General features: G+C 46.2%; 3 protein-coding genes and 1 long non-coding RNA gene across 14 annotated transcripts; 2 read left to right on the top strand and 2 right to left on the bottom strand.

The window, feature by feature from the left end:
• Positions 1-21,800: 21,800 nt before the first annotated feature.
• On the bottom strand, positions 21,801-29,921 carry PROP1 (PROP paired-like homeobox 1). The gene is made up of 3 exons (XM_005558672.5): positions 29,496-29,921; positions 27,763-27,995; positions 21,801-26,660 (listed from the first exon to the last, which is right to left on the bottom strand). The coding sequence occupies exons 1-3, from the start codon at positions 29,602-29,604 to the stop codon at positions 26,322-26,324; spliced, it is 681 nt and encodes a 226-aa protein (XP_005558729.3). The 5' UTR covers positions 29,605-29,921; the 3' UTR covers positions 21,801-26,321.
• Positions 29,922-63,501: 33,580 nt separating this feature from the next.
• LOC141407109 (uncharacterized) lies at positions 63,502-65,867 on the top strand. Its single transcript, XR_012414453.1, has 2 exons — positions 63,502-63,629; positions 65,723-65,867. It is a non-coding gene; the product is annotated as an uncharacterized lncRNA (long non-coding RNA).
• Positions 65,868-80,086: 14,219 nt separating this feature from the next.
• On the top strand, positions 80,087-100,984 carry FAM153A (family with sequence similarity 153 member A). 11 transcript variants are annotated; one of them, XM_073994881.1, is made up of 11 exons: positions 82,924-83,150; positions 84,999-85,066; positions 85,538-85,562; positions 86,688-86,875; positions 90,604-90,741; positions 93,090-93,148; positions 93,820-94,115; positions 94,971-94,995; positions 99,494-99,531; positions 100,046-100,113; positions 100,202-100,984. In XM_073994881.1, exons 1-5 carry the CDS (start codon positions 83,120-83,122, stop codon positions 90,625-90,627), a joined length of 336 nt encoding a protein of 111 aa, XP_073850982.1. In that variant the 5' UTR covers positions 82,924-83,119; the 3' UTR covers positions 90,628-90,741; positions 93,090-93,148; positions 93,820-94,115; positions 94,971-94,995; positions 99,494-99,531; positions 100,046-100,113; positions 100,202-100,984. The 11 variants fall into 11 exon arrangements, 7 of the variants coding, with proteins under 7 accessions (XP_073850983.1, XP_065403183.1, XP_073850982.1 ...); XM_073994882.1 differs by lacking the exon at positions 82,924-83,150 and adding an exon at positions 80,087-80,230 and having other exon boundaries at positions 100,046-100,984; XM_073994880.1 differs by having other exon boundaries at positions 100,046-100,984.
• On the bottom strand, positions 99,617-140,064 carry LOC102139516 (uncharacterized). The gene is made up of 12 exons (XM_065547209.2): positions 139,860-140,064; positions 139,369-139,399; positions 128,223-128,290; positions 127,746-127,770; positions 125,844-125,941; positions 125,053-125,077; positions 123,113-123,180; positions 122,326-122,350; positions 119,094-119,165; positions 117,300-117,349; positions 111,035-111,190; positions 99,617-100,070 (listed from the first exon to the last, which is right to left on the bottom strand). The coding sequence occupies exons 1-12, from the start codon at positions 139,926-139,928 to the stop codon at positions 99,912-99,914; spliced, it is 846 nt and encodes a 281-aa protein (XP_065403281.2). The 5' UTR covers positions 139,929-140,064; the 3' UTR covers positions 99,617-99,911.
• Positions 140,065-143,529: the final 3,465 nt, after the last annotated feature.

Genomic DNA, 143,529 nt, shown 5'->3' with positions numbered 1-143,529 from the left:
ACAGGGAAGGTGAGTGTTCCTTGCTGGCTTTCATGTGGGGAGCCACCCTGATTCCAGTTTTCTGGTTGGAATGAGGATTGGTGGCAATGAAGGAACATTATTTTCCAGGTAAAGCACTGTGACCGTGTTTCCGCAAGCAACTGCGTTTCCTTTAGATAGTATGGGTTTGTGCGTATGGGTGGTGGGGTGTGTCTGTATGTGAATTTGTGTGGGGTGGCTGTGTGCATGCGCCCATGTCTGTTTCCCCTGGTGTTATACTCTGCTTAGACAGCAGAATTGCAGGTGTAAGCTTTCTCAACAAAGAATCCCGTCCCCACTATTCCACAGGATATATGTGGATCCAAACTGGGTGGACTGCATACAGTTCCAACCCTCACCACTCAGGGTTAGCACCAGATCCCACAACTCCAGAGCTAAGTCCCACAAAACTGCCCTTACTTCAGACACCAGCTGAACTTTGGAAGTCCCCAAGCCACCTGCACTTCCGACAAACTGGCTATAAATTCAAGGATTACCATGACTTCCTCAGGTTCAAAACTTCACTAGAAATGACTCAGAGAACTCAGAAAAGTGCTATATTTACAATTTGATTAGAAATGATCCACACAGAGCAAGGTGTATGGGTCTGGGGGATCCTGGATGCGTAGCTTCCATGCCTTCTGTTTGGGGAATCGTGGGGTGGGGTGCTGGGGGTGGGTTCCAGGTCACAGATGGATTCAAAGGTTTCTTGATTGGCAGTTGGTTGAAAGGGTTAAGCTCTGTCTTAAGAGTTGAAATCAGCTTCAATTAGGTAACACGGTGCGGTGGGGGGTGGGAGTTTGGGGAGTTGTGGGAGCCAAGGTTCTTGTCACGTAAATGACACTTCCAGGCAGAGGGCTTCAGAGAGGATAGACGCAAACGTCTCTCAGTGGACTTAAATGGTGACAGACTTTCTGGAAAGACCTAGTAAGGGAGCCATATGCTCTACAGATTGCAAATTTCCCACAAAGAGACAGCTGTGTTGGGCCATTCCAAAAAATGTCAAAGAAATACATTTCGGGGTAAAATGCTTGGATTTCCTTCAGGACCTGCTTTCAGGGGATGCTATAATAGAGTGCGTTTGAAGTTTGGTATCTTACTGCTACAAAGCGTTTATTCCGTCAGTCATAGGATCTCTATTTTCATGTCACTGCTGTTTGGTTGGGTCTGAACCACAAAGTGAGGAGGGTATACTGAGGCGTGCACAACCCCTCTTCTCCCCCATGGCCTGAATGAATTTTTCAGGTTTATTTGGATCCCCTTGGCTGAGAGGAGGGTCCATTCAGTCCGTTGAGGGGCTTAGAAATTTAATTTTAATTTACATTGTAAAGTGTAAACATATACAATGTTGATCAATTGTACCTTAATAAAGCTGAGGGAAAAGAGAATAAAAGGAATCATGACTAACAACAATGAAAAGAAATGGAAGCTGAGAAACATTTACAATATTTATTAATCTGTTTAAAAATAACAGAAACAAGACCATTACATAGCAACATAAATAGCATATTTTTGTGAAAAATATTTTCGAAAGCAAAAGTAATTTGTGGGAAAAGTGGCATTGCCTTCCCGTCCTCTGAGAGTCTGTCACATCTGACAACAGGAGCTGGGTCCCTGTGCCTGCCTCAACTGGGGCACCGCACTCCCCACAGCACATAGCTTCTGGGCACTTGGCCAGGCAAGGCAAGGTAGCTCACACCTGTAAACCCAATTTTCTCTCTCTTTCTTTCTTTTCTTTTCTTTCTTTCTCTCTCTTTCTTTCTTTCTTTCTTTCTTTCTTTCTTTCTTTCTTTCTTTCTTTCTTTCTTTCTTTCTTTCTTTCCTTCTTTCCTTCCTTCCTTCCTTGCTTTCTCTTTCTCTCTCCTTCCTTCCTTCCTTCCTTCCTTCCTTCCTTCCTTCCTTCCTTCCTTCCTTCCTCCATCCCTCCCTCCCTCCCTCCCTCCCTCCCTCCCTTCCTTTCTCTCTTTCTTTCTCTCTCTCTCTCTCTTTCTTTCTTCCCTTCTTCTGAGATGGAGTATGTCTCTGTCACTCAGGCTATAGTGTAATCTCGGTTCACTGCAAACTTTGCCTCCCGGATTCAAGCGATTCTCCTGCCTCAACCTCCCAAGTAGCTGGGATTACAGGCATGCGCCATGATGCCCAGATAATTTTTGTATTTTTAGTAGAGATGGGGTTTCACCATGTTGGCCAGGCGGGTCTCCAACTCCAGATCTCAGGTGATCTGCCTGCCTCGGCTTCCTGAAGTGCTGGGATTACAGGCGTGGGCCACTGTGCCTGGCCCCAGTTTTCAATCATAAGGTACTATTCCCAAAGTATCAAATGCTAAATGGCTCATAATATAACACCTGTGGCACTCAAATGCCCAACATCTCAGCATCTTGTCTTATTAGTTTAAAGACTGCAAAAATGTACAAGACTTTAAAACTATGAAATAAGCTAAGTAAAACTAGGGTGACCCAAATAAAATTTAATGTACTTAAGGTTCAGTGCAGCTATAATAGAATACCTAAGACTGGGTAATTTATTTTTAAAATTATTTTTTTATTATTATTATTATTTATTTTATTTTATTTTTTTGAGACAGAGTCTCGCTCTGTCGCCCAGGCTGGAGTGCAGTGGCGTGATCTCAGCTCGCTGCAAGCTCCAACTCCCGGGTTCATGCCATTCTCCTGCCTCAGCCTCCCGAGTAGCTGGGACTACAGGCGCCTGTCACCACTCCCAGCTAATTGTTTTTGTATTTTTAGTAGAGACGGGGTTTCACTGTGTTGGATGGTCTCAATCTCCTGACCTCGTGATCCACCCACCTTGGCCTCCCAAAGTTGTGGGACTACAGGCGTGAGCCACCACACCCAGCCAAGACTGGGTAATTTATTTAAACAAAAAAAGAGAGGTTTATTTGGCTGAATATCCTGGTGGCTGGAAAGTCTGAGATTGGGCAGCGCACATGGTGAGGGGCTTATGCTGCTCCAACTCCTGGCAGAATGTGGAAGGGGAAACCAGCACAGGCAAAGAGAGCACACGGCAAGAGAGGAAGCAAGAGGGTCCAGGAAGCTGAACTCACTTCTGTAACACCCCACGCCTGGTAACTAATCCAGTTCCACGAGACAGCATTAATCTATTCATGAAGGATCTGCCCCATCACCCAAATACCTCCCACTAGCCCCCACCTCCCACCACCACCACACTGGGAATTAAATTTCAATGTGTGTTTTCGTGGGTACAAACCACATCTACACCGTAGCATACAACCCACCCCATGGGGCCATGCTGTTGTGTCCTCCCCTCCCAGTTGCTGTGGCACCCTACCCCTTGGGGCCTGAGCTGATTTGTGCCCTGCTTTCTAGAGAATCAATGCCTTGGCCAGCCAGAGAAATCACAGTCCCTAATGCAAGAGCTGAAGAAGTGCCCCACTTGAAGGGACGTCCCCTGGCTGAGCTGAGACGGATGGAAAAGAAAAGCTCGTCTACATAATAAAGGCCATCTCTAAAAAACCCACAGCTCACATCATAATCAATGGGGAACAATTGAAAGCCTTTCCACTAAGATTGAGTTCAAGACAGGGATGCCTAGCCTTGTCACTTTTATTCAACATAGTACTGGAAGTACTAGCAAGAAAAATTAGACAAAAAAAAAAAGGCAACTAAAAACAGAAATAAATTATTTCTATTTGCAGATGACATGATCCATATAAAAAAACCCCAGATTTTCCATAAGGAAAATGTTAAAACTAATAAATGAATTCAGTAAAGTTGCAGGATATAAACTCAAGATACAAAAATCAGGAGCATTTCCCTACACAAATAATAATCTAGCTGAAAAACAAATCAAGAAAACAATCCCATTTACAGTAGCACCAATCAAAATAAAATACTTTAGGAATAAATTTAGACAAGAATGTGAAAGACTAGTACACTGAAAACTATGACACACCAATGAGAGAAATTTAAGAATACACAATAAATGGAAAAACATCCCACATTTCTGTTGAGAACAAGCCCCCCAAAATCTGGCCATAAACTGGCCCCGAAACTGGCCATAAACAAAATCTCTGCAGCACTGTAACATGTTCATGATGGCCATAATGCCCACACTGGAAGGCTGTGGGTTTACAGGAATGAGGGCAAGGAATGCCTGGCCCATCCAGGGCGGAAAACCGCTTAAAGGCGTTCTTAAGCCACAAACAATAGCATGAGCGATCTGTGCCTAAAGGACATGCTCCTGCTGCAGTTAACTAGCCCAACCTATTCCTTTAATTCGGCCCATCCCTTCGTTTCCCATAAGGGATACTTTTAGTTAATTTAGTATCTATAGAAACAATGCTAATGACTGGTTTGCTGTCAATAAATATGTGGGTAAATCTCTGTTGGGGCTCTCAGCTCTGAAGGCTGCGAGACCCCTGATTTCCCACTTCACACCTCTGTATTTCTGTGTGTGTGTCTTTAATTCCTCTAATGCTTCTGGGTTAGGGTCTCCCCGACCCAGCTGGTCTCAGCACATTTCTGAATTCGAAAAATTAAAATTGTTAAAATGGCATACTATCTAAAGCAAATATACAGTTTTACTATCAAAATTTGAATAGCATTTTTCACAGAAATAGAAAAATACAATCCTACAATTCACATGGAACCACAAAAAACCCCAAGCTAACACAATACAGAGGAAAAAAATTAATATTGGAGGCATAACACTACCTGATTTAAAATTACATACAAAGCTATAGTAATCAAAACAGTATATGGTATTGGCATCAAAACAAAAACATAGACCAATGCAACAGAATAAGAAGCCTAGAAATAAATCAAAACATATACTGTCGACTAATTTTCAACAAGAGCAACCAAGAGGAGATTGGAAAAAAGATAGTTTCTTCAATAAATGAGGCTGTGAAACTGGATTTTCACATGCAAAATAATGAATTTGGGGCCTTATCTTACACCCTATAGAAAATCAACTCAAACTAGATAAAAGACATAAATAAGATATGAAACTATAAAACTCCTAGAAGAGAATGCAGGGGACAGGCCCCTTGATGTTGGCCTTAGCAATGATTTTTCAGATAACCCACCAAAAGCCAGGCTACATGCAAAAGTCAACAAGGAGGACTACATCAAACTAAAACACTTCTGCACAGCAAAGGAAACAATCAAAAAAAAAAAAAAAAAAAAAAAAAAGCAACCTACAAACTGGGAAAAATATTTGCAAGTCACTAGCTGATCAAGTGCTAATATCCAAAATCCGTGAAGAACCCTTACAACTGAAGCAGACAAATAACCTGTTAAAAAAGCTAACAAGGGACCTGAACAGGCATTTCTCTAAAGACAACAAAAACGATCAGCAGGAAATGGGTAGATGAAGGTCAAAACATGCAAAGTAGCAGACATGGGATGAACAAGGCCGGAGACCTAATGTATAACATGAAGACACTGTCTTTGGGATTTTTGTTGAATAAGTAGATTTTCACTGCCCCATCACACAAAAAAGTACCTATGTGAGATGGTAGATATGTGAACTTGCTGACTATAGTAACTATTTTACTATTGACGTGTACCTTTAACATCATGCAGTCAACCTCAAATATACACGGTAACATTTAGTTTTAAAACAGAGAAGTTTGACCAGGAGTGGTAGCTCACGCCTGTAATCCCAACATGTTGGGAGGCTGAGGTGGGTGAATCACCTGAGGTCAGGAGTTCGAGACCAGCCTGGGCAAGAAACCCCATCTCTACTGAAAATACAAAAGTTAGCCAGGTGTGGTGGCAGATGCCTGTAATCACAGTTATTCAGGAGGCTGAGGCAGGAGAATTGCTTGACCCCTGGAGGCAGAGGTTGCAGTGAGCTGAGATTGCACCACTGCACTCCAGCCTAGGCAACAGGAGCAAAACTCCATCTTGAAAAAAAAGAAAGTTTATCTCCAATCGGGAGAAAACCACTATTACCATGTTTTGTGTTCCTTTCCAAAATATTTTATGAATAAACAATTGTTCAATCAAATTTAATGTGAGATCTTATACCTGAGAATTCGAAGCACGTAACACATTACCTATAAAAGTGTCTGATCTCCTCTTTTCCTATTTGAATGCCCTTCATTTATTTCTCTTTTCTGGCTGCTGTGGCCAGGATTTCTAATATTATGTTGAAAAGGAGTGGTGAGAAAGGTGATCCTTATCTTGTGCTGGTCTTCAAGGGGAATGCTTCCACCTTTTGCCCATTCAGTATGATGTTGGCTGTGGGTTTGTGACAGATGGCTCTTGTTATTTATTTTATTTATTTATTTAATTATTGAGATGAAGTTTCGCTCTTCTTGCCCAAGCTGGAGTGCAATGGCACAAGCTCAGCTCACTGCAACCTCCGCCTCCTGGGTGCAAGTGATTCTCCTGCCTCAGCCTACCAAGTAGCTGTGATTACAGGCGTGCGCCACCACTCCTGGCTAATTTTTTTTTTTGTACTTTTAGTAGAAATGGGGTTTCACCATGTTCACCAGGCTGGTCTTGAACTCCTGACCTCAGGTGATCTGTCTGCTTCAGCCTCACAAAGTGCTGGGATTCTAGGCATGAGCCACCATGCCCAGCCCATGGCTCTTGTTATTTTGAGGGATGTTCCTGCAATACCTAGTTTACTGAGTTTTTAACATGAAGGGATGTTGAATTTTATTGAAAGCTTTTTCTGCATCTATTGATATGATCATGTGGTTTTTGTCTTTAGTTCTGTTTATGTGATGAATCACATTTATTGATTTGCATATGTTGAACCAACCTTGCATCCTGAGGATGAAGCCTACTTGATCGTGGTGGATAAGCTTTTTGATATGCTGCTGGATTTGGTGCGCTAGTATTTTGTTGAGGATTTTTGCATCAATGTTAATTAAGGATTTTGGCCTGAAGTTTTCTTTTTTGTTGTGTCTCTGTGAGGTTTTGGTATTAGGATGCAGACAACACGATTCTATGTCTGGAAAACCCCATATTCTCGGCCCCAAAGCTCCTTAAGCTGATAAACAACTTCAGCAAAGTTTCAGGATACAAAATCAACATACAAAAAAAAAAATCACTAGCATTCTTATACACCAGCAACAGCCAAACCAGGAACCAAATCAAAACTCAATTCCATTCACAATCACCACACACACACACACACACACACACACACACACACACAAGAAATACAGCTCTAGTATTACAAATACACACTAGAAATACCCTCCCTAGAAATACAGCTAACCAGGAAGGTGAAAGATCTCTACAAGAATTATATAACACTGCTCAGAGAAATTAGAGATGATACAAACAAATGGGAAAACATTTCATGCTCATAGATAGAAAAATTGCCCAAAGCAATTTATGGATTCAATGCTATTCCTATCAAACCACTAATGATATTCTTCACAGAAATATAAAAACTATTTCAAAGTTTATATAGAACCAAAAAAGAATCCCAAATGGCCAAGACAATTCTAAGCAAAAAGAACAAAGTTGGAAACATCACACTACCCAACTTCAAACTACACTACAGGACTATAGTAACCAAAACAGCATGGTACTGGTATAAAAAAAAAAAAGACACATAGGCCAATGAAACGGAATAGAGAATCTAGAAATAAGGCCACATACCTATGATCATCTGATCTTCAACAAAGCTGACAAAAACAAGCAATGGAGAAAGGACTTCCTATTCAATAAATGGTGCTGGGATAACTGGCTAGCCATATGCAGAAGATTGAAACTGGATCTCTTCCTTACACTATATACAAAATCAACTCAGGATGAATTAAAGACTTAAATGAAAACCCAAAACTATAAAAACCCTGGAAGACAACCTAGGTAATACCATTTTGAACGTAAGAACTGGCAAAGATATTATGACAAAGACGCCAAAAACAATTGCAACAAAAGCAAAAATTGACAAATGGGATCTAATTAAACCAAAAAGCTTCTGCATGGCAAAAGAAACTATCAACAAGAGTAAACAGCCTACAGAATAGGAGAAAATATTTGCAAACTATACACGTGACAAAGGTCTACTATCCCGCATCTATAAGAAACTTAAGGCCGGGTGTGGTGGCAGGCGCTTGTAGTCCCAGCTACTTGGGAGGCTGAGGCAGGAGAATGGCGTGAACCCGGAAGGCAAAGCTTGTAGTGAGCCAAGATTGTGCAACTGCACTCCAGCCTGAGAGACCGAGCGAGACTCCATCTAAAAAGTAAATAAATAAATAAATAAATAAAATAAAGAAACTTAAGCAAATTTCCAAGAAAAAAACCAAGCAATTTTATTTTGTTTTGTTTGATTTTGTTTTTTGAGATGGAGTCTCGCTCTGTTGCCCAGGCTGGAGTGCTATGGCACACAATCTCGGCTCACTGCAACCTCTGCCTCCTGGGGTCAAGCAATTCTCCTGTCTCAGCCTCCTGAGTAGCTGGGATTACAGGCAGCCACCTGTAATGCACCACCAAGCCAGGCCATTATTTTTTTTTGTATTTTTTTTAGTAGAAACGGGGTTTTGCCATGTTGGCCAGGCTGGTCTTGAACTTCTGACCTCAGGTGATCTGCTGGCCTCGGCCTCCCAAAGTGCTGGGATTACAGGCCTGAGCCACCACACCCGGCCATAAAACAACAATATTCCAAAGTGAGCAAAGGGCGTGAACAAACACTTTTCAAATGAAGACAAACATGAGGCCAACCAGCATATGAAAAAAAGCTTGGACAGGTGCGGTGGCTCACGCCTGTAATCCCAGCACTTTGGGAGGCCGAGGCGGGTGGATCACCTGAGGTTGGTAGTTCAGGACCAGCCTGGCTAGCATGGTGAAACATCCCCATCTCTACTAAAAATACAAAAATTAGCTGAGTGTGGTGATGCATGTCTGTGATCCCAGCTACTCGGAAGGGTGAGGCAGGAGAATTGCTTGAACCCAGGAGGCAGAGGTTGCAGTGAGCCAAGATCGCACCACTGCGCTTCAGCCTGAGTGAGACAGAGCGAGACTCTGTCTCAAAAAAAAAAAAAAAAAAAAAGAAAAGAAAAGGAAAAAGAAAAGAAAAGCTCAATATTACTGATCATTAAAGAAATGCAAATCAAAACCATGATGAGATACCATATCACATCAGTCAGAATGGCTATTGTTAAAAAATAAAAGAATAACAGATGGTGGCGAGGTTATGGAGAAAAAGGAATGCTTATGCACCCTTGGCAGGAGTGTAAATTAGTTCAACCATTGTGGGAGACAGTGTGGTGATTTCTCAAAGATATCAATACAGAAATACCATTCCACCCAGCAGTCCCATTACTGGGTATATACCCAAAGGAATATAAATTGTTCTGTTATAAAGACACAGGCAAATATATGCTTATTGCAGCACTATTCACAATAACAAATAATAATAATAATAATAATAATAATAAAGACTCCAGGAGGCGTCCCTGGGAGCCTTTCTCCAGCCTCATAGCCCACCTTGCATCCAAGTGACAGTATGTAGCTTTCCTTTTGTGAGGGGAGCCCGTGGGATTCACTCCCTTTTCCTATTTCCTCTGGGGTGAAGCCTCATGTGTTGGGACAATGTGGGGTCAGGGACTATCTGGGTGACCCTGGCGAGCCTCTCCCCATGGAGTTCTAGGGGCCATCAAGGCAAGGGGAGTACGCCCAGGGCAGCCGTCCCCAGGGGTGTTTGGATACAGGCCAGGAGCAGGCTGCTTTGTGATGGTTGGGGGAGGTAATGAGACTCCCCCGCCAAGGCTCCCTTGGGCACTGGGAAGATGGGACATCTGGAACCGCCTCCTGCCTGGACCAGTTGATGCCCAGAGCCACTCCCTTGGGTCCTCACCCCTCCTTCCAGGCAGTGGGGACGTGGGTTTCCAGGGGAATCCAGGCCTTTAGGGAGAGTGGGAATCTGACTTTGATCTTACAGCTCCGCATTTTTCCTGCACATTTGCTGATTAGTTTATGCCTGTCAGGGGCCTCAGGGCCAGTGCTAAGTCCCAGGGTCTTAGGGTAGGAAAGATGATTCCTCAGATTTCCTGCAGGCATTCGAGCATGGTGGAAGGATCAGTGGAGCCTCCGGTGAAACTTGGCAGATTGAGCACTTCATTTATTTTCACTCTCACAGGATCCTTCCAAAAGATTATCATAAATAAATAGAGAATTCTGAAACCTACAAAGAAAAATACAGCAAAAGAGCAATGAATCAGTTTCAAAGGCTAGGCGGAGAGGCTGTAGGATGACTGACGGCAACCCCCTGTGGTACTGGAGAGCAGACGGTTTGGTGGAAACAGCGCCCAGTCCCACAGAGGGAACTTGAGGAGAAGCAAAGGGACTGAGCCAGCAGAGCCGGCCCCAGACCCCCGCCCCAGCCTGGGGGAGCTGCAGGTGTGTTCTGGGAGCACACTGTTCTGTCCCTTCTATTTTTCTCATCATATACACTCTGGTTCTAGAAACAACTGACCTGCAGCCAGCTGGCTGGAGCAGCATGTGGTAATGGGGCTGGGCCATTTACAGCCCATTGTGACTACTTACAGCCCTACTTACAGGCTGTACCGTGGCCACCTCCCACCACAGTGCTCAGCTGTGACGTCAAAATAAGGCAGAGCCGGCTGGATGAGGTGGGGCAGGGGGACGGGAGCTGTACACACGCGTGCTGGGGGCTCAGGGACTCAATACTGTCCGGGGCCGGGGCTGTAAACATGACTGGGGTGGCCCCTGTGCCATGGGGAGGAAGCCCACAGGGAAAATGTCATTCTCATCACATCACACCAAGGGTATCTGCTATTAACATGGCTCATCACTTTTTTAAAATTGTAAGATTCAGTGGGTACATGTGCAGGCTTGTTACGTGGATAAACTGTGTGGTGCTGAGGTTTGGGCTTCTAGTGAACCTGTCACTCAAATAGTGAACACAGTACCCAACAGGTGGTTTTCCAGCCCTTCCCCTGCTCCTGCTCTCCACACTTTTTGAGTCCCCAGTCACATTTTTTTTTTTTTTTTTGAGACGGAGTCTCTGTTGCCTAGGCTGGAGTGTAGTGGCATGATCTCAATGCCCTGCAACCTCCACTTCCCGGGTTCGAGTGATTCTCCTGCCTCAGCCTCCTGAGTAGCTAGGACTATAGGCACACGCCACCACACTCAGCTAATTTTTGTATTTTTATTTTATTTATTTATTTATTTATTTATTTATTTATTTATTTATTTATTTTTGAGACAGAGTCTCGCTCTGTCATCCAGGCAAGAGTACAGTGGTGCGATCTCGGCTCACTGCAAGCTCTGCCTCCAGGGTTCACACCATTCTCCTGCCTCAACCTCCCAAGTAACTGGGACTACAGGTGCCTGCCACTACACCTGGCTAATTTTTTGTATTTTTTAGTAGAGACGGGGTTTCACCATGTTAGCTAGGATGGTCTCAATCTCCTGACCTCGTGATCTGCCCGCCTTGGCCTCCCAAAGTGCTGGGACTACAGGCGTGAGCCATGGCGCCTGGCCCCATAATTTCTTTATCCAATCCACCCTTGATGGGCACCTGGGTTCATTCATGTCTTTGCTACTGGGGATAGTGCTGGGCTTACCACTGTGGATGCTGACCTTAACCACCTGGTGGGGCTGGAGCTCGTTAGGTGTCCCTGCTCTGCAGTGGCTCCTCCCCACTTCCACACTGCACTCTGAAAGGAAGCCATTGACCACAGCTCCCACTTCAGAAGTGGGCAGTTACACACTCTCTCTGTAAGAGTGGGGTAGGTACATAACTTCTTTGGAATTCTCCTGCACAGAATATTTGTCCTGCATTAATTTCTTTATTCAGTCATTTATTTATGTTCATATCAATATTGGCTCATGGATATTGATCGTATACTCTGGGTCATAATCCAATACTACTTGATGTATTGTGGTGCTCAGATTGTTCCAGTTTTGACTCTTTTAATTGACCCCCACATCTCTTTGACATAGCCCTATCACAGGGGGTTAGTTGGGTTGTTTGGTTTGTTGACTTGTTTTACCATTTTCTGACTTTCTGATGCTCCAGGTGCATCTCGAGTATTTTGTGGCCCAGCGCTAGAAGCAACCATTCTCCAAGGATCTCTGGTTCCTTTCCCTGGAGAATGGTATTAGAAACCAAGATCTAGGTGCTGGTGTGCTCATTGCTACTGGGGCATTGTTGCTTCTAGGCCTCCTCAGTGGACAGAGCACAAAAATCTATGTGTGGACGCTCATCCATGTGTATACACGTGAGGGTTAATTTTGTCATCTTGGCTAGGCTATGGTGCCAGGTTGTTCGGCCAAACATTACTCTAGCTGTTGCTGTGATCGTATTTTCTGTATGTGATTAACATTTTAATCAGGATACTTTAAGTAAGGAGATTACTCTTCATAACATGTGGGGGAGGGAGGGCCTCATGCAATCAAAGAGCAAAAATTGAAGTTTCCTGAAGAAGCAGCAGTTTGCCTCAAAACTGCATCATAGAAACCCTGATGGTTTCCAGCCTACAAACTTCAGACTCAAGACTACAACTTGGCAGGGTGCTGTGGTTTACGCTTGTAATTCCAGCACTTTGGGAGGCCAAGGCGAGTGGATTACAAGGTCAGGAGATGGAGACCATCCTGGCTAGCACAGTGAAACCCTGTCTCTACTAAAAATACAAAAAAATTAGCCGGGCGTGGTGGTGGGCGCCTGTAGTCCCAGCTACTAGGGAGGCTGAGGCAGGAGAATGGCGTGAACCTGGGAGACGGAGGTTGTAGTGAGCCGAGACTGCGCCACTGCACTCCAGCCTGGGCAACAGAATGACATTCTGTCTCAAAAAAAAAAAAAAAAAAAAAGACTACAACTCTCCTCTGAATTTCCAGCCTGCAGGCCTACTCTACGTAATTCAGGTTTGCCAGCCCCCACAATCACAAGATGTGATACACACACACACACACACACACAATCTATATTTATGTCTGTGTCCATCTCCAAAGAAGATATACACAGTAAGCACGCGAAAAGATGCTGAATATCATTAGTCATCACGGCATTGCAAATCCAGGTCATAAGGAGGTACCACTTCCCATTCACTAGGATGGCTGGAACCACACACTGGGGTAACAACAACGGGTCACAAGGATGTGGTGAAATCCAAGCCCTCTCGCTGCTGGTGGGAACGGACGTTGGTGCAGCTGCTTTGGAAAACAGCGTGGCAGTCCTTCCGACAGCCAGCAGGACTGCCACGCCGCCCAACAGTTCCACCTAAGAGAAGTGAAATGCTTTCACACAAAAGTTGGTACATGGTCGTTCATTAGCATCACCATTCAGTCTTCAAAAAGTGGAAAGTACCAAAATATCCATCAACTGAGGGTGTTTATTTGGGAGGTGTTTTCAGGAGGCAGGAGGTGAGAGAGGAGGCAAGGAAAGCACAGGGCCTGGGGAGCACTCAGCAGCAGCTGGTGAGCCTACCCCGCCCGGCACTCCACCCGGTGCTCCGCGCCGCCATCAGTGGAGTGCCCGTGGAGGCGTGAGATGAAACCTCGAGCAGCCGAGCACAGAGTCCGCACTCTGGAAAGGGCAGTCGCTGTGGTCATCGAGTGCCTGTGAGGATAGGACGTCTACAGAGCCCCCGGCCAGCTCTAAAGCATTCAGAGCACACAGGGAGCCTGGGGTGTCTTCCCTTCCACTTCCTCACTGCTCTAGCCTGCCCTGCCCTCCTGCCCACCTCGCCGGCAGCTGCACTGAGCCATTGTGAGTCTCATGGCAGGTCTTGGAACCGTGTGTGTGTGTGAGAGAGAGAGAGACAGAGATGGAGACACAGAGCATGTGGGAGCTCATTTCTCCCTGGCTCCAGATGGCGGACGAGGACAAGCAAGATCACACAGGATCCAGGTTCTTTGGCACAACTGAGCCCTACTGCCCATCGTCCCACCCTCAGCCTTGGCCTGTCCGCAGCTTACTGCTGCCCCAAACTCCAGGTTTCCAAGCACTTACTGGAACCATTTTTTCTCACATAGCCGTCCAACTCTTAGTCAGGCCTTAGCAAGGCTCTGTGCACCCCCAGCCAATCAGTCAGTTTCCCCAGCCAGCGGGGAGTCTCTGGTTTGCCAAGACTCAGAGGCTGGTGGAAGCCAGACTGGGGAGGGGGTGGCTCTCCTGGCTGAGGAGGGGAGAGAGATGGGGCAGGCTCTCTTAGAAGAGGAGGCCAGAGGCTCTGACGGGTAAGGGAGCCAGCCGTGCCAGGACTGGGCAGAGCGTGTTCATAGCACAGGCGGTTGCAAGCGCACAGCCCTGAGGGTGAAAGGCAGAGCTGCGGTGGGGCTTAGAGGAGAACAAAGGCTGGAGAGAAGTGGGGAAGGGTGGCCAGGGGCCCAGTCGGACCAGGCCTCATGGACTCTGGTGGCCACTTCAGATTCTATTTTGGCTGCAGGTTTTAATCCCAACAGCAGTGTGACCTGGTCGCACTTGAGAAACATGGGCAGCTGCCGTGACAAGTACAAGTTGAAGCGGATGGATGTTAGGGGGCTTTGCTGTGGCGGGAGTGGGCATGATGATGGCATGGGCTGGGCATGGTGGGAAGGCTAGAGAGAAGCGGGAAGACTGGGTGCGTGAAGTGACCTCACCTGCCCAGGACTCACTGAAGTCACAGTGGGTGCGGGAAGAGGAACGAAATCTAGGGACTCCCGGGTCTCTGGCCTGCGTCTCCCGGGTCTCCAGCAGGTAGCGGGGATGTCAGTGCCGGCATGGGGTCAGCATGGGGTTGGCCGCGGATAACGCGGGAGGGGCTTGGTGGACCCCTTGCTAGGTGGGGCCGGGGCTCTGGCCCTCTTGTGCGTCGCTTTTTGTACATCACGGTGTGGGCAGTGCTGTCCTGGGGCAATGTGGATCCGTTATTCATTACAGCACGGCACCATTGCTATTTTCTTGTTTATTTGCTTAGTTATTGTATATCCCCCAAATAGAATGAATGGCTTGCTGAAGTATCCCTTGTGCCTAGAACAACACTGGCACAGGGCAGCGGCTCGATAGATATTTTCTGAACGGATGGATAAAAGGATGGATGGTGGACAGGTGGATGGTGGATGGATGGCCGAATGGTGGATGGATGGATGGATGGATGGATGGATGGATGGATGGATGGATGGATGGACGGTGGATGGATGGACGGCTCTGACAGGGGAATAGGAAGTTTGACAAGTTGCTTCAGAGCCCAGAGAAGTTGGGGGGCAGCGGGGCCAGGAGCAGCAGCCCTGCCATCCTTCCCTCCCTGAACCACCTGATTCTCACAGCCCGTCCCAAATGGGTAAGGGGTTCAGGCATCCAGGGAGACGCACAGTCGCTGCCACACCAGGGCTCAACGGTCTAGTCTCCTGCCCAGCGTGTCGTTTCTCCTGCCTACACCACCACTCTCCCTCCCACCCCAGGGCACAGGGGCCTCCCCTGGGATCTGACCCCTCACCTCCGACATGGTCTCCAGAGGGCCGGAAGGAGTGCCTGGGACCTTTTGCACAGCCTCCAAGGAAGAAGCAGCCAGGAGGCACTATAGAACTGAGGTTTTGCAGAGGCAGGACAGCTGCCAGCACCCAGGGCCCTGCCCAAGGCGATGAGGAGCTGCTGCAGCCAAAAGGGTTCCCCTGTGGGTTCACTGCTGCTGCCCGCCACCCGGATCTGGGATGGCAAGACCGCTGGGGACACTTAGCTTAGCTGGGACAGTGTCTCAGGAAGCGGGAAACAGTTGGATCTGCAGAGTGGTGGCTGTGGAAAGTCAGCACACAAGGGAAGTCCCCTGCCCATCAGTGTTTCGCAGGAGGTCCTGTGTCCAGCCACGGCTTTCAGAACCAAGGGCTTCTGCAGGTGCCCCAGGCCAGGGCTGCTCTGACCCTCCCATTCCTTTCCCTCCAACCCCCTCCAATGTACAAAACGCGGCGCCTGCAGGTGTGCTCAGAAGAGGAACTCCGCAGAGTGGAGCCAAGTCTCTGACATGGGAGAGAGGGAGAGGATCCCCTCTAGATGCCTGGCCTGGGCTCGCATGATCCTGTCCTGGTATGTCCCCGTGTCCAGCAGGAACTTCTTGGGTCCAAGGCAAATCTCCAGCTTCTGGCTCCCTGCGTGGCACTAGGTAGGTGCCTGAAAAATATTTGCAAGATTCTGTAGAATCAGAATTCCCGTTGTGCTATCCGAGGAGTCCGACAGAAAAGCAGAAGAGGTTGTACCAGTGGAGGGAAGGTGGCCTTGGGGTCTGAACAGTTCAGTCACTGCTGCTCAGGTAGGTAGTTTCACCCGGGTCAGTTTTGTCTTCAGGAGAGGGGCGAGGTGACCTGACTTCCTCCACCAAGGGCGCCTATCCCTTCCCTGCACCTGGAGAGCTGATGTGCTCAGGAACTGGCTGTCACCACCCCACCCCCCCTTCACCTTGCCAGCACTTAGGCCTCAGGCCCTGGTTCTTGGGGTGTCTTGTGTCCTCCTTACCCTACGGCGACATGGGCCCATCACACTGAAGAAAATGTTGGATTCTCCCAGAGGTAACCTGTCTACTAGACAAAATACAGTGACTACCTATGTCCCATTCAGAGGAACAAAGACGCCAGGTCTCACGTGACTCAGGAGTCCTGCAACCAAATTTGATTGGTCCCTAAGCCCCAAAGCCTTCAACCATATAGCTTCCTAGCCATATACAGATACTGAAAACCTCCCCAAACACACAGTCATTCTCTCCCCAACCTCCCCGACACCCACACACCTCGGCAATGGCCACTCTGTGCAGCGGACCCCTACCCCTCCTCCACCTTGGGCTGCTTGTTGGGTGCCATGACAGCAGTAAGGCGCGCCCTGGGCATCCAGATGCTGGCTGTGAGGGGGTGAATTGAGGGGCAGGCTGGAGGGAGGGGTGATCTCGGTGAGGTGGGAACTTGGAAGACTTCCAGGCTAATTTTGCCCAAATTCAAAAGAGGAGTCTCAGAGAGCCTCTTGAGTTCAGCTGCTTCTTCCAGCTAATAAGCGAGGGTGTGGGTGCTCCAGTTTCGGGGGAGAGGTTCAGATAATTTCAATAAAACCTGGAAAAAGGAGCCATTGTAATGCTCACCCAGCACAGTCTCAGAGCAGGCAGAGCCCCTGCTGTGAGGCCAGCATTGGAGAGCCCTGGGCCTCCTGCAGTAGCGCCTCTCTGGGGAGCGGGGCAAGTAGTTCTGGGAGCAGGGTGGGTAGTTCTCAGGGTCCAGGGCATGTACCACCCCGAGCCGCAGCCCCTTCTCCCACTTCAAGCCCAGGGTCCCAGTGCTGGGATTCCCTGACCGAATGGCACCCATCCAGCTATTCCCGGAGTCCATCTTGCCCAGGGCAGGCCAAGCCTTGAGTCTCAGGGAGCCAAGTGGGGGTACCATTTGCGGAGGTGGGCGGTGTAGACCGCTCCAGGCCTTGCGAGTGGCGTCCCCCCTCGAGCTGGGAGAGCCCTCTCCTGGGGAGCCGAGCTGGGTAGAGACGCGGGACAGGCAGTGTGCCGGGCTTTTCACTTGTCCTCTGGCCGATCTTGGAGGCCAGGCGCCCGTTTCTGGAAGAAAAACCAAAGCTGGACTGGGAAGGACTCTTGTGGAGACCCGGACGTCAGGCGTGGCGCGCTGGGGAAGCAGCTCCCCGGGGACCCAGGAGGCGCCGGCCGGGTTGAGCCGGGCTGACCCCGACCCAAGAGAGCTCGTCTCACGACAAGCAGGTCCCTTTGCATCACGCGGGGCTGCCAGGCGCAGCTTTCACTGGGCCGACGGTGCGGAGATGGGCCAGAGTCCTGGGCTCATAAATGCCTGGAGCACACAGCAAGGCGCTGCCCTCGGCTCCGTGAAGGTGAGGGGGTAAAGCCGGCCCGGAGTCCCCTGGGGTGCAGGAGGGACCCCGCGGGTTGCAGCGGACCCTCGACGGAACGTTCCAGGCAGGCGAGATCTCGCACAGAATGTGCCCTTTTGAAGGCTCTGCTTTGTCCTTGTTAAACTTGCGTCTGACAACGCGACTGCCGCGGCTCCGGAGCAAGACTGGAGTTTCCGCTCGCAGGGGCGCGCCCAGGGACCGCGCCTCCCCGCCGGGTCTCAGCGCCCTGGCCCAGGGCTCGTCTTCAATGGTGAGGGGCGCCCAGGTCGCTGCATCCCCTGGAGCTGTGCGCCCGGCCAAGCCACCCGGAGCTCCCGCCCCGCACACCCACTCCAGCTCCGAGTCCTTCCTTTTCTAAACTCGAAGTTGGATGCTGCTGGGAAGGCCCCTTCCTGAAAGACCAGGGATTGTGATTTCCCAGCACAAAGTCGAATTCATGACTTCACCTTCAACCGGGCTGCATTCTCCCCTTGGCGAGAATGGGATGGAGCGAGGGTGGAGCTGCTGGAAGGACACTCGTGTTATTCTTTCAATCGCGAAGGGGCAACCACTTCTAACCCTCCGCCAGTTTTAAGCTTTAAGAGTCTCTCCTCGGCCGAACGCGGCGGCTCAAGCCTGTAATCCCAGCACTTTGGGAGGCCGAGGCGGGCGGATCACGAGGTCAGGAGATCGAGACCATCCTGGCTAATACGGTGAAACCCGGTTTCTACTGAAAATACAAAAAACTAGCCGGGCGCGGTGGCGGGCGCCTGTAGTCCCAGCTACTCGGGAGGCTGAGGCAGGAGAATGGCCTGAACCCGGGAGGCGGAGCTTGCAGTGTGTTGAGATCGCGCCACTGCACTCCAGCCTGGGCTACAGAGCGAGACTCCATCTCAAAAAAAAAAAAAAGACTAGCTCCTCTATCGAGAAGAGAAGACAGGGGAGTCCGTCGGGTGCGCACTCCCCTGTCGCCCAGGCTGAGTGGCTGGGGCGCCAGTCTGCAGTGCTGCGCCCCAAAGCCTCCAGCCTTTTCAGTCCAGGGTACTGCAGGCGCCCGAACTCCGGCGGGTGGGCGGCGAGAAGGGCTCTCTAGTGCGCGCCTCTCCGTTTCCTTAGCCCTCTCCCCTTCCCCGCAGGAGGCCGGAGGGTCGGGCTGCAGGAGAGGAGGTTGGCGAGGACTAGCGAATGTAGAATGGAAGGGCGCAGAGAACTTGAAACTTCCCGCCTTGTGCGCTTTCCAGGCCAGCTCAGGGGCCAGTGTGGGGAGGGCGAGGGAGACCCCAGGTCTGCGCCACCGCGGGCGTGAGCCTGAAAAGCTGCTGGGAGAACCCCCTCCAAAATAGAGTGCCCGGAAGAGATTGTAACACCTATGGAAATTTAATGAATTAATGAAGGGATCAATTTGATTCAGTGTGAGAATGTTAGTTTATTTAATAGCTGGTATAGTTGTCCATCTAGAAGAAACTCAGTCCTCTGGTTTTTGGTATACACAAAATTGGTTCTGGATTTATTATAGGTTTTTTGTTTTGCTTTGCTTTTGGTCAAATCGTTAAAGAAGTATTGGGGGCATTTTTCTAGGCTTTATTATTATTATTAATTATTATTATTAGGTGAGACAACATCCTATACTTTTTGGCAAGCTAATCAGGCAGTATCTCTTACCATTTTAAATGCACATAACCTTTAACACAGCAATCCTAACTTGGGACAGCTATCCCACAAAAATACAACCAACTGGGTAAGAGGAAACTGTAGGGGAAACTGTTTTGACAGAAACCGGCATTAAGGCCCTCCTTTCCAGTTTTGATTCTATGGAGTCACTGAGGCCTTCCTGGCCTTTGGGCTATTTTACAACATTGTAGCTGATTGCAATGCAAAAATAGCCCTGGCCGCTAGACATGTACATGAATTCTGTTCCGTGGAGCTCGAGTTGACTACCCTCTCCAACTGCCCAAGAGGCCAGTTTTGTGTCCATTCACACGTTCACTTTGCTATTCATCTATAAAAGTGTCTGTTCCTTGGATTGTCCTTGGTTTAAACATCTTCTTCACTGCCTCATTAATAATGAATTAAGATATTTATACACAATTATTTTGCATCTCTGAGTCATGATTTTACCTTAAAAAAATCCTTTAGCAATACAACTGCAGAGGCACAAAACAAAACACTAAACTCTGACTTGAATGGTAGAGGAATGGCTGAGAGGCCCATGAACTGCCAGTTCGCAATGAAAACAATAAAATCTATGATCCACTTGCAAGATGTCCATAGGTTGTTAGTTTTAAAAAGACGTTAACGGGTTAATATATATGGCAGGATCCCATTTTTAGTTTTGTTTTTAAAGATGGAGTCTGGCTCTGACGCCAGGCTGGAGTGCAGCCGCCAGATCTTGGCTCACTGCAACCTCCACCTCCTGGGTTCAAGCAATTCTGCCCCAGCCTCCCGAGTAGCTGCGACTACAGGTGTTTGCCACCACGCCCAGTATTTTTAGTAGAGACGGGCTTTCACCGTGTTGGCCAGGAGGGTCTCGATCTCCTGACCTCGTGATCTGCCTGCCTCAGTCTCCCAGAGTACTGGGATTACAGGTGTGAGCCACCCGTGCCTGGCAGGATCCCATCTTTAATTTTTAAAAGGAAAAAGCCATTAGCCTGGGCTAGTATAACAAACACAAAGCCACCTAGACAGCACTAAGTACCTCCGGGTTCAGCTCCTATGTTACACTGTGCTTTCTACTTCTAAAACGTGCTGTCATTTGTGTGCATGTCTTCCAAGTTTACTTACTATGTATGCATTGGTGGAGGCCAAAGGAATTCTATCTTGGATGAGAAGCTGGTCATTCTATTTTGGATGCTAAGCCACCAAGTGGACTTCTGATTAACCCCGTTCTGGGAATGTCTCCAAGATTGTTCCTTGTGTAAGAGTAGGTAAGCAGATACTCACTGTAAATCTGCACTTAGGACTAAGTCGTACCCATTCCCTCTGAAGCACGGGTGCCCCTCCCCTCTAGTATAGAATCCCTGGGTCTTGAGGGGTTAGACACCATCTTCTCTGGCCACAGCCCAGGACACGGATGTGGCTTCTGCTGTCAGGCCCTGTTCAATGTTTTTTGTTTTTGAGATGGAGTCTCGCTCTGTCACCCAGGCTGGAATGGACTGGTGCGATCTCAGCTCACTGCAACCTCTGCCTCCCAGATTCAAGCGATTCTCCTGGCTCAGCCTCCTGAGTAGCTGGGATTACAGGTGTGTGCCACCATGTCTGGCTAATTTTTGTATTTTTAGTAGAGACGGGGTTTCACCATGTTGGTCAGGCTGGTCTCAAACTCCTGACCTCGTGATCTGCCCACCTCAGCCTCCCAAAGTGCTGGGATAACAGGTGTGAGCCACAGTGCCTGGCCTCAATGTTTCTTTTTAAGAAACTGAATTGGTCAGCCTCTTTCTTTGGCCTCTTAGCTTCCTTGGACTTTGGAGTGGATTTGCACAGGCCTGCCCACTGCGAATCAGCGCTCTAACATATACCATGCAGAAGTAAACATATAATCATTTTTAAACTTTTACAAAATGTTTATTTTGCACATTTAAACACTTTATAAAAGGATATGATATATTGAAGTTGTTTTTTAAAGAAAAATTCTGGTCAGGCGCAGTGGCTCATGCCTGCAATTCCAGCACTTTGAGAGGCTGAGGTGGGTGGATCATTTGAGGTCAGGAGTTCGAGACTAACCTGGCCAACATGGTGAAACCCTGTCTCTACTAAAAAAAAAATAAAAATAAAAATAAAATACAAAAAGTAGCCAGGTTTGGTAGCATGCACCTGTAGTCCCAGCTGCTCTGGAGGCTGAGACAAGAGAATTGCTTGAACCTGGGAGGCGGAGGTTGCAGTGAGCCAAGATCTCACCACTGCACTCCAGGCTGGGAGACAGAGCAAGACTCGATCTCAAAAAAAAAAAAAAAAGATTTGTGTTTTTTTTAATTCCTGAAGGACATAAGAGAAGTCTGGAAGAAATGACAAGACACACCTTGTGTTTGGATAAGAAAATTAAACATTTTAAAGGTATCGATAATTCTTACATTTTCAATCATTAAAACACTGTGGTGCTGAACTAGAATAGAGAAACTGATGAAAAAGAATGAGGAGTCCACAGCTGTCCCATATATATATATATATATATATACACACACACACACATATATATATATAAATAAGAACTCAGTATATGAAAAATTATGATTTTACAAATCAGTAGGGTGAAGTTTGACTATTAAGTAAATGACATTGGAATAACTAATTAGCTGATTGAGGGAAACTGCAAGACTATTTTGCTGCACAGAGCAAAATAAATTTCAGGTGATTCAAGGCATAACATTTTGATCCAAATAATAAAGAAAACAGATCAAACCACTAAAACCAGATTTCTCACCTGGGGCTCTTCATCTGAACCACATAACACAGAAAATGAACTGAGTGACTGATTTCTAAAACATCTACCAGTTCTACAAAACTGGTGTCATTCTAGATGTTTAAGACAGAAGTTAATGCCTTACATACAACAGGTGTAGGAAATCAGTGTTAATTCTCTCAGGAAACTGTCACTGAGAAAGGCTAAAAGACAAATAACCACCTGTCAAAAATAGTTGCAACATGTGGCCCGGCGTGGTGGCTCATACCTGTAGCCCCAGCACTTTGGGAGGCCGAGGCCAGTGGATTGCTTGAGCTCACAAGTTCCAGAACAGCCTGGCCCACACAGTGAAACCTCCTAAAAATACAAAAATTAGTCGGGCATGGCAGTGTGCATCTGTAGCCCCAGCTACTTGGGAGACTGAGGCAGGAGAATCGCTTGAACCCGGGAGGCAGAGCTCGCAGTGAGCTGAGATGGTGCCACTGCACTCCAGCCTGGACGACAAAGCGAGACTATGTCTCAAAAAAAAAAAAAAAAAAGTTGCAACATGTATGAATAGGAATTCATATCCCTAATCCACAAAGCACTCAGACGCTAATAAAAGATGACTATATCAATATACAAATACACAACGCAGAGGCAATGCAGAAAAGAAAAATAGGCCAGGCGCGGTGGCTCATGCCTGTAATCCCAGCATTTTGGGAGGCCAAGATGGGCAGATCACAAGGTCAGGAGATCGAGACCATCCTGGCAAACACGGTGAAACCCCGTCTCTACTAAAAATACAAAAAATTAGCCGGGTGTGGTGGCGGGCGCCTGTAGTCCCAGCTACTCGGAAGGCTGAGGCAGGAGAATGGTGTGAACCTGGGAGGCGGAGCTTGCAGTAAGCCGAGATCGCACCACTGTACTCCAGCCTGGGCAACAGAGCGAGACTCCGTCTCAAAAAAAAGAAAAATGTAAATTGCCAATAAACATGAAACTGTTTTAACTCTCACTAGCAATTAATGAACATTTTAAAATAAGCAACTCTTAGAAGACATCACTCTCAGTTAACAAATTGTCAAAAATGGTACAGGTTAACAAGGAGGTACTGAAACCAATACCAGGTTCTTTTGCTGGAATTCAAATCAGTGTAATTTTTCTAGAAAGCAGTCTGGCCCAAGGACATAATTAGGTAGGAGTGCAAGTGTGTAATACAGGGGTTGTGACTCCAGACTTTTTAATAATATATATTAAAAGACTACACACGACTTGAGTATCCATCACTAAAGGCTTGTTTAAAGATTATTCTATGGGATGGGTGTGGTAGCTCATGCCTTTAATCCCATCACTTTGGAAGATCGAGGCAGATGGATCACCTGAGGTCAGGAGTTCGAGACCAGCCTGGCCAACGTGGTGAAACCCCAGCTCTCCTAAAAATACAAAAATTAGATGAGGCCGGGTGCAGTGGGTCACGCCTGTAATCCCAGCACTTTGGGAGGCCGAGGCAGGCGGATCACCTGAGGTCAGGAGTTCAAGACTGGCCTGATGAATATGGTGAAACCCCATCTCTACTGAAAATAGAAAAATTAGCAGGCCTTGGTGGTGGGTGCCTGTAGTCTCAGCTACTTGGGAGGCTGAGAGAGGAGAATCACTTTGAACCCTGGAGGTGGAGGTTGCTGTGAGCTGAGATCACACCAGCCTGGGTGACAGAGGGAGATTCCGTCTCAAAAAAAAAAAAAAAAAATTATGTGGGCATGGTGGTGCATGCCTATAATCTCCCAGGTACTCGGTTGGCTAAGGCAGGAGAATTGCTTGAACCTGGGAAGTGGAGGCTGCAATGAGCCGAGATCACACCATTGCGCTCCAGCCTGGGTGACAAGAGCAAGACTAAGTCTCAAGAAAAAAAAAAAAAATTCGGCCGGGCGCGGTGGTTCAAGCCTGTAATCCCAGCACTTTGGGAGGCCGAGATGGGCGGATCATGAGGTCAGGAGATCGAGACCATCCTGGCTAACCCGGTGAAACCCCGTCTCTACTAAAAATACAAGAAAATTAGCCGGGTGAGGTGGCGGGCGCCTGTAGTCCCAGCTACTTGGGAGGCTGAGGCAGGAGAATGGCGTGAAACCGGCGGGGCGGAGCTTGCAGTGAGCCAAGATCGCGCGCCACTGCACTCCAGCCTGGGGCACAACAAGACTCCGTCTCAAAAAAAAAAAAAAAAAAAATTCTTCTGTGAAGTGCTGTGAGCACAAGAATGCCAGCTGACAGCCGCCACTGCTGCCATCACCACCCACCTCTCTCCACAGGCTTCATTCTTCACTCCTTCCAGCTGCCTCCCCATCCCTTGTCCCCAACCTCTGCCCTGCTTCTGCAGAAGGTAACACTGCTGAAGGTTGGGGAGCAGGGCTGCAGGCACAGGGAAACTTCCTTCCCACTAAATGGGTAGCAAGGATGGGACAGGGAAGAGGAGTTGGAAGAGAGGAGAGGGATGAAAGAAGGAGGGGAAAAAAACCGAAGAATAAAAATCTTATCTAGAGGCACATGAAAAAATAAAAATTAAAAAAGAAAAATAGGCCTTGCATGGTGGCTCACACCTGAAATCCTAGCACTTTATGAGGCTGAGGCAGGTGGATCATTCGAGGTCAGGAGTTCGAGACCAGCCTAGACAACATGGTGAAACCCCATCTCTACTAAAAATACAAAAAATTAGCCAGGCGTGGTGGTACACCCTGTAATCCCAGCTACTCGGGAGGGTGAGGCAGGAGAATCATTTGAACACGGGAGGCAGAGGTTGCAGTGAGCTGAGATCATGCCATTGCATTCCAGCCTGGGCAACAAGAGCAAAACTCCATCTCAAAAAAAAAAAATTAAAAATTAAAAAAGTAGTCTTCTATGAACCTGCCAATAAGAGAGGTAAGTCTACATGTAAATCAGTGAATTATGAGTAAAATAAGTGCATAATAAGCAATATGATATAAAAATTGTACCATGAACTAGGCTCCATGCTGTTTCTTTTGAGAGGGTTCAGACCAAGGCATTTCCCAGACAAGGCAGGTCCCTTCCTGGGAATGGCCCCTTATCAGCCTCAGACGGTTTGGTGTTAGAAAAGTTTGCCCTAAATCAAATGGCTTCTTCTCCATCAGAAACCACATATGTTAAAATGTGCCGCTGATTTAAAAGTTAGTTGAAGGCAGATGTTGAAGACTTCTACAGGCAAAACTAATCAAATGTTATTTATGTATTTTTTATAAGACATTGGAGGGCATTCCTTGATGTTCAGATTTGCACAGGTTTGTTGGAAGTGGGATAGACTAGAGTTAAGGGAACCTATGCAGCCAGTAAGTCAGAAAATACGGGGTCAGAAAAAGCCAAGTCTCTGCTGGAATGGAAAGGAGAAGACACTCCCAAGAGATATTTCAGCCGGGCGCAGCAGCTCACGCCTGTAATCCCAGCACTTTGGGAGGCCGAGGCGGGCAGATCACGAGGTCAGGAGATCGAGACCATCCTGGCTAACAGTGAAACCCCATCTCTACTAAAAATACAAAACCAAAATTAGCTGGGCGTGGTGGTGGGCGCCTGTAGTCCCAGCTACTCAGGAGGCTGAGGCGGGAGAATGGTGTGAACCCAGGAGGTGGAGTTTGCAGTGAGCCAGAATCGCGCCACTGGACTCCAGCCTGGGTGACTCCGTTTCAAAAAAAAAAAAAAATCCTAGGACAGAATAAACAAAAGTGAGTGACTGATTGGGATGGCGGGGTGGGCAATGGGGAAGGGATATATAGGTAGACTCTAAATCAGAAGCCTTACTGAAATCAGCCAGAAAGAGCTGGGATCTTCTTCAACTGTGATCTCAGTTAATGAAGGCCCTCACGTCCGAGCCCTTCAATCATCTCCACTCACCAGCAACTGTCTCCATCAATATCACCCTTCAGCAGGCAGCTCCACGGGGGCCCCTTTGCCTGTCTCTTCCAGCAGCTCACCTCCCCAGATTTCCTCCACTCATCACCACAGTGAGAATTCACCATGATCTCCCACTTTTACATTTCCAATTGTTGAGCCGACCCTCACCATACTTCTGCTTCGCCCATAGAAGGAAAGGAAGCCACCCCAATTTCTTGTTTTGTCACGAGGGCCACAGGCTGGGGATCACCTTAGTGGTACTTGTTTCACCTCAGTTCCAGGACTTGGATGGCTCAAGGCTGAGGGGGAGCATGGGAGGGGGTGGGGGGCAGGGCAGATGGCCAGCAGGGGTTGGGTGCAAGGCAGGGTACCAGTCCTCAGACTGGTGTGGCAAAGCAAAGGCGCCTCCTGTGGAGGGCTGGGAGGGGAGGGCGTGGCTGTAGGGGTGAGGGAAGCAGGTCACTGGTGGCGGTGGTGGCGCGTAGGAGTAGGGGCAAGCAGGGGACTCTGGCAAGAAGCTGGAAAAGGCTGCAGGAGACAGATGGGCCAGGGGCTGAAGCAGTGAGCGCTCTTGCTTCCGTTGCTTAGCTCTGCGGTTCTGGAACCAGACCTGAGAAGGGGGAGCAAACACATCAGAGCCCACACCTGACATTGGTGCTGACACCCTACTCCAACGACAAGAGGTGCAGGGACAGGGAGCAGGCCTCTCCAGCATGGCCAGAGGAAGTAAAGCCCTTCCACAAGGTTGGCTGAGCCTGGTCTGCTGCCAAAGGAACCCACAGACTTATCCCCAACCTGCATCCACACGTGCTCTTTTCTACCACTCTGGGCGAATAAGAAATGTCAACTTCCAACAAGGAGATAAATATGGTGACAGTGACATTTCCCTTCCCCAGAGAATGGGAAATTTCCCCTACGGTTAAGTTTAACAATGAAGACTGTAGATAAATGTAATTGCTATAGACAAGCTGGAATTTAGGGTAGGGTTTATTAAAGCTAACCAACTCTGGGGTTAGGGTTGAAGGAGCGTCTGGCTCACTGAGTTTCAAGGCTATTAGTAGGGACAAGGTTCCGAATGTGTGTGAACAGTTAGGATTGAACTTCCGTTGGAATTGGCATCACTATATATATATATTTATATATTTTTATATATATATATATAAATATATATATATATTATTTTTTGAGACAGAGTTTCGCTCCTGTTGTTCGGCTGGAGTGAAATGGCACGATCTTGGCTCACTGCACCCTCTGCCTCCCTGGTTCAAGTGATTCTCCTGCCTCAGCCTCCCGAGTAGCTGGGATTAATGATAGCCATCTGCCACTATGCCCAGCTTATTTTTTGTATTTTTAGCAGAGATGGGGCTTCACCATGTTAACCAGGCTGGTCTTGAACCTTTGACCTCGTGTGATCCACCAACCTTGGCCTCCCAAAGTGCTGGGATTACAGACGTGAGCCATTGTGCCCAGTCAGAATTGGCATCACTATTAAAAATTGAGGGTAGGTGTTGAAATTCAAGTTAGATTAGCATATAGCTAGGGTTAAACTCAAGTGATATGATAGTCTCGATGCAGACGCTCTGATGCTGGTGGTCTGATGAGGCCTGTGTCTGGTGACTGTTTAGGTTAGGGTTACAATGCCTAACATTCTAGGATAGCACCAAAGAAACCTGCATTTCTTCCCTGAGAGAGGAGGGATCCTGGAGCATCACCTGGATTCGGGCCTCGCTGAGGCCGGTGTCCCGGGCAAGACTCTCCCGGGCCCAGATGTCGGGGTACTGGTTCCTCCCAAAGGCTGACTCCAGCTGTTCCAACTGCACTGGGCTGAAGGTGGTGCGATGGCGGCGCCGGGAGTGCGGGCGGCCCCTCTGTCCTCCTTGCGGGGAGAACCTTGGTCTCCCGACTCCTGCACCAGGGAGCCTCCTGCAGGGTGGAGCACTCGAGTCTGAGAAGGGAGAGAAGCGAGAGGTGGCTTCTGAGGAGGACGCTCCTCAGTGCTGGACCACATGTGCCTGTCCCCGGATTCCGCTCAGTGCTTCCTGTGCTGCTCCAATCTTTTTTCTTTCTTTCTTTCTTTCTTTTTTTGAGACAGAGTCTTGCTGTCTCCCAGACTGGAGTGCAGTGGTGTGATCACAGCTCACTGCAGCCTCGAACCCCTGGGCTCCAGTGATCCTACTGCCTTAGCCTCCTGAGTAGCTGGGACTACAGGTAGGCACCAACATACCCAGCCAATTAAAAAAAAAAATTAGAGATGGGGTCTTGCTATGTTGCCCAGGCTGGTCTCAAACTCCTGGCCTCAAGCAATCCTCCCATATCAGCCTCTCAAAGTGCTGGGATTACAGGACTGAGCCACTGGCCCCAGCCCTGCCCCACCAGGAATCTTTTAGCTGCCCATAGCCTGGTTCCTGCACCCTGCTCAGCCTCGGCCCTGGTTGCCTCTGAGTCTCTGACACCAGGCTGTGCTGTCTACGCAGGGCACACCCTCAGACTCATTCCTGGCCCTGGCACTCGTGCACTGTCTACCTGGCCACTCTACCGTCTGCCCGCTTCCTACTGCACCGCCAGACACACACCCCTCCATGGACATTCACCTCTCTGGACACACACAACCGCCTAGGGCTCACCCTGCAGGTCTGCTGTGTGCACCTGCACCCTAACCACCATCCCAGCTGTCTAGGGAAGACCCAGTGCTTGTCCCCTGCTGGCGAGGCTCAGGTTCAACCTGTGCCTTCTTCAAACTGCTGCCATCTCCTGCACCCCTCACCTGGGAAGATGAGCACCCCCCTCTTCCGCTCAGACACACCCTTCCCTACTTACTTTTCATCTTCTCCCTACCCCTGCCCTGGCCCAGCCACCAGCCTGCAGGAACTTGAGCTCGTGGGAAAGGCTTGCCTCTCCTCCCCACAGGCTCCCTAAGCCCCCACACTAATTAGTCTGAGAGCTGCTGGGGAGGAGAGAACAGGGAGGGAAACAGCACACCTGGAAGGCACCCACCAAGAAAAGATGTTTGGAGCTGAGGCACCGTCCCCATGGGGGCCCAAGGGTGTGGACCCTCCTAGAGCTCACTGTCCGCCATGGGGACACACACGGAGCCCGCTCTCCCACCCGGGACCCAAAGCCCTGGCCCCTCCACCTGCCTTCATCAGAGAAGGCAGTGCCTTGGGCTGACCAATGCTGAGGTCAGGAGTGAGGGGACAGAGGTAACTGTCTCACATCCCCACCGCGATGTGAGCTGTTCAGCCACCCCCGCCTGCCAAGGGCTCGGTTCCCCAGTCTGTAAAGCCGAGGGGTGCTCCAGTCCCTTACTTTCGAAGGTTCCCACAGTTTTAACATGCTGGGATTCTGTTTTTAGTTTCTCCTCCTAACCTTCTTCATGGAGCCTATACTTTCAGCCTCACACCCGCTACCTCCTCAGGGACCCACGCACACCGGGACAGTCACTCACCCACCATGGTGGTCAGGGTCCCAGCGGCCGGGTATCTCTCTGGCAAGAGGCTGCTGCCGACTCGTCCCTTCTTTGGCTTCTCGGCCTGGCGCCTCCTTTCTGCTTCCATGGCTCGCCACGGGGACCAAGTGTCCCTGAATCTCTGACTCAAGATTTCTCTGCTTCCGCAGCTCCTCTCCACACCTGTTCTCTCCCCTTCTCCCCCTGCGTGTGCCACCCTCTGGGTCTCTGTCTGAATGTGTGTAGGTGCAGGTAGCTATCTCTGACTTTTCACTGTCTTTACCTTTTTTCTAATTGTTTCCTAATTCCCCCTTCCTTGGCTTGAGTGTCATCTCATTCTCCTGTCTCGGCCTCACCTGTTGCTCTGTTTCTGACTCTACTTTTCTCTGCCTGGCCCTTCTCTCCACCGGGATGCCGCTCTCTTCTGTCAGCTGCCTACTTTCCCATTCCACTCCCCAGTCTTGGAGGAGTGACCTCCTCCTCGCCCCTGCGGGCCCCTCCAATCACCACACGGTCGCCAGAGCCCCCTTGCTCAGGGAGGATCACAAGCCGGATGAGGGAAGGTGTTCTGTCGGAGGGTCCAGGGACTGGGGCCAAGGGCTCGTATTCCCAGAGGACGGGATTCTTTTGTCCTATTAAATCCCCTCCTGGGAGCAGGCAGGGGGAGGAGGAGAAAATGCATTCCTCCTGAGACCCCCTCCTCACAACCCCACTGTGGGGAGAGGAACAAAGAGCTGGGGAAAGGGACCCAGGAGTGGAGCCTGCCTGGCATCTAAGCATGGGGGTGACACCCAAGGACCTGTTTCCGGGAAACTGAAAAAGAAGAAGTCACAAGTGCACGCCAGCCCCTCTCAGACACCCTGATAGTTCAGAATACACCAGCCAGTGCTCAGGCCAACCTGAACCCACTCCGGAGAATGGGCCTCCAGGACACCTTAGCTCTCAAGTACTGTCTGATTTCCTCCCTCAAACACCACCTCCTCATTCACCCGGAACCCTCAGGACACCATGACCTTCCGAGGTCACCCAGACCCTCCGAAAACGCTGACCTGAACATCTGCATTCCAGGTGCATCCTGACCCCCCATCCTGCCCCAGAAAGTGACTGAGATTCCCGTGGCATACTACATTCTGATTCTTCAAGGAAATCCTGACACCGGGAATCCCTGAACAGTCGGGACAGCCTGGTCCCACAGTAGTCTGTCCCTTGAGGTTACTTAGACCCAGGAAGTATATTCTGACATCCCTAGGACACCCTGACCGCTTAAGGATGATGCGACAGCCCAGTACCTTAGGATCCCCCGGGACACACTGACACCCAGAACACTTCACCTCTACTTCTCAGGACACATGGACCCCCCCCGGAACACACTGTACCCACAGGACAGTCTGATTCCCAAGGTCATGCCATCATACAGGTCCTTTAAAAACACCCTGATGATTCAAGACAGGAAATCATAATCCTTTAGGATTTCGATGCTTACGGTGGTGTCCATGGATCAACAGCAGCAGCAGCAACGGGAGCGTGCTGGAAATGCAGATCCCCGGGCCCCACCTCCGTCCTGCTGAGTCACAATCTCCCCTGTACCAAGATCTCCAGGAGAACCAAGTGCACGTGGGTCTTGAGTCAGCTGGGGCTGCCATGACGAAATAGCACAGACTGTGTGGCTTAAACCGTAGACTTTTGTTGCTCACAGTTCTGGAGGCTGGGAAGTCTAAGATCAAGGGGTCCGCCTATTCGGCTCCCCTGTGAGGGCTCTCTTCCTGGCTTGCAGAGGGCTGGCTGCCTTCTCACGGTGCCTTCATATGGTGGAGAAAGAACCAGCTCTGGTTTCTCTTCCTCTGCTTTTAAGGACACTAATCCCATCATGGGCCCTCACCCTCATGAGCTCATCTAAACCCAATCACCTCCACAAATCCCCACCTTCAAATACCATCACATCGGGTGTTAGGACTTCAACATAGAAATTTTGGAGGCACACAAAAGTTTAGTCCATAATGTTAAAGTTGAGCAACACTGCTCTTAATATTAATCCTTCTCCCCTGCGGCCTCCTGGAGCACCTGGACCCCACGGCAGTCCTAACCTAGCAAGACCCAGTGACGCGCAGTCAGCTCAGACTCACAGGAGAACACTGAATTCCAATGCACCCTGCTGCCGGGGGTGCCCATGCTGGTCCTGTCAGGCCCTTGAATCACAAGGGCACTGAGGATGCATTCACTCTCTAGGACACATAGACCCTCCGAGAGGCTCAGACCTCTGTACCTTATACTCAGCACGAGAGCTTGGGCTCACAATGACTCTGTGACCCTCTAAGACACCCAGACCACAGGGACATGGTGAGATTTGGGAAATTCTAACCTTTTAAGGAATTCCTCACCTTACAGAATCTAGACAGTCGAGGCATCTTGCCTTCCTGCCCATTCAGAGCCCCCAATTTGCTTGAATCTTGCAAAGGTGATGCTGACACTGAAAAACCATTCAACACGCCAACCCCAACCCAGGAAATACCCTGACCACACTAGCCTGATCCACGGGACATTTTGACGAAGTAAAGACATATCCTGGTCTCCCAAAGCACTCTGACCATCCAACATGCCTTTGACACATGGGATGTCTTAATGCCAAGGCTCTCCAACCTTCCAGTGTACTCCGGCTGTCTCAGCCCTAGACTTGTCAGTAGGCACCCTAGTCGCAGTCACTCTCCCCCTCTCCTAACACACAGACAGCCCAGCACAACTTCGACACATTAGGGCCCCCTGAATCCAAAAGGCGATTGTTCTAACCCTCGAGAGATTCTGTCCTCTCAAGGCAACTATTTCCTGCAAGACACTCTGTAGAATACATCCCCAGAACTGCCGGAACATCTTCACTTCTGCCATACTCTCACCCCTGCCTAGCACGTTCTGCTCATCCAGGACCCTCTAATTTCCTGAAAATGCTTTGATTGTACAAGAATACCTTGGTATTCTACTCCATGACAGGTCCATTCAAGTCTACCCAAACCTTCGAGGACCACCAGAGATCCAGAAAACCTTGATTTCCTGCATTCAAATACCAAAAGGATATGCTGACCTACCTGAAAACCTTCACAGCTCTGGACTCCCAGGACATCCAGGAGTCTCTGAATCACGGAGCCAGACCCACCTTCAAAACATCTTAACTCCATGCAAGCGGTGTGATCTTCCAGGACAGTCTGACCTCAAAGCTTGTGATGTTGCAAGGATACTTCAAGTGTTCTGACATGATGAAAATTCCTGTAGGCCCAGAACAGCTGCCTCCCCTGACGCCCTCTCTCTCCAATACCCCTGCCTTCCCAAGATGTTCTAAGTCTCCCAGACTCTCTTTCACTGTTAAGATCTCTTCTGATCCTATGAGGTCTCTTTGGATCCTCTAAACACCCTGTTCCCCAGGGCCCTCTGACCTTTTAAAATCCTACAAGATGCCGGGCACTGTGGCTCATGCCTGTAATCCCAGCAGTTTGGGAGGCTGATGCAGGCAGAAAACCTGAAGTCAGGAGTTTAAGACAAGCCTGGCCAACATGGTGAAACAGTGTCTCTACAGAAAAAAATTAGCCAGGCGTGGTGGCACATGCCTATAGTCCCAACTACTCAGGAGGCTGAGGCTGGAGAATCACTTGAACCTGGGAGGCGGAGATTGCAGTGAGCTGAGATCATGCCACTGCATTCCAGTCTGGGCGACAGAGCGATAACTCTGTCAAAAAAAAAAAAAAAAAAAAGAAGTCCTACAAGACACTTGGAACCTACATGGGCCTGCTTATCAAACCCACAGGACACTACGCTGACCGTACAAGGACCCCCTGAGTCTCCAGCGGATCAGTTCTCTATGATGACACACTGATTCCCCTGATTACTATAAACCGTAGCTTACTCTGAGCATATGAACACCCTACCTTCTAGGGTATTTGACCCTAGATGATTATGTGCGTGTGTGTATATATATATATACACACATACATATATGTATACACTTTTTTTGAGACAGGGTCTTGTCCTGTCATCCCGGCTGGAGTGCAGTTGTGATCGTAACACACTGCCGCGTCAAACTCCTGGGCTCGAGCAATTCTCCTGTCTCAGCCTCCTGAATGGCCAGGACTACAGGTGTGGACCACCACATCCAGCTAGTGTTTGCATGTTTTTGTACAGACGCAGTCTCACTACAATGCCCAGAGGAATATCTTACTGTACCAAGTCACTGTGATTCCTAGAGCATTTTAGCCATCCAAAGTTACTTAGACCTGCCAGTGCCTCTGACACCTCAGGAAACTCCAACCCCATCAGGACGCCCTCCCTATCTAGTCCACTGTGATGCTGCAGAAAATCTATTGAACAGTAAAGAAATTCTATGGAAAAGAGTGTCCCTTAAGGACGCTCTTATCCTAGAAAAACATCCTGCAAGTCGGGCTGTCCGAATTCAAACTCCAGAACCAGCCCTTGCTTGCTGTTATGTCATCACTTTAAGCCTCACCTTCCTCATTTGCAAAATGAGCACAGTACTGGAACTTTCCTTCTGTGTTCGAGCAGCCGTGAAGAATGCCCTCTGAAGACTCTATCAAAGAAACGAATTCTAGTTTTTGTTTAGCTCATCTGTTCAGAAAAGACAATGTAAAGATAGTAGTATGTTGAAAAAAAAAGGAAATAGATATACGAGTAGACTGAGGTCTTAGAAGGCTAAGGTAAACACCTTAGCAAAAAGAAGAAAATATACTCATAGTAAATAATTCATCACATCAACCAATAAAAAACCATATGATTATCTAGTATTTGCTAAAACTCAACACTTTTTTTTTTTTTTTTTTTTTTTTTGAGATAAGGTCTCAGTCTGTCACCCAGGCTGGAGTGCAGTGGCATGATCTGAGCTCACTGCAACCTCTGTCTCCCGGGTTCAAGTGATTCTCCTCCCTCAGCCTCCTGAGTAGCTGAGACTACAGGTGCGTGCCATCAGAGCCGGTTAATGTTTGTATTTTTAGTAGAGACGGGGTTTCACCATGTTGACCAAGCTGGTCTCAAACTCCTGATCTCAGGTGATCTGCCTGCCTCAGCTTCCCAGAGTGCTGGGATTACAGGCGTGAGCCACCATGCCCGGTCTCAATTTTATTTGTTTGTTTGTTTGTTTGTTTTGAGGCAAGAGTCTCGCTCTGTTGCCCAGCTGGAGTGCAGTGGCACAATCTCAGCACACAGCAGCCTCTGTCTCCTGAGTTCAAGTGATTCTCCTGCCTCAGCCTCCCAAGTAGCTGGGATTACAGGTGCCTGCCGCCAATCCTAGCTAATTTTTGTATTTTTAGTAGAGACAGGGTTTTGCCAAGTTGGCCAGGCTGGTCTCAAATCCTAGCCTTAAGTGATCCACCCGCCTCAACCTCCCAAAGTGCTAGGATTATAGGCGTGAGCCACTATGCTCAACCTTATTCAAAATTTTTAAATGATATAACTATTAGCAAAATATTTAATAAAGGTCATCCATTGAAACCTACAAGATATTTTGATAACAGTGATCTGTCAAAAACTTGTCATTCTTAAATGATGAAATGTAATGAGCATTCTCCTAAGATCAGCAGAATCACAGGGCTGGCTGCCTCTACTCCTGCTGTGCAACATTGTCCTGATGTCTCAGCCAACCCAATTAGACAAGAAAAAAATAAGAGGTATAAGGATTTGAAAGAAAGAAAATTCTTTTCTTTTCTTTTTCTTTTTTTTGAGACGGATTTTTGCTTTTGTTGCCCAGGCTGGAGTGCAATGGCGTGATCTTGGCTCACAGCAACCTCCACCTCCCAGGTTCAAGTGATTCTCCTGCCTCAGCCTCCCAAGTAGCTGGGATTACAGGCATGCACCACCATGCCTGGCTAATTCTGTATTTTTAGTAGAGACGGGGTTTCTCCATGTTGGCCAGGCTGGTTTCGTACTCCCGACCTCAGGTGATCTGCCCGCCTCAGCCTCCCAAAGTGCTGGGATTACAGGTGTGAGTCACTGCTCCCAGCCTGTGTTCATTATTTATAGATCATATTTTTGTCAGTATAAAGCATTCAAGAGCATATACAGAAAATTGTTAGAACAAGACGATCAACACATTTCTAAATGCAAGATTAAAAACAAAATCAACTACATTTACATATACCAGTATACCAGTAATAGCCAATTAAATAATGCAACAGAAAAAAATTCACAATAGTACGTAACTAGCAATATTGTCAAAGATTTGTAAGAAATTTAGAGAATAAAGAAGCTATAAAAATGATACTGGGCCAGGCACGGTGGCTCACATCTGTAATGCCAAAACTGTGTGAGGTCAAGGAGAGTGGATCACCTCAGGTCAGGGGTTTGAGACCAGCCTGGTCAACATAGTGAAACTCCATCTCTACTAAAAATACAAAAAAAAAAAAAAAAAAAAAAAAGCCAGGCATGGTGGTGCACACCTGTAATCCCAGCTACTCAGGAGGCTAAGGTAGGAGAATTGCTTGAACCCTGGAGGCAGAGGTTGCAGACAGCCGAGATTGTGCCACTATACTCCAGCCTGGGTGACAGAGCAAGACTCCGTCTCAAACAAAAACAAAAACATGAAAAACAAAAAAAAGATATTGAAGGACATGAAAGATAACTCAAATGAAAAGATAGTCCATTGACAGAATACTCAGTATTGAAGAGTGTCAATTCCCCAAGTTAATCTATACATTTAATATAATTTTAGCCAAAATCTAAAAAATTTCTTATAGATTTTGAATGCCTGATTTTAAAATACATATGGAAAAGTAAAGGTCCAAAAAAGTCAAGATTTTTAAAAACAAATAATCAGAGAAACAAAAAACAAGAGGAAGGAATTTGTGCTCCCAAATATTAAAATGGTTTTAAAGGATTTTTTTTTGAGACAGAGTCTCACTCCGTTGCCAGGCTGGAGGGCAGTGGCATGATCTCGGCTCACTGCATTCTCTGCCTCCCAGCTTCAAGTGATTCTCCTGCCTCCCAAGTAGCTGGATTATAGGTGTTCGCCACCACACCCAGCTAATTTTTTTGTATTTTTAGTAGAGATGGGGCTTCACCATGTTGGCCAGGATGGTCTCCATCTCCTGACCTCGTGATCCTCCCACCTTGGCCTCCCAAAGTGCTGGGATTACAGGTGTGAGCCACCACTTCAGGCCTTTTTTTTTTTTTTTTCTTGAGACTGAGTCTTGCTCTGTTGCCCAGGCTAGAGTGCAGTGATGCAATCTCGGCTCACTGCAACCTCCACCTCCTGGGTTCAAGTGATTCTCCTGCCTCAACCTCCCGAGTAGCTGGGATTACAGGCATTGCCACCACACCTGGCTAATTTTTGTATTTTTAGTAGAGAAAGTGTTTTGCCATGCTGGTCACGCTGGTCTTGAACTCCTGACCTCAGGTGATCTGCCCACCTTAGCCTTCCAAAGTGCTGTGATTACAGGCATGAGCCACCACGTCTGTTCTAAAGTTTTAATTAAGACAGATTTGGGCAGAAATATTTAATAGTAAAGAGGATTAACAGAGCAGAACAGAGGGTCCTGAAACAGAACCAATAAAAGATGGGACCTTAATATACTATGGTAAGACAGCTTACAAAAAGTTAAAAGGAAAGCCAAAAACTGAAAATGAATCTGTAGCATATGTAGAAACACAGGAGATTAACATCCAAAATATGTAAAGAATAAAACAAATTGGCCGGGTGCGGTGGCTCACGCCTGTAATCCCAGCACTTTCAGAGGCCAAGGTGGGCAGATCACAAGGTCAGGAGATTGAGACCATCCTGGCCAACATGGTGAAACCCTGTTTCTACTAAAATTACAAAGATTACCTGGGCGTGGTGGTGTGTGAAGTGTAATCCCAGCTACTTGGGAGGCTGAGGCAGGAGAATTGCTTGAACCAGGGAGTCAGAGGTTGCAGTGAGCCGAGATCGTGCCACTGTACTCCAGCCTGGCGACAGAGCAACACTCTGTCTAAAATAATAATAATAATAATAAAACAAATTAATAAGAAAAAGATAAACAATCCATTAGCAAATGGGAAAAGGACACGGAAGGGCAATTTGGAGAAGAAAAGAGAGTGTCCAAAGAATGCATGCAAAGATGCTGAATTTCTCTATTAACAAAGTAAGAAAAATGAAAATTAAAGCAGAGTTACTGTTTCGCAGCCATCATAGAAAGATAGAAATGAAACCAAGTGACAAGTCAGCTGTTGAAAAAACTACAGAAAGAACTCCTCTGCCACCTATTAACTGGTGAGAGTAAATTGTTACAACAAATATTTAGTAAAATTTAATGTAAAAACCCACCTTCATGACCCAGTAATTCCTATTCTATTAAACATAAAAGGCTGGGCGTGGTGGCTCACGCCTGTAATCCCAGCACTTTGGGAGGCCGAGGCAGATGGATCACGAGGTCAAGAGATTGAGACCATCCTGGTCAACATGGTGAAACCCCGTCTCTACTAAAAATACAAAAATTACCTGGGCATGGTGGCGCACGCCAGTAGTCCCAGCTACCTGGGAGGCTGAGGCAGGAGAATTGCTTGAACCCAGGAGGTGGAGGTTGCAGTGAGCCGAGATTGCCCCACTACACTCCAGCCTGGAGACAGAGTGAGACTCTGTCTCAAAAAAATAAGCAAGAAATTGCTATTTTTATAGGTCAAAAAGTTGGTCAGCAATTTCATATGGTTCACCCTCCGTGTATATGTTAGAATTCTCCCTGGGATGCGAGGACATATGTACACTGCATCGTCAGTTTTTCCAAATTTCTTAAATTTTTAAATTTTTTATTTTGTAGAGATGGGGGTCTCATTTTTATGTTGCCCAGGGTGGTCTCGAACTCCTGGGTTCAAGGGATCCTCCCTCCTTGGCCTCTCAAAGTGTTGCGATTACAGGTGTGAGCAACTGTGCCCTGCCACCATCACTTTTAATAATAAAAATTGGAGCGATCGAAATCCAAATTCTTTGTGTGTGTTTTTTTGTTTTGTTTTGTTTTGTTTTGTTTTTGAGACAGGGTCATGCTGTGTCACCCAGGCTGGAGTGCAGTTGTGCAATCACAGCTTACTGCAGCCTCCACCTCCCAGGCTCAAGTGATCCTCCCACCTCAGCCTCCATAGTAGCTAGGATTACAGGCACTCACCTATGCCCTGCTATTTTTTTTATTTTTAGTAGAGACAGGGTTTCACCATGTTGGCCAGGCTGGTTTTGAACTCCTGACCTCAGGTGATCCACCCACCGTAGCCTCCCAAAGTGCTGGGATTACAGGCGTGAGCCACTGCACCTGGCCTCATACTGAAAAATTAAGTCATCTCTGTGTGTCATGAGCAGCTCTTGAGGGTGTGCCAGCTACTCACCGCGCTGTCTTAATTCGAGTAGATAAGCCTAGATTGGATGAGGACCTCATCTTGGACCCTTAGGGTAGGATACAATTTGTACAGGTGGTTGTATCTGGGGTATTAGTGAGATGTTACAGGTTGAACTAGGGAGTCAGTAGAGTTACCAACAGAGGGAGGTTTCTGATGACAGAACCAACAATTAGTAAGTCCCCTGTGGTGATGGACTGGGAAACGGAATTATCCTTCCAGGAAAAGAGGAAGAAAATCAAGCAAGAATTAGAAACGAGGAAAGGGTTTACAGGCCTGTTCTGGACATCCTGGGAAAAGCCATCTGGCTCAGAGCCTTCTGCTTCATATCCTAGAAAGTTTTCGTTTTAATTTGTTGACAGGAGTGCAGGTCCAGTTAGGAGCTGGTTTGGGGGATTTTTTTTTTTTTTTTTGCTTTTTATTTTTTCTCTTATCTTTTACTGATTTACAATAGTTGTACATATTTTGGGGGTACATGTGATACTTTGATACCTGTACACAATATGCAATGACCAAATCAGGGTAACTGGGATACCCGTCACCTCAAACATTTATCTTTTCTTTGTGTTGGGAATATTACGACTCTTCTATTTTGTATTACAATAAATTATGAACGATCATTTCCTCACTGTGCTATCACACTTATTCTAACTTAACCAACTTCTCTTCATCCCCTCTCCCTCTTCTCTTCCCAGCCTCTGGTAACCACCGTTCTCCTCTCTACCTCTGTGAGATCCACTCTGTTGGCTTCCACATGAGTGAGAACATGTGGTATCTTCTTCGGATGAGATGCACGTATCCCGGAATCCATGCCTTTGCACTTGGCTGTGCAGAGGTTGCCCCGCAGCACCTGGTGTGCACCTATCTAGCTAGCCTGGAGGGAATCCTTCTGTAAGTGTCTTTTCCAATAGACAAAAATCTCCTTGTTGTAGGTTGTGGTGTTTTATGTTTCAGGTCTTTGTCTCCTGGGAGCACACTGTAGAACGACTGATGCAAGTTTATATAATCCAAAGGGCCCTCAAGGTCAGAAGCATTCTAGGCAGGGCTTTTGGCCATGGCAAGTGTAAGGTTTCCATCAACTCTGGCAGTTGTTGGGTCTTTAGAGGACTATGGGTGTGTTCCAGTCATCCAGGGCACTGGGGATGATAATCACAATCAAAGTGCTGTAAGATGTAAATATGCCAGAGAGCACATGCTTGTTTTATAACTTGTCCAGTCAAACAAGTTTCTTGTTCACTGTGAAGCTCAAAGGCGTTACCCAGGGAGGGATTATCTTCTCTAATAGGACTTTAGCCATTGCTGAAGCAATGACTCACCTGCATATGCTTCAACCCAACAGGAGAACATTCAGAGCAGAACTAAAACATGGTGTACTCAGTTAAGGGAGGTGGCTGGATGAAATCTATCCCCCAAACCCTGCAGGGCCCATCAGGAAGTTAAAATGGCCCTGAGTTAGCCACGCATGGTGGTGCAGGCCTGTACTCCTAGCTACTTGGGAGGCTGAGGCAGGAGGATCGCTGGAGCCCAGGAGTCTGCACTCCAGCCTGGGAAACAGAGCAAGACCCTGTCTTAAAAAAGAATAATAAATGGCCAGAGGCTATGAGCACTGGCTTTCCAGGACTGAATTTAGGATGGGTGGGGTGGGCTACATAAGCACTTTGGGCTGATTTATTGATGTTACTCCACCGGTATTATTTCATAAAAGTAATCATCTTTTCTGTTGCCCATGACTTAAATTATGTATTGTAGTTAATAATGGAAATTTCACCAGACGCAGTGGCTCACGCCTATAATCCCAGCACTTTGGGAGGCCAAGGCAGGTGGATCACCTGAGGTCAGGAGTTCGAGACCAGCCTGACCAACATGGTGAAACCACATCTCTACTAAAAATACAAAATTAGCCAGACATGGTGCCATATGCCTGTAATTCCAGCTACTCCAGAGGCTGAAGCAGGAGAATTATCTTGAACCTGGCAGGCAGAGGTTGCAGTGAGCCAAGATCACGCCATTGCACTCTAGCCTGGGCAACAAGAGTGAAACTCTTGTTTCAAAATAATAATCATAATCATAATCATAATAATAACAACAGAAACTTCAGAGTCTGGTGGGACAGGTTGTTTTTTTTTTTTAATTTGGGCCAAACCAGTGTTCCTCTTTATCTAATTAAACCAGCAGCCATCATTTTTCCACTTTTCTTCTTCAGCCTCTGGTGCCCAGTTCTGTGCATCTTAAATTGTTTTAATATCTTTTGGGAGTGTTTTCAGCTGGGCCATGACTGAGATTTGATAAGTGGGACATATAAGGGCAGCATTCTTTGCTTCATTATCAGCAAGATGATTTCCTCCAGCTTCCAGAGTCTCGCTTCCAGTGGTCTACAGCAGCTGTGTTGCATCTAGTAATTCTTGTACCTAAAGCCCATTCTTTATTTCATCTTCACTGGAAGTAAGAAAATCTCTGCTTTCACAACATTCCAGAATCATCAGAAACTGCAAAGGCATACCTCCTGTCTGTATAAAGATTTACAGTCTTTCTCTTAGCAATGAGACAGGCCCAGTGAGAGCAAACAGCTCTGCCTATGGGGCTGAAATGGCTACAGGCAAAGAAGCTGCTAACACAACCTCAAAGGCATAGTGACTGTGTAGCCTGCACAGCGCCTACCAGCATCATTCTTTACATGTGAGCCATCTGTGCACGAAGACAGCCGGCACTGCCCAGGGGAGGTGGCCTGTCAGAGCTGGCAGCCGTGTGGTGTCTGCCCAGGGGAGGTGGCCTGTCAGAGCTGGCAGCCGTGTGGTGTCTGGCCTGAAGGAGAGGGCAGGAAAGTTGCGGGGTTAAGGTTATTGCCCACGAGGGAGTGAGACAATGGGCAGCAAGTAGGAGAAGCTCTTAGAAAGTGAGTCGGCTGGCAGGAAGATGCCGGGCGTGGTACAAGCATGAAAGCATCTACAGCTAGAGGCTCATGTACAGTTGGGGGATCCCATGGCTGACTCCTCAGTTGCCTTGACTAACAAACCTCCACCCATGGTTGCTTGGTTTTTTAATAGGCAGAATTCGGGTATTACAAGGATGAAGACATGAAGCGATTAGGCCTGGCTTTTGTATTCTTCTGTAATAGGCTGAAGACTTCATAATGCCATCTGGTTGAACAGATAGTGTTTACTATTTAATCCAGATTTTAATAGAAAGTATGCTATGGGCCGGGCATGGTGGTTCACACCTGTAATCCCAGCACTTTGGGAGGCCGAGGCGGGCAGATCACGAGGTCAGGAAATCGAGACCATCCTGGCTAATGCGGTGAAACCCCATCTCTACTAAAAAAAATACAAAATTAGCCGGGTATGGTATTGGGCACCTGTAATCCCCACTACTTGGGAGGTTGAGGCAGGAGAATGGCTTGAACCCGGGTGGCTGAGCGTGCAGTGAGCGGAGATCACGCCGCTGAACTCCAGCCTGGGCGACAGAAAGCGACTCTGTCTCAAAAAACAAAAAGAAAGTACGGCGTGAATTTTGCCAGTATCGCTGGATGAGTTTGCCCATAAAGAGACAGGTGTTTGATTCGGCAGTGAAGGAGTGGTATTATTTTTGTTTTCTGAACAGAAAAAAAGCACAATAAATGACTGAACATGGGGAATCAGGGGACTTCAAGGTTGAGTCAGCAATTTGGTTTGTCAGATTCTAATATTATCACCACCCCCACAACCCCGGCTTTTGGAAAAGAGAAATTCCAGGATGGTATTTTTCCAGCAAATCACATCCTAGAAGGTAGACAGGGCAGTAGTAACAAGCAAAAAAGGGTGGGTGTCTTGAGGAGGGCCAAGGCAGAAAGGAATGTGGTGTGAAACAACGCAGGTCAAGGCTTATTGGAAACGCCTACCATTTTTATCTTTTCATCACACTTCAGCAGGGGCTGATGGAGGCTGGTCGGGTTAAGGACTGATAGTTGCTCTGGTGTCTATGAACTGTTAATTTAAAAATCACACATTTGTAAATTTAGAAAGGAGAGTTTGGTGGCCATTCTGACAAGCCAGAAAGTGTAAACTCCACCTCCAGCAGGGACCAGAAACAGACAGTGGGGAGCTGGGAGGACGGGCTAGATGGAACAGGAATTTATGCTCAAAAGGTTGGCCAAGTATACATATTTAGCAAGTTATAGGATGAGCTATGAATATTCAAGAAGGGGGTTGTGTGCATGGAGGGTGAACAGACATGCGTGTTACATACGACCTATGTTCACTCTGAGGTAGAGTCAGCATTTAAATGAATTACAATTACGCCTATGTGTCAAAAGGTGAAGCAGGGACAGGGAGGCTCTTGAGTGTAACCAGTCACTGCAGCCAGAGCCAGGTCCTGGTCTCTCATCAGGAGAAAGTTGCTGAAGTCAGTCTCTTGTCCAGTGAAAGGTGCAGTTCTGGCGGGTTGAAGGGGCAGGGTCAGCCAGCCTCCAGCCTCAATGAGCTGCAATTTTTTCAGTATTGCAGTATCTTGAGGTCAGTGCTTGTTTACCTGCATGGAAAAGGAAAACCTTGCCCAGTTACAACACTGCTTCTTCTTTAAGTGTGGGGCTACATGACTTAACCCTTGCCTGGCATGGCCTTAGGTCCTGTTTATAATTGGGTGTCTTAATGCCACAGAGAGTCAGTTCTGTCAGTATTACAATCTCTACTTCAACCTTAATGCTGGGCAGCTGTTGAATCTAAACCACGAAAGGGAGAGGGTATAATGAGGTGTATCCGGCCTTCTGTTCGGTTTTGGCTGAAAATTCAGTTTCTAAGGCTTCTCTGGGATCTTCTTGGCCAAGACTGGGGAGGGGGTAGGGTCCACTCAGTCGGAGAGGAGGCTGGAGATTTTCAGCTCTCAGAACAATTAAGACTTCATTCCCAAATTGAAGGGTGGTTTCACCCAAATGATTAAGCGGGAGAACTGGAGATTCTCTCTTTTGCAGCAGAGCCAGGAGTTCTCCCTTTCCCTCCTGTTATGTCTGCAGGGCTGGGCATAAGTCAGGCAGCCCTATACTTGTTTGAAGAAAAAACAATGTTGTAACAGCCACAAGGTTTTTCTCTTCTTCTTCTTCTTCCTCTTCCTCTTCCTCTTCCTCTTCTTCTTCTTCTTCTTCTTCTTCTTCTTTTTTTTTTTTTTGAGACAGAGTCTCACTCTGTGGCCCAGGCTGGACTGCAGTGGCGCGATCTCGGCTCACTGCAATCTCCGCCTCCCGGGTTCAAGTGATTCTCCTGCCTCAGCCTCTCAAGTAGCTGAGATTTACAGGCACCCGCCACCACACCCAACTAATTTTTGTATTCTTTTAATAGAGACAGGTTTTCTCCATGTTGGCCAGGCTGGTCTCAAACTCCTGCCCTCAGGTGAATCTCTCCCCTCGGCCTCCCAAAGTTCTGGGATTATAGCATGAAGCACTGTGCCCAGCCCACAAGGTTTTTCTTTTTCTCTGCAGCTAAACAGGCACTGGCCTCAAGTGTGTGGGCAGGCTGATTTGCCAAATTAACTAGATCAGACGTGGGCAGAGTTTCCCATTCCAGGCAGGCCCTCTTGACAAGCTGGAAAAGTTTTCTAGAAGGGCCATTCACAAACAGAATTAACTCCTACTTGAACAGATTCACCATCCATGGGTAATCCAGAATTTTCTTTAAATACAACCTGGAGCGGACTATAATAGTTGTAAATGGGCTTGTTAGGTTCTTGGGTACAGGCATAGATTTTACTCCAGACTAAGATTGTAGGAAAAGACTCAAGAATAGACTTTTGGTGTGTGTTTGTGTGTGTGTGTGTCTGTGTGTGTGTGGTGTGTGTGTTTGTTTTGCCACATCTTGGGACTTTTTCTTAGTTTTTGCCTAAATCCTCCTCGGGGTCATGCCAATGAGACTTGGCCATCAGTGTTGAGCCTGGCCTTCACTAAAAAGTGTATGACCCAGCTGGCATAGGTTAGAAACACCAGCCAATAAACCTGAGCACTGTGCTGAATTCATCAGCAAATTAGTGAGGGTCTTCAATGACCTTTGAGAATTCCTTGGCAATGGCTCAAAATTCAGCCATGCTCTGAGGAACAAAATTAATTTTGGGTATAGAAGAATCATTCGTGAGTTTAACTTACAAGGGAAAAGTTTTAACAGGACCAGGTTCAGGGATGGTGAGAGCGGAGGAAATCAAGGCAATTTTTTTTTTTTTTTTTTTTTTTGAAACAGGGTCTCACTCTGTCACCCAGTCTGGAGTGCATTGGCACAATCTCAGCTCAGTGCAACCTGTACCTCCTGAGTTCAAGCGCTTCTCCTGCCTCAGCCTCTCTAGTAGCTGGAGTTACAGGCATGCACTACCATGCCTGGTTAATTGTTTTGTTTCGTTTTGTTTTGTTTTTGAGATGAAGTTTCACTCTTGTCCCCCAGGCTGGAGTGCAATGGTGTGATCTCGGCTCAATGCAACCTCTGCCTCCCAGGTTCAAGCGATTCTCCTGCCTCAGCCTCTAGAGTAGCTGGGATTATAGGCACCTGCCACCACACCTGGCTAATTTTTGTATTTTAAGTAGAGACAGGATTTCACCATGTTGGCCCGGCTGGTCTCAAACTCTTGACCTCAGGTGATCCACTAGCCTCGGCCTCCCAAAGTGCTGGGATTACACATGTGAGTAACTGTACCCGGCCTAATTTTGTATTGTTAATAGAAATGGGGTTTCATCATGTTGGTCAGGCTGGTCTCGAACTTCTGAGCTCAAGTGATCCACCTGCCTCGGCCTTCCAGAGTGCTGGGATTACAGGCATGCACCACCACACCTGGCTAATTTTTGTACTTTTGGTAGAGACAGGGTTTCACCATGTTGGCCAGGCTGGTCTCAAACTCCTGACCTTAAGTGATCAACCTGCCTCAGCCTCCCAAAGGGCTGGGATTATAGGGGTGAGCCACCATGCCCGGCCTGAGATCAGGAGGCAATTTTAGAATCCTGAATGCACTCAGACGCTTCGAGGTACCAATTGAAATATGCCTCTCATTCAGATAGTTTGGTTTTAGGACTACGGTACCCTAATTTTGTCTTAAGAAAGACAAGTTTGGGGAACTCATAAGACCTCCATTATGAAGAACAAAATAATAAATTTTTTTCACTGAAGAACAAAATTAGTGTTGGGATACTCCATCCATTGATTTTTCTTTTCTTTTCTTTCTTTCTTTCTTTTTTTTGAGACAGAGTCTCACTCTGTCACCCAGGCTGGAGTGCAGTGGTGCGATCTCGGCTCATTGCAACCTCTGCCTCCCGGGTTCACGCCATTCTCCTACCTCAGCCTCCCGAGTAGCAGGGACTACAGGTACCCACCACCACGCTTGGCTAATTTTTTGTATTTTTTAGTAGAGACGGGGTTTCACCATGTTAGCCAGGAGGGTCTTGATCTCCTGACCTCCTGATCCACCCGCCTCAGCCTCCCAAAGTGCTGGGATTACAGGCATGAGCCACGGTGCCCCGCCTTGCTTTTTTTGTTTTTTGTGTGTTTTTTTTGACAGTCTGACTCTGTCTCCCAGGCTGGAGTGCAGTGGTGTGATCTTGGCTCACTGCAACCTGCACCTCCCAGGTTCAAGGGATTCTCCTGCCTCAGTCTCATGAGTAGCTGGGATTATAGGTGCCCACCACGCCTGGCTAATTTTTTTGTATTTTTAGTAGAGACGGGGTTCCACCATGTTGGCCAGGCTAGTCTTGAACTCATGACTTCAGGTGATCCATCTGCCTCAGTCTCCCAAAGTGCTGGGAGGTCAGTCTGTTGCTTTTTAAGTGTGGGCTAGAGAGAACCAACATTTTAGAACGTGTAGCCAGCAGGAGTCCCAGAAGGGGACCATTATTGCATGCTTTGGAATTTGGGGGATCTCATTCTGCTTCTTCTTAATCTCTCAAGAGCAAAAGAAAACTCCTGTAAACTCTGTTAGCGAACGCTGGGGGTTTGGACTGGTGTTGTGTTTTACAGTGTCCTTAGGCCGGGATGTTTGTTTGACTCGGCAGACAGCCTGGGCTCTAATTATACAACCTGTAACCAAATGTCTCCTAGATGCACAGATTTTTTTCTTGAGTCTGGCAGGCCCCCTAGTGGTCTTCCACGTACCAGTTTATCCTCAACACAGGCGGCTTTTTCTTCGGAGACTGAGGTCCCTCATAGAAAGGTGGTGACAGTCCTGAGGTTTCTTAAAGGGGGGGGTCTCGAGCCCAGCTTTTTTTTGGAGACGGAGTCTCGCTCTGTCACCCACGCTGGAGTGCAGTGGCGCGATCTTGGCTTACCACAGCGTCCACCTCCCAGGTTCAAGTGATTCTCCTGCCTCAGCCTCTCAAGTAGCTGGGACTACAGGTGTGCACCACCAGGCCTGGCTAATTTTGGTATTTTTAGTAGAGACGGGGTTTCACCATATTGGCCAGGCTGATCTTGAACTCCTGACCTCAAGTGATCCACCCTCCACGGCCTCCCAAGTACTAGGATTACCGGCGTGAGCCACTGTGCCCGGCCAAACCCACCATTTTTATAAAAGAAAGATTTTCAGAAATAAAGAAAAGTATAGCAACAAATGGAAGTATGTACACAAAAAACTGAAACCACAAGTGCACTCACCAGAACCAGGAGATAAACTGTCTTTGGACCAGAAACGACTTGCCAGAAAAGAGAACAAGTCTTTTCCAGCCCTAGAAGGGAGGCAGGATTCTTTGTGAAGGTGCCTTCGTCCAAGCAGACCCCAGATAAGGCCAACAGGGAGCTGCTATCAAAGAGCAGGAGCTCGACCTGAAAGAAGATTTACCTGGGCAGAGAAAAGGTGACCCGGGGAGGTGGAGGGTGCAAAGGGTTCAACTGTGGCATCTCCCCAGCTCCGGAAGCCGCCAGTCCCTCCAAAAGTCATTTTGCCTCTGGAGCACTTCTGATACCAGATCATGTCAACCTAAAAAAAGACTTCAGAGAAAACTGTCTCCAAACACGATGAATTTACTGGGAATAGGAAAGAGGATTATGACCTAGAATGGCCTATGGCAAGCCACAGGGGCACCCGGTGAGGGAAGGGGAAGAGAGGAAGCTTTTATTGGCAGAAAGAGAGGTGTTCACATAACTGCTTGGAAACAGAGTTCATTGGTTTCTCTGGCTCAAAGCCAGATTTGCCATCAGTTTGCATTGACCGAGGTGATGTTACTGGAAAGTGTTCTTCCAAGAGCGTCTTACCAGAATCACTGCAGTCCTAAGTCCTAAAGAATGCCTAGCAATAAGCCTTGTCATAGAAATCTATGTATATGTGCAAAACGTGCAAGCCATGCGAAGCAGGAGGTGCATGCAGGATGTGAAGGGCTTTCTTGTGGGGCTTTAAGAAAGTCCTTGCAAACAGTTCTTATCTCAGACATGCAAGCATGAGCTCCCTCCACCCCGCTTCATGCCTTCCTGGCCCTATTTTGCCTGGATCTAACAAGAGTGACTTCATTCTGGCATAGCCATTTAATGGAATTTTTTTGAGCAACAAAAAATAATAAACTATAGCTACAGCATGGGTGAATCTCAGAATAATTATGCTAATTTAACGAAATCAGACAAAAGAATGCACATTGTATGACTTCACGTATATAGAACTCATGAACAGTTTGTAACACAAAGGACAAATGCTGGAGGGGATGGATACCCCACTCTCCATGATGCGCTTATTTCACATTGCATGCCTACATCAGAAAATCTCATGTACCCCACAAATATATACACCTATTGTGTACCCACAAAAATTAAAAATTAAAAAAACCCTTCAGAACAGGACTTGGCAAATTGTAGCCTCTAAGCAAAAGCCAGCCCTCCACCTGTTTTTTCTTCAGTTTTTAAAAATGTTTTTTAACTCCTCCCAACAGAAGCTGGTAACCACTTGCTCTTTAAAATAAAGATTTATTGGAACATAGCCCGACCATTTGTTTAATATTGCTTGTGGCTGCTTCTAGGCTCTAATGGCAGCACTGAGTAATCTCAACAGAGACCGGCATCACCTAAAGGTTTTACTATCTGGCTCCTTACAGTACAAGTTTGCTGAGCCTTGCTTTAGTGCACATGTCTATCTGCATAGAAAGTAAGATGGGACCGGGTGCGGTGGCTCATGCATGTCTGTAATCCCAGCACTTTGAGATCCCAAGGCAGGAGGACCACTTGAGCTCAGGAGTTTGAGACCAGCCTGGGAAATAAAGTGAGACCCCATCTCTACAAAAAAAAAGAAAAGTGAATTATAGAAAAGAAAGAAAGACTGAAGCTATAAAAATGTTCCTAGAATTAATAAGTTAATTTTAGAATACAAGGTCAATATATAAAAATCAATTATGTTTCTATCCGTTAGAAAATAAAGTAATTAGGAAATAAAACTTACTCAATTTGGGATAACATTGGAAAGTGAAACACTTAGAAATAAATTAATTCTACCCAAATTGCTCAATCTAATCCAAATCAAAATCTTAACAGGCATCTTTGAAGAAATTGGCAAGTTAATTTAAAAGTTTATATAGAAAAGTAAAGGACCTAAAATAACCAAAATAGAATTGAAAAATAAGAACAAGGTCAGATCATTTACACTACTTGATTTCAAAATTTAACATAAAGCTTTAGTAATCAAGACAGTATAGTTAGTATTGGTATACGTTGGACATAGAGACAGCTGAAACAAAGCAAAAATTCTGAAAATAGACTTACACTTACATGGTAACTTGATTTTTTTTGTTTGGTTTTTTTTTTTGATGGTCTTGCTCTGTCGCCCAGGCTGGGGTGCAGTGGCACAATCTCCACGATCTCAGCTCACTGCAACCTCCGCCTCTTGGGTTCAAGTAATTCTCTGCCTCAGCCTCCCGAGTAGCTGGCATTACAGGCACGTGCCACCACATCTGACTAATTTTTTTGTATTTTTAGTAGAGTATTTCACCGTGTTAGCCAGGATGGTTTCATCTCTTGACCTTGTGATCCGCCCGCCTTGGCCTCCCAAAGTGCTGGGATTACAGGTGTGAGCCACCATGCCCCGCTGAATTCAAAAGCTTTTATAAGAAATTTCTATCATCTCTGTAGCAGTTTGAGTAACTCATCAATAAAGCTGTCTGTGCAGTTCCCCTTATCTTAATGCAGCTATGGGTGTGTCTCTAGGCCATGACAAAGTGCTGCTTTTTTTGTTTGTATGACTGTGGGTTTGTTTTAGGTAAGCCGCCCTCCTCCCTGTGCAAGGTCCCACAGAACCCACTGTGCACACGTCTAAAAAGGCAAGGAAACATTTTCCTGGGAGCTTGTTAATCAAACAACAAAGGGCTTCTGTGTTGGACTTGGCCAGGCAGTCTGCTTATTTGTGGCTTAGCTCTGCAGCTACAGTCTGAATTTTCCCCAGGCTGCTCGATTTTTGCCGTAGCTGTGATTTTTTCAGACAAGCAGCTTCTCTGAGGACTGGTCTCTTAGTTGTTTATCCAAGTACTTTTTCTTTTCCTTCTCCCTTGCTGATAAGAACGCAAAATTATAGTCATTTTTGCAAAATGATATTGCAGTATCTTACAAAGTTAAAAATGCATTTATCATATGACCCAGCAATCATATTACAAGAAAAATGAAAATATATGCCTACACACAGACATTACAGAAACGTACATGGCAGTGTTATACACATGCTCTATACATATATACAGATATGCATACATCATCATATATAGTAGCTCCAAACTGGAACAACTCAAATTTCTGTCAACTGTTGAACCGATATAAAAACTGTGGACCTCCTTACTACAGAATACTACTCAGCGACAAAAAGGAACGCAGTGCTAGTAAATGCAACGAATTAGTAATACATCAACAACGTGGATGAATCTCAAAGACATCATGCTAAGTGAATGAAACCAAATGCAAAAGACCACATATTGTGTGATTCCATCTAGACCAAGTTCTAGGAAAGATAAAACTACAATGGAAGAAAGCAGATCAATGGGAAAGGATCAGCTGCAAATGAAAACAAAAAAACTTTTTAGGGTGATGGAAACTTTCTGTATCTTTTTATTCTATCTTTTCCCCTTTTTTCACCTCAGAGTTTCTAATTTTCTGTATCTTGTGATGATGATTACATAACTGCCCAAAATTATCAAAACTCATCAAAGTGTACATTTAAATTGGTAATTTTATTATGTATCAATTATAACTCAAAAACCTGGAAAAATTAATTTTAGACTATGGGAAGGATAACGTCAGAATAAATGCCAAATGTAGCAGGGCGCAATGGCTCATACCTGTAATCCCAATACTTTGGGAGGCCGAGGCAGGAGTTTAAGACCAGCCTGAGCAACATAGGCAGACCCTATCTCTACAAAAGAATATTTTGACTGGGCATCGTGGCATGTGGCCTGTAATCCTAGCTACTCAAGAGACTGAGGCAGGAGTATCTCTTGAGCCAAGAAGTTCGAGGCTGCAGTGATCTACAATTGCGCCACTGCACTCCAGCCTGGGTGACAGAGCAAGATTTTGTTTTAAAAAAAAAAAAGGTAGGGGGCGTGGGCTCACGCCTGTAATCCCAGCACTTTGGGAAGCCAAGACAGGTGGGTCACCAGAGGTCAGGAGTTCGAGACCAGCCTGGCCAACATGGTGAAACCCTGTCTCTACTAAAAATATTTAAAAATCAGCTATATATGGTGGTGGGCACCTATAATCCCAGCTACTCGAAGACTGAGACAGAACTGCTTGAACCTGGGAGGCGGAGGCTGCAGTGAGCTGAGGTTGCACCACTGCACCTCACCCTGGGCAACAAGAGTGAAACTCCGTCTCAAAAAAAAAAAAAAAAAAAAAAAAAAAATTGGCAAATGAAAAAGGCAACTACTTTTTGTCATTAACTATTAACTTCAGAGACAACTACAAGTTGTAGAAGAGAAAAAGCAGTATTAATACACCATTTGGCCCAACAGCAAACAACAGAGGCAGAGTGTCAGTGATAAACAGTGACTCACCCCAAAACTGTACGGGAAAGGAAATGGGATGGTGAGGTCGATGTAAAGTCTTGCTCTTCAATTGTCATGACGGGAAGAGAATGCATACAATGTAACTGCAAATTGGTGTTTCAAAATAGCATTACAAGCATATTATTTGGAAATACACAAAAACATTTACACTGGAAAGTGGGACTCAGGGGTGGAAAGGTTCTCAGAGATGGGGATGGACTTCTTTTAATTAAAAAATGTATTTAACTTTTAAGACCAGGTGTGGTGGCTCATGCCTGTGATCCCAGCACTTTGGGGCCAAGGCGGGTGGATCACCAGAAGTCAGGAGTTTGAGACCAGCCTGGCCAACATGGTGAAACCCCATCTCTACTAAAAATACAAAAACTAACCGGGTGTGGTGGTGGGCACCTATAATCTCAGCCACTTGGGAGGCTTAGGCAGGATAGTGGCTGGAACCTGGGAGGCGGAGGTTGCAGTAAGCCGAGATAGCGCCATTGCACTCCAGCCTGGGCCAACAACAGCCAGACTCCGTCTAAACAAACACACACTCTTCTTTTTTCTTTTTTTTTGAGACAGAGTTTTGCTTTTGTTGCCCAGGCTGGAGTGCAATGGCACGATCTCGGCTCACTACAATCTCCGCCTCCCAGGTTTAAGCAATTCTCTTGCCTCAGCCTCCTAAGTAGCTAGGATTACAGGCATGCACCACCACGCCCAGCCGATTTTGTATTTTTAGTAGAGATGGGGTTTCTCCATGTTCGTCAGGCTGGTCTCAAACTCCCAACCTCAGGTGATCTACCCGTCTTGGCCTCCCAAAGTGCTGGGATTATAGGCGTGAGCCACCGTGACTGGTCACAAACAAAAATTTTTAAAGCTATGTTAATATATTTGACAAAATAATTTTGAAATAAAAATGGTTTTTATTTACTTTTTTATATTTCCTCATAGGTAATAAAAGCATTTAAGGCTACTTTACTATGAGTTTTTGTATTTTTTTATTTAATTCATAAATCATCTCGTTTTAATTTTCTTTTTGATGTGGGAATTATGAACGCAAAAAGTTTTACCAACTGGATTTTTTTTTTTTTTCAGGTAGAGTTTTGCTCTGTCGCCCAGGCTGGAGTGCAGTGGTGTGATGGTGCGATCTCGGTTCACTGCAATCTCCGCCTCCCAGGTTCAAGTGATTCTCCTGCCTCAGCCTCCCGAATAGCTGGGACTACAGGCATGCACCACCATGCCTGGCTAATTTTTTTTTTTTTTTTGGAATTTTTTTTTTTTTTTTTTTGTATTTTTAGTAGAGACAGGGTTTCGCCATGTTGGCCAGGCTGGTCTCAAACTCCTGACCTCAGACGATCCACCTGCCTCGGCTTCCCAATATGCTGGGATTACAGGCATGAGCCATGGCGCCCAGCCTGATTTTTTTTTGTTTGTTTTGAGATGGAATCTCACTCCGTCACCCAGGCTGGAGTGCAGTGGCATGATCTTGGCTCACTACAACCTCTGCCTCTCAGTTCCAAGTAATCCTCCCACCTCAGCCTCCCAAGTAACTAGGACTACAGGTGTGCTCCCCCATGCCTGGCTAATTTTTGTATTTTTAGTAACGACTAGGTTTCACCATGTTGGCCAGACTGGTCTTGAACTCTTAACCTCAGATGATCCACCTGCCTCAGCCTCCCAAAGTGCTGGGTATATTTTGATTTTTGATTTCTGATTTTTGGCTCCATAAATCCAATATTTGGTTTCATAAATCCAAATAAGCCTGAAGAGAATATACCTAATGAAATCAATGTTTAGGGAATTTATTTAAGTTTTTGTTGTAGCCAAGAAAATGGTCGGTATGTGTAATTGCTCCTTGGGCATAAAATAAGAATATGTATACTACAAAGCTATAGTAACTCAAACAGCATGGTACTATCATAAAAACTGACACATGGATCAATGGAACAGACTAGAGAACCCAAAAATAAATCCACACTTTTATTATAAACTTATTTTCAACAAAGGCACCAAGAATATACACGAGAAAAAAGGACAGTCTCTCCAATCAGTGCTGCTGGGTAAACTGGATATCCACATGCAGAAGAAAGAAACTAGACTCCCCTCTCTTACCATATATAAAAATCAACTCAAAATGGATTAAAGACTTAAATGTAAGACCTGGAAGTATGAAACTACTAGAAGAAAACATTGGGGAAATGCTACAGGATGTTGATCTGGGTAAAGATTGTTGGGGATGAGATCTTGAAAGTGCAGGCAACAAAAGCAAAAATAGACTAATAGGATTGCATGAAGCCTGGAAGCTTCTGCACAGCAAAGGAAGCAATCAACAGAGTGAAGAGACAACCCACAGAATGGGAGAAAATATTTGCAAACTACTCACTTGACACGAGATTAATAACCAGAATATATATCAGTTCAATAGGAAAAAATAAATAATCTAATTAAAATGGGTAAAAGACCTAAGTAGATATTTCTCAGAAGAAGACATACAATGGTCAATCAACATCACTAATCATCACAGAAATGCAAATCAAAACCACAATGAGATATCATCTCGCCCCAGTCTAAAAGGCTATTACTTAAAAAATAGGCTGGGAGCGATGGCTCATGCCTGTAAACCCAGCACTTTGGGAGGCTGCTTGAGGTGGATCCTTGAGGTCAGGAGTTTGAGACCAGCCTGGCCAACATGGTGAAACCCCATCTCTACTCAAAATAGATAAATCAGTCGGGCATGGTGGTGCATGCCTGTAGTCCCACCTACTCCAGAGGCTGAGGCAGGAGAATGGCTGGAACCTGGGAGGCAGAGGTTGCAGTGAGCTGAGATTGTGCCATTGTACTCCAGCCTGGGCAACAGAGCGAGACTCCATCTCAAAAAATAAAATAGAATAAAAAATAAATAAATAACGAACGCTGGTGAAGATGGAGAGAAAGAGAATGCTTACACACTGTTAATGGAAATGTAAAGTAGTACAACCATTATGGTAAACAACTTGGAGGGTGCTTGACAAGCTAAGCTACCTTATGATCCATAAGCTTATGGATGATCCAGAAATCTCACTGGCGGATATATAGCCAAGACATGGAATCAACCTAAGTGTCCATCAATGGATGAATAGATAAAGTAGATGGTAACCATCATTCTATTCTCTACTTCCATGATCCACTCTTTAAGCTCCCACATGTGAATGAGAACATGGGATATTTGTCTTTCTGTGCTTAGCTTATTTCACATAAGATAATGACCTCTAGTTCTATTCACGTTGTTGCAAATGACAGGATTTCATTCCTTTATGGCTGGGCAATATTCCATTGTGTATATACACCACATCTTCTTTATCTATTCTCGGCTCACCGCAACCTCCACCTCCCAGGTTCAACCAATTCTCTTTCCTTAGCCTCCTGAGTAGCTAGGATTACAGGCAGGCACCATCACGCCTGGCTGATTTTGTATTTTTTATAGAGACAGGGTTTCTCCATGTTCGTCAGGCTGGTCTCAAACTCCCAACCTCAGGTGATCCACCTGTCTCAGCCTCCCAAAGTGCTGGGATTACAGGCCTCCGTGCCTGGCCACAAACAAAAACTTTTAAAGCGATGTTAACATATTTATTTGACAAAATAATTTTGAAATAAAAATACTTTTTATTTACTTTCCTATTTCCTCATAGATAATAAAAGCATTTAAGGCTAGTTTTCATATTTTTTTCTTTAATTTATAAATCATTTGGTTTTAATTTTCTTTTTGATGTGGGAATTTTGAACTCTTAAAAAATTTTACCAACTGGATTTTTTTTTTACATTTTGATTTTTTCTTTTTTAGACAGAGTCTTGCTGTGTCACCCAGGCTGGAGTGCAGTGGTGCGATCTCGGCTCACTGCAATCTCTGCCTCCCAGGTTCAAGTGATTCTCCTGCCTCAGCCTCCTGAGTAGCTGGGACTACAGACCTGCACCACCATGCCCGGCTAGGCTAACTTTTTTTTTTCTTTGTATTTTTAGTATTTGAGGTGATGGATATCCCAATTACCCTGGTTTTGATTAAAAAAGAAGTGTATACATTTTGGCTTTATAGGGTAGAAACATATGTATTTACATGCATGCATTTCTTTATTGTATACATTTCTTCATTGTTTAAACAAAACTTCTTCCATATTTTTCATTACCTACTTTATCAAATGCTGAGAAGAGTATAATAAAGCTAAGGGCGCCTGAGACTAAGTTATTAAATCCTTCTCAGATCTCAGCCCAAGAAGAAACTTTTGAAAATAAATATTTGTACAGGAGTGAATCAATTTTATAAATATATATTTGATAAAAATGAATAAGCATTGAATATATTATGGAATCATAGATTCATGGAATATTAGAACTTTGGAAATCATGAGCTTTGCTTGCCTGACTCCCTTACTTCTCAGGTAGAGAAACAAACCCAGAAAAATGAAGTTGAGTGTCCAAGCTCAAGCAACAAGTTTGTGCACTAAGCTGAGTTCCCCCTTGCCCCGAGATAGCTCTGTGCCCAGACAGAGTCCAAACAAGAACACCATCTATGTGTCTCTAATGAGGACCTCTGAGGAATCCACTCTAGGGGCACCCAAACTTAGCAATTCTTGCTGCCCTGGTCCCATGGGAACCTTGATCTCCAGGGGATGGAGGATCTGTTTACTCGTGCCCAGTCATCCAAGCCCCAAGCAGAACCCAGGCTTTAGATGGATACCAGGCTCCAGGTGGCCACCAAACCCCAGTCGAACCTCAGACGTCAGGTGGACATCAGGTCCCTGGTGGATGCCTACACTGCAGGTTGACATCAGGCCCCAGGAGGACACCAGCCCTCAAGTGACTACCAGGCCCCAAGGTGACTGTGTAGGTCCCAGGTGGGTATCAGGCATCAGGTTGACTCAGGACCCAGGTGAACGCCAGGCCATAGATGAACAGCAGGCCCAAGGTGGACATAGGCCCCCGGTGAACACAGGTCCCAGATGGATGCCCAGCCTGATGCACACCTGCAGACCAGAGTTCACCTGCAGTCTGATTTCTCCTTGGGGCTTGGGTGTTTTCCTGGGACCAATAACCTGCCTGGGGTATTTATCTTGGGTCTGATGCCCACCTGGGGCCTGGTATCCATCTGGGCCCTGGGTGTCCACCAGGGGCCTGATGTTCACCTGGGGCCTTCTGTTTAACTAGGGCCTGATTTCCATCCTGAGACTGGGTGTCCACCTGGAGTCTGTGTCCCCGTGTGACTTGGTGTCCAACTGGGACGCTGGACACCGGTAAACACCAGGCCCCATGTGGATTACTATGGTACACCTGATGTATACCTTGAGTTCAGCGTCCACTTGGGTCCTGGTAGCTACCTTAGGCCTGTTGTTCACCTGGGGCCAGGCGTTGTGCTGGGCCTTAATGTCTACTAGGAGCCTGGTGTTTACCAGGAGGTCTTGATTCCCACCTGGGGCCTGGGTATTTACATGGGGTCTGATACCCTTCTGTGGCTTTGGTTTCAATCTGTGGCCTGATGTTCACGTTCACCAGGCATCTAGGTATCCATATGAGGCCTGATGTTACCCTGGGACGTGATGTTCACCTGGGGCCTGGTGTCATCCTGGGGCGTGGGTGTTCACCTGGGGCCTAGTAATTTACATGTGCCCTCCTGTTTACCGAATTCTTAGGTGTCAACTTGTATCTTAATTTCTACCATGAGCCTGATGTCCACCTGGAGCCTGGGTGTCACCCTAGGGCCTGAAATCCTGGGGACTAGCTGTCCAAGTGGAGCCTAGGTATCACTTGGTATTCACTTGGGTCTGAATTTCGCCTGGGGTCTGATGTCCATTCGGAGTGAAGTTTTCACTTGAGTCCTCATGTAAACCTGGTGCCTGGCTGTCAGCCTTGAGCCTGATGTTCACCTGGGATCCTGTGTCCACATTGGGACTGATTATTCACCTGGTGCCACGTGTGCACGTGGGACCTTGTCTACCTGGGGCCTAGGAGTACTCCCTAGGCCGGGTGCCTACCTGGGTTCTGATATCCACGTCGGGCTTGGTGTTCGCTTGGGGCCTGATGGCTACTTGGGGCTTGCGTAGCCTCTGGGGATGGGTGTTCACCTGCAGTCTGATACCTACTTGGGGCTTGAGTATCCTCTCGGGGCCTGATATTCCCCTATGACCTGGTGTGCAACTGGGCCTGGGTGTCAGCCTGGCACCTGAGTTCAGTGTCCACTTGGGGCCTGGTGTTTAGCTGGGACCTGATACCCACCTGAGGCCTGGGTGTTTAGGTGTGGCCTGTTATCTTTCTGTGGCCTGGGTGTTTATCAGGAGCCTGAGGTTCACCAGGCCACCTAGGTATCCACCTGGACCAAATGTCTCTCTGGGGCCTGATGTTCATTTGTTGTCTGGTGTTTACCAAGGGCTTGGGCATCCACCTGTTGACTGATGTTCAGCTGAGGCATAGATACTCACCTGGGGCCCGAGGGTACACCTGGGGCCTGACGTCTGCCGGAGGCCTAGTAATCCACATGGGCCTGGTGTTTACCGGAAGCCTAATGCTCACCTTGGGCCTGGTGTTTGCCTGGAGCCTTGGTGTCAACCTGGGGCTGGACATCCACCAGGGGCCTATTATCCACCTGGAGACGGGATGTCCAATTGGGTTCTGATGTCCACCTAGGATCATCCTCATGTATGGTGGATGAAATTTAGGGCCTGGTGGTAAAATTTAAAAGAGAACCTTAAAAGCTATCGAGGCAAGTGAAGCAAGCAGAGGAAGGTCATTCCATTCCAGCAATGAGAAGAATGCGAGCCCAGCGATGGAGCCATGAGCAGCTCAGTATGTGTTGGGACCTGCAAGAGGGAGGGAAGTTGTGGGTGCACTGGAATACCAGACCCGGGATGGGAGGATGCTTTTCAAGCTGCCTTTCGCTGTCTCCTGGAACGTCATAGGAAGCCAGACTTATTCTTTGTAGGTCAGAGTTGAGTGTTATGTAACATCAACGTTTCCAACGAAGTGGAAACACTTTTCGTAGATAGAAGAGACAGCACTTGCAAAAATTTAGGAATGTGAGGGAACATACGTTGGGAATGATTTTGTTTTTAAAACAATTAACAGTTTTTTCTTTCTTTCTCTTTCTTTCTTTCTTTTTCTCCTTCCTTCCTTCTTTCCTTCTTTCTTTTCTTTCTCTTTCTTTCTTTCTTTCTTTCTTCCTTTCTTCCTTTCTTCCTTTCTTCCTTCCTTCCTTCCTTCCTTCCTTTCTTCCTTTCTTCCTTTCTTTCTCTTTCTTTCTTTTTTTGAGACAGTCTTGCTCTGTCACCCAAGCTGGAATGCAGTGTCACGATCTCAGCTCAGTGCAACCTCTACCTTGCAGATTCAAGTGAATCTCCTGCCTTAGCCTCCTGGGTAGCTGGGATTACAGGCACACACCACCACGCCTGGCTAATTTTTGTATTTTCAGTAGAGACACGGGGTCTTGCCATATTGCCCATGCCGGTCTCAAATTCTGGAGCTCAATGAGATCCTCCCACCTCGGCCTCCCAAAGTGCTGGGATTACAACCAGGAGCCACTGCACCCAGCCAGGATGCTTGTTTTTTTAACCTTTTATTTCTCTGGCATCTGGGCTCTATGGGGTGTGGAAAGGGAAAGTGGTAGACATTTAGTGACACAGAGGAGACTTGGACCTAAATCGTGAGACCCTGAAGTATGAATGCTTTGGAGGAGAATAGAGATCAAAAGTTGATGATCAAAGTAATTATTTACAAATAACTATTTTCCATTAGTTTATTTTTAATTTATAGTTCTATATAAAATTGGAAGTAGTGTTCTTTATGTAAAACTACAACAGATTTTATTCTTTTTCTAACATTTCTATTCTAGTTAAAGAACCATGAACGATCTCGTTGATAACTGGAATGAAAATGTTCCAGCTGCTTATAAGATTTTTTAAAGGTAATTCTTTACAACAGCCTTGCGGGGTGCAGGTTGGTGTGAAAGAAGAGTGAGTTACGGGGATGATACGAATATCAAAGAGAAACTAATGAATAAAGAAGTCCAACATTAAGATTAGTTTCAGAAGAAGTAATTTGCCACTAAAATTTTCAGATTTCCTTTTCACTTACATAGGAGTGTGGTTAATTAGGGAAGATATTTCTAACATCTGCACTTTTAGAACCATATTTATTATGCAATATTGCAAAGCAGTCTTTCCTTCCACAACCCCCAGTCCCAGGACAAAAAAAAATGTACGAGGGAAAGTACCTCAGCAAACCCAGTCAGAATGTGCTATGTTTGAAAATAGCCATTTTGTGGAGACCTTAGCTGAAATTTGGCTTTGAAATCATCTGGGGGCATTTCTGAATTCTTACCTGCATTCGATTCACTAGTTTAGATGTAGGTACCATACTACCATAGCCATGCATCTAATGGTGGCAACCTTTAAGGTTGAATATAATATGTTTACCAGAATTGACCTAGATTTGGCTGATCTTTGAGGAAATGTTTAGATGAGGCCAGTTATGATTTCACCCTGTGTCAAAGAACATGCATATGTTTTTGCCATAGGTGTGTTTTCTTTACATTATTTACACAAATAATTTTCTATAATACCTGGGGGCAAACTGGGGAATTTGCAGTCCAATTGGCAGGTCCCCTCGGAGACCCACGGGCCGATGGCATTGGTGCAGAGTGGCCAGGTTCAGAGTGCAGCTTGTGGCTCCTGTCCAACTTGCAGGGGGCTCTTCCTCCACATCCCAGCTGCCGTTTTCATAAAACAATCCGTGGTGTCCCACTCTGAGATTGGGCTCCTGGTGCTCCCACTCGCATTGCTGTAGCAAGAGATCCATAGAACATATTTTTAAATGTTACTTGCTATTTGCTTAAACGTAGACTTTTCTAGGCTATTCCTTTTCCTTACTCCATTACTGAACAACTCCCTTGCTTCTTCCTTCCCCTCCAGTATCACTCCCAAGTAAGGGATTGGTTTTAGTCCCAGAACTGAAGTACCCTGAGCTCCATTCTGAGCAGTACTCCAAGAGACCCACATTTGATTTATATTTTGCATTTAACAAGTTTAGCGAGTAGTTATTTTTGCTAGATTTATGGACCCTCTGTTTTAGATTTTCAAGACAAGAAAAACTTTTACTGACCTCTTCCTTAATGTTTTATTATAATGCAGACCTGTACAGTGGTGTATGCTGAAGATACTGGAATGCCTATGTGCTCTTCTACCAGAGGGTATCTGATCAGAACTCCTCAGTATGACCAAAGAAAATTGAGTTAGCATTGTCCTGCAGGAAGCTGAGGATCTCTCTCTGTAAGTTTTTTTTCCATATAATTTGGTGTGTGCTTTGAGTAGGTATGGTATGATCTTTAAAAAGCTCAGGCAAGGCCAGGCGCCGTGGCTCACGCCTGTAATTCCAGCACTTTAGGAGGCCAAGGCAGGCAGATCACGAGGTCAGGAGATCGAGACCCTCCTGGCCAACATGGTAAAACCCCATCTCTACTAAAAAATACAAAACATTAGCTGGGCATGGTGGTGCACGCCTGTAGTCCCACTTTGGGTTGGATACAGTAACTGAAAGGGACCGTGGTCTTCTTTTTTTTTTTTTGAGACGAAGTCTCACTCTGTCGCCCAGGTTGGAGTGCAGTGGTGCTATCTCAGCTCACTGCAAACTCCGCCTCCCGGGTTCATGCCACTCTCCTGCCTCAGCCTCCCGAGTAGCTGGGACTACAGGCACCCGCCACCATGCCCAGCTATTTTGTTGTTGTTGTTGTTGTTGTATTTTTAGTAGAGACGGAGTTTCACCGTGTTAACCAGGGTGGTCTCAATCTCCTGACCTCATGATCCACCTGCCTCGGCCTCCCAAAGTGCTGGGATTACAGGTGTGAGCCACCGTGCCCGGCAAGGGACTTTGGTCTTTCTTGCTTGGGGCTGGGATGAGTGTGTCCTCTGTGAGAAGAAGGAGGCGCAAGGCAGACTGAGTGGCCACAGTTGTAACCTGGGGGCACAAAGCAGACTTCTGTTACATACTATTCTTCTTTTCTTCCTTTTAACAGAACCATCCCTTGAGGTTCACCTGGGCACATGGCTGACCAACTACACACTAGATTTTCCAGACTAATTTGTATCAGTTTTCTTTATTCCTATAAAAGTTGTTTATTTATTGCACTTACATGCTAAGATACCATTCTCAAAGGACCATGAAAGCAGAAATGGTTAATATATGAAGCTGTCTACAGGCATGATAGAATAAAACGTTTAAAAAGTATTTGGGTCCGGCTTAAGTAAGTTTAACAGGGTAAAAAAAGGTATTATCTGACAATATTCAACAAATAATTCTTCACTTAATTTCTCATTGAAGCAATCACCTTAATATTATTCATTGGCCTTGATAAATGTGAACACTGCTCATATTTATGTAAATAATGGTCACGTGGCTTTCTTGGCATATCTAAATTTATGTTAGATCTGGCTTAACGTGTGCTTATACATGTATAGGCTATAGTTATGTACCTTAAGTGTGTGTAAGAGTTGGAATATTTGAAAGACAGCAAAATTTTAACTGAAAAAATAATATCCAATAATAGTTGACCTGTTGATTAAAGTAAGTAGTTATTATGAAAGAGAAAAAAGGTGATTTCAAATTGATTCAGAAGAACTGGCCCAGCAACTAAGACTGTATGCTTTCCTTTAAAAAAAAAAAAAAAAAAAAGAACTGATATGTTATGTGACAAATACAGAAATTACAAAACTAGTTAAATTGACGTTGCCATTAAAGCAACATTAAATAGTTTTGGGGGAGAAGAAAGAAGCCGAGAAGATGGTATCTGTGCACTTAAGATGGTCATGTCATTTGATATAAGTAAGTACAAAGCAGCCTGAGGCCCACACCTGCACGATGCTGAAAAAGCTGACCAGTGTTACATATTCAGCCCTAGATGAAATGCTGCATTTATTTTTTAAACACTGGTATGCATTGTTTTAAAAATATATAAAATAACGGTGAAGAGTTAAAGAATCGTAAGAATGTAGCTAAATGTAAAAAAATTTTGCAAAGCCATAGTTTTATGATGAAACAAATATATTTTTTATCTTTTATGTATAATGTTTTAATGCTTTTTTGACCCAATGAAATGTGGAAGTGTTTTGTGATTTTGATTTTACTATAGCGATTGTTTTATAAACAAAGAAAAAATTACTTCAGGATTGCAGAGATGGTAAACTGTTAAAATAGTTTGGGTATTAAATTATGAAATAATTGGGTATTAAATAATTCAGAATCCAAGCGATGCAATTGAACAGATCTGTAGGCATCTGTAAGTGCTGAGGTGAAAGTGCCAACCAAAGCAGTTAGATTGAACATTAATGCCTGGAGGTCATCAATAGAGGAACTGGCTGTGGACCTTCACCTTGGCATCCCCTTTGTTTTCTGCTGTAGCTGGGTATCTTGCAAAAACAAAAACAACAACAACAAAAGCCACTTATTTCTTAAAGACAGAGAAAGGATATTTCCTTCAATTTAAGCATTCCTAAATTGCCACACCCTGCGCTCTTGGAGGAGGCCAAGGCAGAGCAGACCCTCAGGTGGGTGGGCGGTGCACTTGACCCTGATGATATCAGGTACCAGGCCCGCCAGCCCCCGCAGGTGCGGAGCTGCAGCTGCAGCCACCAGCCCAGACGTGGCGCGCGGGCAGCGAGTGGCAGCGAGTGGCTGGACACCGCAGACCAGGCCCCCATCCCCAGCAGCGCGGATTCTGGGGCCAGTCGCCCAGGCAACAAAGTCAGGCGGTCGGCTTCACCAGCAGCAGATCAGTCTCATCCATGTGGATTGCCCAGCGCCAGGGTCCAGGATCCGGAGAGGTGTCCGGGAGGAGAGGACCCTCAGACCAGGTAGGCTGTGCACTCGGCGACCCCGACATCATTCAAGGGAAGCTCCGCCATCCCTCGCCAGTGCCAGAGGTGCAGCTGCAAACTGCCAGTCCTGGCACGGGAAGCGGTGGGGCGGGTGGGGGAAGGGGCAACCCCAGACTGTCCTTGCCTCTCCCGCTGCCTGACACCAGCCAGGCAGCCCCCAGGGCCAGAGCCTCAGCGCTGAAGCCAGGCCATCCGTGAAGCCAGCCCGGTGGCCGCGGAGTGCCCGTGCCAGCCCCAGATCTCCCTGCGGACGATGAGCAGGGTAGGTGCGTGGCCAGACTGGCCCCCCTCCTCAGGCAGGGCGGGCTGCGCGCCTGCGATTTTCCGACTGTGGTCCCGGGGCTGCCCGGGCCCGCCAGGAGAACCGGCGAGCCCAGCGGCGCCTGCCCCGGGCTGCAGCCCCACCTGTCGGCGGGCGCCGCCTGGGAGCGGCTTCCGGGAGTCGGGAGGCCCCCGCGGTGCAGGCGCGCGCCTGACGGCTTTGCGAGGCTCACTGGGTCTGAGAGGTCAGTAGGTCTGAGAGGTCGGAGGCTGCGAGTGTACTGGCCCCTCTCCTCGGGCAGGGCGGGCTGCGCGCCTGCGATTTTCCAACTGTGGTCCTGGGGCAGCCCGGGCCAGCCGGGAGAACCCGCGAGCCCAGCGGCGCCTGCCCCGGGCTGCAGCCCCACCTGTCGGCGGGCGCCGCCTGGGAGCGGCTTCCGGGAGCCGCGTGGCCCCCGCGGTGCAGGCGCGCGCCTGACGGCTTTGCGAGGCTCACTGGGTCTGAGAGTTTGGAGGCTGCGAGTGTCGCTGCTGAAGGGTGGACCGGGCTGGATCGCGGATTCTGGGCTAGATCGCAGGGGCTGGGTCGGGGATTGGGAGTTGATTGGGGGTTTGGGGCTGGGTGTGGGGCGGGGGGTGATGAAAAGGGGACAGGGAGCTGCCGCGGCTCAGGAGCCGGTGGTTGGGGGTCTGAGAAGAACTCACCTCCTTGAAGAAGTTCTTCGGCTTCAGGAGCCGCAGGGGCCAGCGGGCCTGGGCCCCACAGACCACGTCTGCACGGGTTCGGGGCACCAAATCTGGGACGCGGAACTGCGGAGGATCCACAGGGCGCTGTCACGGGCGATGCCGCGCAGGTGGAGCGCCGCCTGGCGCGCGGGAGCAGAGACCTGGAAGCCTGGGACAGGCCGCACAGGGAGCGGGGGGCTCGGCCCAGGGTGGGAGGGGGTCCCCGGGCCCGGCTTCCCCGCAGCCCCTGGGACCGGGCCTTGGAGGGCGCAGGACGCCCTCGGAGCGGCGGTGCCAAACGGAGCCTCAGCTGCTCTGCATCCCTCATAATTCCCCGGCCAGAGCACTTGGTGCTCAGAAAGAATGTGAGTGATTTAACTCACAAAGCGAAGCATATACAGTGTTTTTATTTTTAACCTACACGTTTAAATCATGGTGTTATGTACATTATAGGAGGTGCCTAATGAGAGAACTCATTCCCCTATCAAAAAATACCGTGAGTCAGCCGTGCGCGGAGGCTCAAGCCTGTAATCCCAGCACTTTGGGAGGCCGAGGCGGGCGGATCAGGAGGTCAGGAGATCGAGACCATCCCGGCTAACACGGTGAAACCCCGTCTCTACTAAAAATACAAAACTTAGTCGGGCGTGGTGGCAGGCACCTGCGGTCCCAGCTACTCGGGAGGCTGAGGTAGGAGAATGGCATGAACCCGGGAGGCTGAGCTTGCAGTGAGCCAAGATCACGCCACTGCACTCCACCCTGGGTGACAGAGGAGACTCCATCTCAAACAAAAACAAAAACACCGTGAGTCATTTTTAGTAGCGAAATGTTCTCACCTAAAACTGTCCGTTTTATCCGTATCCACCTGTGTAGATCGGTTCCTTACTGAAGGTTCTTAGAGGGAAACTTGGAAGTGGGAGGTGGGTTCTGTGTTCTTGAATGGGAAGACACATTTTTCTCAAAATGTGAGCTCTTTCTGCGTTTATCAAGTTTACATAGGCCGAATGAAAAAAATCAAGGTTTTAACAGTTTTGCTTGACACCTACTGTCATTTACTATTGTAATGACATTTTTAAAAATTTTAGGGCTGGGCACGGTGGCTCACGCCTGTAATCCCAGCACTTTGGAAGGCCAAGGTGGGCGGATCAGGAGGTCAGGAGTTTGAGACCATCCTGGCTAACACGGTGAAACCCCGTCTCTACTAAAACAACAACAACAACAACAACAAAATAGCCGGGCGTGGTGGCAGGCGACTGTAGTCCCAGCTACTCCGGAGGCTGAGGCAGGAGAATGGCGGGAACCCGGGAGGGGGAGCTTGCAGAGAGCCAAGATCCCAAAGTGCTGGGATTACAGGTGTGAGCCACCGCGCCCGGCTTGAAAAGTGCCTCTTCATTTTACAGGGAATTCTTTCAAATCAAATAATCAAAAACTCTAAAAGTGGGCAAAGTACTTTTCTTGCAGATCTACAAGTTACTTATGTACATAGGAAAAAAAAGCCTTTGCGTTTCTGGTATAAGAATTTAAATTAAAAGAGGAATGAAACTGTTCTCTATCCACAATATGTGTGAGGATGTTTTATACGCTGCTTAAAGTTTAAGTTGCTGATTACTTTTTAAATACATAACATGGTGGTAAGTACTACATTTAAAAAATGTGTATGCCCGTTACCTTTCAGTTCCATTATACTGAAATACCCTTGGGAAATAGATACATGCCCTTTGTTTTTCACAGCACTTATTTTAAAAAGAACCCATAGAATGGATCTTGTGAGTAAATTTCAGTTGCATCCATAGGATGGAATAATATGTGACCACTGAAGGTGACAATAGATACAGAAGTAAGTTGATGTGCAAAGAGGTATTTTATTATAGCCAGCGAGGAAAAAAGAATCAGTTTGATTATACATTTAGCAAACATTAAGAATTTAATATGGTAAATAGTTTTATTTCAGTATTGAAATAGCAATTTTATTTATTACTTGTTTATACATAGAATTCGACAGCAAATTTTGGAACATAAAGAGAAGATTCTTAAAAATGGCAATCCAGGCCGGGTGCGGTGGCTCACGCCTGTAATCCCAGCACTTTGGGAGGCCGAGGCAGGTGGATCACGAGGTCAGGAGATCGAGACCATCCTGGCGAACACGGTGAAACCCTGTCTCTACTAAAAATACAAAAATAATTAGCCGGGCGCGTTGGTGGGTGCCGGTAGTCCCAGCTGCTCTGGAGGCTGAGGCAGGAGAATGGCGTGAGCCCGGCAGGCGGAACTTGCAGTGAGCCGAGATCGCGCCACTCCACTCCAGCCTGGGCAACAGAGCGAGACTCCGTCTGAAAAAAAAAAGAAAAAAGGCAATCCAGGTAAGACTTCTGATAGTGAATTTCTCATTTCTCTTGGTGGTCCTACTCTTGATTAAAAAAAATTAAGATGTAAGATTAAGGTAGTTTTGAAGGAGAAGGACAAGTTTAAAAATATGTGTAAATTGCATGTGTATATATATATGTGAATTAATTTTTAAATTTAACTTTTTTAGTTTGGAATTCAGAGTTATTTAAGAAGGTAGTTATAGCTAATTTATAATCTCAAACAGTATTATCTGAAAAGAATTCATTTACTTCATTATGATCCCTAAAATCCTATATAATATTTATGTTTTCTCTATAGTCACATTGTAACAAATTGGACTTGTGATACATATGGATCTTCTAGTTCATTTTTATAATAGATTGTTTATTTTTATAATAAATTGTCTATATTTAGTAAATAAATATTACAGTTGACCCATGAATAATGTGGGGGTTGGGGACTCTGATTCCAGTGCAGCTGAAAATCTAAGTATAATTTTTGATTTTCCCAACTTAGCTACTAATAGCCCACTATTGACTGGAAGCCTTCCTGATAACCTAAACAGTCGATTAACACCTATTTTGTTTGTGCTGCATTATTATATACTGTGTTCTTACAATAAAGTAAGCTAGAGAAACGAAGCTGTTTTTAGAAAGAAAATCAGCAGGAAAAATATATTGACTTTTCATAAAGCAAAAATGGATCCTCAGAAAGGCCTTCATCTTTATCGTCTTCAGGTTGATCAGGCTGAGAAGGAAGAAGAGAGATTGGTCTTGCTGTCTCTGGGTTGCAGAGGCAGAAGAAAATCTGCATATAAATGAACCCCTGCAGTTCAAACCCTTGCTGTTCAAGGATGAACTGTATTACCTATTAATATGTGTCACTAAGAAAGTAACTATCTGTAGAACCAGGAACTCAACAATCCCTTTCTCGTAGAATAAATAAATGGCCATAAGAACTGTAAAACTGAACCAGTGTGCACCCATACGAATTGGGGATTTTTTTTTGAAGATACCTACTGAGTGTAGAAGACAGAAAAGCAATTCCTTTGTGAGAAGCACAAGTTATGTTGCATATTCTTACATAAGCAAAATAGTTTTATCTGTCATAGTTAACACACACACGCACATACACGTGTGCGTTCGGGTGTGCGCATACACACACACACACACACTAAGTTAAAAGTCCTGCTGATTCTTAATGACCAAATCCACTGTCTGCAGGGAGCAGTGGATAACACATCCTACAGTTTGGATGCAATCCTTTTGGCTTTTTGACTTGTTCTGTGATGAACTGCCTTCAATGGGTGAACCGTGGTTTTAGTTTTATAAGAAATAAAAAGATTAGAAGCAAGTAAAAGGAACTCTATGATCAGTAGTAAACTATTATACTATATTCAGTGGTTATGTTTTTCTCCAGTTATACAAGTTACTTGAATGATGCACAACTAATTAATTAATTATTATTGTAAGAGATGGGTTCTCTCTATGTTGCCCGGCTAGAATATAGTGTCTATTTGGTGGTACAATCATAGGTCACTGTAGCCTTGAACTTCTGGGCTCAAGCAGTCCTCCTACCTCATCCTCCTGAATAGCTGGGACTATAGCCATGTGTAGTTACATCTAGCTGGATACACAATCATTTATTTATTTATTTATTTATTTTTGAGACAGATCTCCCTCCTTCTGTTGCTAGTACTGGAGTGCAATGGTGTGATCTATCTTGGCTCCTTGCAACTTCTGCTTTCTGGCCTTAAATGATCCTTTCACCTCAGCCTCCCAGGTAGCTGGGACTACAGGTGTGCACCACCATGCTTGGCTAATTTTCCTTTTAAGGTTTTTTGTTTGTTTATTTTTTTCCTCTCTCACTATATTGCCCAGGCTGGTCTGGAAGTCTGGAACTTCTGGGCTCAAGTGATCCTCCTGCCTCGGCCTCCCAAAATGCTAGGATTTTACAGATAGGAGCCACCACACCTGGCCTGCACAATTATTATAAAAAGGAATTAAGCCCAGTTAAACTGCAGAAAATTGACCACCTTTTCATTTTTTTTCTGGAAACATTCATATTGTAGAACATATGGTCAATCATCAAGATTCTCTTTTTTTATTCTGGTAAAACTAGGATTGCTGCTTGTTTCACATTATTTTCTAACACATTTCTTTCTTTTATGGCTTTAATCAATTGGATATAGAAATACAGGAATCTCCAAGTCAAATATCAAGGAAAGAAAAGAAAACAAAAACAGATTAGAGAAAGTTATTCTGTGAAATAGCTCTGATTATAGTCACGCACGTATACCATGTCAACTTCATAAAAACCTTATATAATGCATTTGTGACAGGGGTTCCCAAGACCACCCCCAGGTTTGGTGATTCACTAGAAGGACTCACAGGATTCAGCAAATAGTCATATTCAGATCCTTAATTGATTACAATGAAAGAGCACAAGCAAAATGAGAGGGAAAAGGTGCCTGTGGTCAAGTCTGGAGGAAACCAAGGCACAAGCTTCCAGGAGTTCTCTCCTGTGGAGTTCCCAGGATCTGCTTAGTTCCCCCAGCCTCACATTCTGACAACCCATGTGCAGTGATGTCTGCCAGTACCAGAGTCTCGTTAGAGACTCAGCACCCAAGGTTTTTTATGGAGGTTACTCTCCCTCACAGGTACCCACATTCCAGACTCCCAGAAGGAAAGCAATAGTTCAGATTAACCACGTTGTTTCTATAAACACTTTAGACACAGTGAGCCAGTCTTAGGGCACGGTGGGAACCCTCCCAATTCCAATTTCCTAAACACCAGCCAAGGGCCAGCCTTGCATGCAGGCCTTTCTAAGGACGGCAGTCTCTTGCTTGCTATATGAAATCTCTTCTGCACAGCAGTTTTAGCCCCAACTTAATTTTTGGTACTGTTTCAAAATTTCATTTTAACAGCAAATACTATTATAAGATAAGGTAACTTGGTACTAGTTTCTGTTGTATGATCCATCCTGTGTTGCAATGCTGGCTACTTCTGGTGACTCACAGGTATTTGAATGAAAGTTACCATAGCAACATTAGGCAATTATAATCTGTCCTTATCTCTTTAACTTTTCAGTAAAAGTGTTAAATTGAATAAGCATAATAATTTCTGAGTTAAAATTAGAATAAAAGTGGTCTTTTATTTTGATTATGTGAATAATCTAGTTTTCATATCGTGCTAAATTCCTGTTTAGAATTATGAAATAAGGTAAGATATTCTGTCATTTTATCAATATTTTCTTGCCTAAGCTTGCAATTAAATTTGTTTTGTGTATATTCTATACTGCGATTTGAGAAACCATGCTCACATGCTGTTAGTTACTTTGGTCTTTAATGATGTCCAATTTTTAGGGTCACCGTGTCCTGCTTAAATATATCATAATAACAGATTCAGTGAATATCTTTTATTTTTTATTTTAATTTTTATTCTGGAAATCCTGGGATGCATAGACAGTGAATATGTTTTTAAATCATTTGCTTTATTTCTTATAGCAGTTTTAGGTTCACAGCAAAATTGAGAGGAAGGTATAGAGATTTCTCCCATGTTCCATGCCTCCCACACATGCACTGCCTCCCCCGTGATTAGCATTTTCCACCCGAGTGGTACATTTGTTACAACTGATGAACCTACATTGACACATTATAATCACTCAAAGTTCGTAGTTGACGTCAGGCTTCATTCTTAATACTGTACATTCTGTGAATTTGGACAAATGTGTAATGACATGTATTTATGTATTATAGACAGAACAGTTTCACTGCCCTAAAAATGCTGTGTTCTGTGCCTGTTCATCTCTCCCTTTCTCCCTAGCAACTGCTGGAAACCACTGATCTTTTATCTGTCTTCCTAGTTTTACTTTTTTCAGGAGAGTCATATAGTTGAAATAATACAGTCGATATCTTTTTGAATAGTTAAAAAAGTAAAAAAGTTCCATGGTAGTTGAATGTAGTCATTTAAGATGTTCTTTGTCCTTGCTTTTGTTTTTCTTTTGCTTCTTTATCATTGTAAGGTCTGATGACATATACTTTACATACTTAGGAAACATGATTTGTGTAGACCTTTGTCACATAATGGAAAGGGTCGAGGAAAATGACACCATGCAGTACCACACAGCGCAAACTGGAGCATCTTGCCGTATGAGGTGGCTCCGGATAGACTCTCTAGCAACGGAAGGGGAGAAGCTCAAGAGGTTGCACTTTAAAAAACTGGAATCACAAAGTCTTTCATACTTAACCTTTGGTTGGAAATAAGACCAGGCAGTGAATGCTGTAGGTAGATACATATGTTCGTCACTGATCCTCTTCCTTTGAGGGATGAGTTTGAAAACAGTCTGTGTTACGATGTCATGACTCACCTGCCCCTAGATTCTCTGTCATGAGGGACAGCAGTTCTGCTTTACATGAGGTGAAAAAGAATTTTTTTCTCCTACTAGGGAAAGGGGCAAAGCATTGGCACATTCTGGCAGCAAGAGGGCACTGATTTCTTTCTATGTATTTTTCACATCATACAGTCCTGCCTGGCATCCTGGAACACCTCCCCAGTGTTTCCTAAGCTTCTCTCTGAATGTGAGGTGTGGTTCAGAGCAGATAAGCTCTTAAAGGAGTGACCTTTCCACTGGTTCTTTCTGTGAGAGATAAAATGGCAGGTGAATTTGGGTCTTGTACGTAGGGCAGAGTATGTAACTGCAACTAAGGAAACCACCCAGCACCTTCCCCAGAAGAGTGTTAGCCAGTGTAGCACATTGATCTCCCTTGAGTTCTTCTCCACTGGCAGCTGGAAAGTTTTTGCAAGGATCCCTGTTGCTACTCTGATTCCTATGTTTTGCTGGCTTCTGGTGATAGGGTGTTTTATCCTAAACTCAGCAGTTTTAACTGAAGAGCTTGAGAGGCTGTGTTGTGTTACAACCAAATACGTGCAGTAGTTCCCCGTTAACTACGGGAGATAACATTCCAAGATCCCCCCAGTGAATGCCTGAAACCGCAAATAGTACTGAAGCACACACTGGTTTTTCCTGCATATACATAACTGATAACATTTAATGTATAAATTAGGCACAGTAGGAAATGAATAATAACTACAAATAGAAAATTAGTATACTGTAATACAAGTTATCGTGGTCTCTTGAAATATATAGTACCGTTCTCACCCTTTTTCTTGTGATGATGTGAAGTGATACAATGTCTATGTAATGAGATGAAGTGAGGTGAATGACGTAGGCACTGTCATGCAGTGTTCAGCCACTATTCAGACCCTGAGTCTAAGTAAAAAAAAAAAAAAATCAAGAGGTTTGAGTGATCCTAGATCGTCAGGCCTTAATAATGTTGGTGGCTGGATACAGGAGGAGACCATGTTGATGACTAATGAGTGGACAGCATGTGCAGTGTGGATGCACTGCAGGACGATTCACAGCCTGGGCTGGATAGAGGGGGCTGAAGATTTCATTGTGCCTCTCAGAATGGCACACTGAAACTTATGACCTCTTAATTTCTGGAGTTTTCCATGTATATTTTTGGAATACAGTTGACTGTTGGTAACTGTAACCACAGAAATCAAACCTGCAAATATAAAATCTCTGGATGTTAACTCATTTCTTGGTGTACAATTCTTAAAATCCTTAGGATTTCCAAAGTGACATCTTTTTGTATGCTAATAATCGATGGCTGGAAGCCCCTAGATAGCTTCAGGATGGGAACTGGTCACCATCCTGAAGACATGATTGATTAGAGGGTTGAGATCTTCTGTCTCACTCTGGAGACTCTGGGGAGGAGAGAAGAGCTGAAGGTTGTCAGTCACCAATGGCCAGTGATTAATCAGTGATGCCAGTGTAATGAAGCTTTCATCAAGACCCACAGTGACTGGGCTTGGAGAGCTTCCAGATGGCTGAATGCATGGGAGGTTTCTACAGGGTGGTGTGTCCTGGGAGGGCATGGAATCTCCGTGCCACTTCCCCCATTCTTTGCACTATGCATCTCTTCTTCTGTATCTTTTGTAATGTCATTCATAGCGAACTGGCAAATGTGTTTCCCTGAGTACTTTGAGCCACTCCAGCAATTCAATTTAACCTGAAGAAGGAGTCCTAGGAACCCCAGTTTGAAGCCAGTTGGTCAGAAGGTCTGGAGTTTCAGACCTAAGACTGATGTAGGGAGGCAGTCTCATGGGACTGAGCCCTTTACCTGTGGAATCGGATGCCATCTCCAGACAGTGTGTGAGAACTGAATGAGAGGACGCCCAGTTTGTGTCATCTGCAGAAATGATTGCCTCTTTGTTGGTGGGAAAAACCCTGTACACGTTTGATCACTGGAGCCTTCTTTGTTGCTGATTGTTGCTGTGAGGTGAGAGGAGAGAACAGGTCAAATGTGTCTTCTCCACACATACAGTGGATAAGGAGTACTACTGTACCCGCTGTTTGAACTGCCCGTCATGTTTTGGTCCAGAAATCATGCTCTTTGACACTGTTCTGCTAACAATACTGTTTTTAGTCAATCTTACAGGGTTTGGCTAGGATGACTTGTGTACTGCCGTTTACTTGCAGATGCCAAATTTTATAAAGTTATTCTTCTTTGTATTTAATAAATACAGAGTAAGGGAAGTAAGAGTTCTTACTGCATTAATTATCTACCAATAGGTATAATTAATATTAATTCTAATAAGGTCCCAGTTATTCTCCCAAAGGAATGCTTTATAACAAAGCATGAGTCCTATGTTTTTTTTAAAAAAAAGAAAGAAAGAAAAGAAAGAAAGAAAGAAAGGAAAGAAAAGAAAAGAAAGAAAGAAAGAAAGAGAAAGAAAGAACGAAAGAAAGAAAGAAAGAAAGAAAGAAAGAAAGAAAGAAAGAAAGAAAGAAAGAAAGAAAGAAAGAAAGAAAGAAAGAAAGAAAGAAAGAAAGAAAGAAAAGAAAGAAAGAAAGAGAAAGAGAAAAAAACATGGTCTAAAGTCTGCACACAAGTATGCATAATTTTTTTGTGAAGGTGGAGTCTTACTGTTTCCCAAGCTGGCCTCAAACTTCTGTGTGCCTCAAGTGATCTTCCTGCCTCAGCCTCCCAGGTAGTTGGGAATACAGGCATGCATCACTGTGCCTTCTTATGCTTTTAATATTCCATACAATTATTATTGATTTAAAATGCATTTTACCTTTTTCTTTAATAGATTCTGGGAGTTCTGATGAATCTGTAGTCAGGTGGGATTTTACAGATTTAAAAAATTATGTTAACTAAGGAAACATAGATGGAAGAGATTAATATCTGTTGAGTGTTGTATTCTGGGCTAAACCCCTATTATGCGCTATGCATGTATCACCCCATAAAGCCATCGCAACATCTGTGTTCTTATAACCTGCTGTTTATTACATAGGTAACTGTGGTTTAGAGGTTGATTAATTGGCTCATCCCGTAGTTCACAAAGTAGCTGACCCACAGTTAAACCATCAGCCCGCCTGGCTTCCAGATCCCTTCTCTTGCTCCTCAGCATAGATTGATAGAGATCTGTGCAGCTCTGGGATCAAGGTATGTGTCAGAATCAGATTAACTTAGACAGTCAAATCTAGTTATATGTTAACTCTCATTTAAGGTTATTGTTAGAAATGTGGTTAGTCCAAGAGTTTCTCCTAATAAATTTGACAATTTCAGTGGTTGCCAATATCTTATTTTTACCATTACAGGCTTTAGGGCAAAGTAAAGGTTTGGCCATAGGATTATAAGTTTTATGAAAGCAAGATTAGGCAAGTCTTGGAAATTATTTGACTTCCCAGTTTGGTTTTCCCTTTAGGCTAGTATTTCTGCTTACTTCCATACTTATTTTTAGACTTTTTTCTTTTTCCATGACATTTCTATAATCCTGTCTTGATGTTTTAAAACTTTTTCCTCTGCTTTTCTTGGTGTTTCTTTTGCTATATTATTTTTTCAAAATCTGCTGGCTATGTATTCCCAATTTTCCTATAGACAGAATCAAAAGCACATACAATTATAGAATTTTAAGGAATCATAGGACCAATTAAAATAGCCTCTAGTATTTCATCCTGTGTTAAGCATTCTGGTCAAGTGTTTCTCTAGAGAGAGAACATGAGACTCAAAGAGATTAGGATAGTTTTTTGTTTGTTTGTTTTTTACATAGGAAGTGGCAGAAATGAGATTTCAACTCATTTTAAAGCTAAGTACTTGTCCTTTTTTATCCTATTGGTATGTTTTTCTGTTTGTTTTTTCTTTTGTTTTTTGAGACAGAGTCTCGCTCTATCTCCCAGGCTGGAGTGCAGTGGTGCAATCTGGGCTCAATGCAACCTCTGCCGCCTGAGTTCAAGCACTTCTCCTGCCTCAGCCTCCTGAGTAGCTGGGATTACAGGCACTTGCCACTACACCCGGGTAATATTTGTATTTTAAGTAGAGATGAGGTTTCAGCATCTTGGTCATGCTGGTCTTGAACTCCTGACCTCGATCCTCTCGTTTCCCCCACCCGAAGTGCTAGGATTACAGGCATGAGCCACGACGCCAGGCCTGGCATGTGTTTTAATAATGCAAAGTGGGGCGGGGCACAGTGACTCACAACTGGAGGTCCTCATTTGCATGAGCTCAGTTTTTCCTAGCAGTCAATAGCAAAGCGAGCCCAGCTGTTCACCCTTCTCCTTAATGGCATCAAGCCCAGGGTTTAAGAGCCATGTTCATTGACCCCAGACAACCTATTCATAGCTGTCTTCGTTGTGCCCTGTCTTCTTCCAGGCCTGTTCTCAGTGGTCCTCATCTAAACCAGCCAAGGTGTTCTCTGTCATCCACATGACAGCCAGCACAGGTGTCCATAGCCGTCCTCATCGAGGCCAATTTGTTCACACCCGTGCTTATTGGAGCCAGCCGCCCTCATAGAGGCCATCTGTCGTATTGACAGCCATACTCACTAAAGCCAGCCCATGTGTCCATACCTGTCCTCCGTGGGCCTAGCTCAGGTGTTCATAGTTTTCCTCACTGGACTTAATCCAGGTGTTCCAAGCAAGTCCCATGGTCCCCGGCCAGGTGTTGACAGGTGTCCTCAATGGGGACAGCCCAGGTGTTCCCAGCTGTCTTAATTAGGCCAAATGCAGCGGCCCATAACTGCCTCATTGGGCTCAGCCAGAATGAACAAGGCTATCCTCCTGAGCCCACACCAGGTATGTATAGCTTTCCACACTGGGGTCAGCCCAGGTATTCATAGCCTGTGCTTTGGGCCCATCCTCGTTATTCCAAGCGGTTTCATTGGGCCCAATCCAGGTGTTCACAGCCATTCTCATTGGTCTGGCACAGGTGTTCACAGCTATCCTCCTTGGCCTCAGGCCACATGTTCACACTCGATCTGACTGGGCCCAGACTAGGTCTGCAAAGCTGTCTTAACCGGGAGCAGCCCATGCTTTCACAGCGGTCTTCACTGGTGCTGGCCAGGTTTCTCAAAGCTGTCACTTGGCCGAACCTTGGTGTACATAGCCATCCTCATGCAGCACAGCTCAGGTATCCGTAGCCGTCCTCACTGGGGCCAGCTCAGGTGTTCCCAGCCATCCTCATTAGTCTCAGCACAGGGGTTCACAGCTGTCCTTACTGGCTGAGCCCAGTTGTTCATCGCAGTCATTACATGAGCAAGACCGGGTATTCATGGCTGTTCTCATTAGGGGCGAGCCCAGGTGTTAGTAGCGCTCCTCATCTGGGCCAGCCCAGGCATTCACAGCCGTCCTCATCATGAGCAGTTTCCGTGTTCAAAGCTGACCTTCTGTGGCCGGCCTGGTTGCTCACTGCTGATTTTACTGGGCCCAGCCCAGGTTTTCCCAGCTTCCCTCACTGGGGCTAGCGCAGGTGTTCACAGCTTTCCTCATTGGGCCCAGGCCACGGGTTCATAGCCGTCTCCATCAGAGAAAGCCAAGGTGTTCGCAGCCATCCTTTCCGGGTCCAGCCAAAGTCACATTCACTTGGGCCCAGGCCTGGTTTTAATAGTCATCCTCAGTGGGATTAGCCCAGTTGTTCACAGCGTCTTTCTCGGTATGGGTTTAGGTGTCGAGAGCTATTCGTCTTGGGCCCAGCCAGCAGTTGACTGGCATCCTCATGGGGGCAGGCTCAGGCGCTCACAGTGGCTCTCACTGAAACCAGGACAGGTGTTTTTGGCTGTCTTCACTGGGCCCAGCCTGGACATTCGTAGCTGTGCTCAAGCCGACCAGCCACGGTGTTGACAGCCGTCTTCATGGCAATCATCCCCAGTGCCACAGCTGTCCTTACTGGCTTAGCCCAAGTGTTCTCAGCTTTGTCTTTGGGCCCCGGCCAGGTGTCCACAGCTGTCCTCGCAGACCCAGCCCAGGTTTTCATAGCCACCCTCACTGGGCCCAGCTCAGGGATTCATAGCTGTTGACTTTGGGCTGAGCCCAAACGCTGCAAGCTGTCCTTAGAGGGCCCAGGCAAGGTGTTCACAGCTGTGAATGATAAGGTGTTTGTACTTGTCCTCGTTGGGCCAAGACCAGTGTTCACAGACACCCTCATTGGGCCAACACAGGAGCTCCATGCTGACCTCACTGGGCCCTGCCTAGCTCTTCACAGCTGTCCTCACTGGGCCCAGGCCAGGTGTTCACAGCCATCCCCGTCAAGGTCAGCCCAGGGGTTCACAGCCTTCCTCGCTTGTATGAACTCAGGTTTTTACAGCAACAGTTTTTTTTATAGCTATTATTATCAAGCCATTCCCATGAGTTCAGGCCTCCCCTCATTGACATCAAGCCCAGGGTTAAGAGCCATTTTCATTGGCCCCAGGCCACCTGTTCATAGCTCTCTTCATTGTGTCCAGCCCAGGGCTTCCCAGCTGTCTTCATCCAGGCCTCACCAGTGTTCACAGTGGTCCTCATCTAAACTAGCCAAGGAGTTCTCTGTCATCCACATGACAGCCAGCCCAGATGTCCACAGCCATCCTCATTGAGGCCACCCAGTTCACTCACTCGTGTGCCAACTGGTGCCGGCCACCCTCTTAGAGGCCATCTCAGGTATTGATAGCCATCCACACTGGGCCCAACCCAGGTGTCCACATCTGTCCCCATTTGGCCTAAGCCTGGTGTTCATAGCTTTCCTCACAGGCCTTCTCCCAGTTGTTGCCAGAAGTTTCCATGGTCCCAGAGCTGGGTTTCACAGATGTCCTCAGTGGGAACAGCCCGTCTGTTCACTGTTGTCTTCATTAGGCCCGGTGCAGATGTTCACAGCCGTCCTCATTTGACTCAGCCAAAATGAACAGAACCGTCCTCCTGAGCGCACACCAGGTGTTTGTAGCTGTCCACACTGGGGTCAGCCCAGGTGTTCACAGCCATGCGTTCTGGGCCCATCCCAGTTATTCCAGGCTGTCCTCTTCGGCCGCAGGTGTTCACAGCCATCCTCATTGGTCCTGGCACAGGTATTCACAGCTATCCTCCTTGGCTCAGGCCAGATGTTCACATTCGATCTCACTGGACCCAGACCAGGTCTGCAAAGCTGTCTTAACCGGGAGCAGCCCATGCTTTCACAGCGGTCTTCACTGGTGCTGGCCGGGTTTCTCAAAGCTGTCACTTGGCCGAACATTGATGTACATAGCCATCCCCATGCAGCACAGCTCGGGTATCCATAGCCGTCTTCACTGGGGCCAGCTCAGGTGTTCCCAACCATCCTCATTGTCTCAGCACAGGGGTTCACAGGACACAGCCTGGGCCACCACAAGGGCTCTGCTGCCGCCTAGAAAGATCTGCCCCCAGGCCTCACTCGCACTGCCATTAATGCGTCCGACCAGGCACACCCCACAGGTAGGCTGCAGCGAGAGGACCCGGGAGCTCCTCACCCTTAATAAAAAAAGAGCGCTCAGCTTATTTAAAATGCATATCCAAGCTATAAGCATATTCGCAACGCCTTTATGTTTTTGTCTTCGTAAATCTTGCTTTCCTGAAAAAGGTTTTTTGCTTAGTCAAAGTTACTTTTTTCCACTCTGTCTTGGCACTCTTGGTGCATGCATAAAAAAATCCTAGAATAGCTTCTGGTGGCCTGGGACTTCCTGGGAAAAATGAAAAGGTGCCACAAATCCCATTTTGGGAAAAACTCTGTTTTCTTTATGGAACCCCTGGAATTAAAGGTGAATAAGGACCTCCCAAAATCTGTCTTTATCTTCCAGCTATGCTTATTAGACCCTGAAAAGTGTTTTCCTAGACCCGTCCTTAAAAGGACCTCACCCAGAGGCCAATAATCCAATTCGAAATTAGCAAATGTAAATCTTATAAATAATACACCTTTTTCTGGTTGTCTGTGTGGCTATGTATGTGTTATGTGTGCAATGTCTATTAAAAAGAACTCTAATTATTAATCAGTTGACCTAAGAAAGATTAGGACTTAAATGAAATATTTTTCAAGGAAGTATTAATACTGTGTATGTTGCCATTTTACTTTATTCTTTGGTTGAAACAAAATTGTGGGGTTTTTATTGTGTGTGCGTGCTTTTGCTAAATGTCCTAGTTAGCTGTGCTGAGATATACCAGCAGTATTTATGGTTTAAGTTTTAATTCTTAGGTATTTTCTGCAGCTCTGACTTTAGTTTATGAAGACACACTAAACTGTATTGCACAGTTCACAATTTAATTACTTAAGGGATCAATCTGAGCATTGTTCTTGGTCTTTAATAGCAAACACAGGACATGTGTATTATCACTACATTAATTTTCAAAGGCTTTTCTTTGACATTTAAAACCGTGACAACAGATGTTCACATTTGATGTGTATAGAAACCTAACAATGTATTTATTAATTTTATTACAAAATTTCATAAACCTTGTTTTTCAAAATAAATTTATATCAAATCCGGCTTCCCAGAAATGATAACAGTTAAGTATGTCAGTGTAATAAATGTGTATGTCAGTGTATCTCAGGAGAAATGTGTTCTTGAAAATAGTGGAGACTTGGCACCCAAAATCATTTTAAAAATCTTACACAAAACCCTTGTGCCTTTCCACAAGAGTCTTCTAGGCTTTATTTGAGGGCAGTTGCCTCGAGCACTACTTCCTAATTGGTTTTCTAATGTCACCAAGTGAAGAAAAGACCTGTGCACACAGGACACAGCATGGTCTGACGCTCACTGTGTTTTCCTTTCTCTCTGCAGAGGGACTCAGCGATTCGGGCAAGCTGTGCGTACTCCGGGGTCACCGCTTTGCTAAGGAACAATCTTAGGGTTGAGAAAGGTGACACTTTTCTCCCCGCATTTGCTGGAGACCCACCCTGGATTGAGCTTCTTCCTAGAAATGAGGTTTGGTCAGTTTGGTGTAAAAAAAAAAACAAATGAAGAGTTGAGTCAACAACTGTGGCCATCCACTGTAGTTTCCAGAAGCAGTGATGTCATTTAAATAGGAATAGGGTGCATCGGGGTGGAGAGGTTTGGAGAAGAGAGTCCGTGTGGAGTGATGGTGAATGCCTTTGGGAGTGTGTGTGCATTTCTCTAGGAAGCATGTTCCCCTATGCAAAGCACGACCCAAGGATCAATGTTCTAGAAACAACATTCCATCCCCACATCAGTCAACACTTCATCCTTCACCACAGCCGTACCAGAAGGTTAGTTTAACATCCCCCGTCCTCAGATTGGAGACGGTAGAGAGATGAATTTCCCAAGCTCTCAATTTCCTGAATGGAAAGGACAAATGTGAACTCAGGAAGGGGTGAAAGGTGGACGTGATGGGCTGCTGTTCCACAGTCCTCACGTGGTCCTGGTATAACCTGCCACCACACCAGGGAGTTCCAGCATCTGTGTGTGCATGTGGAGGCACGACAGCCTAGAGAGATCCCAACACTGCCCAGCACTATAAGATGTCCTCAGTGATGGCGAAAGGCAGGGTAGCAACACAGTGGACTTTGGGGTGGTCCTTCATGTGAAACACACATAGGGGAGTCACAGGCTTTTGGCTGCAGTGGTGGTGTCATTTCTCAGCTGCTGTTCAAAAGGGGAGAATAATTAGGGATATGTCCTATTGTATTTAAAGATATGATTGGACCCAATGGGGAGGCTCATGCCTGTAATCCCAGCACTTTGGGAGGTTGAGGCAGGAGGATCACTTGAGCCCAAGAGTTTAAGATCAGCCTGGGCAACATAGTAAAACCACATCTCTACACAAAATACAAAAATTAGCCGGGCGTGGTGACGTGCTCCTGTAGTCCCAGTTTCTCAGGAGGCTGAGGTGGAAGGATTGCTTTAGCCTTGCAGGTTGAGGCTGCAGTGAGTCACGATTCTGCCACTGCATCCCATCTGGGTGACAGAGTGAGACCCTGTCACAAAAAAGCCAACCAAACCAAAACAAAAATCATGAGGACCACAAGCCTTAGAAATGCTCCAGCTTAGTGACACACACACCCAAGAGACAGCGCCCAGTATGATCTGAAAACACAACCTGAGTGTTAGCCTGGCGCCCCTCTTCCCTGCTGGAATCTCTAACATTGGGCTAGAGAGGATCAGTGCCCCACGTGCTGCCCCCATGACGCGCTGTCCCAGTGTCGGAGCCAGTGCGAGTGTGAGCAGCAATGGACTCCATGGAGACGCGCACAGGTTGTATGGAAAAGAGAACGGAAGGACAGATAGCATGTGCTAAATAAGGGTTATCTTTAAATGGGAAAAAAACTGAGTATTTTCAAAGCTTTGTTTCATTGTCCTAAAAACAAAGGGTTAGTGAATAAATAGAATATTTTGGTTAGAATTAAATCTTCTCTTTAAAGTTGCTTGTCAAGTAGAAAACCTCTAGGAGGGATGATAGTCACAGCAGCAGCACAGGTGGATTCCAGGGAGGAAATAATGTTGGAAGGACTCAGGAAGGGAGGGCAAGTGAGCTGGGGTCAGAGTAGGAAGCAGGAGTCCTGAGAAGCTGCAGGGACACAGCCTGGCCTGGGTGGTGTGCCCTGTTCAAGATGAGCTGTTTCACGTTGATGAGGTGACCTGGAGGTAGAAAGCCTTTCCTCCCTGCTCCCCTCCTGCACCTGCTGCCCTCCATCCACAGCCACGTCAACCAGTGGCTCGAATCGTTCTGCTCCTCTCCTGCACCTGCTGCCCTCCATCCACAGCCATGTCAACCAGTGGCTCGAATCGTTCTGCTCCCCTCCTGCACCTGCTGCCCTCCATCCACAGCCACGTCAACCAGTGGCTCGAATCATTCTGCTCCCCTCCTGCACCTGCTGCCCTCCATCCACAGCCACGTCAACCAGTGGCTCAAATCGTTCTGCTCTTCTCCTGCACCTGCTGCCCTCCATCCACAGCCACGTCAACCGGTGGCTTGAATCGTTCTGCTCCTCTCCTGCACCTGCTGCCCTCCATCCACAGCCACGTCAACCGGTGGCTCGAATTGTTCTGCTCCCCTCCTGCACCTGCTGCCCTCCATCCACAGCCACGTCAACCAGTGGCTCGAATCGTTCTGCTCCCCTCTTGCACCTGCTGCCCTCCATCCACAGCCACGTCAACCAGTGGCTCGAATCGTTCTGCTCCCCTCCTGCACCTGCTGCCCTCCATCCACAGCCACGTCAACCAGTGGCTCGAATCGTTCTGCTCCCGTCTTGCACCTGCTGCCCTCCATCCACAGCCACATCAACCAGTGGCTCGAATCGTTGATGAGCAATGCCGCCAAGGTGCTGACAGCCACTCTGTGTCCTCCTGGTTCCCACTGAGGATCCCCTGGAAGGCCTCACCAATGAGCTCAGATGAGACTGCCCATGGCATTTGAAGGTCAAGCTACCTGGTTTCATCTGAAAGTTACTTTCTTAGCTTTATCTTACTGAATTAAAACAACATATGATCGTATGTATCATAGGTGACTTAAATGGGGAGTGTCCTTGGTGGGGGGAATTCTGAGTGAGTCCGTCCCCCACTGAGGCTTGATTTAAGGCAGCAAGAGAAAATGACAGCATCAGCCACGCCCTGAGTGGCAGTGAGCTTTTCCCTTAGTAGCTTTTCTCCTTGGGGCAAAATCACTTAATTGCCAAGCAACATGACCTTGAGAGGAAACATCCTCCAGGAGAAACTTCAGCATGAGTCGGTTTGTCCTGTTCTTCTGTGTTCCTTTGAACACTGTTTCCCATCTGGTTTTCTAATGTCACCAAGTGAAGAAAAGACCTGTGCACACAGGACGCAGAATGGTCTGAAGCTCACAGTTTCTTTCTCTAAATGCAGGCTGACAAACGCGCCAAAGAAAAAGGTGTGTATTCTGGAAGCACTCTTTTCTAAGGAAAGATCTTCAGGGTTGCAAAAGGTGGCACTTCCTAGTCTGCTTTTGCTGGAGAGCCACTTTGGTTTTGAGCTCCCTGACAGAAATGAGGTTTGGACAGTTTGGTGTTAAAAACGCTGAGTCCAGTAAAGAACTGTGACCGTCCACTCGAGTCCGGGGAGGCAGGATTGTCATGTAGATGGAACAGTGTGTTGTGCATCAGGGTGGGGAGGTACGGAGGAGAGAGTTGTGTGGAGCGATTGGGAACATCTTGGGAGTGTGTGGGCGTTTCCCCAGAAAGCATGTTCCCCTGTGCAGAGCACAACCCAAGGAGCACTTTTCCTAAAAAATTGTATCACCACTGCACACTTCACATAAATTAACGCATTCATCCTCTCACACAGCTGTACCTGAAGGTAAATTTTATATCCTCATCCTCAGATAGAGACGGTGCAGAGATGAATTTCCCAGGCTCTCGATCTCCTAAATGGAAGAGGCGAATGTGAACTCAGGAATGGATGGAGGGTTGATGCAATGGACTACTGTTGTGCACTCACCAGCCAGCCCTGGTATAACTTGTCATGCCAGGGAATTCCGGCATCTGTCTGTGTGTGGAAGGATGAGAGCCTAGACAGGCCCCAAACACTGTCGGTGTAGGGAGGTCTCAAAGGTTCCCTAACCCAGGGTAGGAATAGTTACATTTTCCAATGGACTTTGGTGTGATCATTAATGTGAAACACACAGAGAGTTCACAGGCTTTCGGCAGCAGTGGTGGGGTCATTTCTCAGTTCGTGGTCAAAAGCAGAGAATAATCAGGGACATGCTCTATTGTGTTTAATAACAGGATCATCACAAGCCTCAGAAATGCTCCAGTTGGCCAGGTGGGTGGCTCACGCCTATAAACCTAGCACTTCAGGAGGCTGAGGCAAGAGGATGGCTTGAGTCCAGGAGGTGGAGGTCAGCCTAGGCAACGTGGCAAAAACCCATATCTACTAAAAATAATCAGCTGTGTGTGGTGGTGCACCTATAGTCCCAGCTACCTCGGAGGTTGAGTGGGGAGGATCACTTGAGCCCAGAAGGCGCAGGTTCCAGTGAGCAGAGATCAAGTTACTACCGTCCAGCTTGGGTGACAGAGACCGTCTATCAAAAAAATAATAATAAAGAGGAAAAATAAATGCTTTTAGTTGAGGAGTAAACACAGTGAAGACCCAGCACCGAATATGGTCTCAAGGAACAACTTGGGTGTTAGCCTACCACCCATCTCCCCGCACGGCTGGGTTGGGGAGGGTCCGCACCCCCACCTGCTGTCCCGTGATGGACTGTCCCAGCGTCAGAGCCCCTGTGCGTGTGAGCAGCAACGGACTCCCGACCCACACACACACATTGCATTGAGAAGGCTGAGTGCCAGGACAGATAGCAGTTGTTAAGTAGGAGTTATCTTTAAAAGAAAAAATAACTTACTATTTTCAAAGCTTTGTTTTATTGTCTTTAAAACAAAAGATTAGTGAATATATAGAATATTTTGGCTAGAATGAAATATTCTTCCTAGACAAAGGTTTCTTTTTACCAAGTATAAAATATTCTAGAATGACAGATACACACAGAAGGTGAATTCTAGGAAGGAAATGACCTTGGAAGGACGCAGGAAGGGAGGGCAAGTGAGCTTGGGTCCGATCAGGAGGCAGGAGCCCTGAGAGGCTGCAGGGACGCCCAGCCTGCCCTGGGTGCTGTGCCCTGTTCAAGATGGGCTAGTTCACTTGCTGAGGCGACCTGGGGCTAGAAAGCTGTTCTTCCTGCTCCTCCCTTGCACCTGCTGATGGTCATACTTTGTCTTCCTAGATTCCACCGAGGACCCAATGGAGGAACACCTCAGGGAGAAGAAAAAGGAGGCCCCATGGAAAGTGAAGGTCAGACCCCCTGCATTTGAGGAATACGGTTGCTTTCCTAGCTTTATCTTTCTGAATGAGCCTAAGAGATGAGAATCTGACAGTATGTATTATAGACGACCTATACAGTTGTCCTTGGTCAGGGGAATTCTGAGTGAGAGCCTGTTCCCCAGTGAGGCTTGATTTTAAATAGCAGGATAAAATGACAGCATCAGCCACACACTGTGTGGCAGTGAGCTTTTCCCTTAGCAGCTTGATTCTCTCCTTGGAACAAAATTACTTAGGTTGCCAAGCCACATGGACTTGGAGGAAACATACTCCAAGGAAACTGTGTCTGTAGCATGAGTCGGTTTGTCCTGTTCTTTTGTGTTCCTTGGACTTGAGCACTGTTTCCCATCTGGTTTTCTAATGTCACCAAGTGAAGAAAAGGCCTGGGCACACAGCACACAGCCTGGTCTGGCGCTCACAGCAATATGTTTTCTGTGATTACAGGAGGCCTGGAGAGAGCAGGAGAGTGGTATGTATGGGGGAACCCCTCCCGTGTGAATGAGGAATCCAGGTGATGAGGAATGTGTCACCGTCTCGCTGGCTTTCCTGTAGACAGGCAGCCGGAGTGGAGCTTCCTGTTGTGACTGAGGACCTGGGCTGTGGTGGTGAAGTGGTTGCTCCAGGTAAGGAGAGACGGGCACATTCTGCAGTCCCTGGGAGCCGCCGCATTCTCTCTATGTGGGGTGGAGTTGTGTGCATGGGGCTGGTGTGTGTTGGCTGAGGTTGATCTATCCCAGAATCCTATTTAACTGGAGGGAGCCTCACAGCTCCTGTTCAGGGCAGCCGCTTCACACTAGTTGAGGCAGAAGTGGGAGGGGAGCCAGTTCCAGTGCGGGATGAGCTAAGCAAAGGGAGGGGCTGCCCCAGAGGCCAGGTGTTCCTTGCAAATCTCCCTTGTGACCCATAAGACATCACTTTGCTTGTTTTTCTGAGATAGGCTTGGAATCATCAGTTCCAAAGTCTGTGATCTGCCACCCATGGGGGGAAGGATTCTGACCATGGCTGGTCACTGTGAGAGCAGAGGTCATGTCCTCCTTGTTCCTTCCCATCCCAGAGCTCAGCCCCGGGGCAGCCCATCTTAGGGCCCCAGTGATGTTCTGATGCACACAGCCGAGCGCTGAGATAGACCACGAGTGTGAAAAGGCTTCCTGCTCACCCTCTGCAGTCTGCTGAGCCCCACACATTTCCAGGTTCCTGTGTGGATTCTGATTCAGAGTCAGGGGGAAGTGCCTGGGCTCCCCTCTCTGTCTGCTGTTGTGGTCTTGTCTGCTCCTGGATCGTGAAATTAAGGATTAAAATAGTAAATATTGTGTATAGCTCACCATATTTTAAAGTCCATTAAAATAACTCCAGTAGGAGCATAGATATTTTTAGGAAGGTTAAATGACATAGTAACATTTTTATGAAAAAGAGGATATTTACCGGGCTTCTTTCTGTGAGGAGACCCTGTCCTGGAGTGATGTCGTGCATTTGTGTGCTGCCTGTGTGAACACACTGCCAGGTCTTCACAGTGATGAGGGTGGCTTAGCCAGAGACCCAGGGCTTTGTCTCCCAGGGCTCTCCTGATGGTCTCCTCTGCCTCCTTCACCACCAGGAAGGGTGGCCCAGCAGCAGCTTGGCTCGTGCTCTCACCCACCTCCTCCACACACGCCAGCCCTGTGTGCCCGGCACCCAAGACTGCCAGAGGTCCTTCAGCAGCTCCCATGGCTGACAGTGACTCTATGTTTCCTAGTGACGGTGGCCAGTGAGATGTTTCCAGAAATGACCCTAGCTCTTTGCCAGGTAAAGTCTTCTTTCTTTCTTTGAGAGGAGAATTTTATTTCTCTTGGTTTGTTTCCATTTTATTTGCATTATGATATGCAAATCTCACCATGGCAATTATAGATGAATTGCAGAATTTCTTGGTGGGCAAATGTAAGTAAGAGTCCATTACCAACTAAGCCCTGATTCAAGATGGCACCCATAGGTGACAGCTTCAGGGACAGACTGCGTGGCAGAGAGCATTTTCCTCATGAGAAATGCTGGCTTTTAAAAAGAATGTAGAATTTGCAACCAAAAGACGTTGGTCTAGATAGAAGCAGCTGGACCCCACAGTGTGGCACGTGTTCGTTTGAACATTCTACGGTGACCTGCCACGGAGGTCGTCTGAAGATGGAGCCCTTGTCTACGGCCGTAGCACCCTGAGTGCACCCGCTGTCATCTCATGATGAAGGTCCTGGCTGCGTCCCAGCTGCCACTCTGTGAACTGCCGTTTCACACTGTGCAGAGCCAGGAGACCAGTGATCACGATGGGAGGCGACCTTTGCTGCTGTTCTTAAGATGTGCTCATTTCCCTCTTCTCACTGCAGTTTCTTCAGATCAGCCACTTGTACTTAAAATGTCTCCCTGATTTTTTTTTGTTTCCCCAACTCCAGCTTGTCTATAGATGTACAAATTTTAGAGTTTTACGACTCAATTTGTATTCTTGATTTTTCTATCAAGATTTTTGCCTTAAACATTTTCCTCTATTTAGAAAAATGTCCCATTTCCCATGCCAATTTTATGCAGGCTTTTCACTAGAATAGATCCAGAAGGAACACAGCAACACTGCCTTCACCAGATCCGGAGAATCTTGATACCAAGTGCGGTATGAGACAGCCCATGAGAGGGAGATTACAGGCCAGTCTTCTGAATAGAGACATCCAAAGCTGAAACCAAATATTACAGCAGGCTAAATGCAGAGACTGTTAAAACAATAATGAGTTATTTCATGATTTGAAACAATTTTGCCTAGTTTAAAGGTTTTGGGGATTGTTTTAAAGAAAATTTTAAAAGATAAATACAACTGAATGAATGTAAACAGTTATAAAATAGAAAATGTTATGCGGTGATAAAAGGCTTATGAAACATGTTTTGTAACCTCATAATTTCTAATCCCAATCAAAGCTGGGATAGATTTGTTTATAAGGTCTTATTAAAATTAGCTACAGTATTAAACATAACGCTAATATCAAACTAGAATTTTGGTTGAAAAGCTGTTCTTAAGATATGAATTTGTTCTCAGTGAGAATACAAGAGGTAACCATTTTTCATTCTGAAATGTATTTCTTTTTAAAACTTCTCAGACTGATGCCTCAGAAGTTCGACTTGTACCGTGTCTCTTTATGTGTAATTTACAGGTCCCACATCATCGCCTTCTGTTTCTTTTTTCCTGGAAAAGTTGTATCTTTCTATTTGGCTGGGATGAGAACTCTCACTTTTCTTTCTTTCTTTTTTTTTTGTTTGTTCGTTTGTTTTTGGAGACGGGGTCGCCCTCTGTCGCCCAGGCTGGAGTGCAGTGGCACAGTCTCGGCTCACTGCAACCTCCACCTCCTTCAAATTTTCATCAGCTCCGTTACCTTCCCCCAGGTTCTAATTCTATCACTGTAACACCAACATGCTTGCCTTCAAGGTCTAAAAAGCCGACATTGGTCTCAGCTGTCACGTGGTTTTGTGCTCTTGGCTTTCGGTCTATCTGGGTTGTCTCCTGTGAGCAGGCGAAGGAACTCGCTTTCCTGCTCACAGCACCTGCTCATGGCCTGGGGCGCACCTTACCTGTGTCTCATTAACCTCGAGGGCCTGCTCACCAGGGTGGCTTCCAGGCCATTCAGTGCCCTTCGTCGAGGCGCTGCCCACTCTCAGGTAGCTGCTCAGGTCAGCCGTCAGCAAGATGGGTGGGTCACAGACTTAGTTCATCAAACCACTGATGCACCAGCCCCAGTGGCCACGTTTTCAGTTAACTTCCATTAACTGCTCGTGCAGGGTTGGTCAGTTGAAGGAAAGTTTTTTCTGGCACAGCCGTTAAGTGGCAGTTGGCTCGGAACGTCCTGAGTCCTGAGCCAGCTTGGGGGCCAAGCCGACCTCTGGTCCCTTGGGGTGGTCACTGGTCACATGCTCACCACAAAGCAAGGCCAGGGGCCAGAGGTTTCTGTTTGAATGATCTGAGCTCTTCTCTGGACTCAGCCACCTCCTGCCTCAGCCTCCAGAGTAGCTGGGACTGCAGGCACCCGCCACCGTGTCAGGCTAATTTTTGTATTTTTAGTAGAGACAGGGTTTCACCACGTTGGCGAGGCAGGTCTTGAACTCCTGAACGCCTCACCTCCTGATCCACCTGCCTTGGCCTCCCAAATGATGGGATTACAAGCGTGAGCCACCATGCCTGGCCTTTTTTTTTTTTTTTTTTTTTCTACACTATTTCATAGACCAGATACAGAAGAAACCACTGAAAACCCAACTGGGGTGCCACATTTTCAGTTCATTCCCATTAACTGCTTGTTCAGGATGGTTCAGTTGAAGGGAATTTTATTCTTGGCACAGCCATCGAGTGGTAGTTAGTCTGGAATGTCCTAAGTTCCGAACTACCCTGGGGGCCAAGCAGAACGTGGTCCCTTGGTGTGGTCAGTTGGTCATGGAGGGCTGCTCACTGCCAGAGAGCTGACAATACAGGGTGCTGGGTAGGATGACCAGACATTTGCATTTGTTCCTCAGAGAGGCTTCGTTTGCAGGAAAGTGCCATATTTTAGCCCAGGAGTTAAAACCTAGAGACAGGGGTTATGTTTTGTTTAATGATTTGAGCTTTTTTCTGGACTCAGCACCTCTTCCAATACCTCGACCTTCCTGAAGAGCCCTTGGTGCAGGAGGATTGAGAAAGGGAGTGGAATGAGCTCCAGGTTCAGGGTCCAGGCCATGATTTAGAGGACTCAGGTGTTCAGGGATCTCTGTCCCCGGAAAATCAACCGAATTCTTGTCCCAGATCTATCATTGGTCAGTGCTGTGAATCTGGGCAGGCCGCTCAAATCTCTTCATTTCACTTCCCTGAACCGTCAACTCTGAGTGGCAGCCCCTGCTCTGCTCATCTCTCTGGACTGATGTGGGCACCACGGGAAATTCGGACAGAAATTTTCATGAGTTCTAAAGCATGGGACCCATGTCAAGAATGAAGAGAATTTTACCCTCCACTGCCCTGGAGTCCCCAATTCCTTCTCTATTAACCACTACCAAGGCCTGGGTTCTTCTTCCAGACATGAAATAATTGAACACTTTATGGCACTTAGGAAGCACCCGTCTTAAGGCTTTAAGTGGTCTGTTTAACTATTTTTACTCTTTTAACATAACGTAGGCCATTATCAACATTTCCACATTCAGACTAGGGATCGGAGGCCCAGAGGGGTCTATAGAACTTCCTCAGGTTCTAGCAGCTTCTCAAAAGTCCTCGAGCTCAGATCCTATGCACCAGACCCTACGCTCTTGGTCACTCCAATCTACTACCTTTCTGTAATGTCTCATCTCAATACAGGCATTTGCCTGCACAGTTGTAAGTGCAACCCACAGTGTAAGTCCTTTCTGAAGCCAAACTCGGATTCAGGGGGCTTTGCTCTGCAGATGACGAACAATGGGATCAAACATGTAAGCTGTGAATAAATAATGACTCATTTATCTGATCTTCTGCAGCAAGATATCAACAGCTGTCTTTATTTTAATTCATTTTCCAGCGTGTTCCATCCAGGATGAAGTAGTGGATCCTGAGGTGCCCAGGAAATCCCCCGTCAGACACCACCACAGGCATAAGAAGCGAATTCTCCATCACTGGCATCACAACCGTGTACACCCTGGAGTTGCATCAACGGAAGGTATCGTGGAAATTCAGTTGTTCAGTTCATTCATGATATGATTTCTAGATTCTTCAGTGTCTCATATTTCAGACAATTGTAAAATTGTGATACTATATTCTTTATTCCACATGTGCGTATTTAAATGTGTTAAGTCAATCATTAGTGCTACAACTACAGGAGTAAAGGTGTATTTCCATTCCAGGTTTGGGTTTACTTTTAATAGTAAATAACATCTCAGTGCAAATTGTAGACATTTTGCTGATTGCTAAATATTAACTAAAAAGGATCTTTTCCTGAGACAGTGTTGCCAGGTTTGCAAAGTGATGGACATCACTTCAAACTGTATGGAAATAACCTAAAAATGGAGGAAGTGGTATTGAAAATTTCCGTATACCCACCTTCCTCAGTTTTTTTTTTGTGATCCCATCTTATGTGAGTGTGATAACGCTTGTAACAATGACTGAGCCAATAATGACACATTCTTATGCACAGAAGTCCAGGGTGAGCATCAATGGCTGAGCCAATAGTGACACATTCTTATGAACAGAAGTCCAGGGTTAGCATCAAGGTTCACTCCGTGTCGTCCAGTCTGGGTTTTGACAAACTCACAATGTCCTTTGTCACCCTGACGGAATAATTTCACACCCTAAACATGACCTGAGCTGCACCTACTAATTCCTCTCCTTTTCTGAGGATTCCTGACAACCATAGATTATTTTACTGCCTCTATAGGTTTCCTTTTCCAGAATTTTGGAATCATAGACTACTACTGACTACTACTTCTGACTAACTCATTTTACGTAGCAATATACATGTAAGATCTTTTGTATCATTTTGAAGCTTAACAGCTTAGTAATTCTTAGCAATGAACAATAGCCCATTGGTGTCATCAAACAGTGTTAGCTGGTTCTGTCACCTCCTGAAGACCATCTCAGCTGCTTCCAGTGTGGGCAATTATGAATAAAGCTGCCTACATTCTTGTGCAGATTTTAAGATGAACATGATTTTTAAATTTAGCTGGGTAAATATGTAGAATTTTGATCATTTACTGGTAAGACTATGTTTTCCGTTGTGTTAGGTAGAATTCACCGTACAATTATGTGGGCATTTTTTTTAAAGTTATTACTTACTGATCAAATTCTATAACAACCGAGGCCTACTCAGATTGTCTATCTCTCCTTTGGGTGGTTATGGTAGTTTCTCTTTTTGAAGGCATTTGTCCATTTCATCTAAGCTAGGAAATTTGTGGGCATAGACACTTGAATCTCACCAGTTGCCGACTTGGTTCTCTTCCAAGGGTACTGTGCTTCCTGTCATTCCTACTCTAAAACTTTTTAATACACTTTCACTGCTGCACTTAAAAAATTGCAGGCATAGATTGGTTGAAAGTATTCTGTTGTTATTTTCTTAATGTTCATGGGATCAGCAGGGATAATTCCTCTTCTGTTCATATTATTTGTACATCGTGTCTTCTATCTTTTCTTTGTGATTAGCCTGGCTGGAGGTTTACCAATTCTGTTGATCTTTTCTAAGAGGCAGCTTTTGGTTTTGTTGAGCTTCTTTGTTTATTTTATTATTTCTATTATATTGATTTCTGCAAATATTGTTATATTTGGGGGAAGGGGGTTGCCTTGTTTACATTACACTACACCTTTTTCTCTAGTTTCCTAAGGTGGAAAGTAAGACATCCGGGTTTGGATTACGTTTAGTTTACTGCACAGGATTGTGAATGGCACTGATGTCCCTGAAGTGTGTACTTGATTATTATAATAATAAATATGATGTATTTTGGCCACAATCTTGATTTTAAAGCCAATAAAATGGATAAGTGCAGAAGGAGCATATGTAGATCCAGGAAAGATAAATGACATTATAACATTTCAACAAAAAAAGAAAATTTACCGGGCCTCAAAACGCACAAGGGGGTGATGGGACACTGTCATGGAATCAGCAGTGCATCTGTGTGCTGCCCTGTGTGAACACCGCCCTGTGCGAACACCGCCCTGTGCGAACACCGCCCTGTGCGAACACCGCCCTGTGCGAACACCGCCCTGTGCGAACACCGCCCTGTGCGAACACCGCCCTGTGCGAACACTGCCCTGTGTGAACACTGCCCTGTGTGAACACTGCCTGTTTCACAGTGGTGAGGTGGCTTAGCCAGAGAACCAGGCCCTGACTTCTGTGGCTTTCCTGATGGTCTCATTTGCCTTCCCTCATCACCAAGGAGGGTGTCCCAGTGGCAGCCAAGTTTCTGCCCTTAACCCACCTCCTTTACACACGCCATCCCCCTGTCCCCAGCACCCAAGGCTGCCTAAGGGATTCCTTCTGTGGAACCAACATGCTGACAGTTACTCTGTGTTTCCTAGATCAGGATGAGGACCTGGTGCTGGAGCCTTCATCTGAGGATGTCCCAGGCATTTACATGGTAAGGTCTTCTTTATGTTTCTAAGATGGAAATGTTGTTGCTCTTGGTTCTTTTTTATTTGATTTGAATTGAGATATAAAAATCTTATCATGTACATTATAGATGACTTACAGAATTTTTTGGTGAGAAAACGTGAGGGTTCATTACCCGGTAAGAAATGATCTCGGATGGCATTCTTAGATGACACCTTCGGTTACTAACTGTATGGCAGAAAGAATTTTTTTAGGGGAAAAGTTTTCTTCTTATAACATTGTGACTATACAATCAAAACAGTCTTGGAAGTCTTGCATAAAAACCGTGTGCCTTTCCAGAAAGGTCTTCCAGGCTTTATTTTGGGACCGTTGCCTCAACCGCTGCCTCCCACATGCTTTTTCAACGTCACCAAGTAAAGAAAAGATTTGTGTGGTGAAACCCCACCTCTACTAAAAATACAAAAATTAGCCGGGCGTGCTGACCGGCTACTGTGATCTCAGCTACTGGGGAGGCAGCGGGAGCAGGATCGCTTGAGCCCAAGAGGCAGATGTTGCAGTGAGTCAAGACCATGACATCGTACTCCAGCCTGGGTGGCAGAGCGAGATTCCAGCAAAGAGAGACAGAGAAAAGAAAAACCTGTGCACACAGGACACAGCATGGTCTGACCCTTACCGTGTTTTGTTTTTCTCTAAATACAGGTGGACAAAGCCACAGTGACAAACAGTACCTATTCTGGGATCACCCCTATGCTGAGGAAAAATTCTGGTGTTGACAAAGATGGCGCTTTCTTGCCTCATTTTCTGGAGAGCCACTCTGGTTTGAACTTCCTGCCAGAAACGAGGTTCAAGCACTTTTGTCCACATGTCAGGCTGTCCCCGTGCTGGAGTCAGTGTGAGCATGAGGAGCAGTGCACTCCGTGGTGCACACACATCGTGTTGAAAAGGAAGAGTGGAAGGACAAATACCAGATGCTAAGTAGGGGTCATCGTTAAATGGTAGGATGATTGAGTATTTTCAAATTTTGGTTTAATTGCCTTATAACAAAAAGTTAATGAAATCTTTTGGCTAGAATGAAATCTCCTACTTTAAGAAAAGTTGCTTCTTCAGTACAAAATCTTCTAGAAGGGATGACATACAGAGCAGCAGCACATGTGGATTCTGAGGAGGAAATGACTTTGGCAGGGATCAATAAGAGGGCAAGTTAGCTCAGGTCAGATTAGGAAGGAGAAGCCCTAAGAGGCTGCCAGGAACACACAGCCTGAACTGGAGGAAGGGCCCTGTTTGAGATTGGATATTTCATGTTTATGAGGGGGCCTGGAGCTAGAAAGCCAAGGGCCCTGATTCCCTTTCTTCCCTGCTTCTCTCCTGTGCCTGCTACCCTCCTCCCACACCTACCTCAAGCAATGTTACCGAATTGTTCATGAGCAACACCATCAAGGTGCTGCCGGTCACTTAAGATATGAGAATCTGACAATACATATCTTAGTTACACAACGTCCTTGCGGAGAATTATAAGTGAGAGTCTGTCCCCGCTGAGGCTTGATTTAAGACTGGGAGGAAATGACAGCATCAGTCACACATTGTGGGGCAGTGAGCCTTTGCCTTACCAATTTTGTTCTCTCTTTGGAGCAAAATCAGTTACTTGCCAACCGACATAGACTTGAGAGGAAACATCCTCCGAGAAAAATGTGTGTCTTTAGTATGAGTCGATTTCTTCTGTTCTTCTTTTGGGTTCCTTTGAACACCGGTTTCCATCTTGTTTTCTAATGTCACTAAGTGAAGAAAAGTCCTGTGCACACAGGACACAGCAGGGTCTGATGCTCATAGCAATTTATTTTCTGTCATTACAGAAATCGTCGGGAGTTCCACCGGAGGGTACGTATTGCGGAGCCACTCTCACACTGATGAGTCACCCAGATGATGAGGAATGTGCCACTGCCTCGCTGGCCTTCCCGTAGACAGGCAGCCGGAGCTGAGCTTCCTCTCATGAATGAGGACCTAGGCTGTGATGGGAGAAATGCTTGTTCCACATAGAGCCTGATGGTCACATTCTGCGGTCCCTGGGAGCAACTGCATTCTCTGAGGATAGGGTGAAGTTGTGCACATTCAGTTGCTGCATGTCTTTTTGAATTCATGTGGTGTAACTCTTGAGTGTCCAAAATACATAATGTCAAGGTCATGTAGAGGCTCAGCCTCTATCATGCAGCCTCTTCCTGGTTTCCGTGTTCTGTGCTCAGGAAACACAGCATCGTGAAAAGGTAACCAAAGGGCTTGCCCTAGGCTGTGAGTGGCAGGGGGAGCACTTGTCTTCCTAGGAGGATGGAGGGTGACTCATGCATTACGAGGTGGGGAGAGACAAATGTGGCTGTGGGACAGCAGAGGCTCCAGGACGTCCCCATTGAACCCACCGTGGACAAAGGTTTTTGTTTGCTCCTGAAGGCCTTTGCAAAAAACAAGTCAAGGTGGTTGGCTTAAGGTCATATGAAAATAAAATTAGCCAAATTCTGGATTGAGTTTCTTTTGGGAGCCTGCCTTTGGTGGAAATACATTGTATATGGTTGAATTTGATTGCTCTGTAGGTGTCCATACTTAACCCACATTTTAAAACAATGAGGCTGGTGTGATTTTAAAATGTCCCTCGTTAATCTCAGAAACTGTCTCCTCGTAACCCAATTCCCCAAGTCATCTCTAATCTTTAGAATACAGTTTTTTTGTGTGTGGTATTCGGGGCCTTCTGCTGTGTGTGATCAAAGGCACAAATCAGCGTTACCAACACTGAGGTTCTAAGAATTCCCAGACAGCTGCCCAGTGGGCTCTATGAGAGAGAGCAGGTACAGCCTTGGCCTGGGCCTGAAAAGGAACAGGATTTGGAGGAGCAGAAGGAAGGCATGAGGGCAGTAGAGCCATGGGGGGAAGCCGAGGTGCAACATCAGGAAGTCAGTTCTTCATCACCTGGGCGTGGCCGGGATGTTCATATTCCAGCTGAGGGAGAACGGGTCGAGCTCCGACTTCATAGCTGGCGTTAGCACTGTCTGCCCGTCTTCCCGAGAGCCTGAAGAGAGAAGCTACTTTGTTGTTTCTTGTCTTCTCTATTTCCTGTATGTCGATGGCAGTGGCACCACCAGAAATGAGAGGCACAGAATAGGAGTTCCCGAAATAGCCAATGTGGCCCAGAGAGGACATGATCGGCAGGGATGGACTTCAGGGTCAGGCCGGACACAGAGTAGTTCCCAGGCCTGGTCTCTCTGGCTGGGACAGAAATCAGCTCTTACTTTTCACCTGCTTCTGGGCGTGGCCTGACAGCTGGTCCTCGTGTAGTTGCTGTTAGCCAAGTGTGATTTGGCCCAGAATGCTGCGTGACTGAAGGGAGTGTCAGCTTTCAGGCAGGATGGCTGCCCCACACTAGTTGCAGGGAAGGTGAGAAGGGACCCTGTTTCAGTGCAAGGTGAGCTCAGCAAAGGGAGCGGGGCTGCTCCTGAGTCCAGGTGGTCCTTGCACCTCTCACGTGTGACCCATGAGACATCACTTCGCCTGTTTCTCTGAGATAGTCTTGGAAGTATTAGTCTCAAACTCTGTTTTGTTTTACTCATGTGTTGATGAATCCTGGCTGGGGCTGGTCACTGGGAGGGCAAAGATTATGTCCCCGTCGTTCCTTCTCATCCCAAAGCTCGGCCCTACGCAGCCCATCTTGGGCCCCAGTAATGTTCCAGTGCTTCCAACCCCTTTGCTGAGATCCAGCACCAGTGTGAAAAGGCTTCCTGCTCATCTTCTTCAATCTATTGTTTCTCATGGTAGTCTAGAAACCTGAGTGGGTTCTGATCCAAGGTCACAGGAGAATAGGGGGGCTCCTGAAGTCACTGAAGTTTCCCCTCATCTCTACTCTGGCTGCCTTGGTTCAGCTTTTCTCCTGCAGAAGATGCTTTCTTTCTGTTTACAAGTCCTCCTCTGCTGGACCAGGTGTTTTTATTCTTGTTGTGGCATCCCTGCACTTCACAGGGGACCTGGAGCTTGTTCCTGTGCCCCTCAAGTACCCATCCATGAATGATCAGATCAGAGCAAACCACTCTGCCAGGAATCAGCAGGGGGGGAGAGTCACATCTCCCTCACCTTTGGGTTTAGACCTGTGCATTCCAGTGTGGTCCTCCGTGGCATATGTGCCCATTCATGTTTAAATAAATGAAAAATTCATAACCTCCTCACAAGAGCCATACTATAAGTTCCCAGTTGCCAAATGTCTACTCTTAAGAGAGCATCTCCATTTTCCCTGAATCACCTGGGAAGCAGCTGCTGTGAGTCTGGCCCAGATTCTGTTCACTGCACTCACCTGACTCAGTGCATGTGCATCAAGGCTGGAATCTCGGGTTCTCAGATTGGAGGTAAGAGATGCTCTGAGCCAGTGTCGGTGAACAGTTGAAAGGGATTGTTCGGGTTCTCTGTCTCACCTGAAGGCTCACAACTGTGAGCAGGGACTTCCTAATGGCCCCTGAGTTCACAGAGCCCAGGGAGAATCACCGTGGACTGAGCAGTAGTGCCGACGTTTGTGACTCTGTACTTGGGCTCATGGGCACCACCTCTGGATCCATCCAGGGGGAAATAGACTGGTCAGGTAGGGACCGACACTCCAGGGTTGACCAGTGAGGAGGGTTCTTGGGGATTGGGTGACACTTGTTTTGGAGCCTGGGATGGGATCAGTGAAGTGACTAAATATGAAAGGAAATAGGTATAGAAGTCTGACTTGGGATTTTTTGTATCTTCATGAGAAAGTCGTAAGAGTTTTGTCCTCATGCGCTTTGTGCGAGTTGTGTTTGTCACCATCCTTTCCTGCCCTGGTGTTTAAAGATTACATTTTGCAAAGACCAGATCATTCCTGCCTTTGCCACAGCAAGCACCAGAGCCCTGGGTTTGATGAGGCAGCGTTTTGTTGTGAATGGAGATGACAGGATGAGTGTGCAGGTGTAACGTTGAGTGTCGGGGGGACACAGCCCCTCACAGGTGCTACGTGATCCTGACGACAAAGTCCTTCATACGTGTGCCAGGAGCTGAAAGGAGCCCACTCTCTTTCTCTACACTCTCGGGACCTGCAACGGCACCTTCCCGTCCTGTCCTCAGCATCTGCTGCTGCTCTAAGGGTGCTCCCTGGGTGGGATGACACAGGGAGTCCTTCCTCTGGGATTGCTGCGTGTGCCCCGGCATCCTGGAGTCCTCAGGGCGGAACACTTGACTGAGCACAGTTTTGGCCTCCACTCCTCACCCAATCCCATCCAATCCCAATCCGTGGGCTTTGAATGAAACCTACATTGGCTTTCATTGGAGAGGCCCAAGTCCAGCTGCGGCTCAAGGCCCTCTGTGGCTGGCAGGAATCCTCGGGGATATGTGTGGAGGGGCTGCCGTGTTGCTGTAGGCAGTGGCTCTCGCCCTCCCTGTAGCCTGGTCCCTGGAATCCACTGGGCCCAGGGCAGAGCCTCTGGGCAGCCACCACAGGGGTCACTTGTCTTGTGACCCCCTCCTCTCTGGCCCAACAGCCTTGTCCTGCTCCCCACACTCCAGTAAGGCCCAGCTTGTCTCTGTGTCAGGCCTGCCAGGTGCCCTCCCACCTAGTCTTCCCAACAGCTCAGGCAAACCCTGGGAGGCCCCCTCATTTCTGTGCTGACAACTGCTGACCTCACCTGCAGATTGAAGCAACCGGGACAAGGGGCTTTACCTTGAATTCTGTTCCATTGTTTCCAAATATTCAGAAGCTGGTGGGATTCTTTTGAGGGCTGAATATTTTCCAAGTCTCTAAGGTCATTCCAGGCATAGAACAGTCACTCTATCTGTGATATCGGTCATCATCACCTCCCACAGGCCCCAACACAACCCCAGGCCTGGGCAGGTGCTGCCGACCCAGGGTGTGATCTGTGTGTTGACTGGAGGTTGGCAGTGCAGCCTTGGCCTTCTTTCCGATGTTCTATTGGAGAACAGTAGGACTGGTGGAGGTCCACAAGGAGGAAGGAAATGGGATTCATGAGGGAACAGAAGCAGGCCCTACAGGAGGAGGAGGGAGGGATTCCACGTCATGCACGACATTGTGAAGAGGGCGGCCGCCTCTTGGAGGAACAGAATGACACGGCTTCCCCTCCCTTGGCTCAGTTATGGAATGTGAGGGCTGGGAAAGTGTGTGGGAAGTCAGAGGTCCCTCCCTCATAGCACAGAGGAAATGATACGGGCTGAGGAGAAGTCTCCAGAAATGGGCACATCAGAGGCTCTGGGGTTGGCTCCACAGCCCCAGGACAGCGGAGTCTGAGGGGTTCTCTCAGCTCTAACTCTCCCCTTTCCTTCTTATGGCCGCCCCATCACCGCTGCTCCTCCGGACACTCTGATGCTTGCTTCCCAGAACTGGGAGACTCCACCATTACAGGCAGCCGCCAGCAGGTAACTGATCTCCTCTCATATGCTCTCTCTCTTTTATCCTCTTTCTGACTCATGAGCTCCTTTTGTAGCTCTGGTCCTTTTCCTCTTTCCCTCCCTTGTGATTGTTCTCCTGAAGGACCTGGTCTCATCCCACAGTCGAGGTCGTCGGGTCTTCAGTGTCGATAAAACCCTTCCCCAGCCCTACTGCCTGCTGCCTTGGCATTGCCCTGTTTACCTCGGATCTTCAGTGTTGATAAAACCCCTCTCCAGCCGTCCTGCCCGCTGCCTTGGCATTGCCCTGTTTACTGGCCCCCAGGCTGCAGCTTTGAATCTTGCTGAACAACCCTTCAGCAAGGGAGGGGGCTGGGCTGGGGTCAGCAAGGGAGGGGGCTGGGCTGGGGTCAGATGAGCTGGACCCCACCGTGCTGGAGGGACTCCCAGTGACATCTGGGTCTGCTCTGGGCACCCCCTTCCCAGATAGGACTTTTCCTGCACTGGCGTCTCTGGACATATGCAACTGTTCTCTTTCTCACAGGTGTCAGCAAGTCCTTCCTCTGCACCTGCAGAAGCAGCAACAGAAAAAACAAAAGTGGAAGAGGAAGTGTGAGTGTGCAGCGGGCAGAATTATGAGGGAAGCAGACACGTGCCCGTGTTCTTCATGGCTACGCTCACTTTCCTGTTGTCCCATCAGGTAAACCAGGAAGCTCAGGAAGGATACCCTGAACTATTGGGACATTTTTAATATATTTTAGAGACCTCTGAAGGTAAGTGAAGAGATGCCCTGAGAACATCCTCCAGGAGACAGACACCCACTCCATAGCAGCCCCTGAGCCTGCTGGGCTGAGCCCTCCACAGGCTGCTTAGTGAGGGAGAAACTGAGGTGCTGGTCGGGCCACCATGTGCAGGATACCAGGGGCTGTGCACTGTGTTATTTGTCTGCAGTGACACTTCAGCTCACCAGCATCTCATTTGGGGGGACCCAGCTCTGTCCCCCCAGCCCCTTGAGGCCAACAGGGAGCATCACTAGTTCATCCGGAGGAGACACTAGGGTTGACAGTGACAGACTGGATTAAGAAAGACTGGATTAAGAAAATGTGGCACATATACACCATGGAATACTATGCAGCCATAAAAAAGGATGAGTTCGTGTCCTTTGTAGGGACATGGATGCAGCTGGAAACCATCATTCTCAGCAAACTATGGCAAGAACAGAAAACCAAATACTGCATGTTCTCCCTCATAGGTGGGAATTGAACAATGAGATCACTTGGACACAGGAAGGGGAACATCACACAACGGGTCCTATTGTGGGGTGGGGGGAGGGGAAGGGATGGCATTAGGAGATATACCTAATGTAAATGACGAGTTAATGGGTGCAGCACACCAACATGGCTCATGTATACATATGTAACAAACCTGCACGTTGTGCACATGTACCCTAGAACTTAAAGTATAATAAAGAATAAAACATAAACTTTTATTTTTCTTATTTTTAATTGGTCTAACAAATAAAAATGTGTCCAAAATAATACTGGCAATAATGTGTACAATTAGGTAGAGTTATATGTTTATGTGTGTACATATATGAGGGTGGGTGGGCAAATATATATATGTATATTATATATATATGCTTATGTACACTTGTATGTCAGTAAACTGAATGACAGCAATGATACAAGGAATGGTAGAGAGGAATTAGAAATCTTTTGTTACTATGAGGTACTCAAACTACTGTGGAAGCAGGATAATGTTATTTGGAAGTGAGCACAGATTAATTGTAAATGTATATTGCAAACACTAGAGCAGCCACTAAAAAAGTGGGAACAGAGAATTATATCTCATATGCTATAAAAGAGAAAATGGAATCATATGAAATGCTGAACCCAAATCATGTAAAGCTAAAACCCCTCAAAAATGCATTTAGTTCATCTTCTTATATCCATGAAACATATATATTATTTATATAACCTTAAATATTTAAATTAGATTTGCCAAACCAAATTCTGATTACTTGCCCATAACGTTAGAAATGAAAAGATAACAAGAAGTGACATTAAGAAAGATGATGGCAAAGTAGAAAGTGCCAGAAATATGTGTCTCCACCTAGTCCACAACCATAGTGTGACTCTCTGGAGTCACTGTCAGAACTCTGGGGTCTCTTTGAACACTTCCAGCTACCAGGGAAAAAGCTCAGCTGGTCAACTGCAATGAATGTGGACCAACTGCAGGCTTCAGCATAACAGTGGCTCCCCAGCCCCCAGCCCCAGGCTCAAGGCCAGCAAATGTAGGGAAGGGAATCCGTGTTTCTAGGGCAGATGGCTGGAGCCACATTTGGCAACAGGACCTTGCCTCCGCTTTATCAGGGTTCTATGTCCTGACTGCACATTGCTGCTTCTGATTGCCCGGGATAGGTGCACAGAAGCTGCCCGTCACTGTTTCTAACCCACTGGATGAAGCAGCCTTTAGAAGACTTAAAGGAGCTGCTGTGTGTGTGTGTGTGTGTGTGTGTGTGTGTGTGTGTGTTCAAAAACCACCATCTATACAGGGAGATTTTAAGGCCGGGTGCGGTGGCTCACGCCTGTAATCCCAGCACTTTGAGAGGCCAAGGTGGGCTGATTGTCTAAGGTTAGGAGTTCGAGACCAGCCTGGCTAACATGGTGAAACCCCGTCTCTACTAAAAATACAAAAAAATTAGCCAGACATGGTGGTGGTTGCCTGTAGTCCCAGCTACTCAGGAGGCTGAGGCAGGAGAATCGCTTCAACCTGGGATGCGGAGGTTGCAGTGAGCGAAGATGGCGCCATTGCACTCCAGCCTGGGAGACAGAGCGAGACTCTGTCTCAAAAAATAAATAAGTATACAAGGAGAATTTGGACAGCCTACACACGTACAGAAGGAAAGACGCTGACTCTCAGCCCAGACGCACCCAACACAATTTTGTAAAAATCCTAAACCTTAGAGGAAAGTAAGAATCTGACTTTCTGAGTTATCACATTTTAAGATTAAAATGTCCAGTTTCCAACAAAAACGAATCACAGGGAATACAAGGAAACTGGAAAACACGGCCTGTTAAAAAGAACTAAGTAAGTGAATATAAAGTGTGCCTGAGGATGCCCAGACATCAGACTCACTAGACAAAAACTTGACCACAATTCTGCAAGATGCACAAGAGCTGAAGGAAGACGTGGACAATGACAGAAAAATGACATACAACCAAATGAGAAAGTCAATGAAGAGATAATACTAAAAAGGAATCCAAAAGAAATTCTGCAACTGAGGCCAGGCGCGGTGGCTCACACCTGTAATGCCAGCGCTTTGGAACGCAGAGGCAGGTGGATCACCTGAGGTCAGGAGTTCGAGACTAGCCTGGCTAACCTGGTGAAACCCCGTCTCTATTATAAAAACACACACACAAAAAATTAGTTGGGCATGGTAGCGGGTGCCTGTAATCACATCTACTCAGGAGGCTAAGGCAGGAGAATCACTTGAACCCAGGAGGTGGAGGTTGCAGTGAGCCGGGATTGCACCATTGCACTCCAGCCTGGGCAACAGAGCGAGACTCAGTCTCATAAAAAAGAAAGCAAGAAATTCTGCAACTGAAAAGTAGAGTAACTGAAATAAAAATTTACTAGAGAGCTTTAAAAGCAAATTTGACTAACTAGAGAAACAAATAGCAAATTTGAAGACAGAACAATTGAAATGATCCAGTGTCCAGAACAGAAACAAAATGGCTGAAGAAAAACCAACAGATCCTAAGGGACCTGTGGGACACCATGAAGTGGACCAACAACAGTTTGTGAGAATCACAGAACAGGGGGGAAAAAGAATATTTGAAAAAATGGTGAAAATGTCCCCAATTTTATTTAAAATGTTAATATAAATATCCAAGCTGGGCACAGTGGCTCATGCCTATAATCTCAGCACATTGAGAGGCTGACATAGGACATTTGCTTAAGGCGAGGAAATGTGAGATCAGCCTGGGTGAAATAGACCCTGTCTCCACACATACAAAAAACAACTAAAATTAAAATTAAAAATTAGCTGGTGTGGTGGTATGCGTCTATAGTCTCAGCTTCTCAGAAAGCTAAAATGGGAGGACTGCTTGAACCCCTTCAGCCTGGATGACAAAGTAAGGCTTGTTTCAAACATTTTCTTAATTTTTAAAATTTTTTCTAAAAATCCAAGAAGTGCAACAAACTCAAAATAGGATAAGTGCAAAAAATCTCGCCCTAAGGCATGTTATTATCAAGCTATCGAAAGGCAAAGACAAAGAGAGAATCTTGAAAAAAGCAAGAGAGAAGCTACTTGTCACATTCAGGGAATCCTCAGTCAGACTGTCAGCAGATTTCTCATCAGAAGCCTTGGAGGCCGGAAGGCAGCCAGGGTGACAGATCAGTGCTGAGGGGCAGGGGGGAACCGCTCAACTAAGAGTCTTAGGTCTGGGTCTAAGGGTTTAAATGTGTTTCTCAAAGTTTATGTGTTAGAAACTTCATGCAGAGGTGTCTGAAGGGGGAACCTTAAAAGGATTAATGCCATAATCATGGGGGTGGATTCCGCATCAAAGGACAAATGTGGCCCTCTCTGGCTCTGGTTCTTTCTCACCCTCTTTTGCCCTTTCGCCTTCCACCATGAGACGATGCGTGCGAAGGCCTGACTTTCCCAGTCCGTTGTGTTCCATTACAGCAGCACAAAAGAGACTAAGACACTGGCAATTGTTCTTCAAGGGAAAAATCAGGACACTACCAGATAAACAATGGCTAAGGAAATGTATCACCACTAAACCTGTCCTGCAGGAAAAGCCTGAGAGAGTTCTTCAGGTTGAAATGAAATAGCACTAGACGGTTAACTCAAAGTCATATGAAGAAATAAAGATCTCAGGTAAAGGTAAAACATGGGCAATTATAAAAGCTGATATTATTGTCATTTTGGTTTGGAATTCCACTTTTTAATGTCCTGTATGATATTAAGTAGTATTTTAAAATACTCATCTATGCTGTTAGGCAAACAGTGTATAAAGATGCAATCTGTGCCATTAATAACAAAAAGGGGGAGAATGGTGCTGTCCAGAAGCAGACACTTCGTATCTTATTGAAGTTGAGTTGCTATAAATTCAAATTAGAGTGGTTTAACATTAGGATGTTGTGTTAGGCCATTCTTGCTGCTATAGAGAAATACCTGAGACTGGGTAATTTATAAAGAAAAGAGGTTTAATTAGTTCACAGTTCTGCAGGCTTTACAGAAAGCACGGTGCTGGCATCTGCTTCTGGGGAGGCCTCAGGAAGCTTTTAATCATAGAAGAAGGCAAAGGGGGAGCAGGCACATCACACAGCCAGAGCAGGAGCAACAGGGAGCAAGGGGGACGCATCACCCTTTACAACAAGATCTCATGAGAAACACACTGCATCAAGCCATGAGGAATCCATCCCCATGATCCAGTCACCGCCCACCAGGCCCCACCTCCAGCATCGGGTATTATGATTCAACATGAGATTTGGGCAGGGACAAGTATTCAAACCATATTAGACGTTACATATAATTTCCATGATAGCCACAGAAAAAACAGCTGCAGCATAGACACTCCTATAGAATACAAATAGCAAAATGGCAAAAGTAATTCCTTATCAGTAACTACTTTAAATGTAAATGTATTAAACTCGCTAATCAAAATATATAGACTGGCTAAACGTAGGAAAAAACATAACCCAACTATAATACTGGCCACAAGAGACTCACTTTAGATCCAAAGACACAAATGGGCCAAAAGTAAAAGAACAGAAGAGGATACTTCATGTAAATAGTGACCAAAAGAGTGCTGTAATATCCGATTTTTGAAACTATTAAACCAAATACCATTATAAGAGACAAGGAAGGATGTCACATATTTTTAAAGATTAAACATAACAAGTTATAACAATTATAAACATTTAAATACCTAATAACAGGCATTCAAAACAAATGAAGCAAAAATAGGACAGAATTGAAGGGAGAAATAGGAAGTTCTATAATGCTAACCGGAGACTTCAATACCCACTGTCAATAATAGAGAGAACAACTAAGATCAGATGGAAATAGACCGAAATAACACAACGCATCAGCTCTGCCTAACAGACATGGACAGAACACTCCACCCAACAACAACAGAATCCACATTCTTCTCAGGTTCACATGAAACAGTCTTCAGGATGGACCACGTGAGGCGAAAAACAAATCTTAATGGATATTAAAAGATATACCAAGTATCTTCTCCAACCACAATGGATTGAAGTTAGAAATCAATACAACTGAAACATTCACAACTATGTGCAAATTCAAGAACAGAATTTACAACAACCAATAGTTCAAAGAGAAATTACAAGAAAAGTTAGAAAACAATTAAGAGACACATGAACACACAGCATTTCCCACAGTGCTCAGAGGGAAGTTTATAAGTTTTAAATGCCTACGTTAAAAAGAAGAAAAACATTAAATTAATAACCTAACCTTAAGCCATAAGGAAATGTAAAACAAGAGCAAACTAAACCCAGGGCTAACAAAAAGGAGAAATAAGAGAGACTGAAATGAAGATGAATAAAATAGAGAATATTATTAAAATAGAGAAAAATCAATACAACCAAACAGTTGGTTCTTTGAAGACATTAGCAAAACAGACAAACTATTAGCTGGAGTAACACTTCCAAAAAGATATAAGACAAAATGCCTATAATTTGAAATAAATGTGGAGACATTACTATTGACTTTACATCGTATAAAGAATAATAAGAACACTATAAATTTTCTACAGTCCAACAAATTAGATAACTTAGAAGAAATGGACAAATGCCCTGAAACACCCAAATCACCTAAACTGACCTACAAAAATAAATAGAAAATCTCAAGAGACTTTTAACAAGAGCCTGAATCGGTAATGACACAACTCCCAACAAAAAGTAGTCCTAGATCAGATGGCTTCACTGATGAATCCCATCAAACACTTAAAAAAGAATTAACACCAATCCTCCTCAAACTCTTCCAAAAGATTTAGAGGAAGAAAACTCTTCCCAATTGATTGTATGAGGCCACAATCACTCTGATACTAAAGCCCAACAAAGACCTCACAGGAAAAAAAAATTATAGACCAGTATCCCTCAAGAACATAGAAGAAAGAAACCTCATTAACCAGCAAATCAAATCGAACAGCATGTAAGAAAAGTATTCAACATAACCAAGTGGGATATATTCCAGGAATAACAATGTGGTTCAACATAAGAAAGCCAATAAACATAATAAATCACATTAATAAAACTATATGATCACCTTAAACAATGCAAAAAAAAGCATTTGACAAAATCCAACCCCTTTTTATAATAGAAACTCTCAGAAAACTAGAAATAGAAGGAAAATTCCTAAACATGATAATGGGTATTTTTTTTAACCCACAGCTAGCATCATACTGAATGGTAAAGATGGAAAGCTGTCCCTATAAGATTAGAAACAAGAAATGATGCCCAATTGCTGCTATTGAATAGTGTACTGGGAATCACAGACAGCTATTAGAAGGGAAAGAAATAAAAGGCATGCACATTGGAAAGAGGTAAAAGTATCTCTCTGCAGATTACATCATCCCATATGCATAAAATCCCAAAGAATCCACAAGAGAGCTACTGGAGCTAGTTCAACCTTGAACGGCACAAGATCAATACACAGAAATCAGACGTTTCTAAACACCAATAATAAACAATCTAAAATATAAATTAAGAAAATGATTCCACTTGTAATAGCATCTAGAAAATTAAGTATTGGGGATAAATTTAGTCAAGGAAGCAAAAGACATGCTGAAAACTACAAAACACTGTTAAAAGAAAGAAGCCCTAAACAAATGGAAAGGCATCCATCCTGTGTGTTTATGAAGACTTCATCCTTCACAACGCTGAATTTCACAACAACTTCATGGACATGACAACAAAAGCACAGGTAGAAAAATAAAAAATAGATAATAACTCTACATACTACATCATAATTAAAAACTTTTGCACATGAAAGAGTAAAATCAAGAAAGTGAAAGACAACCTACAGAATGAAATAAGATATTTATAAATCATGTATCTGTTAAGGAATTAATATCCACATGATATAAAGAACTCGACAATTCAACAACAAAAAGCCAAACAACTCAGTTAAAAAGTGAGCAAAGGACTTCAATGAACAGCCCCCCAATGAAGTCACACAAACGGCCAGTAAGTACGTGGAAAGATGTTCACCATCACCAGTCATCAGGGAAATGCAGATCCAAACCACAATGGGGTACCCCCACTTCACACCTATTAGGATAACGATAATAAAAAGAAAGGGGTAAAAGTGTCAGTTGGGATGTGGAGAAGCTGGAACCCTGCCGTTTTGCTGGTGGATGGAAACTGGTGCAGCTGCTGTAGAAAATGGCATGGCAGCTAGTTTTTAAATTTTTTGTAGAGACAGGGTCCTGCTATGTTGCCCAGGCTGCTCTCAAACTCCTGGCATCAATCAACCCTCATGCCTCCGCCTCCCAAGGTGCTGCAATTACAGGAGTGAGCCATCATGCCTGGTCCAGGTTAAATACTTTCTTATGCGATGGACTAGAAATAGATCGTCAGAAATTATGTTTTTACTCACACATGATGAATTCCAATAGTCAAAAATGTTTAGAACTCAATCAGAACTTGAGAACTTCTTTCAGCAGGTGCTACATGATTCAATGACTAGGATTCTGCTTCAATCAAGTTATTTTACAGTTATCCAAGTATTTCTTTTGTTTTTCTACTAAGTTTTAAGCAGGGAGATTATCCACATATGGCCTACACCACCAAGCAGCACACCTACCACTGAGAAGGCTCCTGACCATTCTCTCATGTGAAACGACCTGACCAAGATTCCCCAACAATTTGTGAGACTCAACCATATTCAAACGAAATACATTGTTTTCAATAGTCATTTAATTTATCACATAGTTGCTGTACTATAGCAGAACAAGATCTTAGCCCAAATTAAGTCACCACAGATTGACCTATTTATAAAGCTTATCAACAATCACAGTTTGACAAAAATCAAAACTAATAGATGCTACCTCTCTTCTGTTTTTCCTTTTGTGAGATAGGTTCTCACTCTGTCACTGTAGCCTCCACCTCCTAGGCCCAAGTGATCCTCCTGCCTAAGCCTCCCAAGTAGCTGGGACTATAGCCATGCTGTGTGTGTGTGTGTGTGTGTGTGTGTGTGTGTGTGTGTGTGTAGAGACAGGGTCTCCCAGGCTGTCTTGAACTCCTGGGCTCAAGCAATCCCCGTACCTTATCCTACCAAACTGTTAGAATTACAGGTATGAGCCACCATGCCTGGCCTGTTATCTCTTTCTTATTCCTAATTTGCTACCTCCAACTGGCTGAGGGCTGGAAATCCATTAACTAAATATATTAAAATAGCAAAACGCTGCACTGTCGCCCACACATCCACATCAATGATTACACACATGTCCAAGTGTCTACAGCCCAGCACTGGGAGGAAAACCCGTGGACTCTGGAACACTCATCCTGGCTGCCTGAGAACATGGCTTTGTATTTTATGTCTACGTAACTGCCTCCTCTGGTTAATTACAAGTTCTTGAAACTGCTGAATAGGCAACTTCTAGATAAGTGGTGCATTTCTGTCCATAATAAAGTACTACACTGTGGAATACAATTACTATAATAGGAGTTCAGATCAGTTAATGTGGTCTAGAATGATTAAAAACTAACCCAAGACATGGCCTAAGACTGGCAAGATGGTTCTAATTCGGATTAGGGACAGAAGGGAGAAAAATGTGGAAAGTAAAAGAGACAGATAACGTGGGACCAGATGACACAGTACCTTAAGAACTATTAATTTAAAACATAGGGAAACAGAGAATATTATACACAAAAAAGTCACTGTAACAAGATTAATCTGCTGGTTTCAAGCATGACAGAGTAGCGAGACACTGTCGATGGGGCAATGAATTAGATGTGGTAATTAGCACCTTGAACTTGAATTGGTGTAAATGAAATAAACGAGAAAGAACAAATCTTTAAGGCACAGCCTTGAGGCTGTACTGACAGGATTTAGGCCTTCTGAACCTCATCTCCCTTAAGGTGACAATCCCGTCTCTCGCTGCTTGAGTCCACTCATAGAATTCTGTGAGGATGGAACGACTGTCTCCATAGCACACACACTCCCTCCAAATAGTAAACCCCATTCTACAGTCGTGAGTCGTACGTTACTAACAAAGGGCATAATGAATAGGTAAGGGTCAGAAATGACGACCAAGTTTCAAGCACAGAAAACATGGGGTGCTATTAACCAAGAGAAAAAAATAGAAACAATGAAAAACAAATATGCTTGAGCGAGGTAAAAGGTGTGTTTGCTTTTTATTTAATGACTTGATGTTGAGCCAAGGAACTTTCCACATGAATGATCTAAACGCAAGACATTAAATATTTAAATGTAAGAAAATTATGGGAAAGAAACTTACAAACATACAGAAACATTATTGGTAGTAATTTTTTATACTTTTTCTACAGTTTTTAGATGTCAACAGCAATTGTTTCTTTGGAAATAAACTGATATCGTACAAACGCAAAGGACTCCTTATTCCCTTTCATAGGACGTCTAAGGGAAAAGCATAACTTACTCTGTTAGGAGCTGGAAATACCACTCACAATTTTCTGCCATTTCTTTCTCAGTTATCCAAGTACTTGAGGGAAATGGCATGATCTGTGTGCCTTCTACTACCTCCAGTAACTACAGAATTACCTGAAAAATACAGTTAATGGAGCAATGTCCAATCTGAGCAATCTAATATAATAACTGCATCCTTCTCATCAAAATATTCTTTTATGTAAACCTAATACTTAGCATTCATATGACAAACTGCACAATTTGTCCAGAGAGAAAATATACAACAGTAAGAGGGAACAATAAACATGATAAACTGCTACCATATGAGAGAATTCACATCTAATTCTCGATGTCTGGGTAGAACACAATCATTCATAACATTCAGCCCAAGAAATACCGACTATGGTATTTCTAATAACACCAATTTACTCAGGTATTATTAAAAATTCTTTTTTTTTTTTCTTTTCTTTTTTAAGACAGAGTCTCGCTCTGTCGCCCAGGCTGGAGTGCAGTGGCCAGATCTCAGCTCACTGCAAGCTCCATCTCCCGGGTTTACGCCATTCTCCTGCCTCAGCCTCCCGAGTAGCTGGGACTACAGGCGCCCACCACCTCGCCCGGCTAGTTTTTTTATTTTTTTTAGTAGAGACGGGGTTTCACCGTGTTAGCCAGGATGGTCTCGATCTCCTGACCTTGTGATCCGCCCGTCTCGGCCTCCCAAAGTGCTGGGATTACAGGCTTGAACCACCGTGCCCGGCCAAAAATTCTTTTGAAAAGTTTTAGACTTGAGGGAGTGGAAGGGTTAATACATACTAAATCATACCAAAGAAATACTTTTTTAAAGGTGAAGTCAAACTTAGAATTTAAGAACAAAAGAACCGTTTCAGTACTTACTAGTCCCAGGGAGACAAATAAACTGGCCCACTGATAAGGGAGAGCTGCTTCCTCAGGCTCTTTGTGAGTTGTTTCTGAAGAGTGTGAGCCACGGGAAATCCAGGAGCTGTTAGATTCTGGTTGAAACTTAGAGTTTAAACTGCGGTTTTCATTTGCCTGTTGAAAGAATATCTTGGCTGTATTAATCTTTTAAATTAAAATTGAACATTTTGCAGGCGAAACTGTAGGGAGCGGGCAATGTCTGTTTCACTGAATAACGCAGGCAGTCAACGTAGAAGGAATCTGAGAAATTCCCACCGTCACGTGAGTGTAATCAATGTTTCCCAGAGGCTTCAGCAGGGCGCTGAACCCAACTCTGAAGAGTTGTCAGGGAACAGGATGTTCACAGGGCTTGATGTCTCATCCCAGATGACTGACTGATAACAAAGGGGAAAGGCCACCTTCACGAAGAGATGTGTAGCCGACTCCACCTTAGCCAAAATTACCAAATACAGCACCAGAAATCATGGGACAGACAGACTCAAACGTCTCCTGGTGTGAGGCAATGAGAAGTACACCACGCTGCCCATGTTTAATCTGAATCCACTCATGAGGAAACTGTTTAATCTGTATTCTTGCAAAAAGGTTTAATCTAATCTAGTCAAGGTGGGGAGCAATCAGATGTATCTAGATTGCGAGTCACTCTGAAAAACAAAGAGCCTAGATTTTACAAAATGTTTCATGTCATGAAAGAAAGACTCCAAATTAAAAGAGAATACAGAAATATGACAACCAAAGGCGAAGTTAATCTCTGATTAAACTGTGAATCGAAAACAATAAAAATAGAGGACATTTGGGAGATAATCACATAAATTTCAATGTAGACGGTACATTAATTTAAATTATTTTATCAAAGTTAGATAACAGAACTGTGATTATGGAGAAAGATGTCCTGATTCACAAGAGATAGATGCTGAAGTGTTGGGGTAAGATGTCATGTTCTCTGCAATTTACTTTCAAGTGATTCAGGGAAGAAAGTATGAAGACAGAAAAAACGCAAAAGTGGCAAACACTAGCAACTGGTGAATCTGCATGAAGAATATGTAAATCTCCATTGTGTTAGCCTTTGAATTTTCTGTAGGTTGAGAGAGAGGTAGGAAGAAGGAAGAAAAGGCAGGCATTCCTCATCAATTCATACCTGGAAAAAAATGGAGTCCAAAGAAAACCAGAGGCTTAAATTTCATGTGAACATCCAATGAGAACAATAGTGATTTTCTAATGTCAAATTTCGGAAAAGCCACAAAGACTGGAACATTCCTGACTAGGAGCACTTGCAGGTAATGTCCAATCTTTTTCTGGAGGCTCCAGTCCTTCTAGATCTTCATATGTTTAATTCCATCACTCCTGGAAATGCCAGTTGTTCAAAATAAGCCTTTAAATGGTCATCATCAAACATTTCATCATCAATATCATCATCTATTAATAAAACTTAGGAAAATTTAGGACATACTTTAAAGTGTTTACTAAACAACAATTTGTAATAAAAACAGCTGGTAAGACATAAGTGAGTCAAAGAACTATATGATTTTGTTTTTATATTTGACATGAGAAAACTTCTCAATTATAACTCATTATGAAAATAGTATTTAACCTCTTTGAGAGGACAGGAAAGAAAGATCCTGGCATGTTATCAAAACTTAGGATGCGGCTGGGCACAGTGGCTCACGCCTGTAATCCCAACACTTTGGGAAGCCGAGGTGGGTGCATCACCTGAGGTCAGGAGTTCAAGACCAGCCCGGCCAACGTGGTAAAACCCTGTCTCTACTAAAAATATAAAAACTATATTATATATATAGAGAGAGAGCCAGGCGTGGTGGCATATGCCTGTAATCCCAGCTACCCAGGAGGCTGAAGCAGGAAAATCGCTTGAACCCGGGAGGCAGAGGTGGCAGTGAGCCGAGATCACGCCACTGCACTCCAGCCTCAATGACAAAGTGAGACTCTGTCTCAAAAAAAAAAAAAAAAGTGTGATAAATGTGGCATCATAAATAAATGGGAAGAGAGCAGCAGGTTCTTCAGAAAATGAGAGCCTATCATAGGATAAGTAAAAGGAAGAAAGGGAAGAACCAAGAAAGAGAGAGTGGGAGGGAGAGAGGGAGGGAGGGAGAGCAGGGGGGTGGGAGGGAGAGAAAGAGGACACTGCAGGGGTTTTCGATGTTGTGACACCCAGCTCTGCAAGGTCAGGATAAAACAAGAACTCTCAATCAGTCATGGTCTTCTAAGCGGCACTGCCTTTTTAGAGGTTAATTTTGCAATTAAGTCTCAACAACACTCATCACCTTGACTTAGCAATTTCACCTCCAAGAATCTAGCATACTAAAACAATCAAAGATCAAATACATTCGGGTCAGTAATTCTTTATCCACAATTACACAATCCAGCAAAGTCTGAAAAATCCTTTGGCAGCAAAACCTGTCCTCAGTGGATTTGATGCTACTTATAGTTTCTATTTATCCCACTCGACTCAACAGACTGACCTTCAACGTCCTGCATAATTTGGCCCCAGCCTACTTTTCTGGGCTTATTTACCAGTGCAGCCTCCTACAGGTGCTGTAAACCTGCCACAAAAAAACCCTGGCTGTCCCCCAAACACAGCCCATGTTCCTCACAACAGTGCCGTTGCTGAGGCCACTGCTGCTTCCTGTCAGCTCCTCCTCCTCCTCCCACATCCAAGCCCTGGCACAGACCCCATCCTCCTTCCGGAAAGCATCAGAGATACCTGCCTCAATCAGAGTTAATTTCTCACCCCCATGATTCCAGGCACGTTCTGGTACTGCTGGATGTAAGTCACCCAACCTCACATTCAGCTCTGTATCTGCTCTTTGCACCTGGCTGAAGTCTCAGAGAGCAGAGGCGAAATACTTCACGGCTCCCTAAATTTCTAAACACAGGGCTATATACTGAGTGGCACCTCTAGGTGACTACTTTGCACCCTAACGATGATAAACTGAGTGAAACTGTATCAGGTTTAATACACAGAAAAAAATTCTGGAATTCCATCACTTAATAGGAGTGGTCATTTGAGTGTCCACAGGAAGGAAGAAAAGGGGGAAAAAACCAAAACGTTGTGGCATTATAGCTACTGCAACAGAAAACGAGAATAAAACGGAGTGGCAAGGTGAAGACCAGGGAAATGCGGGTGACCACAGGACCACAAGAATCTTCCAAGCCTGTTGATAATGCAAGTTTCTCATTTTCTAATCAGCTAGTGTGGCCTACGTCACTGTTTGGAGTCTTGTCTTCAAAATGTTTTCCAGCATCAAGCACTAACAATCTAAGTGCTGGGATTACAAGCCAGCGCCGGAGCCACCGTGCCCAGCCATTACTAGTTCTATATGTGAAAATATGCACAGAATATAAACTATTAAAAAACATAAAAAATACTATGTCTGAATGTAACTTACTGTACTATGGATTTCTTAAAAACTAAGGTAAAAGTCATTAAGAAACGTCATTAAGAAAACGATGCAACGCATAAAAGAACATCCGTCAAAATGACAAAAACTCCAAAACGAGTGGCCAAAGATCCAAAAAAATTAATAAAACAATTGAAAAATTACTTGAGCAAAACATGGAGACTATGATGATGCAATGACAGCTTGTGTCTTAAAAATAAACAGGTTAATGTAAGAATTTTTTTTAAATTAAAGTATATTAAACTGCAGAGGAAGGTTTATCCCCAATACTCGCATGATCCAGAGGGCTGATGGGCCAGGGAAATCTACCGAGGTTCGGCCTTTCCGGAGGTTCACAGACAGAGGTTCGAGGGTCACTGCGGGGGCACAGAGGTGGAGGGAGGGGGGCTCCTTGGGGTGGGTGTGCAGGTCTCAGAGGGCTCCTCTGGCCCTGGAAGGTGGCCTTTGGCCCCTGGCCTCCCCAGAGTCTATCCACAGGGCACCGAGGCCTGTGTGCTGCTCTCTGCTGAGGGGATTGTCTGTGCCCAGAGTGTCTATAAATGTCCTGCAGGAGGCACTGAGCCCAGGCATGCACATGGGTGCCTTCAGGGGGCTGGACCTCCAGATACTGAAACACAAAGAGGGAGGGGGGAGGTTCAAGGATCAACAGGCAGAGTCTCATGCCCCCAGGCCCTGGGAGGAGCAGGAGGTCTGATGACACAGGGTGGGGTGGTGACCTGCCCCTCCACCCAGACCCTCCATGCCATCCAGACAGAAGAGCTGCACGTTGAATGTGTGCCGCTTCCTGAAGCATGTCATTGTTATCGCCCAATAAGACGTGATCCTTCCAATATCCCCACCAACCCTGTCTATGCATTTTCATTTTAAAAATCATTAATGCTTTGGTAAAACATACATTTCACTTAATACATTCCAGCATAAAAGCATTACAGAAACCACTGTTTTAAAGAGTGAAGAACAGGGTGTGTGTATACATATACGTACATATACCCACATATATATAAAATACACAAAAAAACACACATTCATATTGGAATGAGACCACCACTTCTCCGCCTGTCCTTCCCAATTTCTCCCCCACCTCCCCTTTTCCCTCGTTTATAAGACAGGAGAAAAAGGAGAAAGCAAAACGTTGGAAAGAAACAGAAGTAAGATAAATAGTTAGACGACCTTGACGCCACCACCAGGCCCTGGTGGTTAAAATAATAATAATAGTATTAACCCCTGACCAAAACTACTTGTGTCATCTGTAAATTCCAGACATTGTATGAAGAAACACTGTAAAACGTTTTGTTCTGTTAGCTGATGCATGTAGCCCCCAGTCACGTTCCCCACGCTTGCTCCATCTATCACGACCCTTTCACATGGACCTCTTAAAGTTTTAAGCCCTTAAAAGGGCCAAGAATTTCTTTTTCAGGGATCTCTGCTTTTAAGACGCAAGTCGGCTGATGCTCCCGGCCAAATAAACTTCTTCCTTCTTTAATCCCGTGTCTAGGGAGTTTTGTCAGCGGCTAGTCCTGTTACAATATGTATATCAAGGGTTTCTTTGTTGGCATCTGACACAGACACAGAACCACTGATGCCCAAACCAGTGTTCTCCACACACAGAAACCTCCAACCTCATCTTGAGAAATAGGGCCATGAGGCCACCCCAGGCACCAAGGGCTCCACGGAGACTGAAGGGTCCCTGGGACTGGGCACATCCCAGCGAGTCTTGGATCCTGGCCCTTCCCCTTCTTGATGCCAGGCCCTACTGAGTGCCCGCAGGTGTACAATGCTGGGCTGGGTGGGCTGCTTGTGTGGCAAGAAACCTGGGGCTGCCTCTCTCCCTCTCACACCTTTCCCAGGAGGCATGAAACAGGGGGATTCATGATCAACCCCAGTGGCTGCTCATGCTGAACCGGTGATGCTCCCTCCCCGTTGTCTTCTGGGGACATGGAGGGCAGGGCTGGGTCCCCTCAAATGAGCTTAAGTGGCACTGCAGACAAGAACGTAGTGCATGGCCCTCAGAATCCTGCATGTGGTAGCCTGACCAGCACCTCAGCCCCTCCCTCATTAAAGCAGCCTATGGAGGGCTCAGCCTAGTGGGCTCAGGGGCTGCTATGGAGAGGGTGTCTGTTCCCTGGAGGATGTTCTCAGGGCATCCTTCACTTGCCTTTAGGGATTTCCACCATCAAATACAAAGGTCACAACAGGTCAGGTCAGGCTCTTCAGCATCCTCATCCTCCTCGAGCTCACTAGGTTTTCTGAGGGCACAAGAGAGTGAGGGCAGCCATGGGCACACAGGCATTGTCTGCCTTCCCCTGGTCATGCCGCCCCTGCACACTCACATTTCTTCTGCCTGTTCAGGGTTTGTCTCTATTGCTTTTTCTTCAGGTTCCGGGAGAGGACTTGTTGGTATCTGGGAGGAAGAAAACAACTGCGCATGTCCAGAGACCCCAGTGCAGCAAAAGCCCCCGGGCGGGGGAGGGGGGCGGCCAGAGCAGACCCAGATGTCACTGGGAACCCTTCCTGCAGGGTGGGGCCAACTCTTCTGACCTCAGCCGGGCTCCCCGCCTAAACCCTGTGGGGTTGCTCAACAGGATTCAACGCTACAGCCTGGGGACCAGGAATCGAGGCAATGCCAAGGCAGTGGGCAGGAGGGCTGCAGAGGGACTTTATAGACACTGAAGACCAGGACATCGACTGTCACGACAAGACCAGGTCCTTCAGGAGGATGATGATAAGAGAGCAGAAGAGGGAGAGAGCCAGAGCTAGAGGAGGAGCTCATGAGTCAGAGGCTGAGAGAGAGGAGGAAGGAAATCAATTACATGCTGACGGCCGTCTGCACACTTGGGCTCTTCCGTATCTGCTCCAGAAGCTTCAGGGTGTCCGGAGGAGCAGCGGTGACAGGGTGGCCATGGGAAGAAAAGGGGATAGTTAGAGTGGAGGGGGCACTCGGGCTCTGGTGTCCTCAGGCTGGGGAGCCAACCCCACAGGCTCAGGTGTGCTTATCTCAAGCCTTCTCCGCAGCCTGGATCACTTCCTCTCTGCAGTGAGGGAGGAGCTTCTGACTTCCCACACGCTTTCCCAGCCCTCACACTCCGGAACTGTGCCCAGGCAGGGAAGGTCGTGTCATCCCTGTTCCTCCAAAAGGCAGCCACCTTCTGCAGGGCATTGTGCACGCCATGCGATCCCCTCCCTCCTCCTCCTCTAGGGCCTGTTTCTGCTCTTCTGATGAATCTCGTCCCTTCTCCCTGTCAACCACCACTCCCGCTGCTCTCCAACATAAAAACACAGGAGGGAAGGGCAGCGCTGCACTCCCAGGCCCTCCATAAACCCGTGGATCACACCCGAGGTCGGCAGCACCTGCCACAGACCTGGGTCTGAGTTGGGGCCTGTGGGAGGCAAAGACAATGGGTGTCACGGATTGAGTGACTGGGATGTATGCCTGGGATGGCCTTAGGGACCTGGAAAATACTCCACCCTCACATGAATCCCACAAGCTTCTGAAAGCGTAGAAACACTGTAATGGGACTCTAGAGAAAGCCCCTTGTCCCATGGCCTGAACGCGCAGGTGAGGTCACGTTGTCAGCACATGAATGAAGGGGTCCTGCCAGGGTTTGGCTGAGCTGTGGGAGGACTGGGTGGGAGGGCACCTGGCCAGCCTGACACAGGGAACAAGCTGGGCCTGACGGCAGCGTGGGGAGTGGGACAAGGCTGTTGGGCCACAGCGGAGGGTGTGACAAGACAAGTGATCCCTGTGCCAGGTGCCCAGCGGCTCCATCCTGGGCCTGGCAGATCCAGCAACCAGGTCCTAAGGAGGGTAAGAGCCACTGCCTACAGCAACACAGCAGCCGCTCCACACACACCCTAGGATTCCTGCCAGCCACGGAGGGCCTCGGTGACAGCTGGACACTGAATTCTCAAATTAAAGCCAATTCAGTTTCCATTCCTAGCCCAACAATTTGGGACTGGGTGAGAAGTGGAGGCCAGAATCCTGCTCAGGCATGGGTTTCTCCCCTCGGGTCTTTAGGATCGGGGCACACTGAGTAATCCCAGAGGAGGATTCTCTGCCTCAGGAGACTCGGAGGGCGCTGCGACCAGGAGCAGACGGTGAGGGCTGGTCAGGAAGGTGCTGCTGCAGGTCCCGAGAGTGCAGAGGATGAGGATGGACTCCTGCCACCTCCTGGCACACACATAAAGGACTTTGTGTCCAGGGCCACATAGCATCTGTGAGGGGCTGCGTCCCACCCCACTCCCCACACAGCACTCAATGCCACACCCGCATACTCATCTCTTCTCCATTCACAAAGGACACTGCCGCCCCCACCCACCCCCAAAACCCAGGGCTTTGGTGTTTGCTGTGGCACTGGCAGGAGAGATCTGGCCTTCTGGAAAAGGTCATCTTGTACACCAGAGAAGGAATCATGGGGACGAGCAGAGCACACATGATGCCCATAAAAACAAAACTCCTACCACTTTCTCATTCAGATGCAGAAAGAACAAACTGCACCTCTCCACCCGTTTCCTTTTATATTTGCTGACTTCACAGCTCCCAGCCGAGGCTCCAAAGCCCAGGTGTAACCCAGCTGTCCCCAAGAACCCTGTGCCACGGGCCCCACCTGAAGCATCTCCACCACTTGCAGAGTCTTTGTCATGATGGGTTTCAGAAAAGTTGCTGTCCTTATAGCTTCCTATAGAGACATAAACATCAGAGAAGGGTGACGTCAGAGTGACTCACCCAGCACTTCTACTCCACGCACAGCCACAGTGGATGACACCAGGTGCCCTGCTCCATCCTCTGTGATCTCAGACTCTCCTTGGGCTCTGTGGACTCAGCTGTGAGCCTTCAGGTGAGACGGAAAACCTGAAGAATCCCCCTTCACCCCTTCAACTCCACTGGCCCATTATGGCTCTCAGCTCCACTCTGAGAACCCTGAATTTCCAGCATAGATGCACACGTGTTGATTTAGCAGAGTGCAGTCAACAGAACCTGGATCAGCTTCAGGGCAGCTGGCCCAGAGCATTCTGGGAGGATGGCAGTGCTCTCCGCAGTTTAAGCTTTGGGATACCGGGTACTCGAAGCATGGCTCCTGAGAGGAGGTTCTGAATTTTTAATTTTATTTCTTGAAATTTATTTAAATATAAATAAGCATAGATGCTACTGAGGCCCACACTAAAATGCACAGGTTTAAAGAGCTAAGATGAGAAAGGCACGGCTCCCCTCCCCTGGAGCTTCCTGGCAGAGTACCTTGCTGCTGTGATCTGGGCATCCAAGGATGGGTGCTTCCCGGGCACATGCACAAGAAGCAGGCCCTGTGAGGCCCGGGGGTGCTAACACATGGAGGACAGCAGCCTGGTCCAGAGGGCTCCTCGGCAGGGGCACGCTTGTGACAGAGAATGAGCATCCTCTGCAAACACTGTCCAGACAGGAGCGCAGGAGGCAAGCGGGGACACCTACCCTGGATGGGACCCCATTCAGACCCCTGGGTTCATGTGGGGCTCAACAGACTGCACGGCGTGAGCGGGAGAGCTTTTCACACGTGAGCTGGATCTCGGCACAGGGCTGTTTGCATTAGAACACCACTGCAGCCCAGAAAAGGTGCTCAGGGCTGAGCTCTGAGATGAGAAGGAATGAGACGGACACAGTCCCTGCGCTCCCAGTGACCAGTCATGGTCAGGATTCCTCCAGCCAGGAGAGAGAAAATACAGACTTTAGGAATGGGGATTTCAAGACAATCTCAGAGAAACTCTCAAAATGATGTCTTAGGGGTTATACAAAAGAGTCACACGGTGTCATTACCACCAACAGACAGAGAGATAAAGAAGACATGGGGAAAAAAATGTTCCTCTCGCTGGATGCCTAGGTAGACTGCCAGGCAGTGCTCAGACCGGCCACAAAGTCCAGGCTCTGCTCCTTCCCCTCGGATGGGGTCTGAACATCCTGCCTGGACCCAGGGCATAACATTCACTGACTCTCCTAAACTTCCAAACTTGGCTTCCCCTCATGCCTTCCTTCTCCCGCACAAAATCATGTTCCTTTTCAGGCCCAGGCTGAGGCTGTGCCCTGCTCTCTCTCTCATGGAGCCCACTGGGCAGTCGGCCATACATTCTTAGAACCTCAGTATTGGTAACATTGATTTGTACCTTTAATCAAACACCACAGTAGGTCCCCTCAGTGCCCCAGACAAACTGATCTGGAAATTAAGATGACTAGGGGAATTCCGTTATGAGGACATAGGTTCTGGGACACGTAAGGGACATTTTAAAATCGTGCAGCCTCACTGTGTTGAGAAGTGGGGAAAATGCCATCACCCACAGAGCAAACCACCTTGACTTGCTTTTGCACAACCCTTCGGAAGCAAACAAGAACCTTTATCAAGCGTGGGTTCAACGAGGACATCATGAAACCTCTGCTGTCCTACAGCTGAGTGCGTCTTTCCCCGCCTTGCAATGCGTGAGCCACCCTACATCCTGCTAGGAGGAAGGCAAGGGCTCACCCTGCCTCTCAGACCCACGGGCAAACCCCTTGGTTCCCTTGCCCCTGTTGCTGTGTTTCCCTTGCCCTGTTGCCCTGTTGCCCCTTTCTGGGGCAAACAAGGGACATTTTAAAATCACACAGCCTCATTCTATTGAAAAGTAGGAAAAACACTGTCACCTACGCAGCAATCCAAATGACATATAAGAAGTTTCTACCAAACGCACACTCCAAAGAAACTCAAACCAGAGTTGGCTCATTTTAGATCCATATGGACTGAAACCAACCACCTTGACTTGTTTTTTGCACAGGCCTTCAGAGGCAAAGAAGAACCTTTGTCAACAGTGGAGGCAACGGGAGCATCACGGAGCCTCTGCTGTCCCACAGCTGTTTGTCTTTCCCCACCTGCAAGTCACGAGCCACCCTCCATCCTGCTAGGAGGAAGGCAAGGGCTCACCCTGCCTCTCAGACCCTCAGGCAAACCCCTTGGTTCTCTTGTCCTGTTGCTGTGTTTCCTGAGCTGAACACACAGAAACCATGACTAGTGCTGCAGGCTGAGCCTCTACATTATCTATTCTGGGTCACATTATCTGATGGTCAATATGAGGCCGCAACAGAGAGTCGGATGAATTCACCCCAACCCTGCCTTCAGGCTCCTCTTTTCTCAGTCTCCTACCAAAACTGGCTGTGGCATGGGGCTGCCCCAGGGTCTCCCTGCACAGGAAGGAGCCCTGATCCACTCCCTGCTAAAGATGGATCGTGGAGGATCAATTCTGAAGGCTTTAGTAGAAAAGGCTTTTGAAGGAGGGAAGTGGCAACAGTGAGATGTCATGACCACTCCAATGCCAGGAGGAAATAGGAAGGCCTGTTACCAGGTGAGATTTATTAGAAACTGAGGTTTAGAAAGAAATTCCCAATGAAAAAAAAAAAAACAATTAGCAGAGATACTGAAAACATTTTTGTTCTATTAGTACCCAGTGAACATTTGCATGGGTGTTGACAGGATTTCCTTTAGGTTAACTAACGTATCCTTTGCATGCGGTAAACTGCATTCTTTGTAAGATGACGCTTTCAGTGATAATTACCTATGCATATCATCAGGCATCCCCCGACACACACCCAGGCACACTGAGCATCACACCGTATGTATTCACACAGACACACGCCAGACACGTGCACACAACCAACCCCATCCCACCGACAGAAAACAGAGCTGCTCCCAGGGACTGAAGAGTGTGGCCATCGCCCCTTATCTGAAAAACCCATTTCCCCCATTCACACTCAGGCTGTCTGTCTATGAAAAAGCCAGTGAGGCAGTGCCACATTCCTATCATCTGAAATATTCGTCCACACGGGAGACATTCCCCAGTACATACCATTCTCCTGGTCTGCGCAGGTAACCTGTAATAACAGAAAACACATTGCTATGAGCATCAGACCATGCTGTGTCCTGTGTGCACAGATGTCTCGTTCACTTGGTGACATTAGAAAAGCAGACGGGAAACAGTCAAAGGAACCCAAAATAAGAACAGGACCAACCGAATCATGCTAAAAACGTAAGCTGTTTCCTCTAACTCCATGTTGCTTGGCAATTAAGTAATTTTGTTCCAAAGAGAGAATCAAGCTGCTAAGGAAAAAGCTCACTGCCACTCAGACAGTGGCTGACGCTGTCATTTTCTCCTGCCATCTTAAATCAAACCTCAGTGGGGAACAGAGTCTCACTCTAAATTCTCCCTACCGAGGACACTGTGTAAGTCACCTACGATACATACGGTCAGATTCTCGTATCTTATTTTAATTCAAGAAAATAAAGCTAAGAAAGTAACTTTTTCGGCCGGGCACGGTGGCTCATGCCTGTAATCCCAGCACTTTGGGAGGCCGAGGCGGGCGGATCACAAAGTCGGGAGATCGAGACCACGGTGAAACCCTGTCTGTACTAAAAAAAAAAATACAAAAAATTAGCCGGGCGAGGTGGCAGCACCGGTAGTCCCAGCTACTCGGGAGGCTGAGGCAGGAGAAGGGCAGGAACCCGGGAGGCGGAGCTTGCAGTGAGCCGAGATCGCGCCACTGCACTCCAGCCTGGGCTACAGAGGGAGACTCCGTCTCAAAAAAAAAAAAAAGAAAGAAAGTAACTTTTTCATTGACAAAAGCAGGTGGCCTGACCTTCAAATGCTGGGGAACGTCCTCAGCTGAGCCTTTGTTGCTGTCTTCCAGGGACTCCTCCTTGCAACCTAGGAGGACAAAGAGTGACGGTCAGCGGGTGCGAGGCAGGAGCAGGGAAAAATGGCTCTGTAGCCCCAGGCCACCTCATCAATGTGAAATAACCCATATCGAACAGGACACAGCACCCAGGGCAGGCTGTGCGTCCCTGCAGCCTCTCAGGGCTCCTGCCTCCTAATCGGACCTGAGCTCACTTGCCCTCCCTTCCTGAGTCCTTCCAACGTCATTTCCTCCCTAGAACCCACCTGTGGTGCTTCTGTATATATCAGTCATTCTAGAATATTTACACTTGGTAAAAAGCAGCCTTTGTTCTGAGAGACTTCATTCTAGCCCCAATATTCTATACATTCACCAATCTTTTGTGTTAAAGACAATAAAACAAAGCTTTGAAAATACTCAATTATATTCTATTTAAAGATAACCCCACTTAGCAAGTGCTGTCCGTCCTTGCACTCAGCCTTCTCAATGCGATGTCTGTGTGTCGGGGTCCCCTGCTGCTCACACGCACACTGGCTGTGACACTGGGACAGCACGTCATGGGGGCAGCAGGTGGCAGCACTGACCATCTCCAACCCAGCTGTGCCGGGACGACGGCAGGGGAGACGGTGGGAGGCCAACACCCAAGTTGTGTCTGGAGACCACATTTGGCGCTGTGTCTCCATTGTGTTTACTACTCAGCTGAAGCATTTTTTTTTCTTTTTTTCTTTTTCTTTTTTTTTTTATAGAGGCTCTCTGTAACCCAAGCTGGAGTGTAGGGGCATGATCTCTGTTCACTGGAACCTCTGCTTCCTGGGATCAAGTGATCCTCCCAACTGAGCATTCCAGGTAGCTGGGACTATAGGTATGCAACCATGCCCAGGCAATCTTTTGTATTTTTAGCAGATACACGGTTTCATCATGTTGCCTAGGCTGATCTCCAACTGGACTCAAGCGATCCACTTGTCTCAGCCTCTCAAACTACTAGGATTACAGGCGTGAGCCACTGTTCCTGGCCAACTGGAGCGTTTCTAAGGCTTGTGATAATCATGTTATTAAATACAATAGAGCATGTTCCTGAGTATTCCCTGCTTTTGACCACGAGCTGAGAAATGACCCCACCACTACTGCCAGAAGCCTGTGAGCTCGCTCTGTGTGTTTCACACTAATGACCACACCAAAGTCCAGTGTAAAATGTACCTACTGCTACCCTGGGTTAGGCAGCCTTCGAGACCTGCCTACAATGACAGTGTTGGGACCTCTCTAGGCTCTCCTCCTTCCACATGCACACACAGATGCCGGAACTCCCTGGACTAATGGTGAGTTATACCAGGGCTGGCTGGTGAATGCACAATAGTCACCCACTGCATCAATCCTCCTCCCATTGCTGAGTTCACATTCGCCTCTTCCATTTAGGAGATTGAGAGCCTGGGAAATTCATCTCTGCACCGTCTCTATCTGAGGATGAGGATATAAAATTTACCTTCAGGTACAGCTGTGGGGGAGGATGAATGCGTTACTTTATGTGAAGTGTTCAGTGGTGATGCAACTTCTTAGAAACATTGCTCCTTGGGTTGTGCTCTGCACAGGGGAACATGCTTTCTGGGGAAATGCCCACACACTCCCAAAGACATTCCCAATCCCTCCACATGACTCTCTCCTCCGTACCTCCCGACCCTGAGGCACAACACACTGTTCCATCTACATGACAATCCTGCCTCCCCGGACTCCAGTGATGGTCACAGGTCTCTACTGGACTCAGTGTTTTTTATACCAAACTGTCCAAACCTCATTTCTCTCAGGAAGCTCAAACCAAAGTGGCTCTCCAGCAAAAGCAGGCGAGCAAGTGCCACCTTTTGCAACCCTGTGATCTTTTCTTAGCAAAGGAGTGATTCCAGCACACACACCTTTTTCTTCAGGCAGTCCGCCGGCCTGCATTGAGAGAGAGAAACACTGTGAGTTTCAGACCATCCTGAGTCCCGTGTGCACAGGTCTGTTCTTCACTTGGTGGCAGTAGAAAAGCAGATGGAAAACAGTGATCAAGTCAAGGGAACCCAAAAGAAGGACAGGAAAAATGGACTCATGCTAAAGTTTCAGGGGGGTTTTGGTTTTTTTGTTTGTTTGTTTTTGTTTTTTTAGACGGAGTCTTGCTCTGTAGCCCAGGCTGGAGTGTGGTGGCATGATCTCTGCTCTCCACAACCTCCAATTCCCGGATTCAAGCAATTCTCCTGTCTCAGCCTCCCGAGTAGCTGGGACTACAGGCGCCCACCACCATGCCCGGCTAATTTTTTGTATTTTTAGTAGAGACGAGGTTTCACCCTGTTAGCCAGGATGGTCTCGATCTCCTGACCTCATGATCCGCCCGTCTCAGCCTCCCAAAGTGCTGGGATTACAGGCGGGAGCCACCGCGCCCGGCCTAAAGTTTCTCCTGGAGGATGTTTCCTCTCAAGGTCATGTTCCTTGGCAATTAAGTGATTTTGCCCCAAGGAGAAAATCAAGCTGCTGAGGAGAAAGCTCACTGCCGCTCAGTGCGTGGCTGATGCTGTCATTTTCTCCCGCCGTCTTAAATCAAACCTTAGTGGGGAACAGACTCACTCAGAATTCCCCCCACCAGGACACTGTGTAAGTCACCTATGATATATACGGCCAGATTCTCGTATCTTATTTTAATTCAAGAAGATAAGGCTAAGAAACTAACTTTTTCTGTGACAACAGCAGGTGGCCTGACCTGCCACTGTCGTGGGGCCTCCTCATCTGATTCATAGATGAATTTTTCCACGGGACCCTCCATGGGACCTAGGAGGACACAGAGTGACCATCAGGAGGTGCAGGGGAGGAGCAGGGAAGGCTTTTGATCCTCAGGCCGCCTCATCAATGTAAAACAGCCCATCTCGAACAGGGCACAGCACCCAGGGCAGGCTGTGTGTCCCTGCAGCCTCTCAGGGCTCCCGCCTCCTCATCTGACCCGAGCTTACTTGCCCTCCCTTCCTGCATCCTTCCAACGTCATTTTCTCCCTAGAATCCACCTGTGCTGCTGCTGTAAATATCATCCCACCTAGCAACCTTTCTTTAAAGAGAAGACTTAATTGTAACCAAAATATTCTAATTATTTCCTCGTCATTTTTGAAGGCAATGAAATAAAGCTTTGAAAATACTCAGTTTTCTTCCTATTTAAAGGTAACCCCTATTTAGCACCTGCTATCTGTCCTTCCACTCTCTCTTTTCCATACGTGTGTGTGTCCGTGGAGTCTGTTGCTGCTCACACTTACACTGGCTTTGACACTGGGACAGCCTGTCATGCGGGCAGCATGTGGGGGCACTGACCCTCTCTAACCCAGCTATTGGAGATTCCAGCAGGGAAGAGGGGGCACCAGGCTGACACCCAAGTTGTTTTTGACACCATATTGGGCGCTACTTCTTGGGTGTGTGTGTCACTAAGCTGGAGCATTTCTAAGGCTCGTGGTCATCATGATTTTGGTTTGGTTTTTTGTGGCGGGATCTCACTCTGTTTCCCAGATGGGATGCAGTGGCACAATCAGGGCTCACTGAAGACTCCACCTGCCAGGCTAAAGCAATCCTCTGGCCTCAGCCTCCTGAGAAACTGGGACTATAGGAGCACGTCACCACCCCCGGCTAATTTTTGTGTTTTTTGTAGAGATGTGGTTTTACTATGTTGCCCAGGCTGATCTGAAACTCCTGGGCTCAAGTGATCCTCCTGCCTCAACCTCCCAAAGTGCTGGGATTATAGGCATGAGCCTCCCCATTGGGTCCAATCATATCTTTAAACACAATAGGACATATCCCTGATTATTCTCTGCTTTTGAACAGCAGCTGAGAAATGACACCACCACTGCAGCCAAAAGCCTGTGACTCCCCTATGTGTGTTTCACATGAAGGACCACCCCAGACTCCACTGTGTTGCTACCCTGCCTTTCACCATCACTGAGGACATCTTACAGTGCTGGGCAGTGTTGGGATCTCTCTAGGCTGTTGTGCCTCCACATGCACACACAGATGCTGGAACTCCCTGGTGTGGTGACGAGTTATACCAGGACCATGTGAGGACTGTGGAGCAGCAGCCCATCACGTCACCCTTTCACCCCTTCCTGAGTTCACATTTGCCTTTTCCATTCAGGGAATTGAGAGCTTGGGAAATTCATCTCTCCACCATCTCCAATCTGAGGACGGGGGATGTTCAACTAACCTTCTGGTACAGCTGTGGTGAAGGATGAAGTGTTGACTGATGTGGGGATGGAATGTTGTTTCTAGAACATTGATCCTTGGGGCGTGCTTTGCACAGGGGAACATGCTTTCTAGAGAAATGCACACACACTCCCAAAGGCATTCACCATCACTCCACACGGACTCTCCATACCTCTCCACCCCGATGCACCCTATTCCTATTTAAATGACATCACTGCTTCTGGAAACTACCGTGGATGGCCACAGTTGCTGACTCAACTCTTCATTTTTTTACACCAAACCGCCCAAACCTCATTTCCAGCAGGAAGCTCAAACCAGCAAAAGCCGGGAGGAAAGCGTCACCTTTCTCAACACTAAGATATTTTCTTAGCAAATGGGTGACCCGCAGAATACATACCGCTTGCCCAAAGCGCTGAGTCCCTCTGCAGAGAGAAAGGAAAACACCGTGAGTGTCAGACCAGGCTGTGTCCTGTGTGCACAGGTCTTTTCTTCAGTGGCTGACATTAGAAAACCAGATGAGAAATAGTGTTTGATGCAATGGCCCCAAAATAAAGCCTAGAAGACACTTGTGGAAAGGCAGGCACAAGAGTTCTGTCTAAGACTTTCATATGATTTTTGTTGTAAATCCACCATTGTTTTCAAACAGTAAGCACTTCTCCTGAGGAAAAGGTTACCTGCACACAGTTTGTAACTGAAGGTGTCATCTATGCGTGCCATCATGACCTAGCTGGTCATGAACTCTCACATTTTCCCACCAAGAAATTCTGTAACTTATCTATAATGTCCATGGTAAGGTTTGCATATCTTAATTCAAATGAAATAGGAAGAAGCCAAGAGAAATACAATTCCCATCTTAGTCAATGAAAGATCTTACATTGACAACGGCCACGACTTCCTCTGTGGACTTCTCGCTAGGAAGCTCTGCTGCAAGAAACTTGAAACCTAGGAAACACGAGAGTCACTGTCAGCGCATGGGAGCTGCGGAAGGATCCCTCAGGCAGCCTTGGGTGCTGTGGACGGGGGGCTGGCGTGTGTGGAAAAGGTGGGTTAACAGCACGAGCTGAGCTGCTGCTGACCGTCCTCCTTAGTGGAGAAGGAAGGCAAAGGAGACCATCAGGAAGGCCCTGGGAGACAGAGCCTTGGTTCTCTAGCTAAGCCACCCTCATCGGTGTGAAAGCTGATCTCAAACAGGGTACAGCATACAATGTGGCTGTGTTTCAACAGCGTCTCAGGGAGTCTTCTATTCAAACCTGAGCTAAAAGCTAAGTTTTGTTTTGTTTTGTTTTGTTTTGTGACAGAGTCTCCCTCTGTCACCCAGGCTGGAGTGCAGTGGCATAATCTTGGCTCACTGCAAGCTCTGCCTCCTGGGTTCGCGCCATTCTCCTGCCTCAGCCTCCTGAGTAGCTGGGACTACAGGTGCCCGCCACCACGCCCAGCTAATTGTTTGTATTTTTAATAGAGACGGGATTTCACCGTGTTAGCCAGGATGGTCTCCATCTCCTGACCTTGTGATCCATCTGCCTCGGTCTCCAAAGTGCTGGGATTACAGGCGTGAGCCACCGCGCCCAGACTTTTTCTTTTTTTTTTTTTTGAGATGGTCTCGCTCTGTCACCCAGGCTGGAGTGCTGTGGTTCAATCACAACTCACTGCAGCCTCAACCTTCCAAGCCCAGGTGGATCCTTTGCCTCAGCCTCCAAGTCGCTAAAACTACAGATGCCCCCATCGTGCCCAGCTGATTTATTGTATTTTTTGTAGAAATGGGGTTTTGCAGGCCGGACGCGGCGGTTCAAGCCTGTAATCCCAGCACTTTGGGAGGCCGAGACGGGCGGATCATGAGGTCAGGAGATCGAGACCATCCTGGCTAACATAGTGAAACCCCGTCTCTACTAAAAAATATACAAAAAACTAGCCGGGCGAGGTGGCGGGCTCCTGTAGTCCCAGCTACTCGGGAGGCTGAGGCAGGAGAATGGCGTAAACCCGGGAGGCGGAGCTTGCAGTGAGCCGAGATCCGGCCACTGCACTCCAGCCTGGGCTACAGAGCAAGACTCCGCCTCAAAAAAAAAAAAAAAAAAAAGGAAATGGGGTTTTGCCAGGTTGCCCAGGCTGGTCTTGAACTCCTGGGCTCAAGCAATACACCCACCATGGCCTCCAAAAGTACTGGGATTACAGGCATGAGCCACAGGTCCCGGCCTGTGCTGCCTTCCTGATCCCTTCTGAGGGCATTTACTCCCAGGACCCATCCGCACTGCTGTGTGGATCACCCCTCCTATAAGATTTCTTACTTCATAAAATCAGCCCTTCTTTCAAAATATGTAATTCAGCCAAAATATTCTATAACATTTATCTGTCAAACATCTGTTTTAAGGAAAATCAAAGATTTGAAAATACAATTATCCTACCATTTAAACATGACATGTCACATGTGCTATCTGTCCTTCCGGCCTCTCTTTTCAACACAACACGTGTCCAGGGAGTCTGCTACTGCTCAGGCTCCCTCTGGCTCTGACACTGGGAGAGCCCGTCCTGGAAGCAGCAGGTGGGGGCGCTGACCCTCTCATCCCAGCTGTGCAGGAATTCCAGCAGGGGAGACGGGCACCAGGCTAACGCCCAAGCTGTTCCTTGAGCCCCTGTTTGATGCTGTGCCTTAGGTGTGTGTGCTAGTGAACTGGAGCATTTCTAAGGCTTGTGGTTACTATGTTCTCAAATACAACAGAATGTGTCCCTGATTATTCTCTGCTCTTGACCGGGGGCTGAGGAATGAACCCATCATGCCGCCAAAACCCTCTGAGCTCTGCAAGTGTGCCTCACATTAATGACCACACCAGATTCCACTGTAAAATGTAGCTATTCCTACCCGGTGTTAGGTGACCACTAAGACCGTCCTGTAATGACAGTGCTTAAAATCTCTGCAGGCTAGCACACCTCCACATGTGCACATAGGTGCTGGAACTCCCTGGCATGGTGATGAGTTATGCCACGGCTGTCTGATAAATGCACAATAGTAGCCCGTCGCATCCATGTTTCACCCATTCTTGAGTTCACATTTGTCTCTTCCACTTAGGAGACCAAGAGCTTGGAATATTCATGTCCACACCATCTCTATCTGAGGAGTGAGGACAGAAAACTTACCTTCAGGTACAGCTGCCATGGAGGATGAAAGGGTTGATTGATGTGACGTGTACAATGGTTATGAATTTTGTGTTTAGAACGGTAATCCTTGTGTTGTGTTTTGCACATAGGAACACACTTTCTGGGGAAATGCACGCACGCTCCCAAAGACATTTATGATCCTTTTACACAGACTCTCTCCTCCACACCTCCCAACCCTGATACACACCACCCTCTTCCATCTAAATGACACTACTGCTTCAGGGACTGTGGGGGGACCCCCAGAAACTATTGCTACAGAATAAAAGATGAAATGCCCCTGATTATTGTAAATACAAAATTGCAAGTGGGATAGTGTAAAGACAATGCCAGGTTGGGCTGCCAGAATGAGCCAACAGCGCGTGATGTGCTTCCCCCTGCAGAGAGCCTATGAATGGACATGCAGTCAGGGAGGTTTCACATCACCAAGATTCCTATCCCAGAAAAGCAGATGTTCATAGTTCTGGGAATGGAATGCAACCCTTGTGGAGAGCCTATAAACGGACACATGAGCACGTGCCATCATTATTCACCTACCGCATTGAATCAATTGTCACATACGATGCGGGGCTTTTCTGGAAGGCTGGCGGTTCCCTCCCCAAACAAGGTCCCAGAGAAGTCTAACGCTTTCTCTAATCACTCCACCATCCTTACCACCCTGTGCTACCACCTTGAGTAGTGAGGGATCGAGTTACTTAATGTTCTTTCTCTTTCATTTTCTCTAAAATAAATACAAATTTTTAAAATGCTACTTCTAGATCTGTCACAGTGACTCACACCTGTAATCCTAGCAACCTTGGGAGGCTGAGGCAGGAGAATCACTTGAAACCAGGAGTTTGAGACCAGCCTGGGCAACATAGCAAGACTCCATGTCTATAATAGGTATTATGCTGTATTTGCTACAGATTTTATTGACAATCATTTTTATACTTTCTTGTAATTCGCACACCTTCCTTTTAGAATCTACATTTTATTTTATATATAAGATATAATATAAACTACTTCATATCAGATAATTTATATTTCAAATAATATTCATAGTTTATAAAGTACACAAGGATATCTGAACATCTATTTGTAAAAGGGACATTATAAGAAAAAGAAACTGGGGAGGAAAGACAAAAAAAATTCAGAGAGAGTGAATAGAATTATTTTCAGTATTCTAGAATAAGAAAATTGGATGCTATTTCACTCGTTCTAATAGTTTATATTGGTGGAATATTATCTATACTATCTTAGCATGAGTAAACATCCCACCCAACAGTATGTTTTATTTTTTCTCTCTTGTACATATTGTAATTGTTATTAGGTTAAGTTTGCGTGAGACCTTCAGGTTAAATCTGAGAATAAAAGAAAAATTAATTGGAAAAAAAAAAAACGGACACATGAGGGGCACCTGTTCATATGGATAAGATAGGGCTATAAACGCCCTCATCTTGCCATGGCTCTTCTAGGCCTCTTTAGGGTTAAGACATACTCCCTTCTGAGAATTTCTGGTCTAACCAGTTGTCTAGCTTCACGTCCTGTTTCTATGGATTGTTTGTAACCAGCTTTTGCTGCAACTGTTACTGCTGATTAATACATTGCTAATCATAGGTTATGGAAAGACTGTGTTTCTGTTTTAAGGCTCTGTTAGAAATTAGATGCACACACTACATTGTAAATTCTTATCTCTGTATACTGTGCTTCTGCATACAGATGTTATGTTAAAGAATTACTTCATCCCCATGTGACTGTCTCACCTCATAATCAAATGACCCTAAATCCCTCACTAACCTACCTCTGCCCTCACTAAACTTAGTAATAAATGCTGGTATATCCAGTGCATTGGCGGCATCGCAGGACCAGAAGGCAGTGACTCCCCTGGACCCAGCTTTCACTATATAGTGTGTCTATTATTTCTCAACCTGCCAATCTGCCTGGGAACAAAGAAAGAGCCCCGTTGCCTTGCAGGCTGCTGGCCAGAGCCCACAGTATCTGGCGCCCAACGTGGCCTTCTTTGTTCCTCAGCTCAGTGCACTCCGAGTGCGGGTTTGTGACCACTAGTCTTCAGTCTCGACGGTAAGGTCTCTGTGTGTGCGTTTTCCAACTCTCCCCTCTTTTCAGATTTGTCAACCGGTATCATTCCAGGGTTATGATGGGACAATCACATCTAAACACCAGGCTTATCTGTCTTTTATTAAACTTCTTAAACAGGGTGGAATCAAGGCTGATTCCAATAACTTTATTCTCTTATTTCAGACTATTGAAAAATATTGTCCTTGGTTACCTGACAAAGGTTCTATGGACCTGTTAGACAGGGATAGAGTTGGCACCACACTCCGCCAACTCATGAGAGATGGTGTTTTACTTCCTATTTCTGTTTGGACTGACTGGGCTCTTATTCATGTTGCTTTACTTCCTTTTCAGTCTGGTGATCCTCTTCAACTGCCACAAGTTAACACGGATGGTGAACCGCTCCCTTTACCTTGGGTACCTGACTCCCCCACTAGTCCTCCTTCTGATCATGAGGAGGAATTCCATCTCTCCTTGTTTTCTCCCCAAGAGGAGGAACCTGGTGATGATCCCCTCCCTCCACCTCCTATCTTGGAACCCGTATATGTTAACTCTTCTTTTACTAGGCCATTGCCCCCTCTGCCAGAGGAGGACATGTGGCATTCATCTGAATGGGCTTTCTCTTGTTCCTCTTGCCCTTTGGGACCTCTCTCCTCTTCTAAGCCTACTCTTTCTTTCAAAGCTCCAGGACCCCTCCTTTCAGAGGCTTGGAATCCTGCTTCCCCCAAGTCCGTGTCCTGGCGCCCTCACTCTCCTTCTCTCTTTTCCTCTGCCCCTGCACAATAGAAGTGCAAGTCACCTGTTTGGGGAGAGCAGTAGCCACTTTCCAAACACAAGTTGGAGGCTTTAATTGAAATTGTTAATGATTTACTGGAAGCAAACACTACTGAGCCCTCCTTATCTCCAAGAAACTCGCCTGTTGTTTGTTGTACAAAAAAAGTCAGGAAAATGGAGGATGGTAACAGACTTAAGAGCTGTTAATGCAGCTATTAAACCTATGGGGGCATTACAACCCGGTATGCCCTCCCCCTCCATGATTCCTAAGGAGTGGCCTTTAATTATTGTTGACCTTAAGGACTGCTTTTTTCATATTCCTTTAGACAAGTCAGACTGTGAAAAATTTGCTTTCACTATACCTTCCATTAACAATTCAGCTCCTGCAGCTAAATATCAATTGAAAGTTTTACCTCAAGGAATGATTCACAGTACCACTATTTGTCAGTTGTTTGTCAACACTGTGTTACAACCTGTCCAACAGATTTTTTAAAATAATTACATTCTTCATTATGTGGATGATATACTGATTGCTGCTCCCATTAAAGATTAATTAATTCAATGTTTTACCTCTTTAAAATGAGCTGTTGCCAAGCAGGACTCCACATTGCTCCTGATAAAATTCAACAAGCCGCTCCTTCTCTGTACTTAGGAATGCAGCTAGGAGCTCGCTCCATTAAGCCCTGAAAAGTCCAACCTCACACTGACAATTTAAACACCTTAAATGATTTTCAAAAATTACTAGGTGACATCAGTTATCTCAGACCAACCCTAGGCATCCCTACTTATGCATTATCTCATCTATTTGCCACTCTATCAGGAGATACAGATTTAAACAGCCCTCGCTCTCTATCTGAACGAGCAAAATGAGAGTTGTCTTTTCTAGAACAAAGAGTGAGAGAGGCACAAGTCTCTCATATTGACCCACATTTGCCTTTACAATTGTTAGTTTTTCCTTCCATCCACTCTCCTATGGGACTTATGGTACAAAATGATTCTCTAGTTGAATGGGTATTTCTTCCTAATTCAGCCTCTAAAACTCTTTCAATATATCTTGATCAAATGGCCACTTTAACTGGGTTAGGACATCAACGTATCACTAAAATTTCCTACTTTGATCCAAACATTATTGTGGTCCCTTTCAAAAAATGAAGTTAAAAATGCCTTTTCTACATCCTTGTGCTGGCAGACTAATCTGGCTGACTTCATTGGCACTATTGATAATCGTTTGCGTAAGTCAAACTTCTTTCAATTTCTGCAAAATACTTCCTAGATTCTACCAAAACTTACTCGTTCATCACCACTAGAGGCAGCCGTTACCATTTTTACCGATGGATCCAGTAATGGAAAGGCAGGGTATGTAGGACCAAAAGATAAAGTCATTTCTACTCCATACACTTCTGCTCAAAAAGCTGAGTTGTTTGCTGTTATCTCTGCATTACAAGATTTTGATCAGCCTCTTAATATTGTCTCTGACTCAGCTTATGTAGTCCATGCCACTAAGGCAATAGAAACAGCCACCATCAAAAATATTACCGACACTAATCTGTTTTCTTTGTTCTCTTTATTACAAAAAACCATCAGAAACCGAAAGCACTCTTTTCTCATCACTCACATGTGTTCTCATACTAATTTGCCTGGACCTTTATCTAGTGGTAATCATAAAGTTGATACTCTATTTTCTCTAGCCGTTACAGATGCAGAACAATTTCATCAACTCACTCATACTAACGCCTCAGGTCTTAAACATAAATATTCTCTCAGTTGGAAACAAGCTAAACAAATTGTACAACACTGTTCTCAATGTCAAGTTCTTCTCTTACCCACACAATCTCCTGGAGTGAATCCCCGAGGCCTTTCTCCTAATGCTATTTGGCAAATGGATGTTACTCATGTTCCTTCTTTTGGAAAATTAGCGTATGTGCGTGTCACAGTTAACCCCTTTTCCAGTTTCATCTGGGCTACCTGTCAAACCAGAGAAGCCACTTCTCACATTAGAAAACATGTTTTCAGCCAGTCACAGTGACTCACGCCTGTAAGCTCCACATTGTGGGAGGCCGAGGCAGGTGGATCACGAGGTTAGGAGATCGAGACCATCCTGGCTAACACCGTGAAACCCCGTCTCTACTAAAAATACAAAAAAAAATAGCCACACGTGGTGGTGGGCACCTGTAGTCCCAGCTACTCAGGAGGCTGAGACAGGAGAATGGCGTGAACCCGGGAGGGAGAGCTTGCAGTGAGCTGAGATCACACCACTGCACTCCAGCCTCGGCGACAGAGCGAGACTCTGCTGAAAAAAAAAAAAAAAAAAAAAAAAATATATATATATATATATATATATATATATGTTTTCATGTTTTGCAGTTATGGAAATTTCTAGTGAGCTCAAAACACACAAAGGTCCAGACTATTGCAGTAAATCTTTTAAAAATTGTCTTGATCGGTGGCGTATTAAACATATCACTGGTATTCCTTATAACCCACAAGGCCAAGCTATTGTAGAAAGAAGCAACAGAACTTTAAAATTACAATTACTTAAACAAAAAGAGGGGGATAAGGAGTTGTCTACCCCTCACATACAACTAAACTTGGCATTGCTCATGTTAAATTCTCTTAATATTCCTAAATCTAGTTCTGTTACTGCTGCCAGAAAACAATTATCTGGTAACCGTCCCACGGTAAACCAAGCAAGGGAAGTATGGTGGAAAGATGTTCAATCTAATAAATGGTCAAAAGGTTCTATTTTAACGTGGGGAAGAGGCTATGCTTGTGTTTCCCCAGGTGAACATCCATCTCCTGTTTGGATTCCTGCTAGACACCTGAAATTGTGTCCTGAAGATGCCTGCAACAACGAGACAGAGAAAGTTGCTGAGAAAACACCACAGCAGGAAACAACTAACACATCCAACTGTCGAAAAGAAGACAATGACCACGCTAACTCCTTTACAACAGACAATCCAGTCCGTCATCCTGAACAACTCGTCTCCAGCGATCCAGGTCCGGCTCAACCTCTGCCTCCTCCTGATGACACTGATCCTTCTACCCTCTGTCACCCCACAGACTGTTAAAAACTACACATATTGGGCCTGTATTCCTTTTCCTCCTCTTATGTGAGCCTTGACATGGATGGACGCTCCTATCGAGGTCTATGTTAACGATAGTATTTGGATGCCTGGTTCTGTAGATGATGGTTGTTCTGCCCAACCTCCAGAAGAAGAAACCCCTTTCAATGTCACTTCAGGTTGTAGGTACCCACCTTTGTGCCTGGGACCCACTAATGGATGTCGTTCACTAGATATTCAAACTTGGGCAGTCATACTACCATCTGGTCACTCTGTCCCTCCTTTAGGACACTTGGTATCAGGGCTCTCATTAAAACGTCTAAGGCAGATCAAAACAGGAATCACTGATTATGTTCACACATCCCAATACAAGCCTTTAGGACCTGTGTGTCCTCTCGACTTGTCTTCAAATGCTGGCAAATTAATAAGGAAGGATGGTGTTAGTCCAGAAGGAACTGTGCCATTGTTGATTGGGCTCCTAAAGGTCATATGACTAATGATTGCTCTCAGGGTCACAGAGATTTCAACATTTTCTCGATGATATTACTTATCAAAAAAGTAGTGACAACCCTCCCCTATTACATCGTAGATTTAACTCCTTTTTTCCTTTTAAGTGGAAAGGGGCAGGGGTAGCCCCTCCAAAGCCAAGGCTTGTTGTTCCCCACTTAGGACCTGAACATTCAGAATTATGGAGATTAACCATAGCTATGACTGGTATGACAGTTCAGGCTGGATAAAGCGTTATAAGTAAATCCACCTTGTCACCTCGAAAACTAAGACAACAGATTGATTTACACTACTATTTCCACACAGCCAAAAATATCACTATGGCAATCGTCAAAAGGTCAATTCGAAGATGGGACAGTAAAGATTATGAGCACATACATGCCCCCCCTTTGCTAATGTCCCCCCACCACCTCTCATACAACCTATTCCCCCCACCCCACATTCACAAAAAAAGAGTACCATCCCAAAATAGAAATACTATCTATATGGAGTCCAACAAAATTATACCACTTAAAAGTTGTGTTAAATCACCATATATGTGATTAGTAGGAAAGATGCATATTAGTTTAAAACCAACATAATTACCTGTGTTGATTGTTACTTGTATTGACTTATCCTTTAATCAATATCATAGTATTTTAATAGTCAGAGCCAGAGAAGGTATTTGGCTCCCTGTAGCCTTACATAGGCCTTGGGAATCTTCCCCTTCTATCCATGTTATTAACAATATTTTACAAAAAAATCTTAAAAGGAGTAAATGATTTATTTTACATTAATTGCAGTGATAATGGGCTTGATTGCTGTTACTGTGACTGCTGCTACTGCTGGAGTTGCATTACATCAATCTATTCAAACTGCTCATTTTGTGGATAAATGACAAAAATATTCTACTTGGATGTGGAATTCTCAGTCAGGTATTGATCAAAAATTTGCCAATCAAATTAATGATCTAAGACAAACTGTTACGTGGATGGGAGATAAAATTATGAGTTTTGAACATAGATTACAAATGCAATGTGATTGGAATACTTCTGATTTTTGTATAACTCCATTTCAATATAAGTCTGTTCACAATTGGGAATCAGTAAAACGCCATTTACTAGGAAGTGCAGATAATTTAAGTTTAGACATAAGCAAGCTAAAAGAACAGATTTTTGAGGCCTTTCAAGCACATTTAACTGCTTTACCCAGTGCTGAAGTTTTAGACAGTATTTCTGAGGGGTTATCTAATCTCAACTCCATTCAATAGGTAAAATCTTTGGGAGGATCCACTATCGTTAATTTTGTTCTGTGTATAATTTGTGCTATTGGTTTATTGTTCATGCATAAAATTGGAAAAAATATTCTTCAATCCAATTGTGATCAGCGCCAAGCTATGACTGCTATGGTTCATTTAAATCAGAGAAAAGGGGGAGATGTAGGGAGACCCCCTGAACTATTGCTACAGAATAAAAGATGAAATGCTCCTGATTATTGTAAATAGAAAGTTGCATGCAGGATTGTGTAAAGACAATGCCAGGTTGGACTGCCAGAATGAACCAACAGCGTGTGATGTGCTTCCCCCTGCAGAGAGCCTGTGAACGGACGTGCAGTCAGGGAGGTTTCACATCACCAAGATTCCTATCCCAGAAAAGCAGATGTTCATAGCTCTGGGAATGGAACGCGACCCTCATGGAGAGCCTATACACGGATGCATGGGGGGCGCCTGTCCATATGGATAAGATAGGGCTATAAATGCCCTCATCTTGCTGCAGCTCTTCAAGGCCTCTTTAGGGTTAAGGCATATTCCCTTCTGAGAATTTCTAGTCTAACCAGTTGTCTGGCTTCATGCTCTGTTTCTATTGATTGTTTGTAACCAACTTTTGCTGCAACTGTTACATCTGATTAATATCTTGCTAATCATAGGTTATGGAAACACTGTGTTTCTGTTTTAAGGCTCTGTTAGAAATTACTGATGCACACACTACATTGTAAATTCTTATCTCTGTATACTGTGCTTCTGCGTACAGATGTGTGTTAAAGAATGACTTCATCCCCATGTGACCATCTCACCTCATAATCAAAAAACCCTAAATCTCTCACTAACCTACCCCTGTCCTCACTAAACTTAATAACAAATGCTGGCATATCCAGTGCACTGGTGGCACTGTGGGACCAGAAGGCGGTGACCCCCCTGGACGCAGCCTTTCCTATCTTGTGTGTCTATTACTTCTCGACCTACTGATCTACTTGGGAACAAAAAAAGTGTCCCGTTGCATTGCGGACTGTTGGCCAGATCCCACAATAAGGGACTGGACTGTGATGCTCACGGTTCTTTACTAGACTCTTAATGTTTTCTAACCAAACTGTCCAAACCTCATTTCTGGCAGGCAGCTCAATCCAAAGTGGCTCTCCAGCAAAAACAGGCTAGTAAGTTCCACCTTTCTCAACAATGAAGATTTTTTCTTAGGAAAGGGGTGCGTCCAGAATACTTACGTCCTTTCCTGGGAGGTCCTACTCCTGTTTGCTGCATATAGAGAAAGGAAAACATTGTGAGAATCGGCCATGCTGTGTCCTGTGTGCACAGGTCTTTGTTTACATGATAACATTAGAAACCTAGACAGGAAATAGTGCCTGAGGCAATGGCCCCAAAATAAAGCCTAGAAGACATTGTGGAAAGGCACAAGAGTTTTGTGTAAGATTTTCAAAATGATTTTGGTTGCAAAGTCACCGTCATTTTCAAGAACGAATTTCTCAAGAGGAAAATGCTCTCTGCCATGCAGTTTGTCACTAAAGCTGTCACCTACGGGTACCATCTTGAATCAGCTCTTAGTTGGTAATGGACTCTTACTTACATTTGCCCACCGAGAAATTCTGCAATTCATCTATAATTTCCATGGTGAGATTTGCATATCATAATTCAAATGAAATGGAAAGAAACCAAGAGAAATAAAATTCTCATCTCAGACAAATAAAGAAGAGTTTACCTCACAAAGAGCTAGGGCCACTTCTGCGGACACCACACTGGACTCCGTCACTAGGAAACATAGAGTCATTGTCAGCCGTGGGAGCTGCTGAAGGGCCTCTGGCAGCCTTGGGTGCTGAGCACACAGGGCGGCGTGTGTGGAGGAGGTGGGTGAGAGCACAGGCTGAGCTGCTGTTGGGCCACTCTCCTTGGTGGTAAAGGCAAGCAAAGAAGACCATCAAGAGAGCCCTGGGAGACAGAGCCTCGGGTCTCTGGCTAAACCACCCTCATCACGGTGAAGTAGGCAGTGTTCACACAGGCAGCACACAAATGCACGACATCACTCCAGGACAGGGTCTCCTCACAGAAAGAGGCCCGCTAAATATCCTCTTTTTTGTAAAAATGTTACTATGTCACTTAACTTTCCTAAATAAACCTATGCTCCTACTGCAGTTAACATCCATTTTATTGGACTTTAAAACATTATGGTGAGCTGGCCAGGTGCAGTGGCTCACGCCTGTAATACCAGCACTTTGGGAGGCCCAGGCAGGCAGATCACAAGGTCAGGAGATGGAGACAATCCTGGAAACCCTGTCTCTACTAAAAATACAAAAAGATTAGCCAGGCGTGGTGGTGGGCACCTGTAGTTGCCACTACTCAGGAGGCTGAGGCAGGAGAATGGCACGAACCCGGGGGGCAGAACTTGCAGTGAGCTAAGATCACGCCACTGCACTCCAGCCTGGGTGACAGAGCAAGACTTCGTCTCAAAAAAAAAATTTTTTCACAATATTTATTATTTTAATCCTTAATTGCACCCTTCAGGAGCAGACAGGACCACAACAGCAAACACAGAGGGGAGCCCACGCACTTCTCCCAACCCTGAATCAGAATCCACACGGGAACCTGGATTTGTGTGGGACTCAGCAGACTGCAGAGGGTGAGCAGGAAGCCTTTTCACACTCGTGGTCTATCTCAGGACAGGGCTGTGTGCATCAGAACATCACTGGGGCCCCCAAGATGGCCTGCCCAGGGCTGAGCTCTGGGATGAGAACCAACAAAAAAGACACAGCGCCTGCCTTCACAGTGACCAGCCATGGCCAGAATCCTTCCACCCATGGGTGAAGAACACAGACTTTGGGACTGATGATTCCAAGCCTATCTCAGAAAAACAAGCAAAGTGATGTCTTGTGGGTCACAAGGGAGATTTGCAAGGAACACCTGGCCTCTGGGGCAGCCCCTCCCTTTGCTTAGCTCATCCCGCACTGGAACTGGCTCCCCTCCCACTTCTGCCTCAACTAGTGTGAAGCAGCTGCCCTGGCCAGGAGCTGTGAGGCTCCCTCCAGTTAAATGCGATTCTGGGATAAATCAACCTTGACCAACAGCATCTACACAAGGACCAGCTGTCAGGTGACTTCCAGAAGCTGGTGAAAAGTAAATGAATGTTGTTCTCTGTCCCAGCCACGGGGAGAGCAGAGGCCTGAGGACAGCTCTGTGCCTGGCCTGACTCTGATGTCCACCCCTGCTCATCATATCCCCCGCGTCTAAGTCAGGTATTTTGGGAATTCACTCCTCTTCTTTGCCTCTCACTAATTTCTGATTGTGTTGCCATCAACACAGAAAGATGGAGAAGAGAAATGAAAACGCAGCTCCTCTCTCCAGGCTCTTGGAAAGATGGCCAGGCAGTGCTCATGCCGGCGCTGAAGTCCAAGCTCTGCTCCTTCCCGGTCAGATGGGCCCGAACATCCTGGCTGCGCCCAGGGCATGACATTGGCCTGACTCTCCTGACCTTTCAACCTTGGCTTTCCCTCATGGCTTGGATGTCCTCATGTCTTCTTCCTGCTCCTCTAACTCATGTTCCCTTTCAGGCCCAGGCCCAGGCTGTGCTCTGCTCTCTCATGGAGCCCACTGGGCAGCTGGCCGTGAATGTTTAGAACCTCAGTGTTGGCAACACTGATTTGTACCTCTAATCACACACAGCAGAAGGGCCGCCTCAGTGCCACAGAAAAACTGTACTCTAGAGAGGAAAGATGACTAGGGGAATTTGGCTATGAGGACACACTTTCTGGGGCAAACAAGGGACATTTTAAAATCACACAGCCTCATTTATTGAAAAGTAGAAAAACACTGTCATCTACGCAGCAATCCAAATGACATATAAGAAGTTTCTACCAAACGCACACTCCAAAGAAACCCAAACCAGAGTTGGCTCATTTTAGATTCATATGGACTGAAACTAACCACCTTGACTTGTTTTTTGCACAGGCCTTCAGAGGCAAAGAAGAACCTTTGTCAACAGTGGGGGCAACGGGAGCATCACGGAGCCTCTGCTGTCCCACAGCTGTTTGTCTTTCCCCACCTGCAAGTCACGAGCCACCCTCCATCCTGCTAGGAGGAAGGCAAGGGCTCACCCTGCCAGCCACTCAGACCCTCGGGCAAACCCCTTGGTTCTCTTGTCCTGTTGCTGTGTTTCCTGAGCCGAACACACAGAGACCATGACTAGGCTGAGTGCTGCAGGCTGAGCCTCTACATGACCCCGGCATTAGCTGTTCTGGGCCACATTATCTGATGGTCAATAGGACGCTGCAATGAGGACAGTCAAGTGATTTTACCCCAACCCTGCCTGCAGGCTCCTCTTTTCTCAGTCTCCTGCCAAAACTGGTCATAGCATGGGGCTGCCCAGGGTCTCCCTGCAAAGAAAGAAGCCCCGCCCACTCCCCATGCTGAAGACGGGTCGTGGAGGACGAGTTCTGATGACTCCAGTAGAAAAGGCTTGTGAAGGAGGGAAGTGGCAACAGTGAGGTGACACGACCACTCCTATGCCAGGAGGAAATGGAAAGGCCTGTTACCAGGTGAGGTTTATTGAAAAATGAGGTTTGGAAGGGGATTCCCATTGAAAAATAAAAATGAATTAGTAGGGATCCTAAGACAGTTTTGTTCTGTTAGTACCCAGTGAACATTTGCTGGGTGTTGATGGGATTTCCTTTGGATTAATTGAAGTGTTCTTTGCATGCAATAAACTACACACATCGTAAACTTACATTTTCACTAATAACTGCCTGTGCCTCTCATCAGGCTGCAAGACTGATGGCATTTTTATACTAAGAATGTGGACACTAATAAGGGGGAGACATGTGTTAGGGACACACACGCACACACCCAGGCACAGTCAGCATCACACTACACGCATTCACACAGACACACACCAGTCCCGTGCACACAAACCCACCCCACACACAGAGAATGCAGGTCCTCTCAGGGACTGCAGAATGTGCCCACAGGTCCTTCACCAGAGCAACCACTTCTCCCGCCACAGCCCGGGTCCTCAGTCACAACAGGAAGCTCCACTCCGGCTGCCTGTGTGCAGGAAAGCCAGCGACACAGCGGCACATTCCTCATCACCTGGATTCCTCATTCACACGGGAGGGATTCCCCCATACATACCACTCTCCTGCTCTCTCCAGGCCTCCTGTAATCACAGAAAACATATTGCTGTGAGCGCCAGACCATGCTGTGTGCTGTGTGCCCAGGCCTTTTCCTCACTTGGTAACATTAGAAAACCAGATGGCAAACAGTGCTCAAGCCCAAGGAACCCAAAAGAACAGGACAAACCACCTCATGCTAAAGACACAAGTTTTTCTTGGAGGATGTTTCCTCTAAGTCCATGTTGCTTGGTAATTAAGTAATTTTGTTCT

This window comes from Macaca fascicularis, chromosome 6 (genome assembly GCF_037993035.2).
Source record: "Macaca fascicularis isolate 582-1 chromosome 6, T2T-MFA8v1.1".
NCBI classification, from domain to species: domain Eukaryota; kingdom Metazoa; phylum Chordata; class Mammalia; order Primates; family Cercopithecidae; genus Macaca; species Macaca fascicularis.
This window is presented reverse-complemented; position numbering and strand designations above follow the sequence as displayed.

Coding starts and splice junctions, on each gene's coding strand:
- PROP1 (XM_005558672.5), bottom strand. CDS start 29,604: ATGGAAGCAGAAAGGAGGCGCCAGGCCGAGAAGCCAAAGAAGGGACGA. Junction 27,996..29,495: donor GACCCTGACCACCATGGTGG/GTGAGTGACTGT, acceptor CTCCCTTCTCAG/ACTCGAGTGCTCCACCCTGC. Junction 26,661..27,762: donor TCAGCGAGGCCCGAATCCAG/GTGATGCTCCAG, acceptor CCCCCTTCTCAG/GTCTGGTTCCAGAACCGCAG.
- FAM153A (XM_065547112.2), top strand. CDS start 85,608: ATGAGGAATGTGTCACCGTCTCGCTGGCTTTCCTGTAGACAGGCAGCC. Junction 85,717..90,603: donor TGGTGAAGTGGTTGCTCCAG/GTAAGGAGAGAC, acceptor TTCATTTTCCAG/CGTGTTCCATCCAGGATGAA. Junction 93,149..93,819: donor ATGTCCCAGGCATTTACATG/GTAAGGTCTTCT, acceptor CTCTAAATACAG/GTGGACAAAGCCACAGTGAC.
- LOC102139516 (XM_065547209.2), bottom strand. CDS start 139,928: ATGACTCTATGTTTCCTAGTGACGGAGTCCAGTGTGGTGTCCGCAGAA. Junction 139,400..139,859: donor TGGCCCTAGCTCTTTGTGAG/GTAAACTCTTCT, acceptor CTCTATATGCAG/CAAACAGGAGTAGGACCTCC. Junction 128,291..139,368: donor AGGACCTCCCAGGAAAGGAC/GTAAGTATTCTG, acceptor CGTGTTTCCTAG/GTTTCAAGTTTCTTGCAGCA.